The sequence below is a fragment of the Mytilus galloprovincialis genome, chromosome 1 (genome assembly GCF_965363235.1).
Source record: "Mytilus galloprovincialis chromosome 1, xbMytGall1.hap1.1, whole genome shotgun sequence".
NCBI classification, from domain to species: Eukaryota; Metazoa; Mollusca; class Bivalvia; order Mytilida; family Mytilidae; genus Mytilus; species Mytilus galloprovincialis.
In genome coordinates, this window is record NC_134838.1 from 130,271,335 (window position 1) to 130,399,691 (window position 128,357).

At 31.8% G+C, this 128,357-nt stretch overlaps 5 protein-coding genes across 13 annotated transcripts; 1 reads left to right on the forward strand and 4 right to left on the reverse strand.

Moving 5' to 3' along the window:
* Positions 1 to 567: 567 nt before the first annotated feature.
* Positions 568 to 40,499, reverse strand: LOC143059576 (oncostatin-M-specific receptor subunit beta-like). Of its 4 annotated transcripts, none has more exons than XM_076233100.1 (19): positions 40,314 to 40,499; positions 30,340 to 30,522; positions 25,046 to 25,197; positions 22,987 to 23,280; positions 20,058 to 20,190; positions 18,726 to 18,919; positions 17,528 to 17,682; positions 15,467 to 15,626; positions 14,940 to 15,007; positions 14,219 to 14,447; positions 13,787 to 13,929; positions 12,117 to 12,276; positions 11,143 to 11,307; positions 10,865 to 11,023; positions 8,841 to 8,925; positions 6,432 to 6,489; positions 5,638 to 5,664; positions 4,555 to 4,575; positions 568 to 3,824 (listed from the first exon to the last, which is right to left on the reverse strand). In XM_076233100.1, the coding sequence occupies exons 3-19, from the start codon at positions 25,185 to 25,187 to the stop codon at positions 2,346 to 2,348; spliced, it is 3,672 nt and encodes a 1,223-aa protein (XP_076089215.1). In that variant the 5' UTR covers positions 25,188 to 25,197; positions 30,340 to 30,522; positions 40,314 to 40,499; the 3' UTR covers positions 568 to 2,345. The 4 variants fall into 4 exon arrangements, with proteins under 4 accessions (XP_076089215.1, XP_076089220.1, XP_076089227.1 ...); XM_076233105.1 differs by having other exon boundaries at positions 40,208 to 40,486; XM_076233112.1 differs by lacking the exon at positions 40,314 to 40,499 and adding an exon at positions 34,700 to 34,718.
* A 9,996-nt stretch (positions 40,500 to 50,495) lies between these two features.
* Positions 50,496 to 60,166, reverse strand: LOC143059661 (NADH-cytochrome b5 reductase-like). Its single transcript, XM_076233200.1, has 7 exons — positions 60,001 to 60,166; positions 56,862 to 57,718; positions 55,860 to 56,011; positions 54,596 to 54,683; positions 52,464 to 52,568; positions 51,910 to 52,113; positions 50,496 to 51,078 (listed from the first exon to the last, which is right to left on the reverse strand). The coding sequence occupies exons 2-7, from the start codon at positions 57,144 to 57,146 to the stop codon at positions 50,881 to 50,883; spliced, it is 1,032 nt and encodes a 343-aa protein (XP_076089315.1). The 5' UTR covers positions 57,147 to 57,718; positions 60,001 to 60,166; the 3' UTR covers positions 50,496 to 50,880.
* Positions 60,167 to 60,251: 85 nt separating this feature from the next.
* Positions 60,252 to 96,371, forward strand: LOC143059630 (putative proline--tRNA ligase, mitochondrial). Of its 6 annotated transcripts, none has more exons than XM_076233179.1 (14): positions 60,252 to 60,377; positions 63,206 to 63,369; positions 64,338 to 64,515; positions 65,189 to 65,262; positions 85,904 to 85,987; positions 87,571 to 87,643; positions 88,416 to 88,523; positions 89,157 to 89,250; positions 90,112 to 90,143; positions 92,685 to 92,752; positions 93,496 to 93,575; positions 93,975 to 94,110; positions 94,565 to 94,744; positions 96,239 to 96,371. In XM_076233179.1, the coding sequence occupies exons 2-14, from the start codon at positions 63,214 to 63,216 to the stop codon at positions 96,347 to 96,349; spliced, it is 1,374 nt and encodes a 457-aa protein (XP_076089294.1). In that variant the 5' UTR covers positions 60,252 to 60,377; positions 63,206 to 63,213; the 3' UTR covers positions 96,350 to 96,371. The 6 variants fall into 6 exon arrangements, with proteins under 6 accessions (XP_076089294.1, XP_076089261.1, XP_076089278.1 ...); XM_076233146.1 differs by having other exon boundaries at positions 60,371 to 60,439; XM_076233163.1 differs by lacking the exon at positions 60,252 to 60,377 and adding an exon at positions 60,396 to 60,457.
* On the reverse strand, positions 75,539 to 84,798 carry LOC143059607 (uncharacterized). The gene is made up of 2 exons (XM_076233128.1): positions 84,658 to 84,798; positions 75,539 to 78,771 (listed from the first exon to the last, which is right to left on the reverse strand). Exon 2 carries the CDS (start codon positions 78,766 to 78,768, stop codon positions 77,077 to 77,079), a length of 1,692 nt encoding a protein of 563 aa, XP_076089243.1. The 5' UTR covers positions 78,769 to 78,771; positions 84,658 to 84,798; the 3' UTR covers positions 75,539 to 77,076.
* Positions 96,372 to 109,333: 12,962 nt separating the features above from the next.
* Positions 109,334 to 120,243, reverse strand: LOC143059618 (uncharacterized). The gene is made up of 2 exons (XM_076233136.1): positions 120,112 to 120,243; positions 109,334 to 113,841 (listed from the first exon to the last, which is right to left on the reverse strand). The coding sequence occupies exon 2, from the start codon at positions 113,836 to 113,838 to the stop codon at positions 112,150 to 112,152; it is 1,689 nt and encodes a 562-aa protein (XP_076089251.1). The 5' UTR covers positions 113,839 to 113,841; positions 120,112 to 120,243; the 3' UTR covers positions 109,334 to 112,149.
* Between the last annotated feature and the right edge of the window lie 8,114 nt (positions 120,244 to 128,357).

Below are 128,357 nucleotides of genomic sequence, written 5' to 3' on the forward strand. Positions count from 1 at the left end.
GGTAAATGGTTATACAGTATAAAAGTAGAATTATTGATATGTTTGTGTAAAATATAAATATGCATATTTGAATGTGTTTGCTTCAAGCTTGAATATTATGATCCTGGTCATGCTTTGTATGTTTGGTTCTCTAAACCTTTTGACAGCCATATTATAGAACTGATAAACATTATTATTGAAATATATGAAAATATTTTGAAAAAAGTCATGTTAGCTGTTAACATATAGGTGGATCCTTACTTTATAGAAAAGATATACAACATTAAAAACAATAAAGTAGTGGAAACAAAGCTGTGTTGACCTGAGAATTTGTAATAATAATAATAATGAAAATTTATAGAGCACCCTATATAAAAAATAAAAATTACTCTAAGGCGCTGTACATTCAGTTTGGAAAATAAAACAGGACAATTAATAAAAAGTCAACAAACAACAACACATGTATAAGAATATTGACCGCAACATTGAACAACATACATAGATAGGGTTGTCTTTCTTTGTTGGGTTGATTCGTAACTAATATAAACACCACATCAATTCATATGATGGACAATAGAAAACATACAATCAAGTTGTGTGCTAAATCAGACTAAAAGTCAGCATATTTAATTTTACTTCAAAAGTGTAAGAATTTCTCAAGTTTACTTTGGAACTAAACATTTTTAACATCTTAAACTATTTTAAAGTTCAATATTATCCATATAAAAAGAAAACGCTGTATAAAAGACTAACAACTTAAGCTGTACTATTACCATACCATAACTGGTAAAGATATACCACTCAATGTAACTTAATCATTTGAAATACTCCATATGGTAGTATAACTTAAGAATGCAATGCAATTATATTATTATTTCATAAACATATTCCAAGGCAGTATAACTTCAGGGTAAAATGATATTATACAGTTATGGTATTATCATGAAGATATTCCTGGGCAAATAGTGGAATGATTTAATCATAAGCTTGTTGTTTAGTTTTTTTAAATACCCCCAACTGACCAAATATCCCTTTGAGCTTTCCTGAAAGAAAACTATAGACAACCTATAAAAATACAAAAACTTATACAAATCTATTTTGGTACAAGAATGGATAACAAAATGTTGAAATGATGAATAAAAAACTATATCAGTCAGTAGTCCAAAAACCGAAGAATGAAAAAAAGGCAGCTTTTCACACTATATCAAGCCATTAATTGTCCTGAGTTTATTAAAGTTGTGAGGTAATTGAATAGAAAATAATAAACATCTGCTATCCTGTCTTGTCTTGTTTCTATAAAAATCCTGTCTTTCAAATATACTAGTTCAGTGATACTAGCTTATTCTATCTAATATGTGAAGTGTGAATCAGAGTGTTCTACTAAATGTACTTTAACAGATAAAGAAAGTCTGCACATTCACATTACACTGATAGTTGCAGAGCAGGGCACAAACATTCAAAGTTAGCTTAGTATTAATATTTAGTTGTACTTCTATTTTATATTTTGTGCAAAGCTTGCTATTATTGCATCAACATAAAAAATATGAAACTGAAAATACATATTTGGTATAATATGTCAGTACAATAGCAGACTAACAAAACAATATAAAATAAACAGCTGTGTCATGAGTGCATGTTACATCTGTTGTGCTACTTCATAGAAGTTCAATACAGTTCAATAACTAATCAAATTTGAAAGGGAGCTTTGTCAATAGATATAAACAATTCACCAATTATCATGAAAACTGGTGAGAGTATATTTTGAGTCATGGTCTAAAAACTTGAAATTCCCTAATTTTTTTAATGAATAAGACCCCCATAACTCAAAAACCTAAAATCTAAAATTTATAAAAATCGAAAGGGAGCTCATGTCAATAGATATAAATGATTTAAAAAAGTTTCTTGTAAATTTGTACAACTGTTTTGAGTTATTGTCCGAAAACTGGAAAATCACCCATTTTATGAAAAAAAAATAACCCAATACTCAGAAATTTAAATATAAGATTTATAAAAAAAGGATGGGAGCTCATGTCAATAGATATGAACAATTCTCAAAAGTTTCTTGTATATTTGTAAAACTTTTAAAAGTTTTGTCTGAAAACTGGAAAATCCCCCATTTTTAATGAAAAAAAAACCAACCCCATTACTTAGAAACTTAAATATAATATTTATAAAAATTCACGGTATACCATAATACATAATTATAATTATAACAGGTGTATAAAAAATGTACATCTAAGAAGCACCATCTAGCAAATACTGCATCTATTTGAGATTAAATAAAAATAAAATAAGGGAGATAATCATCATTACAAAATATGTATTATCTCCCTTTCATATATCTTACAAATGACAAAAACACAATACTACAAATTTTCTCCAACAGAATCAAGGTGTGTGTAACTACTGATCTGTTCTGACCCTGAGTTTGAGTCGCACTGTTCTGATCCTGAGTTTGTGTCACATTGTCCTGCCTTTAAATAATCAGAAACACTACTTGAAATATCACCAGAATTTTCATCCTGCGGCAAATCCTTATTGTCTGAGAAATTTTTGGGCTCTTTTATTGTCAATATCTGGATATGTGGGAGATATTGGGAATCGGTGGCAGCAAATTTTTCAACTTTATCTTGGTTAAATAGTTTGTTCTGAAATATGTTCTTCTGCTTACTCTTTTCCAAAGATGAATTGTCAATGTTTATTGTATGAGTATTTGTATTTGAACTTTTATTGTTTTCTAATGGGGAATTCAAAGATGAAATGTCAATGTTAATGGCAGGGCTACTTGTGAATGAACCTTCATTACATTTTTCTGATGTGGAATTCAAGGATAAAGTATTTATCTTTACTGCAGGAGTACTTGTATTTGAACCTTCATTACTATTTACTGAAAAAGTACTTAAAATATCTGATTGCACATATGAAGAGAGAGAATTTTCACCAATTTGATTGGAGTCCTTATCTTCTGAATTCACACTTGTGGAGTTTGTGCTTAAATTGTCTGATTGCACATATGACAAAGGTCGATTTTCCTTCATCTGAATTGAGCATTGTACTTTAGAATTTCCATTCTCTGACTTACAGCTGTCTGATTTCCCTATACTATTGCTTCTGTCACTATAGTTACTACTATTTTGATTAATGATATCTGATATAGCAGTGTAACCACTACTAGTGCTGTTACTACAGATGTTGTTGATATGGTTACTGTTGCTATGGTTTGAACTTTGATTGACACTATCTGACTTTAAAGATCCATCAGCAGCAACTTCTACATAACTTTCAACTTGACCTTGATTTGTCTCTGGCGTAAAGGTTTGTAACTGAATATCATGTGAATCATGTAAATCTTCAGTACTTTTTCTTATCCAATCTTTAACGAATTCGGTTTTGTTCTTTATTTCATCTGCACTATTTTTTTCCATTAAGGGTACAAGTTTACTTGAACTATAGGAAGTTTCTTCCCTTATTTCTGGTTCGAAACGGTCCACAACAGACGACCTCTTTTGCTTTGGTCTGCTGAAGCGGCTACTATTAGTTGTACTGGTATGATTACTGGTACCTGACTTTGAAGTTCTTGACGATTTAAAGGTTCCTGTATATCCATCTGTTGTGTTACTTACTGTTCTATCCCTTTCCTCAACGTTGTCCTCACTTTGACTTTCTGTTAGTTCTACATTGTTTGGTCTACTTTCCAACGTGTCATTGGCTGGAATATCCTTGGAAAAGTTAGAATCAGATATTTGTAGATTGTGAGAAGAAATATCTGTCTGATTTGAGAACTCTCCATCCTGTACGGACACGGACACACCACTATCAGACGATGATCCTCCAGTTTTTTCCTTCTGCAATTAAAATAATTTTTAATATTTTCTAATGCTAACTAATTATAAATAATACTAAAGATAATAATAAAATTCATAAATTCATATAATTCAAGTGCAGCACTTTCTCACTTGAAAATGTCTGTACAAAGTCAAGAATATTACAGTTGTTGTCCATTCATTTGATGTGTTTTATCATTTGATTTTGCCATTTGATTAGGGACTTTCCATTTTGAATTTTCCTCGGAGTTCAGTATTTTTGTGATTTTACTTTTCACGTGGGCATTGACCATGTGTATATTAAAGGCATATGGACAGAATACAATTAACACTATATTTTCTGATTGTTTTAACCATGTACAAATTCAAAAGTCACTGTAAGATGAATAAGGGAAATAGCTTATCATATACTATCAAATTTGTCATTTTGTAAAAGTACATGGTTTTAAAATCAAGAAGTCTTTCTCTGAAGACACATTCTCCATACTCTAAATAACCTCCCTCAGATGTTTTACTGTGATTTGTTTAAATTTAAAGAATTCTAAAATGTATGTGTTTATTAGAATTCAAGATGTATAAGCTTGTAATCATTCTTCAGTTTGACATTGGATAACTTTTTTTTTAATATTCTTACTTGACACATTTGTGACCAGCACAGTCTTCTGACGAGGAATGTGTCCGTAGGGATGTCATAGGACTAACAAGTAGTTATACTAATGACAATATAAACATGAAATGATTTGAATCTTACCGGATTTTCTATATCAGTACTCTGAAAATAAAAAATTAAAAAAATTAGTTATGATATTTAATGCATTAGGTACATTAATTAATCATGACAACTTTTAATTGATATAATGATTACTGACAATTAACATTAATTTTTAGGATAACCAATACTGACTTCTTTGAGCTGACTTCTTCATATACTTAGCCTATCTAAAATATTTTAAACTTTAAAGTCCTCTTTTTTAACATATAAAAGTAGAACATAATACATGCACATATGTCTACACAGAACTGTAGAAGTTAGAAACAAAATATTTTACATGGTTAGTAGGAACAACATATGAGAAATTATTTCTATAGAAACTGTTAGTATGAAGCAGAGCAGAAGTAAAATTTATAGATGTTTAATAAGTAAAAGCTTTAAAAATAGTAAACAGATAGTACAAAATACTACTACTACAGACAACAAGATAATTGAAAAAATGAAAAACCAAAACACCTCAAATATCAGAAGTTCAACTCAAGCAGAAAACTGCTCAAATATAAGAAATTCAAGTCAAGCAGAAAAGAATATGGTAGAGTGGATTCATTTATTTTCCATGGGTACCAATTTTCGTTGATTGTGATTGATTTGGTGGTTTTAGTAGTTTTAGTAAAGTGTGCATACAAACATGCAGGAACATTCTTTATTCAATATTTATACCTCGTTCACACATAACTTTAATTTCGAATTGAATTCGAATCAAATTCTTTTTTAATTCGAATTGATTGGAATTGTCTAATTCAAATTAACAAATTCGCATTAGAAATACGTTTTTGTTAATCCGAATTAAAAGTTAACGTCGTTAGGACAATAAAGCAAATATGACGTGCATTCCAATTCAAATTAGAATTGATGTTAGGATGTTAAACGTTTCAAATGCGAATTAAACTAACTGGAATTAGTTAATGAGAATCGAATTCGAATAACGTGTGAACTCAGCATTAAATTACTGGTTTCGTTTAAACCAACTGAATCAACAAAATTAGGTACCCAACAAACAATAATGAATCTTCATCAGATAAAGCTTAAGATAAGAACTGGCTACATTCTGATGATTCTTACCGGTACAGGTATGTATTGGGGACTTGGCTGAAAATTATATCATCTCACACATTATAACAATCAAATATTACAATAATATAATCATATAATTAAAAAACTTTTAAAATTTTGGATGAACCAATTAAATGTCTCTAGATTTCATTTTTGTAAAAATACACACACCTATATATTACATTAAATGTAGCGCTTGAGATCTGTAGTCAATGTACAAAAATGTTAACATAAACAGTTTAATTTTAATCCAAATTCAAATTTCCTTATCTCATTATCTTTAAATGAATGTAAATAATGGACTTTTTTATGGTATATTTTATTTTCTACAGATTCTCTTTTCTTTGTGATGTAACCTTGTTAATAATTAACACTATCCTGTGATAATAGTTTTGTTGTATGACATCACAGAAATGAAAAAAACACATTTCATTGAATTGAATTGAGAATGGAAAAGGATAATGAATCAAATAGACAACAATTTAAAAATATATAACAGGACCAATCTGATATAAGACATAAATTCTGGGCAAACAATATTTCTCCCCCTTTTATTTTTTTTAAAGGGAATGGTTGTCAAACTTAATAAATTCTAAAATGTTGTTTTCTGATTTTGACAGTAATTTTTTTTAAGCATTATACACAGGATGAAGTGTTGAAATCACATTTGCGTATGAACTTTATACAATATACACAATCTAAAAAAAAAAAAAAATTCCCCTTGAAGATGTGATCATAAGACAAAAATAATCAACTAGTATAGGAAAATATACATGGGCTAAGACTTAAAGAAAATAACTTACTTTAATATATGGTGTAATGATCCTGGTGTCAATATTATTATACATTTTCCTGACTTTCCTGAAATCAGAAGATTACAGATTAAACATCAAAACAAATGGTCCTTGAATTGCATATAGTTTAGTTTACATTTGAAAATGCCAGTACCAAGTCAGGAATATGACAGTTGTTTTCTGTTTGATGTGTTCTATCATTCGATTTTGCAATTTAATTAGGGACTTTTCAATTTAAAGTTTCCTCAGAATTTATATTTATGTGATATTACTTTATAAACATATTTATTCATCACGGATATATTTAAACTAAAATTGCATAATGGATTCAAGAATTGCCTGCTCTTGCTTCATATGAATGCAATATTATAAAATATGCTAATAGGCATTTCGACAAGGCAATTAAAAACTAGAGGCTCTAAAGAGCCTGTGTCGCTCACCTTGGTCTATGTGAATATTAAACAAAGGAAGCAGATTGAAAATTGACTACAAAGTTCAATAACTCCTACAGGGGTCAATTGACCATTTCGTTCATGTTGACTTATTTGTAGATCTTACTTTGCTGAAAATTATTGCTGTTTATAGTTTACCTATATCTATAATAATATTCAATATAATAACCAAAAACAGCAAAATGTCCTTAAAATTACCAATTCAGGGGCCGCAACCCAAAAACAGGTTGTCCAATTCATCTGAAAATTTCAGGGCAGATAGATCTTGACCTGATTAACAATTTTACTTCATGTCAGATTTTCTCTAAATTATTTGGTTTTTGAGTTATAAGCCAAAAACTGCATTTTACCCCTATGTTCTATTTTTAGCAGTGGCGGCCATCTTGGTTTGATGGCCAGGTCACCGGACACATTTTTTAAACAAGAAACCCCAAAGATGATTGTGGCCAAGTTTGGATCAATTTGGCACAGCAGTTTCAGAGAAGAAGATTTTAGTAAAAGATATATAAAATTTACGAAAAATGGTTAAAAATTGACTTTAAAGGGCAATAACTCCTAAAGAGGTCAACTGACCATTTTGGTCATGTTGACTTATTTGTAACTCTGACCTTGCTGAACATTATTGCTGTTTACAGTTTACCTATATCTATAATAATATTCAATATAATAACCAAAAACAGCAAAATTTCCTTAAAATTAACAATTCAGGGGCCGCAACCCAAAAACAGGTTGTCCAATTCATCTGAAAATTTCAGGGCAGATAGATCTTCGCCTGATTAACAATTTTATCCATGTCAGATTAGCTCTAAATGCTTTGGTTTTTGAGTTATAAGCCAAAAACTGCATTTTACCCCTATGTTCTATTTATAGCCATGGCGGTCATCTTGGTTAGTTGGCGGGGTCACCGGACACAATTTTTAAACTAGATACCCCAATGATGATTGTGGCCAAGTTTCAAATAATTTGGTCCAGCAGTTTCAGAGGAGAAGATTTTTCTAAAAGATTACTAAGATTTACGAAAAATGGTTAAAAATTGACTATAAAGGGCAATAACTCCTAAAGTGGTCAACTGATCATTTTGGTCATGTTGACTTATTTGTAGATCTTTCTTTGCTGAACATTATTGCTTTTACAGTTTATCTCTATCTAAAATAATATTCAAGATAATAACCAAAAACAACAAAATTTCCTTAAAATTACCAATTCAGGGGCAGCAACCTAACAACGGAATGTCAGATTCATCTGAAAATTTCAGAGCAGATAGATCTTAACCTGATTAACAATATTACCCTTTGTCAGATTTGCCCTAAATGCTTTGGTTTTTGAGTTATAAGCCAAAAACTGCATTTTACCCCTATGTTCTATTTATAGCCATGGCGGCCATCTTGGTTAGTTGGCGGGGTCACCGGACACAATTTTTAAACTAGATACCCCAATGATGATTGTGGCCAAGTTTGGTTAAATTTGGCCTAGTAGTTTCAGAGGAGAAGATTTTTGTAAAAGTTAACGCAGGACGACGACGGACGACGACGGACGACGACGACGGACGACGACGGACGCCGGACGCCAAGTGATGAGAAAAGCTCACTTGGCCCTTCGGGCCAGGTGAGCTAAAAAAAGGGACACTCATTTTAAGCAAATACTGTGGATTCATTTATTTTCGTGTGTATCAATTTTTCGTGGATTGCTTTAAACTTGTATATTCGTGGACATTTGATTTCATGGTTTTGTCAATCTCTGTATGCAAAGCCTATTGGAAATATGTTATTCATTGAACATTTGAATTCATGGTTCACCGGTACCCACGAAATCTACAAAAATTGGTATCCAACGAATAATAATGAATCCACAGTATTGAGAATAGAATATCAAGGTTAGTAATTGGAATTTTTTGTACTTAAATGTGTATCCAACCAAAGACTAAAATATGAAACAAATAAATAGCAATATATATGTGTAAACCTACCATATACAAAGAAAAGTTCCAACTATGAATACTATTGAACAAAATACAATTATTAAAATCTTTGTTCCAACAGGTAAAGGTGTATCTGAAAAAAAAAGTGAAATTTATTACAATTATTCAATATCTTTAAAGCACAAATTTGAATAAAATAAAATTGAAGAAATATAAAAAAAAAAAACATGAAACAATAAAATGCCCAAATTAAGATTACAATGGTGTTAAATTCTAAATTGTAAACAATAGTACATACCAAGGGATCAATCATTAAATCACAGAAAAAGACAAACAGACACACAAACACATGCACACACAGTTGAACAGTACAATACTAAATGTAAAATGACATAAGCTAACAAGATCTTAACAAACCACCATCTTAAATTCTTTAGACTGAGAACAGGATACAACAGACTCAACCAACATCTACACAAAGCCATTAAAGTTATTTCTATCTCCAATGTGTCCTTGTGGAGAAAAGGATATGGCACACCTCTTACAGTCATGCAAGATCCATCAGGCATTGAAATATAAGATATGGCACTCAGAAACACCACTTATAGAGAAGCTCTATAGACCAATGGATGCCTTACAGAAGATCGCCAGTTAATTGTTGAGAAGACTGGTATTCAGGTGTAAAGTCGAACGATAAAAAGAAGAAGATTTTATTAAAAATGTATTAGACACTCTGTCTTGCTACAGTATAAACATTTACAATAAATTATAAGATTTAATTATCTGAGTTACCCCCCTTTGTGAATTTATTTGAGTTTTTCGGAACTTTTAAAATACATTTGTATTCTACCTTACTTGTAAGTGGTTGTCTTTTGTGTAAGGTTAAAGAAATAGCCTCTATTAAATTTATTTAAATTTTTTCCAGACTCAAATTAAGACAGAACTTGATCAAGCAGGTTGTATGAGAGCACACCTTGCTTGATATAATGTTATCATCCCAAGGACAGCACTTCAAAAATATTAAGAAACCTACACGTTTACCAGCCCTCTGATTCTGTGAACAGCCTTTATACATAAAAAAAAAAGAAGATGTGGTATGATTGCGAATGAGACAACTCTCCACAAGAGGCCAAAATGACACAGAAATCAACAACTATAGGTCACCCTAAGGCCTTCAACAGAGAAGAAAACCCCATACCGCATAGTCAGCTATAAAAGGCCCCAAAATGACAACTCAAACAATTCAAACGAGAAAACTAACGCCCTTATTTATGTATGTTAGGAGAATAACTAATGTCATGTGATTCTAATCAGTTACTGGGTCATTGAAATACATATGAAGCTATCGAAACAAATCTTTGTAAATGTGTTTTTTGTACAAAACATTGGACACAGAATTTGATAGTATATGGTCTTACTGCGAAGAAAAATGACTTAACTAGAAATGACAAAGTTATGATGATTCAAAGAAATTTATGCATGCAATTTCACTCTTACTTTTAATTAAACTCTTCCATCTGTTTTCATAAACTTTGGAACAGTTCATGTTATGCATTCCCACAAAATTGCTGCCTTATAATAACATATTATAATGGTTTATCCTCCTGTTAATTTTAGTATTAATAATTCGGAATGACACTTTCTACAGTGAAAACTACATGTCCCTTTTGTTCTCTAATCTTAAACAGGAATATTTACTTATCAATAAGATGTGTTTGTACTTAATAAAAATAAAGTGTTCTTTTATCTTAATTTCTATACATGTTATAAGTTTTCTCCTATATGAATTGTTTTACATTTGTCAGAGACAAATTAAAGCTGAATATATGCTGTATGGACTTTTCTCATTGATGAAAGCCAATAGTTGTTAATTTCTTTTAACTAGTCAGCTAAGATAAGAGTTGTCTCATTTGCAATCATACCACATGTTCTTTTTTATATCTCGGACATCATCTTACGAACTAAGTTGTCATAATTTTTTCAGTTTCTGACCAACTTTACACTTATAAAATGACAAAAAATCCTTGCAAAACATCAATACTAGATGCATTCACCATTATATTATTCTTTACCTGTAGATAACGTCAAGGCCATCTGTGGGTCACTGATTTCTTCATCACCACCATTACTAGTCACACCCAAGCACACAACATAATTGGTGGATGGTTTTAAATTTTCCAAAGTTATTCCCCCTGTTTTAATATTGGCCTCAACTCTTTTTTGTAAGAACGCTGTAAAAGAAAAATCAAAATGAATTCCAATTCTATGCAGATTTGTGTATGTGTATCAAACAATAAATTAATTTTAATTTACAGTATTTCTAACCTTATTTTGTTAAAATGATACTTACTTTGATGATCACATGACTTTATATTATCTTCTGACTTTCTGTAGTACACAGTATACACCAATGGCCTGCTGGGATACTTATTTATATTACAATAATCGCCAGGTTTTACAACTAGTTCTGTCTTACTTTCAGGTATAACACTGATGTCGGAGATGCCTAAAGGACCTGTTAATAAAAATACCAACAACTTATATTTATGCATCCTGATACTTATGTTTATTGCATATTTGTAAAAGTAAAAATTAACTTAAATTTACAAAAGTTTTTATGTGGATTTATCTTGTTAATTTGACATTAAACCTTCACAATGGTGATTTTCTTTAGGAAATGATTTGAAAATACATTTACTTAAATGACAATTTGATGAATAAATATATAAAAATTAAAGAAACTTGGCAAAAAACTTTTATAGTATATTAAGAAATCTGGACTTTATATATAAAAAAGAAGATGTAGTATGAGTGCTAATGAGACAACTCTCTCATCCAAGTGACAGTTATAGTTCAAAGTACGCTCTTCCACATTAACCCTTGGCTCACACCAAACAGCAATCTATAAGGGACCCAAAATATGACATGTTTATGACAATTCAAACAGGAAAACCAACAGTCTAATATATATGAAAACAAGCAATGAAATATACTTATGAACCACAAACGACAACTACTGAACATCAGATTCCTGACTTACAACAGGTCCAAAAAAATGCAGCTTGTTTAAACGTTTTAATAGTTAATAACATTCGACCTAATCTGAAACAATAGCGAAACATCACAACATAGAAAGACACACAATAAAATAGCAATTGAAATGGCTTAACTCAATCAAAAGACAAATTAATACAAGTGAATGAATAAATTTGATCTATGACACCATGTAAATAAAAAATACATATACATGTACCGGTACATATATATTTGCACTTGCAAAAGGTCAATTTTTATCGGATGCAGCTCAAATTATAAATTACATACCTCCTGTAAATTGAGGAAAATGACAATTGGAGAAAACCATTTCTGTATTATATCCATCGATGTAGAGAAAGGACACTGCAAAAATCCATCTATCTTCTCTATCTGTGGTGACGGAGATATTCGTCAGATACCCAGATACATTTATAAAATTCAAATTACTCTGAAAGAAAAGTAAGAAAATAATTCATGCCAGCAATATATATCAAGCTCTTTGTAATATTGTACATATATAGTAGGTCATGGGGTAATTTAACTGTTTGTTAACCATGTTACTTTTTGAAAATATAAAATTATCATTCATAATAATTAGCTCTTTCTCTCAAGTCCTTTAAAAATTGTTCTAATAGAGATTATTTTTCTTTTTGTTCCACTTCTTTCTTCTTTCATTGTATTTTTGTTTTGTAAGATGTTGATATTAAAGGTATTTGGTATATCATAGCAAGGCTTATAAAATTAAGAATGGAAATGGGGAAATTGTATTTTTGTTTTGAAAGATGTTGATATTAAAGGTATTTGGTATATCATAGCAAGGCTTATAAAATTAAGAATGGAAATGGGGAAATTGTATTTTTGTTTTGAAAGATGTTGATATTAAAGGTATTTGGTATATCATAGCAAGGCTTATAAAATTAAGAATGGAAATGGGGAAATTAAATTAGTGTAAACAAGAATGTGTCCAAAGTACACGAATGCCCTACTCGCACTATCATTTTCCATGCTCAATGGACCGTGAAATTGGATAAAAAATATAATTAGGCATTAAAATTAGAAAGATAATATCATAGGGAACATGTGTACTAAGTTTCAAGTTGATTGGACTTTAACTTCATCAAAAACTACCTTGACTAAAAACTTCAACCTGAAACATGCACTTTCATTTTCTATGTTCAGTGGACTGTGAAATTTGGGTCAAAAGTTTAATTTGGCTTTAAAATTAGAAAGATCATATCATAAGGAACATGTGTACTAAGTTTCAAGTTGATTGGACTTCAACTTCATCAAAAACTACCTTGACCAAAAACTTTAACCTGAAGCGGGACAGACGGACGAACAAACGGACGGACAGACAGACAGACAGACAGACAGACAGACAGACAGACAGACAGACAGACAGACAGACAGACACAGACAGACAGACAGACAGACAGACAGACACAGACACAGACACAGACAGACAGACAGACAGACAGACAGACGAACGGACGCACAGACCAGAAAACATAATGCCCCTCTACTATCGTAGGTGGGGCATAAAAAAGACAACAACCCGACCACAGAGCAGAGAACATAACATGACAACCAATTGGCCTTCAACCAAGAAAGAAAATCCCGCACCCGGAGGCAGGTTTCAGCTGGAAAACATACTATGATTCATTATTTTGTACAAAACTTAGTACCTAAGGTTTCTCGTTTGAATTGTACATTTGTCATTTCTATGCCTTTCATAACTGACTATGAGGTATGGGCTTTGATCATTGTTGAAGGCTGTACATAGACCTATAGTTGTTAATTTCTGTGTCACTTGGCCACTTGTGGAGAGTTTTCTCATTGGCAATCATACCTTTCTATATTTGAAACCAAACACCTTGTAACCTGAAATACTTTTATCTCCATCAACCCCCTCTTAACAGATTATTCTATGAAAATAGGAACATAATAAGACTACTGACCTGACAAACTGACTGAATACCAACACACCAGTATACAACAATCTTCTCTAATTGACTGCTTATATTTCTACTCTGTGTGTCCCAGGATACAAAGTAATTTTTCCCTGATCCTTCCACAACAATATAGGCTGGTTTTGGTCTTCCTGTAAGGGATGCACATTTCTTAGAGTTAATTTCACTATTAAATTTTGAATTAAATTGTCTTAGTCTACCCAATACATATATTTGCTTGATCATATGATCAAAACAGTTTTTTACCATTATTCAAGAATTATGTGAAAAATATAACATAAACTCAACATTTATAGAGTTAATTTTAATCAGACCAAAACAAAATTTGAATTTGGTCTGTAACTTGTCATGATAAAACTATACACCAATTATAAAATCAATATCTTCAAGCATTTTTACATCCTCCACAAGAAATAGTACCTGAATCATACAATGGTGTAGTAATTCTACTGGAATCAATACTCTCTCCAATATCATTCAATGTCTTTACTTCTATCAAGTAAGATATACTCTGTGGAAGATCGGTAACATTTATCATTGCTATGTCCCATGTCACATTCAATTGTTTAAAGAATGGGTCTTCAGAAGCTGACTTTACTGTAACTATGTAGGATGCATTCTCAGAAAACTTTTCCCTTTTACTAATAGGCTGAAATATAGATTTTTTTTTAAATACTGTGAGATTATCAACATTAGTCGAATACCAACTTTTATGGATTTTGTAGGTATAGATGAACAACAGTTTTTTAGGTCCAATGAAGTGAACATTTTATTTTATATAAACAAAACTTTTTTGCACAACTGCAGTATTACCTTTTACTCAGATTACAGAGTTAGTCAAGATATCTCTGTAATGAGTTACATTTAAATGCTTGTCATTTCTGTTAATAAATCACAAATGTTTGATAAAGTGTGCACAACAAATCAACAAATGTCAATTACAATTTTTCCTCAATCAGCAAAATTTGTTACCCCCGAAATTAAATGAATCACAGGTATATTTGATATTTCAAATATTTTACAAAGATTCATAACCATTAATATTTCTAGAAAAACAAAACATTATTTGCAATATAAATGTCAATAAATATATATTTATCTAAATGCTGCAGATGATAAAATTAAAATTTTCGTCACTTACCCTTATATAAAGAAACAGGACTCTTTTAGACATTATGTAGCCCCCAATATACGGAACACTAACTGGAGCTGAAATAACCATTAACATACTGATAAGTAATGTAAAGACAAAAACCCCCCAATATATGGTACACTAACTGGAGCTGAAATAACCATTAACATACTGATAAGTAATGTAAAGACAAAAACAACACAAGAGAGAAAGATAATATTTTCAGTCATGAGAAGTATCTAGTGAAGCAATTTTGTAAATATACATTAGAGTGCTATAAAAACTAATTAAGCGTATAAATTCTTTTTTCAATAATAAACTTATTGAACTAATATTTTGTATACATCAAACTGTCTCAATTGCTAGGGTACCATAACTGAAAGTAACTTCTTTACTAATAAAGTATGGGGACCTATAGTTGTTAATTTCTGGGTCATTTTGATCCCTTATGGAGAGTTGTCTCATTGGCAATCGTACCACATCTTCTTTTTTATACGGACATGCAATTTTTGTTAAAAGTGTAATATTAAGTATACCTGCTGGTTTTGTTGTGTAGTTAACAGTCACATTAGGACTCCAGTATTTATCTCCCTTAGATTTAGGATTTTTAGCTTTCACTGTAATATTATATGCTGTGTTTGGTATAAGATCAGGAAGATTGATCACATTACTTTCATTAGGTGAACTGAACTGTGTCTGAAAATTAAAAAAGACTGTATTTCATCTATAAAAGTTAGGGATAAATGTAAAGTTTAAATTATAATGTTATTATTTAAGAACAGTTATGAAAAAATGTCAGTTTAGAGGTTAGGGATACCTTACCATTCAAAATGGTTAAGAAAAAATGTCAATTAAAATTGGTAAGGGATAAATGACAATTTTTATATTTTAAGGAATATATGTCATTTCTACCAACTAGTTTATAAAAAAATTGTAAGGGTTCCGCGGAACCCAGTGTCATGCCTACTTTATGAATGTAATAAATGTTTTAAGAACTTCAACTGCAGACTGCATGTAATGTTAACTGGAAGAAAGACTAAGTCTATATATAAGTAACATACGGAAAAATAGGAAATATATTTTTACAAAATTTCATTCGGGATGCTAGCTTTTGATCAAAAACAAGCTTCTCTCAAGTTTGGCCAAAATCCAGAATAGTTTAAGAAAGTTATTAAAATTTTTAAAACTTTAACCTTAGAGTGAATGTAATGTTTTTTGGCAGAAAAACTAAGCCCGTCAAATACTGATAAACACAATTTTTGTTTACAAAATTTATTTGTGGATACATTATTATGATCATAAACAAGCTTCTGTCCAAGGTTGGGAGAAATACCGGATAGTTTAAGAAAGTAATTTAATTTTCAAAAACTTTAATCACAGAGTGAAAGGGGAAGGGGTTCCGGGGGTGGTTATTTCCTATATTTTTAGTGGTATGAGAGTGCCGCAAAACATTAACGCCCTGCTGATTAGAACAGGGTCCCTTTTTCACGTCTGCTGTTTAGAATAGGGTCACTTTTTCATGCTTGTGAGAATAGTTAGGGTCTTTTTTATAACAAAGTATTTGTCTAGAACAGGATCGCTTATTCAACTGTTTAAGATACAGTCTAGAACCCTGGTCTAGAACAGCATCTATTTTATACGATCTGGAACAGGGTATACATTTTCTGAGCTTGTCTAGAACAGAGTATGTTTTTCGATATTTCTGTTTACAACAGGGTATGTTTTCTGATTGGAACAGGGTAACAGTTAAACCAGAAAGGATAGTCAGTACCCCCCCCCACCCCCCCCCCACGAAAAAAGGTGACCTTGCCTGATTAAAACACTAAAATTACTTCAAATCTTTGAAAAGGAAGGATAAAAATCATTTAGGAAACAGATTACACCACTATAGCTCATTTATCGGTAATTCATATATTTTCCCTTTGATCTTTAACTGATCTTACTGACTAATATTTTTGAGTATCAACGTACTGCCTGTATCACTGAAAATATTAGGCAATACATTGTGTGACATTATAATTACCGATAAACAGAATAATAGGTAGTTTCGTTTTTTATACTGACTATATCATGTGGAATATCTCGACTCACTCTAACGGGCTCATCTAGATATTCCACATGATATAGTCAGTATCAAAAACGAAACTACCTATTATTCTATATGTATTACAATATTTCTCCACTCTAAACAGTTAATCTTATTTAAAAAGCTCAGCAAGCGTTGCGCCTTAAATGTTAAAACTCAACTGTCTTGAGTGGAGAAATATCGTAACACTCTTGTTGCAGTTGGCGAATCTATATTTCTAGTTCTGAAATGATCAGAACTGTTAATTATAATCCAAAATTTTGTTTCTCTGTAGTAAATTTCCACTAAATAAATTATATTTACGTTGGATTCACATGCAAAATAGAAATTAGAATACTTTTAAATCAGAAATTTTTGCAGTATTTTAATTTGCAAGAATTGCAATTTGAAAGGGGTTGCAAAAATTATATAAATCTTTTTTTTCAACAATTGTTATAAGAAATGCACACAACTTTTAAAGTAGTAGTATTTTAAAAATGATAAAAGAACTTATTTACTACATAACACTTACAGTACTGGTTGTTGTGTCACTACTATAGACTACATCATATAATATACTGTCATTTGTCCATATCGTTATATGAGAAACCTCTGATTGCTTTGTTGATAAAATAATTTCTCTCTCAGTTATGTTAAGTGGTGAAACCTTTGGTGATGAAAGTTTTACTGAAAAAAAACCAAAGCCGACTTATTATTGTATTAACAGAATGATTGTGATCATACGTAATATACAAAAGACCTCAACTTATCACTGATAAAAACATTTCTCATTAAATAGACAATAGACAATAGACAATATTTATTAGCACAAACACATTTACATTAAATGGCTATGGCATACAAAATTAAGACAATGAACTGACAATAGTTAAATTGATTAATTTATAATTATATTAGAGTGACAGTGGTATTCACAGTGAGGGAAAAAAAGACTATAAATATCAACAGTTAACATATTATTAATGTTCATGAACAATTAAAAAAAGAACATAAACAAAAATTAGGTTCCATATTAAAAGAAATACAAGTTATACAGATGTTCTCAATAAAAAACAATCATTAATATACTTTATGGTGATTTTTATAATGACTGGTAGACTGCTATTTAAAAGTGCAGTCAAATGCATCAGTATTATAGCTGAATGCAATTTAAAAAAATTGAAATTAAGATATTTATTAATGTTTTGTATATATATAGGTATGCCTCAATGATGTATAGCATGGACAGATTGAGAAGAAATGGTATTCATCCTCAATTTCTTGTCTGTTACAGGATAAGCAAATGCGTTCACTTCTTTCAATGTTGGTATAACGCCCTCTTTCATTTGCTAGGGAATGCGCACTTAGTTTAAATTTACTGAAAACTGATCGGTCAGTTTTGACTTTACATATATCAATATATGGGGGCCTTTTTCTAATTCTTTTAGTATGACAAAAGAAATTTAATTTTTCACATTTATTGATAGAACAATTTATAATTTGATAAGCCTGGTCACTAATAGTATCAAAAGTGAGATGGCCAAAACCTAATTTATTTAAATGTGTGAATAAACCAGGATCTCAGAAATTATACAAACATCTCTGACTTTGGCTACATTGCCATTGCAACTTTTACCTAACATGTCATTAAAACTTGATTCCTGAAAATTAACATACACTTTAGACTTTATCTCTTGTGTCAGTACTGACTATTATGTATTTATACTTACTAACTTCTGTTATATTGACAGTATGTTTTGTCATCTGAAATGCACACACATTAGATGCATTTATAATTACATTGTAGCTATTTCCAGCATGAAATGTATAATAGTTATCCGTTGTTGATGGAGCTATATAACAGCTAGTTTGATCTCTCTTGGTAGGCTGAGGGTGTGGACAATTAATCTTTCCATACATAGGACTGTAAAAAAAATAACAGAAAAACTGCATTTAACTTAAGTTCAAACAATATTTGATTGTAAATTCAAAGGATAATTTAATTCACCACACCAAATTTTTGTGGATATAAATAATTGAAATGAATTTATCAACAAACTTTGAGAAATTAAATCATAAAAGCCATAGGAAAAAGAAAATATCTTTTTTCATTGGTCTAATAATTATTTTGTTCTTAACCCCTGTAGAAAATAAAACATGAATTGGTGAGTTTTAGTTGGTTTGTATTTGATAGAGAGTTTACCACGGTAAATTAATTTACATTCTGTTCTAGTAAGTGTTTATTTAACAAAAATACACTTTAAAGTTGCATAATTGTTAAAAGATAGATCGATTGTTGGTTGCTTAACATCCAGTGGCAAATATTTCATGCATATTCAGGAAGAGAACAAATTAACATTAATACAATAAGTAGGTTCTGTAATAGAGGCGTCTAGGATTAAGGTCTGAAAAATGTAGACTGTCATATGGGAAATGTAGGTATATTGAATAGCGTCCCCTTCAGACCCCTCAAAGAGTTGTTGCAAGGGTACTTTTAAAACATGCCCTGATGGTTGAAAATCGTTCATTATTACAAAGTCAATGAATCATGACCTAGAGGCCGTGACTGGAAATAGTCTTCAAACTGATATTTTATATAGAAATGCAACTTTATAGAAAATATCAATGATCTATTACAAGAAGTTCCTATTAAATTTACTTCAGCAGAAAACTACGACAACACCTCCTATAGTTGTCAAACTGATATATACTGATTGTAATGCAATTTTATAGAAAATTTCCTTGATCTATCATAAACAGTTTCTATCAAACTTACTTAAGCAGTTAACTTAAGAATTGTTAATGTCATCACCATCAAGTTACCAAAAATAGCAACACCAACCTCTCCCCTTCTGTGACTGACAAGAAAAAATATGTACCATTTTTGGACATTATGAAAACATTCTTCTGACTAAGCAGTATGGGCTTTGCTCATTGTTGAAGGCTGTACGGTGACCTATAGTTGTTAATTTCTGTGTCATTTTGGTCTCTTCTGGACAGTTGTCTCATTGGCAATCATACCACATCTTCTTTTTTATATTGCAAGCACATTATTAAAATACCTGGTATCAAAGAATGATTTGTAGACAATAGGAAGTGGATTCTCTTTGTCTTGTTTTGATTTAGTCCAGGAACAATTGAGGTCCTTCATGTCATTTGAAACACAGCTGATGTTTTGTGGACCAGATGGTTTATCTAAAACATACAAACATCATACATATAAATTTTAGTTTGAGTGGGGAAGGTGTTCTTAGATAAAGCCAACACAATTTTAGTTTGAGTGGGGTAGGTGTTGTTAGATAAAGCCAACCTCATTTTATTTTGAGTGGGGTAGGTGTTGTTAGATCAAGCCAACACAATTTTAGTTTGAGTGGAGTAGGTGTTCTTAGATAAAGCCAACACAATTTTAGTTTGAGTGGAGTAGGTGTTGTTAGATCAAGCCAACACAATTTTAGTTTGAGTGGAGTAGGTGTTCTTAGATAAAGCCAACACAATTTTAGTTTGAGTGGGGTAGGTGTTCTTAGATAAAGCCAACAGAGTTTTAGTTTGAGTGGGGTAGGTGTTCTTAGATAAAGCCAACAGAGTTTTAGTTTGAGTGGAGTAGGTGTTCTTAGATAAAGCCAACACAATTTTAGTTTGAGTGGGGTAGGTGTTCTTAGATAAAGCCAACAGAATTTTAGTTTGAGTGGGGTAGGTGTTCTTAGATAAAGCCAACAGAGTTTTAGTTTGAGTGGGGTAGGTGTTCTTAGATAAAGCCAACAGAGTTTTAGTTTGAGTGGAGTAGGTGTTCTTAGATAAAGCCAACACAATTTTAGTTTGAGTGGGGTAGGTGTTCTTAGATAAAGCCAACACAATTTTAGTTTGAGTGGAGTAGGTGTTCTTAGATAAAGCCAACACAATTTTAGTTTGAGTGGAGTAGGTGTTCTTAGATAAAGCCAACACAATTTTAAGTTGAGTGGGGTAGGTGTTCTTAGATAAAGCCAACACAATTTTAGTTTGAGTTGGGTAGGTGTTCTTAGATAAAGCCAACACAATTTTAGTTTGAGTGGAGTAGGTGTTGTTAGATAAAGCCAACACAATTTTAGTTTGAGTGGAGTAGGTGTTCTTAGATAAAGCCAACACAATTTTAGTTTGAGTGGAGTAGGTGTTCTTAGATAAAGCCAACACAATTTTAGTTTGAGTGGGGTAGGTGTTCTTAGATAAAGCCAACACAATTTTAGTTTGAGTGGGGTAGGTGTTCTTAGATAAAGCCAACACAATTTTAGTTTGAGTGGGGTAGGTGTTCTTAGATAAAGCCAACACAATTTTAGTTTGAGTGGAGTAGGTGTTCTTAGATAAAGCCAACACAATTTTAGTTTGAGTGGGGTAGATGTTCTTAGATAAAGCCAACACAATTTTATTTTGAGTGGAGTAGGTGTTTTTAGATAAAGCCAACACAATTTTAGTTTGAGTGGGGTAGATGTTCTTAGATAAAGCAAACACAATTTTAGTTTGAGTGGAGTAGATGTTCTTAGATAAAGCCAACACAATTTTAGTTTGAGTGGGGTAGGTGTTCTTAGATAAAGCCAACATAATTTTAGTTTGAGTGGAGTAGGTGTTCTTAGATAAAGCCAACACAATTTTAGTTTGAGTGGAGTAGGTGTTCTTAGATAAAGCCAACACAATTTTAGTTTGAGTGGGGTAGGTGTTCTAAGATAAAGCCAACAGAGTTTTAGTTTGAGTGGGGTAGGTGTTCTTAGATAAAGCCAACACAATTTTAGTTTGAGTGGGGTAGGTGTTCTTAGATAAAGCCAACAGAATTTTAAGTTGAGTGGGGTAGGTGTTCTTAGATAAAGCCAACACAATTTTAGTTTGAGTGGGGTAGGTGTTGTTAGATAAAGTCAACACAATTTTAGTTTGAGTGGAGTAGGTGTTCTTAGATAAAGCCAAAATAATTTTAGTTTGAGTGGAGTAGGTGTTCTTAGATAAAGCCAACACAATTTTAGTTTGAGTGGGGTAGGTGTTCTAAGATAAAGCCAACAGAGTTTTAGTTTGAGTGGGGTAGATGTTCTTAGATAAAGCAAACACAATTTTAGTTTGAGTGGGGTAGGTGTTCTTAGATAAAGCCAACACAATTTTAGTTTGAGTGGGGTAGGTGTTCTAAGATAAAGCCAACAGATTTTTAATGATGCAGTTAAATGTAATTTAATGGTGATTTTTTCCAAAATATAAATATGAGTTAGCAGGATTTTTTTCAAGCTATTACCTGTGAAAAAATGTCAGCTTTGGTATAGATTATACACAGATATGCATGTCTTTCTATGTGATGTTACACTATTGTTTACGGTAAGGGTGAAGGTTGGTATCTTTTTTAAACCAGCTGCATTTGTTTGAACATGTCCTAGAAGTCAGGAACCTGATTTTAAGTGGTTGTCGTTTACTGATGCTGTTCATATATGCATCTCGTTTTTTATATATGAGACCGTTTGGTTTTACCATTTTAATTGTTTTACACTACAGGTAGTGATTTTTTGGGGGGCTTTTTATAGCTTACTTTTAGGGGTGAGCCAAGGTTCTGTGTTGAAGAATTTACTTTGTTTTTAAAAAACTTGGATGCAGAGTTGTCTCATTTGCAATCATACCACATCTTCTTACATCAATAAACATTTTTTATTTGAAAGGAAGAAGAAAAAATACAACTGATTATCATAGAATTTAAAATTTGAATTTGAGAATATCTTAAAGTTAAGATTATATGACTTATCTCCCTTTAAATGAATAATATGAATAAAAAAAAAATGTGTTTTCAGAAAATCAATCCTCCTATTTAGATAAAACACAGTTTTTTGTCTCATTTAAATGAAAGTTTTACAAATGAATTACATTCAACTGTCTCTGCATATTTCATTAAAGATTTGTTTTCCATTTTACAAAAGAATGGCAGAAAACACCTAATCTTCCTTGAGCATACTTTTTAAACCATTTTCCCTATTCATATCATATTTTACTTACCCCCAATTTTAAGATAAAAGTTATCTTCAGTGGTTGCGGAGTTGTTGTACTGGCAGAAATATGTTCCTGTGTCTTGCTCACTAACGTTAGGTCTAACAAGACTTATTGTTCTATTGTCTGTTATAACTGTATCCTTGACCTTACAGCTGGCACGCTTACCAGTGGTACACTGCTTGATCTTTAAACTATTTATTTCAAGTTTGCATGTTGAACAATTCACAGGGGGTCGACATGAACAGTCCACTTGAAATTTCTGTCCAGCCAGCAGGTTTACATCAGCATCTAGTGAAAATTCTGAAATTTAAAAAAAAAAAAAACACTTAGAAGTGAAAAGCTATATGTTTGTTTCAAAGATTACAGTTTGTCCCTTTTTTCATTGGATTCTTAAAATGGTACCACAAAGTCCATTTAGAAAAATATCAAAATGTACGTCTCATTGTTAATCATACTAAATATTTTTTTTTTTTATGAACATTGATTAACTCAATCAGGCAGAGTGTAACTTGATACAGATAAAAACCAGGATTACTGAAATTATCGGCATTTGACATCAATTTTAATGAAATTTCAAAACAAAACTAAAGGTTCTCAAGTGCCTTTGTCCCTAACCTGTATCTACTGTTGTTTTAGAAATCATGCAAAATAAAGTTAAAACAAGAATGTGTCCACAGTACACGGATGCCCCACTCGCACTATCATTTTCTATGTTTAGTGGACCGTGAAATTGGAATAAATTCTCTAATTTGGCATTAAAATTAGAATGATCTTATCAAAGGGAACATGTATACTATGTTTCAAGTTGATTGGACTTCCACTTTATCAAAAACTACCTTGACAAAAAACTTTAACCTGAAATTTGCATTATCATTTTCTATGTTCCGTGAACCGTAAAATTGGGGTCAAAACTCTAATTTGGCATTTAAATTAGAAAGACCATATCATAGGGCACATGTATACTAAGTTTCAAGTTGATTGGACTTCAACTTCATCAAAAACTACCTTGACCAAAAACTTTAACCTGAAGCGGGACAGATAGACGAACGAACAGACCAGAAAACATAAAGCCCCTCTACTATTGTAGGTGGGGCATAAAAATAATTAATAGTATTAGATACCCATTGGTGGAGTTTGCCTGTTGTCTGCTCTTTGGTCAGGTTGTTGACTCTGACATATTCCCCATTTCCATTCTCAATTTTACCCTAAGAATGATTGAGGCCAAGGTTGGATTAATTTGGCCCAGTTGTTTAATTAAAAGAAGGTCATCCCATTGTAGTCTTACAATAGTTATTGAAGACCCTTATCAAATTTTTAAAATATGTTTTTTCACTTTACAATTTTCCCTTAGACTTCTAAAGTTCTATTTTTAGCCATTGTGGCCATGTTGGTTGGATTACAGGGTCATCAAATATATTTTCAATCAAGATACTCTATTGAAACTTGTGGCTAAGTTTAATTCTATTTGGTCCAGTAGATTAGGTTGAGAAGATTTTTGTAAAAGATTGCAAAAATTTACAAAAAATCTACTATATAGGGCAATTACTCCTTAAAGGGGTCAGTTGACAATTTGGGTTTTAATAACCAAAAACAGCAAAATTTCCATAAAATTACCAATTCAAGGGCAGCAACCCAACAACAGTATTTCTGATGCCTTTGAAAATTTCAGGTCAGATAGATCTTGACCTGATGAACATTTTTAACTAGTCAGATTTGCTTTAGAGATATAGGCCAAAAACTGCATTTTATCACCATATTCTATTTTAGCCATAAGATGATTTTTGTAAACGTTAACAGACAATGATTGATGCCAATTCAAGTGATGAGAAAAGCTCACTTGGCCCTTTTTGGTCAGGTGAGCTAAAAAGTACTTTAATAAAGACTATAGTATATTACATTGACCTCCTTCAAATACATACTGACCTTTTTTTATAGACAATTTATGAGTTTGACTGTCCCTCTGGTATCTTTCATCCCTCTTTTGCATACAAGAAAGCAAAAATGATGTAAAAATGAATAAAGAGCAAGAAATAACAAGTTTAAAAAAAGACCGTAGAGTTCTTACTTGGTTTGTATTGATTGTTGTCATCATATACAACATCTTCACCAGAATAATTATCATAAAATGACTGTTCTGATGACCACACAGAGCCAACAAGTTCTCTGACAAGGGCTACACAAAGTATAATAAGTCCTATCTTCAGCATCTTATTTCACCTGAAATAATAATAAAAAAAATACTTTGAATTAATTAAGTCTTAAAAATTTCATTCTTTAAATGGTATTTAATTATGTATTTAGAATTCTTTTTACAATTTGAAGAAAGGACTTTGGATTTATTTATTTTTTTAAATATTTTTGATTTTATCAGCTTTTCATTTTTTAAAGAAAGTTTTGTTGGTTTAATATTTGGCCTCAAACATCACTGAAGAGACATGTATTATCAAAATGTGCGTCTGGTGTACCAAAATTGGCACTGTAATAGATATTAACACAAATAACTTGGAAATGACAGGAACAATTCATAGAAATCCACACATAGGAATTTCAGTAATTATACAAAATCATTTATTATTTCAATAGAAATATGGTTCAATTAATTTTTATCAGACCTATAAATTGTCTTTGAAAATTAACAATAAAACAGCATAGAGACATATAAAATTATCTATCAATATTAATACCTTTTTTCTTGAAGTAATGATGTGTATAAAGATGATAAACATGCTCTGACAAACATATATTGTCTTGTTACTTCTAACTTATTCTTTAATATCCATAAACTAGAAGTCAGAGGTCATTTCATATTATGTTTGTTAATATGATTTGATTCTTGGTGAACTATTAAAGGCAGAAAAAATCAAATTCTATGAACCCAGTATTAGGTAACTATACACTTGAAGTAATTCTAGATTTATAGTCTTGTCTCGAAAAGAAAAAAAAATATGCAATTTAATCCAAAGGATCACAAAGACCTAAGATGAGGTTTCATTTTCTCTTTTACATATTCTAAAGACAGGCCTTAAAAATGAGGAAAATATTTGTAGAATGTGAGGAGATAGATACTTATATATTTCCCTTAAATAGTATAGTATAGAAACTGAAATCGTTCTGAAATACGAGTACCTGTGCACTAGAAAATCACAATAAATTTGATGCTTGGATAAATGTTGGTTAGTAATGACATGGATACAATTACAAGCAACAATGACAACACACAAAAAAAACAAGGTTGACAGATAAATCAACTTCATCTCGCTCAAGAATAATAAATCTATTTCTATTCTGTTTGAATTTTATACACAAATAAAATGCAATAATATATTAAACAAAAAAGAAAATTAAGAATTAATGGAAGACAAGCTTAATTATGCCCCTTTAATAGCAGACTTGTTTTTGTACTGTTACGAATCACAGTTTATGACTAAACTCAGTAAAGACCCGTCGAAATTGCATTTCATTGATAAATTCAACAAGAATTAATGGAAGATAAGCTTACTCAATAGTGGGCAGCTTAATGAATATTCTTCTATGAAATTGGGTTTCTGTTTCACTGATGTCTACCAAAAAACTTTGTAATTCATTCTCATAATATTCTTTATCTGTACTATCTATCCTAGGATCATATTAAATACATGTTTAAGATTATTTTACTTTATTTTGATTAGGAGTGGGAGTCCGGTTGTAAGACTTAATTCTGATGATACCCTTAGATAAGATTTTCATCCAGATTAAGTCATAAAATCTTGATAACAAGTATCAGTTTCTTTATTCTATTTACAGGGATAAATACTACTAAAGGCTGCAGTTTAAATTTACACAAAAGAACAGAGTTCTGATGTCCCCAACAAGGCATATATTTTATTTTTTCAAAAAGCATCTATAATACTAAAATTACGAGGTCCAATTTGTCAGCCGTCATCACGTAAAAACGACGAATCAAAGAATTCAACTTTATATATAACTAATATAGTACTAAGGTGTAGATTAAAAATTACACCACTCCAGGCCCTTTTGTTTTCCACGTAATTAATATTGCCAATAATTAAGAAGTTCCGGGTCGAGTCCGATACCGATACCAATAGTATATTCACCTGTTACCTATTACCTTATCTGTACGTTCCGCATCTGACAGGCGCACCAACAAACGGTGTATTCAGGATTAATATGCTATATACACGGGTCATAATCACAGGGTTGACACTACTAAATTGTCAAATTGTTACCTATTGTAGTATTTTAATCAGTAAGATTACTAAAAATCTGGACTAAAAATAAGGCGTATAGGTACAGTTTTCAATTTGTTAGCGGGCATGACGTAAATCAGCGAATCAAAGAATTCAACTTTATTTATAACTAATATAGGACAATGCTGTTGATTAAAAAATACTCCATTCCAGGACCTTTTGTTTTCCAAATAATTAATATTATCAATAATTGATAAGTTCCAGTTCGACGGGTTCAAACAGAAAGATTTGAAAGCAGAGAAAACTGTGTATCTGATAATCGGCATGACTTCAACTTTATTTATAACTAATATAGGACAATGCTGTTGATTAAAAAATACTCCATTCCAGGACCTTTTGTTTTTCAAATAATAATATTACCAATAATTGATAAGTTCCAGTTCGACGGGTTCAAACAGAAAGATTTGAAAGCAGAGAAAACTGTGTATCTTATAATCGGCATGACTTTATCAGATGACAATACTAATACTAAAATAATGCTTGCGCATAGTTATATACTTTAATTCAGTCACGGACCCGCGATATCACGGGTGTGTTCTAGTAACTATTTAAAAAAACAAGAATAAATCTAGCAAGAATTGTACCAAAGAGAGCACTAATGAGGCCATTTTTAATATTTCCAAGGGGCATAACTCAAAAATGTTGATCGGTTGCCATTATAGAACTAGTCCAACATATTGCTGATACTGATGATATAAATTTATAGATTAAGTTTTATCAAAATCTCTCATGAACTGTACCTGTGAGAGCACTAATGAGGCCATTTTTCATAAATTTAATATTTCCAAGGGACACAACTCTTTGTAAACTAGATGTGTCAAAGCGACACAAAATGCCCCGTCCCAAAAAGTTGAAAAATCTGCAATTTGAATAACACATGTGGACATGTGGACAAAAACATGATGTTAATCTCACATATCAAAAATCAGCTCAAAATCTGGAGGTGTATAGAAAAAAGTCTGTATAACTGTGATTTTCAACAATTTATAATAAGCCCATAATTTCAGCAAAAATTAGCAGAGCATAACGAAACTTAAAATTGATCTGTAACTCATCATGGTTAGCTCACATACCAAAAATCAGCCCAATATCTGAAGGTATTTAGAAAAAAAGTCCTTATAACTGTGATTTTCAACAATTTATCAAAGTCCAAAGCCCATAATTTCGGCAAAAATTAGCGGAGACACTTAAACTTGATCTGTAACTCATCAAGGTAAACTCACATATAAAAAATCAGCCCAATATCTGAAGGCATTTAGCAAAAAAAGTCCATATAACTGTGATTTTCAACAATTAATAAAAGTCCAAAGCCAGTAATTTCCGTAAAAACTAGCGGAGCATAATGAAACTTAAACTTAATCTGTAACTCATCATGGTTAACTCACATATCAAAAGTCAGCCCAATATCTGAAGGCATTTAGAAAAAAAGTCTGTATAACTGTGATTTTCAACAATTTATCAAAATCCAAAGCCCATTATAAATTTCGGCAAAAATTAGCAGAGCGTAATGAAACTTAAACTTAATCTGTAACTCATCATGGTTAACTCACATACCAAAAATCAGCCCAATATCTGAAGGTATTTAGAAAAAAAGTCAGTATAACTGTGATTTTCAACAATTTATCAAAGTCCAAAGCCCATAATTTCGGCAAAAAAAATCAGAGTGTAATGACACTTAAACTTGATCTGTAACTCATCATGGTAAACTCACATATAAAAAATCAGCCCAATATCTGAAGGCATTTAGAAAAAAAAGTCCATATAACTGTGATTTTCAACAATTAATAAAAGTCCAAAGTCAGTAATTTCGGCAAAAACTAGCGGAGCGTAATGAAACTTAAACTTGATCGTAACTCATCATGGTTAACTCACATATCAAAAATCAGCCCAATATCTGAAGGCCTTTAGAAAAAGTCTGTATAACTGTGATTTTCAACAATTTATCAAAATCCAAAGCCCATTATAAATTTCGGCAAAAACTAGCGGAGCGTAATGAAACTTAAACTTGATCTGTAACTCATCATGGTTAACTCACATACCAAAAATCAGCCCAATATCTGAAGGTATTTAGAAACAAGAATGTGTCCTCAGTACACGAATGCCCCACTCACACTATTATTTTCTATGTTCAGTGGACCGTGAAATTCGGGTAAAATCTCTAATTTGGCATTAAAATTAGAAAGATCATATCATAAGGAACATGTGCACCAAGTTTGAAGTCAATTGGACTTCAACTTCATCAAAAACTACCTTGACCAAAAACTTTAACCTGAAGCGGGACAGACGGACGGACGGACGGACGAACGGACAAACAGACGAACGGACGCACAGACCAGAAAACATAATGCCCCTCTACTATCGTAGGTGGGGCATAAAAAAGTCTGTATAACTGTGATTTTCAACAATTAATAAAAGTCCAAAAGCCAGTAATTTCGGCAAAAACTAGCGGAGCGTAATGAAACTTAAACTTGATCGTAACTCATCATGGTTAACTCAAATATCAAAAATCAGCCCAATATCTGAAGGCCTTTAGAAAAAGTCTGTAACTGTGATTTTCAACAATTTATCAAAATCCAAAGCCCATTATAAATTTCGGCAAAAACTAGCGGAGCGTAATGAAACTTAAACTTGATCTGTAACTCATCATGGTTAACTCACATACCAAAAATCAGCCCAATATCTGAAGGTATTTAGAAAAAAAGTCCGTATAACTGTGATTTTCAACAATTAATAAAAGTCCAAAGCCAGTAATTTCGGCAAAAACTAGCAGAGCGTAATGAAACTTAAACTTGATCTGTAACTCATCATGGTTAACTCACATGCAATTTTTGTCTTCCACTAATTTGTTTTCTCACTATGGAAAGTTAACTACTATACTGGTAGTGTATTTCAAATTTATTTTTTATTATTGTAAAATCTTTAAATTTTGTGCAGTAATTTTGTAAACTTGCAGTTAAATAAGATTCTATATTTTAATTTTGTGACCTTGAGATGGAGAACAGCAATCCAAGGCATGATTTGCTTAGTGCATGCATAAACCGTCAAATTAACAAACAATTCCTTTTCTTCTCTATTTCAATATGAGCTTCTCCAAATGAGATGATATACATACTTATTTGTTCTGGTATCCCATCCAATACAATTGTTCTGGTGCCCCTTGTCAGGTTCTACATGTATAAGGAAATATATTTATTTGCTCTGGTATCCAATCAACCATAATTGTCCTGGTGCCTTGTCTGAGCTTCTACAGTCATAACAAGCACTTATTCAAGTCTGTATATGTCCACTGTAGAACCTAGGGAAAAATAAAAGTAAAACATTTATCAATCTGTCTGGTCCTAGTCATTCTCTTTGTAAAGTTAAAACATATATACATTTATTTGGTCAATTAATTTGGCTGATATTTGACTCTGTAATATCTGACTGTTATATATTTATTTACTTTTTTGTATTCTCATATTTTTATTTATTTGACTATTTTTATTTATGAACGAGACTCAGGACCTACAATTGTTAAATTATTCCATATGATTCTTAATACCTTTTGAAATTCTTCATCAATAGAATATACACAGAATGCCTTGTTCTGACATCATATAATTATATAATTATTAAAAATTATTAGGGTAGAAAAAAAATAATTTCAATCAAAAGGACAGAAATATAGGTCAGTATAATAATAATTGACTCCTGGCATTACAATGGATGCATTAAAATATGTAATAAGCTGAGTGTATGCTTATATGTATAAGAGAAATAAAGACTGTTAATTTACGTTTTTTGATTGAGTTAAGCCTGCCAATAGATATTTCATTGTGTGTTTTTCTATGTTGTGATGTTATACTATTGTCTCAGAAAAAGGGATAAGGTTTTGTATCATTAAAACATTTAATCATGCTGCAAATGTTTGCACCTGTCCTAAGTCAGGAATCTGATGTACAGTAGTTGTCGTTTGTTTATGTAATTTATACATGTTTCTTGTTTTTTATATAGATTAAACCATTGGTTTACCCGTTTGAATGGTTTTACACTAGTAATTTTTTAGGCCCTTTATAGTTTGTTGTTGAGTGTGAGTCAAGGCTCCGTGTTGAAGGCTGTACCTTGACCTATAATGGTTTACTTTTAAAAATTGTTATTTTGATGGACAGTTGTCTCATTTCACACCACATCTTCCTATCATCTATCTACACCAATACCATGTTGATTTAGATTATTATCACCTTGAGATTAATCAAATTCTTTAAACATTACTATAGCTATCATAAGAGGCCATTATATCATTATATTTCATTTACTATATAATATTTTTTTCTTTACTATTATTATGTATCTTGTACTTTTTGCAAACAAAATATGACAATAAATATATTATCAATTACTATAAACATTGTCATGTATACAAGAGTTTAGTTGCTAGCTATAAATCCAGGTTTAACCCACCATTTTCTTTGGAAAAGCTAGGCCTGTACCATGTCAGGAATATGGCAGTTATATTTTACTTGTTCAGTTGTAGTGTTTGATTTCCTCAGATTTTGTCCCCCCTCCTCCATTTTGAATTTGTCTGGGAGTGTGGTATTTCTATTATACTGTTTTTACCCATCAGAAAATGAGTAACCTATAATAACATAACTTGGTGCATGGAACAGACACTCTGACCAATACTTCACACTTTATTAGATTAATATTCAATCTATTATAATAGAGGGGGAGGACAGGGGTAAGGGAGACAGGGAGAAAGGGGGTAGGAGAAAGGAGAAAGGGGGCAGGAGAAAGGAGAGGAAGGCTGGGAGAAAGGAGAAAAAGTTGGAGAAAGGAGAAAAATAAAATATCTCTCCTTTTAAAAAATGATCTAATATTTCAAGAAAAAATATCTCAAAAGGAGATTTTTATTCTAATGGGAGAAAGGAGAACGGGGGTAGGAGAAAGGAGAAGAGGGGTTGGAGAAGGGAGAAGGGTACCCCCCTGTCCTCCCCCTCCAAACTGAGTGACAGTATGGATTCTGATAGAGAATATCTTCTATCAAAAGTAGGTCACTTAGAATTAGTACTAGGTCACTTACAATTATTGTTCCTTTACTCATTGACAGATATCAAGTTAAAATATATTTCAAGATTTTTTTTCAGAAAAACTTTTGATATAAAAATGAAGATGTGGTATGATTGACGAGACAACAATCCACAAGAGACCAAAGGACACAGAAATTAATAACTATAGGTCACTGTATGGCCTTCAACAATGAGCAAAAATGAGTCTACTAAACTTTCTTAGTAAACAAGACCTAGAAAAATGATTAAAAAATTTAAGGAAGAATGTCCTTCAGTCTGTAAACCGATGTAAACACAAACAAAGAGACATGGATATCATATATAAATTCTGCTGATGATAAATTATTTTGTCATGAAAATATGTTAACCAAATTTAACCCAAAACTATTAATTACTTAATTTAAATGCATGTCAAATATAATTGTCTGAATTTCTTATTTCAAAACCTGTTTATACATGTATTGTGAAGAGAATGTTTTTTTCTTATTTAATTGTTATAAAAATAGATTTGCTTAACAGTTGTCAGACTATTGAAGTTTCTCCAAATTGAAATAAATCATTAAAAACTGGCATTTTCATAATATCATAATACACAAAGACCAATTGAAATTTAGAAACAGAATTTTGAATGAGTTTTTATTGTGTGAATATGTTGTTTTTTTTTTACTTTTAAATTATTGCATAATTTTGATTTTATCATTTAAATAATGAGAAAAACTTTCATTATGTGAGGCTCTAAACTGGACGAATGAGTGAGGCTCTAAACTGGACTAATGAGTGAGGCTCTAAACTGGACAAATGAGTGAGGCTCTAAACTGGACGAATGAGTGAGGCTCTAAACTGGAGGAATGAGTGAGGCTCTACACTGGACGAATGAGTGAGGCTCTAAACTGGACAAATGAGTGAGGCTCTAAACTGGACGAATGAAGACTGAAATTCAACACAAAATCTTAACTATGGCCACTGAATCATGACATTTTGGTCCCATCAGCCTTTGAACCTGTACTGGTCTATTCTATGGAGATAATTGTTATATCATTCCCTGAAAAAAATCTGAGACAAATGGCTATCACACTATAGTATAATACCATTTAAAAAATAACACGAAAATTAACATAACCCCGCCACATTATGTATGTATGTGCCTGTACTAAGTCAGGAGCCTGTAATTCAATGGTTGTTGTTTGTTGATGTGTGACGTATTTGTTTTTCATTCATTCTTTTATATAAATAATGCCGTTAGTTTTCTTGTTTGAATTTTTTTACATTGTCATATTGGGACCTTTTATAGCTGACTATGCGGCATGGGCTTTGCTCATTGTTGAAGGCCGTGTGGTGACCTATAGTTGTTAATGTCTGTGTCATTTTGGTCTCTTGTGGACAGTTGTCTCATAGGCAATCATACCACATCTTCTTTTTTATAATTCAAACCATACAACTAAAAAACCTAACCTTAGTCATTGAACCATATAATTTAGGTCATATCATCCATTAGTCTTTACACTTTTTAAAATATCAGTGTATTCTGTGGTGCAGATTATGATATTATATCATCTTCACATATAAGATATGCACTTTAACAACCAAAAATAACTTAGTAATGATCACGTGCAGAGAGCATAAAATGTTTTGTCCTTGTTTTCTGAATTGTTTAAATCTTAATCTTTTTTTTATAAAAAAGTTAGTTTCAATATTAAATCTGTTTAATATTCAACTCCTTTACATCTACACAATTGTACATACTAAATTATTGCTGCAAATTCATTACATTATAGGACTTAATATTCAATAAGATTATATAATGTTGCCAAATATTTATAAGCATATATTAAAAAGATGTGGTATGATTGCCAATGAGACAACCGTCCACAAGAGACCAAAATGACACAGAAATTAACAACTATAGGTCACCAAAGCCTTCAACAATGAGCAAAGCCCATAACGCATAGTCAGCTATAAAAGGCCCCGAAATGACAATGTAAAACAATTCAAACAAGAACTTATTTATATAAAAAAAAAAATGAAAGAAAAACAAACAACAACCACTGATTTACAGGCTCCTGACTTAGGACAGGCATATACATACATAATGTGGTGGAGTTATGTTGATTTCCATGTTATTTTTAAAATGGTATATTATACTATAGTGTGATAGCCATTTGATTAAAAAAAATCATCACTTTATAATTTTGCAATGAAACCACAGGCACTTGTCTTAGAATATTTTTTATATATAAACCTTAATCTATATCAAGGTACATTGATATAGAAAAAATTCTGAGACAAGTGCCTGTGAATTCAACAACAAAATACACTTCCTTTTTTTATTTCCAATGTCATGTAAAAGGAACATAATTTTTTTAATTTATTTTCTAGATTAAAAAAAAACAAGATAAAAATTTGAAATAATAGAGCATAAGGTCCTACCTACCACCTGGACGATATATCGTGGAATTTAAAATCTAGTTTTTAACCAATCCTTATTCTTGGTAATCAGTCCTGATATAGAATTTCACAGTTTAATAAACCATTAAGTGATATTGAGTTTTTTTCTTTTCTTAAAATACCTTAATATAGATGTTTAAAATTTGCATGACTTTCCAGTTAGTTTATAAAATATACTATATACAATTTATATATATATATATATATATATATATATATTATAATATCCAATATAAGCCTTGTAAACAAATGTGTACTACTTTTATCGACCTAGTTTTAATTAAATACAGTTTATTGATGAAAATATCAATGATTGATTGTTGTTTACAGAACTTCCATTAGCAATTATCTTTTTTATACTCCGGACATAAATAAAACTGTTGGGACCAATTTTTCTTGACTGACCGAGCAATTTAGAAAAACCTTAATATTCTACAATCTCTGTAATTACAAAACAAAATCTTAAATTACATCAGTTACCGGAAATAATACAGGGAATTAGAAAAACTTAATTTGTTTACCAGAAAAAAATAGGTTAATATATTAAAATATTATGCTTAACTGAGAAAATTTTGCTTTAAACAATTATTCTTTTACATTATAATGCAATATCTAAAATGAACAAGAGGGTTTTTAAAGAATCTTTATAGCTGGACTTGATATAATCTGATCTAAATGTAAAAAAGGGTCACCTTTATTTTGTTATTGGAAAATTTGTAGTTCTTTGAACATTTAAATTTGTGGTTCATCTGAACCCCTGAAATCCACAAAATATGTAACCCACGAAATGACTAAATAATCCACAATATAAAATTGTTAAATTATACTTTTTGTGTATTTTCCCATATACATTAAATGCAAATTGTCAAACTTATACCTTTTAAATATAAGTATAAAGAGATTTGGCAAAACAATTTAAGAAAAGAGAAAAAAGGAGTAAAAAGGAAAGAACACAGTAATGAAACCTCTATCAAGAACCTCTACTAAAATTGTCTTATTAATATGAAACTTTAATTTATAGAAGGATTGAATTCACAATCTGATGTACCCCACCACCTCTCTTCTTTGTGTATAAGTTCATCATGACGTAACATATTACATTTAACAATCAAACATTGATTTTAGGAAAACATTAAATCAAGATTTATCATGAATGGAATTTAAAACAGAGGATTTTGTTCAAACCTGAGCCAGAATAGAATTTTAGTCTGTAAGTTTAGATATTGGTCTGTTAAATATTTATCAAAGTATGAGATAAAACTATATTTATATTTTGCTATGTACAATTGCACTTATGTGATCTCACAGGTTTACAAAAGAAATTATAACCCGTTAATTAACATATGAATATGGTATACATGTATACTGTGGACTCATTATTATAGTTGGGTACCAATTTTCATAGGTTTCGTGGGTACAGGTGAACCACGAATTGAAATGTTCAACAAATTACAAATTTATACTAGGCTTTGTTTTCAGAGGTTGGCAAACCGCAAATTTAAATATCCACTAAATGCAAGTTTTCCTCAATCCACGAAAATTGATATCCATGAAAATAAATGAATCCACAGTATGTTAGCAATTAACTTCTGATTCTAAGATAACACTTTTTTAAGAGCTAATGAAATATTTTTAAAAATAACATCAGCAAGAATTATATATTTTAGGTTGTAATAAGCCCCTTCCCTTCCTTTTAACTAATTTGCCTTAAACTTCCAACTGTCCACTTTCTCCTTTAAATATATATTTGCCCTAACATCTAGTAGTCCACTTTCTCCTATGTACAAATTACATGTCTAACTATCAGCGGTCTATTATCAGTGATTGTATTATTTACTGATTGTTTAAACAAATATTTCCTAACATTCTCAACCTCAAAGTACAAAGGTTTATTACATCTCTACCATTAATGTGCAAATAAAATTGAGAAAGGAAATGGTGAATATGTCAAAGCGACAACCACCCGACCATAGAGCAAACAACAGCCGAAGGCAACCAATGGGTCTTCAATGTAGCGAGAATTCCCGCACCCGTAGGTGTCCTTCAGCTGGCCCCTAAAATATGCATAATAGTACAGTGATAATGGATGTCATACTAAACTCCGAATTATACACAAGAAACTAAAATTTAAAATCATACAAGACTAACAAAGGCCAGAGGCTCCTGACTTGGGACAGGCGCAAAATTGCGGCGGGGTTAAACATGTTTATGAGATCTCAACCCTCCCCCTATACCTCTAGCCAATGTAGAAAAGTAAAACAATAACAATACGCACATTAAAATTCAGTTCAAGAGAAGTCCGAGTCTGATGTCAAAAGATGTAACAAAAGAAAATAAATAAAATGACAATAATACATAAATAACAACAGACTACTAGCAGTTAACTGACATGCCAGCTCCAGACCTCAATTAAACATGTATTTATTTTCCTAAAAGTCTGAATTATTACCCATAAACTGACTGTCCACCGAAAACTTTCCCCAAACACTTTAAAAAAAGCATATTTACTTCTTGTTTACTATTGTGTTATCAAGAGATCTAACTTTTATGTGACTTTTAAAATAACTTTTCTGATGGCTGATAATGAGATAATGATAACTAGTCTGTTTAATCCTACAAATGTTGTGAATCATATGTTTGATAACATTGTTTAAAGACCACTTATTCTTTGATGATAATTGTGAAAACATTCCCCAGCTTCCTCCATACTATTTTATTACTTAATCCATGCTGTACCCACCAGTTAATAACTTTACTGACGGCTGATAATAAAATAATGATTATTAGTGGTACTAATAATGGCGTAAACATTTCCCAGCTTTCTCCATACTATGACTTTTACCCACCAGTTAACAACTTTTCAGGGGTTCATTAAAAGTTTAACAGTTATATACAAAGATTTACATACAAGGAGGTATTCATCAAAGACTCATTCTTACTAAGTTTAGTATACTGTTGAAAAAAAGTCCACAATCGTGAATTAATTATTATTTAGGGGTACCACTTTTCATGCATTTTATGGGTAGAGTTGAACCACAAATTAAAAATGCCAATTCAGACACAGGCATAGTAAATGCCTAAACAACACAAGATGGTGCCATGTGAACATCACCACCCAAAAAAGGAAAATTAACAATATGAAATGATCGAAACATCTTCCCTTTTGACGTTTGAGTTTCCTGTGTAAAACTGATATATCTAAATATTTGGGAAAGGAATAGTTAACACTGTTTATATTAGTACACCTTTTGGCAAAACAAAATATCTATAAAAATGAGCTTATTTCTAAATTCATAAAAGTTAGTACCAACAAAAAAAATGATAAATCAACAAACCACTGTTGATTCCACAGTAATGTAAAAATAAAATAAACAGGATAAAAACAGAAGTGATCTTCAATGTTATCTTACAGGGGTGACTATTTAATATTTAGTAGGGGAGGTTACCAGATGAATTTTTCCTGACTAAAAGTTTTGGTTTCCCCTTTGCAAGTCTCTAGGTTAAGTGCAGATAAACTAAACTGGAAATACATGTACACCTTACAATCATTCCATACACCAAATATGCCTTAAATATAACTGCATATAACCTATTGCACATCGAAGAAACAAACTTGGCCATGAAAACTATTGATCAATGAACCATTAAAATGAGGCCAAGGTCAGATGACCCCTGCCAGACAGACATGTACCACATACAATCATTACATGCTTCAAATAAAGTTGATCTTTTGGATACAGCATTGAAGAAACAAACTAAACCAGGAAAACTTAAAGTGACACCCTGAACCATGAAAATGTGGTCACATGATAATTGCCAAACAGATATATACATAGTACAATCATTCCATACATTAAATATAGTTGATAAGTATATCATGTCTTTAATTCTTTTTTTTTATCATGCATTTGACAGAGAGTTATAAACAGGCAAAAAGATTACCAATGGGACATTCAAATTAACAAGTCCAAAATAAACTGACAACACCCTGCCTAAAAAATTAAAATAGACAAACAGACAAAAAACAGTACATGAAATAACATTATAAAACTCAGACGTCATAATGAATCAACAATGGAAGAAATTTCCTTTCAACTATTTCTGAAAGTTTGAATCATGCACCTAATTAAATTCAGAATTAAAAGGAATAGTGTATGACATCTCTTTAAAACTATTACATAATAGTGAGGAAAAAATAGTTTTAAGAAATTATTTGTTATCAGTGAGACCCATTGAACTGAAATATTTGATGTAAAGGTAAATTATTAAATTAAAACCTCATATAAATCAATTGGGTAACCTTGCAATGTTAGAAAAGAGAAGTTGATCAACATGATCAATGTAATTTGTATTTTGTAAGTTTAAATACATTTGTACTAGCTATAGACATGGAAAGCAAACTGGGGCATAATAAAAAAAGTATTTTCTAAATTTTGGTGTGGATACTCAGTCTATTGATCATAATGATCATGTCAATATTATTTTCAAGAAGGTTTAACAATAATATTGATGTCTAAAAAACATAAACTTGTATCTTAAATTTTGTAAATGGTAAAATAAAGTCCATGTTTTTCAAAACTTGCTAAAGATACTTTCTATTGATCTAAAAAAAAGCTTCTGTCCAAGTTTCATAAAATTACATACATATAAAAAAGAAAGATGTGACATGATTCCCAATGCAACAACTTTCCACAAGAAACCAAATGACAAAGAAATTAACAACTATAGGTCACCATATGGCCTTCAACAATGAGCAAAGCCCATACCGCAAAGTCAGCTATAACATGTATATATTTGACCAAATTGTTGAACTCTAAATACCTTTATCTTTTGACATTATTTATCAGTAAATTTGGAAAAAAAAACCAATTAGTTTAAATCTAGTTATGGATATTGTGGTTAACTTAATAACAAAAGGCTTCAGTCCAAGTTTCGAAGAATTCCATAAAGGTTTGACAAAGGTATTGTTGTGTAATCAAGACTTTAACCACAGACTGAATGTAAATATTTATGACACTAATGACAGCGGTGCCAGAAGATAGGACTATTATGTCTTATTCTACTATAAAAATAATGTAGGCATGACAAATAGAGAAACTTTGTTGAGTTCATATACCTAGCACAACTACATGCACGGCAAAAGTTTTTTTTATATTAATTAATTTGAATTAAATATAGCTACCTAACCCTTAGCCATGTATGATTTACTCTCTTTAAGCACACCTCTGGGTGTGGAGTTATGTTGCTGTGTTGAAAATCCATTGGTGGCCTTCGGCTGTTGTCTGCTTTATGGTTGGTTTGTTGTCTCTTTGACACATTCCCTATTTCCATTCTCAATTTTATTTTCTTAGTGTGGTTATGTTTATAAATAAATATGACCTTAATAAAAAAAAATCAATTAATTCCTCATTCCAATATTACTTTCCTTGTTAAAGGGGGGACAACAAAGTATAAGATTAACTGTTGATAAATAACTACTATTCCACTTACCTGTTAATTAGGACAGGTATTCTCCTCAATCCCTTTACTTGTGGAAAGGGGGGGACAGCAAAGTATAAGATTTACCCCCCTGGCAAATAACTTTTATTCCACTCACCTGTTAATTAGGACAGGTATTATCCTCGAGGTATTATCACCAATCCCTTTACTGCATGATCATCTCACTGTAATATTTATTTAGACACAATACTAAAAAGGTTGTAATCCAAACAGGGTATTGTTACCCGTCATAATTGACTGAATTTATCACCCATGCACCCTATAATATAAATGATATCTCCTATCTATATCTTATCGTCTACTGATATAATACATGTACTTAAATGTTTAAATCGGTTTGTATTTACAGAAAGAAATGAAATTGATTTTTTTATGAAATTGATATATTCAATAATTTCTTGATTAATTGATTGACTGGGATTTATTAAACTAAAGAATACACTTATTAACAAATTATTTTTACAATAAGGTGTAAGTCAAAGGCCTAGGTTAATATTACCTGTACCCAGTAAATCTGAAATAAAGACACATAAATAATAATTATTGTTAAAACAGTTTAAATAAAGTTTCATCATGATTAAAATAAGAATATGTGGGAAATACAAAATGTTCACCAATGAGTCAATAATCCAACAATAAAAAACAAACAAAAAGAAAGAAGAAATTCGGTAGGGGAAAATGTTTGCCTCAAGTTAGAAGTTACACTAAAATCTGATGAAAGATTATACAATGTGTCAAACTTTTACTTGTCCTCAATCGAGAAACTTCACAGAATGCAAAATCTTTACAAATATTTTTTTTTCTAGTATTTTTCTTATAAATTGCTGGGTTAGTCTAAACCAAATATATGTTGATTTATCTGTTTAAATGTCTATAAAAGCCTATTAACTGAATATTATGAAAAATGAAGAAAATGAAGATAGGGACTACATCATTATCCATTGTGACATGCATAGTAAACATTGAATATGAGTGTACCTGAAATGGAATATCTTTTAAAGTGCATCTATAACATAACAGACACTAACAAAAAAAAAAAGATTGAAAACATGTGAAAAAGTCATCAATTAAAACAAATTCAATACAAGATATGAAAATAAAGTGTAACATGACCCCCTGTAAGCTATCATTTTATAAATAGTTAATGCATTTTTATAGCCTGATTAAAATCAATGATGTGACAAAAATTAGAGTTCATGCATCTCATTTCAGTTAAACTTAAACTAATACTAAGAAATCTTTCTCCACAGTCTGCTACCATAAAATGAGTTCAGTTAACTTTGTTTTAGTTTATCATAAATTCAGTGGTAATTTTTCAAACTGTCAGCACTTAAATTTGAAATTTTCTTCCTTTTTTATACTTTATAATTGCAATTTGGGAGAAATAAGGATTGTGTTTGAAAGTCCCATAATATTAAGAGCAGCTTTGGTAAAAATCCTTAATAATGTTCTTATAATTATTTTCAATTCACCCATATTTATTTGCTGGTCCATATACCAAATATTTCTATCCTGAGTGTCTATAAATGATTGGTTATAGTCCTTCATAGGTCTTCATCTTTCGATTCCTATAACACTCTATATTTCTTACAAGGTCTGGTCCATATACCTCCTACAAGGTCTGCTCATTCTGTTTATATAGCAAGGTCTGGTACATATACCCTCTTACAAAGTCTGCTCATTCTGTTTATATAGCAAGGTCCCTTTTATCATATGTTTCTGAATGAAGTTTAGCCACTCAGTTTATTTCCAATAATGAGGTGAAGTATGATGTATACATATTTCCTACAATAAAGCCTAAAACTCTATTTCTCACATGAGGTCTTACTCACTATATTTCCTACAATAAAGCCTAAAACTCTATTTCTCACAATGAGGTCTTAGTCACTTTATTTTCTACAATAAAGCCTAAAACTCTATTTCTCACAATGAAGTCTTAGTCACTTTTTTTTCTACAATAAAGCCTACTTTGAAACTCTATTTCTCACAATGAGGTCTTAGTCACTATATTTTCTACAATAAAGCCTAAAACTCTATTTCTCACAATGAGGTCTTAGTCACTTTATTTTCTACAATAAATAGATATAGGAAGATGTGGTGTGAGTGCCAATGAGACAACTCTTCATCCAAATAACAAATTAAAAAGTAAACCATTATAGGTTAAAGTACAGCCTTCAAAACGGAGCCTTGGCTCACACCGAACAACAAGCTATAAAGGGCCCCAAAATTACTAGTGTAAAACCATTCAAACGGGAAAACCAACGGTCTAATCTATATAAACAAAACGAGAAACGAGAAACACGTATATATTACATAAACAAACGACAACTACTGTACATCAGATTCCGGACTTAGGACAGGTGCAAACATTTGCAGCAGGATTAAATGTTTTAATGGATCCAAACCTTCTCCCTTTTTTTGAAACAATAGCATAACATCACAACATAGAAAAACAAACGATTAAATATCAATTGGCAGACTTAACTCAATCCAAAAAACGTATGATTACACAATGAACGAATAAATTTGATCTGTGATATCTGAATACAACTGCACAGTTAATTAAATATTAGAGACAAACATTCATGACTAAAAAGCTAACAAACAAATTCAAACAAAGCCATGGCAGGACATCACTGAGAAATATTTAACCAATCAATATTCACTTTAGAAAAAAAACGGTTTTAAAAAAAATAATTATAATCTTGAAGTTTATACAAATGTAGTAAGAATAAGTGAAAAATTGAAGATATTACAAATAATCAAAGCTGGTGTACAGACAAGATCCATATAAATAAAAAATAACAAGAAAGCATTATAAACAGTATCAACAGGTCAAATTAACAAGAAAATACGATTTGAGAGTACTCGCAGTTACTGACAGCTAGTTAAAAGTCAAAACCAATTAATAATAAAAAACCATGCATCAGAGACTAAAATCAACTAAAACACATCCCAGGGATTTAGTATTTTAACGTCATTGATAGTCAAAGAAGACATGACTTGTGCATAAAGCCTTATTCAATTTATGACAAAAGATCTCCTTGGAAAACACATCAATGAGACAGCAGCCCAAAGTCATATTTTACTAACAGATTTCCTTGGAAAAGACACTAATGAGAGACTGGTGCCAAAAGTCACAGATATAAAAAAAATCTCCTTGGATAAACGCCTCCGGGTGCGGGAATTTCTCGTTACATTGAAGACCTGTTGGTGACCTTCTGCTGTTGTTTTTTCTATGGTCGGGTTGTTGTCTCTTTGATACATTCCCCATTTCCATTCTCAGTTTTACATCAATAAGACAGCAAAGACACAAATGACCAAAGGGTTTCCTTGGGAAAACATGTACAGCAATAAGACAGCAACCCAAAGTCTAACTAAAAAGATCTCAAATGAGAGACTCCAACCTAAGTCACAAATAACCAAAAGATATCCTTGCAAATAAAATCATTGAGACAGCAACCCAAAAACCACATTTAACCAAGAGATCTCCATGGAAATAACATCAATAAGACAGCAATGCAAATTCACATATAACCAACAGATCTCCTTGTACCGGTAAAACACATCAGTAAGACAGCAACCCAAAGACACATATAACCAACAGATCTCCTTGTACCGGTAAAACACATCAGTAAGACAGCAACCCAAAGACACATATAACCAACAGATCTCCTTGTACCGGTAAAACACATCAGTAAGACAGCAACCCAAAGACACATATAACCAACAGATCTCCTTGTACCGGTAAAACACATCAGTAAGACAGCAACCCAAAGACACATATAACCAACAGATTACCTTGTACCAGTAAAACACATCAGTAAGACAGCAACCCAAAGACACATATAACCAACAGATCTCCTTGTACCGGTAAAACACATCAATAAGACAGCAACCCAAAGACACATTTAACCAAAAGATTTCCTTGTAAAACACATCAATTAACAATAAGACTAATAAGTCATAAATAAACCAATAGTTAAATGTAAAATATCACATCATCAGCACTTAACAATTGTTTGACTGAAAAAAAATAACAATTTATACTGAATGAAGCATTCCAAAATAAACGTAATTTTACAGTTCTGTAAATTAAGAAATTATTGCTTGCATTTATTATTGAATTTTATCATTTTAGACAAAAATGTGATTTATTTTTTGCGATTTTGAGAAAAATCATTTTTAGTTAATATAAAAAATTTCAAATGCTATTTTAAAATATTGCAATTATAACCCTGTCACAATTTCGCAATAATAAAAACATCGTAATAATTTCTGAATTTACAGTATTTAAAAGACATCCCAGTAAATGGTACTAACAATATTTTCAAATTCTGAGAATTAAACCACAGCTTTGATGTTTTGTATGCAATTAAGTAGTTTATTTACATCAACTGAAATAAAGACTGCTTTATTCTGTGGATTTCTTGTTAATAGAAAGCATTTTTCCTTGTTTAGATATTCAAATTTCGTTCTTGATCTGAATTTGAGTGTGCTATAGAAACAGATATTAGTAATTTAAACCTTCCTCACTTTGTAAAATTAAATAGCATGTAAATATGTGACCTTTTTTTTTATGATAATCCTTTTTTTGTATGGTATGTGAAAGAAAATACTTATTCATTCTGGTTTATTTCAGATTGTGAGTACAGAAAATAAAATAATATGCATTTCATTTGTTCTTGCAAGAAAAACATGATTGATGTGAAATATAAGATGTTTATTTACTTCATATGAGATATAAAATGTCATGTATTAGGGTCGTTTTATATTCAGTAATATCTAACCTCTGAACCATTCATTTAACTTTTTGGAGATATTTAAGACCCAAGCAGAGATAGAAACTGTTTAATGTCTGTTGTTGTCACTTCTTTCCCATGAAATTCTATATTTTTTCCAGGTATTTTTTTATACATTCAATTATGCTTTTCTTTAGTCTTGGTGAATAGTATAAACACATTATCATAACTAGTTGTGCTTTCAAAGAACTTGTAATATACGATTTATTTCTAAACTTTTAACAAGAATGAAACGAATTTTTTTTGAAGAAATCTTTGGGTTATTTGTGACTTTGAGTACTGCCTCTTAATGGTGTGTTTTCTAAGTTGCCTCATTGGCAATCTTACCACATATCCCTGGTGGACAGTTGCTTCCCTGCCAATCATACCACATATACCAGGAGGACAGTTACCTCAATGGCAATGTACCACATATCCCTGGTGGACAGTTGCTTCACTTTCAACAGTTGCTCCATAGCAAATCATACCACATATCCTTTGTGGCCAGTTGCTTCATAGACAATCATAACACATATCCTTGGTGGCAATCATACCCATCTCTGATATACTTTAAACTAGTGCCACAACAAAGCCTGCAGTATTCATCTGTCAACAGCATGTAACAATGAGGGGAGCTAACCCATCTCTGATAAACCTAAAACTTGTGCCTCAAAAGAGCCTGCAGTATTCATCTGTCTACAGGCTAATGTCAGCATGTAACAATGAGGGGAGATAACCCATCTCTGATATTCCTAAAACTTGTGCCTCAACAGAACCTGCAGCATTCATCTGTCAACAGCATGTAAAAATGAGGGGATATAATGCATCCCTAATAAACCTGAAACTTGTGCCTCAACAGACCAGGTAGTATTCATCTGTCAACAGCATGTAACAATGAGGGGAGCTAGACCATCTCTGATAAACCTAAAACTGGTGCCTCAAAAGAGCATGCAGTATTCATCTGTCTACAGGCTGATGTCAGCATGTAACAATGAGGGGAGATAACCCATCTCTGTTAAACCTAAAACTTGTGCCTCAAAAGAGCATGCAGTATTCATCTGTCAACAGCATGTAACAATAAGGGGAGATACCCTATCTCTGATAAACCTAAATCTTGTGCCTCAAAAGAGCATGCAGTATCCATCTGTCAACAGCATGTAACAATAAGGGGAGCTAACCCATCTCTGATAAACCTTAAACTTGTGTCTCAACAGACTGAGACCAGGCAGTATTCACCTGTCAACAGTATGTAAAAATAAGGGGAGATAACCCATCTCTGATAAACTTAAAACGTGTGCCTCAACAGACCAGGCAAGCAGTATTCCTCTGTCAACAGCATGTAACATTAAGGGGAGATCACCCATATCTGATAAACCTAAAACTTGTGTCTCAAAAGAGCCTGCCTGTTAACAGCATGTTATAAAAGGCAAATTCCACAAATGTTTTTTTTTATAATTTAAATGTTGCATTCTAAATATGATACTGTGGATTCATTTATTTTCATGTGTATCAATTTTTGTGGATTGAGGAAAACTTGCATTTTCATGGATATTTGATTTCATGGTTGGCCAACCTCTGCAAACAAAGCCTATTATAAGTTGTATTTCATTGAACATTTACATTTACATCTGTACCCACAAAATCCACAAAAATTGGTATCCAACTAATAATAATGAATCCACAGTACTTTAAATAGAAAGATTAACCTAACTATGAATGATAAGCACTTTTTGTGCTGAGGCAAATCAAGGCTATTTAGTTTTTTAGATAAAAGGCAAAAATACTACATTGTACATAACTCTGCACAAAATCATCAGACTGGAACAAAATTTAAACTTGGACTGTAAAATGTAACTTGTCATGATAAAACTACATACAAATTATATAATCAATATATTCAAGAATGACAAAAAACTGTGTCAAGCAATTATTTTAGTAGATTTTCTAATTCAAAGGACCATAACTCTGAACAAAATCATCAGACCAGAACAAACTTTGGTTTGTAACTTGTCATGATATAACAATACACCAAATATCAAATCAATATCTTCAAGCATGAAGAAAAAAAGTGTGGACTGTTGGACAGATCATGAGTGCAAACCTAAAGTCCCCTTCGACTTTGTCAGCATGTGACTAATAATCATTTATGGGGTAATTTCTTCTGTAAGAAATCATAGGACATTTTTTGTACATCTTGTGTATTGATAATTTTAAAGAGGAGGTATGCTGTCAAAAATAGTATTATAATTAATACTATTAATCTATGTTTTTGTTTTTCTTTCAATGCTACATGTTTGTAGTGTTTAATGTCTATCGTTTTGTAATTAATATGCCTGTCTGTTTGTTTGTTTTTGTTGTGTATTTTAGTAACAATCCTATTGTTTGGATTTTAGACTAATAAAATTCTTATTCTTAATCTGTACTGCTGATAATTTTTGCCACTTAAATATATCTACCTTTTTACCATACAGTTCAAGATAATAGACAAAAAACCTAAAAATGAGTAGAAAATTGTCATCAAAGGGCATTAACCCCTCTTACATGTCTAAGAAGCCATCAATGAGAGTAAAATGACTTCTATGGACTTCTAAGGTCAAGGGTTTAGTGTTAAAACTATGGTCAAGGGTTAGTGTTAAAACTATGGTCAAGGATTAGTGTTAAAACTATGGTCAAGGATTAGTGTTAAAACTATGGTCAAGGATTAGTGTTAAAACTGAGATCAAGGATCTGCATAAAAACATATTAATGTGGCACCCAACTAAACTGTATAACAACATATCTCGTTTCTCGTTTTGTTTATATAGATTAGACCGTTGGTTTTCCCGTTTGAATGGTTTTACACTAGTAATTTTGGGGCCCTTTATAGCTTGCTGTTAGGTGTGAGCCAAGGCTCTGTGTTGAAGGCCGTACTTTAACCTATAATGGTTTACTTTTTAAATTGTTATTTGGATGGAGAGTTGTCTCATTGGCACTCACACCACATCTTCCTATATCTATATCTATATGACTCTTACAGATTTTCAAGGTCAGCAGTTAAATTAAAAGTCAAACTCACAATTAACTTATTTTGACAAAGTTTTTTTCCCATATTAAGAGGACATCAAGTTGAGAAAACAAACAAGCATCCAATTGATGTAAATAAAACCTAAATGTTGGTTAATAAATTCCTATTTAATTATTAAATGGTTTTATTGAAGAATGCTCAGGTTACCATTGATAGCTGATGATTACAATATCATTTCAATGAAGCTAGAATTATTACTTGTCCCTGACATTCTATAAATAAGTTTTACAATGTCTATAGACAATATTATAAACAGATCAACCAGGTGAAAGAGAAAACTAATTAATTCTGTCATTTATAATAGTACTATCGTACTGTGCACCTCTACTGCAATTCAAAGTATAGAGTGAATACCTGTCAATTAGATGTCTTTACTCAGTTTCAGTTACATACAAATTAATAATCATTTTGAAATTAAATACAAATTTACAATCATTTGGAATTTAAATACAAATTAACGATCCTTTTGAATTCAAATACAAATTAATGATCATTTGGATTTAAATACAAATAAACGATAGTTTTGAATTCAAACCAGATATTATTGTGTTTACAATGATTTTCCCACCAGGACTAAGGAAATCTGACTCTACAGTGATTTGATATCCCCACAGGTGGCAGATAGATAAATCAAATATTATATAAAATATGAATGCAACTTACTTTTTTTATTCAGTAAGATACAAAAAAAACATGTATTAATTTCAAATAAAGTATTTTAGACTCTGACCAGATGTTGTGAGTTTATGATTTCTCTTGTGAAGCAAAGGCCTCATTGAGAAAAAGTTGGCCCAAGAACACTTTTATTTAGTAGTTCATTTCTTTCAGACAAAAAATTCAAACAAAAACTAGAGGCTCTAAAGAGCCTGTGTCGCTCACGTTGGTCTATGTGAATATTAAACAAAGGCATCAGATGGATTCATGACAAAATTGTGTTTTGGTGATGGTGATGTTTTTGTACATCTTACTTTACTGAACATTCTTGCTGCTTACAATTATCTCCATCTGTAATAAACTTGGCCCATTGGAACATTTTACCCCTATGTTCTATTTATAGATGTGGTGGCCATCTTGATTGGATGGCAGGGTCATCTGACACATTTTTAAAACAATTTACCACAAAGAAGATTGTGGCCAAGTTTGGATTAATTTGGCCCAGTGGTTTCTGTAAAAGATTTTTGTAAAAGATTACTAAGATTTACGAAAAATGGTTAAAAATTTACTATATAGGGCAATAACTCCTAAAAGGGTCAACTGACCATTTTGGTCATGTTGACTTATTTGTATTTGTGTTATTTCAAATAGAAAGGAAAAATATTACAGTCGTTTCTTATAATTTAATTCTAAATTCCTTTTTAAACGGAGTAAACCATGAAAAATGTTGATGACGTCACAGCCACATGACAAAATTATGCCTATGAGCTGATAAACAAAACAACATCTGCCAATCAGAAGACGAGTTACATTCAAAAATAAATTATTATTAAATTTAAACATATTTTATTTGCAAAATATCATGAAAAGGATTCAATAGAAACAAGTAAGTCCAACTAAGATTGTCTTCTCCTAAGATACAAAATCAATCACAACATACAAATACGAAATTAATTATTACATAATTCCAATCAGACATTAGTAATTTAAAAGACATATAAACAAACAATATAGAAATAGTGTGTGTTTGTGTGTTTGTGTCACTCTCTCTGTGTGTTTGTGTGGAGTGTATCAAAGGCAAAGACAGTACCATTTTATCAACTTATCCAGAACTCTTTTTAAATCTATATTTAAATTTTGAAAACATGTCTGTTTTTTGTACAGATATGTCTTTATCTATTCCAATGCCTAATAGTTAAAGAAATGAATGAGTCAATAATTTTCAAAAGTCTACAAATAGGTAACATAGTATTGTCACCATTTCTTAAATGATATGTTGTTGTTCGCTCTTTGTATCTATGGTGGAATTACAAAGATAATTAGGGACGTTTCAGCTACATGCTTTATAAAACATTTGCAGTTTTCTTTTTCTGCCATAGTCCTGAAGAGATCCATTTTTTTCCGTTAATTTTATTTTTATTTTTAAATATTTGTAGCCCTGTTACAATTCTTGCAGCTTCAAGTAACATTTTTTTCTAATTTCTAGTACATGTATTAGAAATTCCATAAATATAGTCTTATGGAATAGGGGAGATAACTCTACATAATCTTGGCTGTATTTATTTTCTGATTCATAGTAATTAATAGAAGAGGGACTAAAGATACCAGAGGGACAGTCATACTCATAGATAAAAATTATAATGACAATGCATGGCTAAAAATAGATAAAAACAGACAAATAATAAAAACAACATAGAAAACTAAAATCTAAGCAAAACGAACTGCACCAAAAACTGGGAGGTGTTTCATTATAAGCAAAGCAAAGGATAACAGACAGAAGTTTGCAAACTCAATATTATTTTTTTACATAAATACTATATAGAAAATGTAATCAAAGCAAAAACAAAGACTGATTCTTTGTTCTGATAAACAAATGTGTATCGTCAAAACATGTTTAAAATTAATCTTTCCATTTGTTTTTCTCCTACAAATGATATCAACATGAAGAATCTAATTTACTGTTTTATGAAATTACACACTGGTTGACCTAAAGGTGTTGGAAAGAAGTAATTAAAGACTTGTCAATGGTCTAGTTCATAAGATATTTCCTCCGAAAAGTTATAAATCACATTTCAATTAGAAGTATGGAGTCGTCTCTCTTGAGAATCTAAATTCTGCGTAAACATATGAAACCAGTGTACAGTTATATAAGGTGAGAGTATTATTTAGAATTTAAATATCTGTTTTTGATTAAATCCTAGATTATCACAGCATTTTATTATATCCTCATCAAATGACCTAGTTCCACAAGTTAGAATCATGAACTTATCCATAGTTTTACCACTGATTTCCTGTTGTATCAAATTCTCATCAATTCTTCTCTCACAAACTTTATCTCCATATTGATAATTCTTCTCCTGTTCCTGAAAGGCACAGTGGATGTAAATTATAAATTAAAATAACAAAATGGGTTATATATTAAAACCTAAAAATATGGACAAAACGGAAGTGTTAAAAAATACACAACACTTTCAATTAAAATGTACTGTAAAAGGTAAAAAAATGGTGCAGTGCATATATACAAAAAGTTCTACCATTTGCTGTAAGGAAAGCTATCAGTGTCAGGCTCACAAGTAATATTTACAGTATCTTGGAAGATAAAATCAACATGGCCAAGCACTGACCAAAACGAGACGGAATGATGTCTAAGAGTTTTTTGCAAAAACATGCTTGGTGGTGGGTAAAAAATATACAAATCTTGTTAATAAAAGGATAAAACACCATTTAAACACAAATATAAGTGTTATTTTGTGTTACAGCTCGACAATATCATGGAAATCTTTAACCAAATTGGAGCTTCAAAATTTTCCGCCTTCCATTCCTGCACATGCGTCAACAATATCTAGAGGCAAATTTTGTTGAAATTTTGTATCTGTTTATCAGTATTTTACTTATAAACTGACTTAGTTTTTCTTCCAGTTATCATTACATACAGTCTGCAGTTAAAGTTTTTAAAACATTTATTAGATTCATAAACTATCTTGGATTTTTATCAAACTTGGACAGTAGCTTTTTACAATCAAAAGATTAGAATATATTTATTTATCTTTTTGCTTGTTTTTGTTGAGAATGTGACTTTCAGTAAAAGTAGGCAAGACATCGGGTTCCGTGGAACCTTAACAATATGTTACATCAGGCCTTTTGTCTACAAAAACTCTTCAAAGATAATTTTATCTGACAGAATTAATACTAACCCGACTTAAAGCATATGTAACAGAGAAATTCCAGTAGCCTTTCCACTCATCTAATTCTGTCTTCATCAGTATATCTTTATAAGTGTGACAGCCATAGAGAAGGTGTATAAACGTCTCATCTTCTTCGTTGTTCAGTATACCTTGTATAACCTGAGACATTGGAGCAATGCCTGTACCTACAGCTAGCATCAGTAAACATCTGTACTGAAATATAAAATATATCAAATTTTCAAATCTATATCTTTAAGCATAACGAAAAAATGTGTGGAAAACTGATTATTTGAGTGAACTCTAAGTCCAAGGATTATAACTCTGCACAAAATCATCAGACCTGAACACAAAATTTAAACTTGATCTGTAACTTGTCATGATAAAACAATATACAAAATATCAAATCAAAATCTGAATGAAGAAAACAAGTGTGGAAATTGATTTGCTGGATGGATTAACAGACAGACAGCAGAGAGATGGACGGACAGAATGCTAACCTAAAGTCTTCTTCAACTTGGTCGGTAGGGGATTAAAAACAACCAGAATTGATAAAGTGTATTTACTTTTCCAGGGAAATAATCCAGTGATCCAAAAGGTCCTCTAATTTCTACCTCATCTCCAACTTTCCAGTCCCTGATTATCTTTGACATCTTTCCATCTCTGTAAATCTGAAAGATTTAGAATTCCAAATTATACAAATCTGCCAAATACTTTCAACAATTCACCAGATCTACTGCTAGTTTCCACAGGTCAAACAAATTTGAGACAATTGGTTAACGAAAAAGCTTTAACATACTTCTGATTTGTCATACAAGATTTTGTGAGCTTGATGAATTGAATTCCAAAATGCCAAAAACGCTTCATTATAACCATGGTTGAAAATATTAATTTGTTAAATTAATTTAACATATTTACCCTAATCTATAAGTCAGGTTTTAAAGGCATTAAACATAAAATTTGTAAGGGTTCCGCGGAACCCAGTGTCTCGCCTACTTTTGCTGAAAATTGCAGGCTCAACAAAAATGAGGAAAAAAATCAATAAAAATATTCCTCTTCATACTATCTTTTGATTGTAAGGAGCTTCTGTCCAAGTTTTGTAAAAATCCAGGATAGTTTGTGAATCTAATAAATGTTTTAAAAAATTTAACTGCAAATGGTATGTAATGTTAACTAGAAGAAAAAATTAAGTCCATTTATAAGTAAAATACAGATACACAGGCACAAATTATTAACCAAAATTTCCTTCTAGATACTAGCTTTTGGTCATAAACAAGCTTCTGTCGAAGTTTGGTACAAATTAAAAATAGTATCAGAAAGTTATTAATTTTTTGAAAATTTAACCACAGAGTGAATGTGTTGTTTCCTGGCAGAAAATTAATCTAAGTCCATTTAAAAGTAAAATACAGAAAAAATGGAATTTTATTTTAACAAAAATTACTTCTGCATACTATCTTATAATCATAAATAAGCTTCTGTCCATGTTTGGTAGTAATCCAGTACAGTTTAAGAAAGTTATTAAAATTTAAAAAACTTTAACCACAGAGTGAATATAATGTTTCAGTCAGAAAAACTAAGTCCATTTATCAGTAAAATACGGAAAAAATGGAATTTTATTTTTACAAAATTTACTTCTGCATACTATCTTATGATCACAAACAAGCTTCTGTCCATGTTTGGTAATAATCCAGTACAGTTTAAGAAAGTTATTAAAATTTCAAAAACTTTAACCACAGAGTGAATATTTGTGGACGACGCCGCCGCCGCCGGAATGTAGGATCGCTTAGTCTCGCTTTTTCAACAAAAGTCGAAGGCTCGACAATAAGATCATAATAAGATTTTAAATTAAAAACATGCATACAGTGTACTTTCATGCTTCTCAATAGAAAAGAAGACCGTATAAGAAAGAACAATTGACATTAGTTAAATTGATTAAATCTTGTGGAAGTGCAGAATTTCTCTTTCATTATCTTGAAATTTCTGTAAATAAAGACGCATATATATAACAAACATGACATGTCATTATAAGTTATATAAAACTATTGACCCCATACAGATTTATAGAGCAACGGGGGTAAGGCCAAACCCAAATCTAGTGATTTTACTCATCCTCTATGGTACAGGGGGGTTCAGTAGTGAACAGTATAACAAATTTATTGCACATGGGACTTTTTCTGCTGTTTTTTGTAGAACAATAAATAATAATACAACAACATCGAAAGATGACGTCAATATCAACAATAGATGTGACATCATGAACCCCATATGAAATTTCTAAAACCCTACAGGTTCATAGGGGGAATTACATGACAGTATAAAACCAATTACAACGTCATAATTTACCCGTGGTGCAATCAAGTCTAAACACCCTACTACAAGACCCCAATATTACTGGAGGTGAAAGGCCATAGTTTACAGAAGTAGAGTTTGAATGCCCTAATAAATAGGTTGCAAGTCAAATATTACTATTTTATTGTGATTTCTGAATCAGACCAGCTAAAGGTGTCAGGTTAATATTACTGACCTAAAGTTAAATAGCCCTGCTACAATGGTGACACTAGTCTGAATGCCATAGGTCATAGACAATAAGCAAAATATTAAGTCTGGATACCCTGAATCATACAAATGTATGTAAGAGGCTGAGACATTTTTTCAGCATTCTTTCATTCTATCATCATACAAGAAAATTGATACATACTTTTATTAGAAGATCATAGTAACCAGATGTTGTAATGTCAGTTATTGGTGTGTACTGTCTTGTAATTGTTTCATTTAAACTTCTTCCCCTGAAATAAAACGTATTTAGTTAATTACCAATGTGTGCACTTAGTCCAGATTAGATATCAGAATGAAAAGAATGTCATTTTTTTTTTGCTTATAATAGAGGGGGGATAGGACCTTTATCAGGACTCCAGGATCGGGTCTTTTTAAGCTCGGGATTTCAAAATTGACCCTTTCGTGATCCGGGAATCCTTTTTTTCAGATTTTGGGACGTCAGGATTTACTTTATTTAAATTCTGGACCTCTGGATTTTGTTTTTTTAAGTCTGGGAATTTGGGATCAGGACCCCTCCTATCCCCCCTCATAATACTGTATAAATATAAAATGAATGCATGTTTTAAGATATAACTAAGATAATAAAAAAAATAGTTGTTCGTGACTACGAATTAGCTGTCAATAACTGCTAGTACTCTCAGATATATGTAAGAATTGAACGATGGACAGTTAGTGCGTGAATTTTTCTTGCTAGCTGATTGTAAGATATTACGAGACGTGAATAATCAAAGTTTATTGATTGGTTAGGACAATCCAAACCTAGTAAATGTCCTTCAGTCCCGTAGAGTATCGGATTTGTTCTCTCTATATTAGCAATTATATTTTACACAGGTAACTTTTATCTATAAATAGTTGAATCTTCTGGAGTAAACAACAACGTTTAATGATATATATACTAATTCATAATGTGTGACCTCAGGTGTGTGGTAAAATTTGTTGATTGATGCACGTGGCTATTCTAGTAAATGAATTAATCTACAAAGCGAGAGCGCTTTCCATTTTCATCAGCTAAGAGTCAACTTTAGCCCTTTTTGAAAGGCTAATGCTTGTGTGCCTGTTTCAAGTCGGCAGTATGTAGTTCAATGGTTGTCTTTGGTTCATGTCTGTCTTATATGTGTTTCCCGAATCTTTATGTTTTGACATTGAAATAAAATATTCGGTATGCCGGTAAATTTCTGTAAGCTAGTATTGCATAATGCATATTATCATAACCTATATGTGACCTTGTCTTTTGACTTCACAATTTTTAATGGTTAAATGTCATTTTTTTTATAGTAGTTTATGATGTCACAATGCCATGACTGCTGAAAAAGCTGGAGATCAATACAAAAATTACAGAATTTGAAAAAATTGATAGAGCATTATTAAGTTATGGTTGAAATTTAAATCTAAAAAAGAAGCACAACCTGACTATTATGTGCTGCCCAATCTGTAAACCCAGATCTCTGTCAAATGGAAGCTTGAATCTGTATCTGATTGTATCTCCTGTCTCGGGCCAAACCTGAGATATTGTAAACTTTCTGTATTCCAACTCTGATAACATTGACTTTTCTTTATACTGAAATTATAAACTGTCATTTAATTACATATATATACATGTGAATAGTTATCATATTGGGAATCATACCTTCCTTTTCTGTTGATTCAATGTTACCAAATAATTGAAGTAGGGATGATGAAAAAGTTACCATACAACTTAAGTACAACAGTACCAAGAACAAACAAACACTCATAGGGCCTTTTATAGCTGACTATGCTGTATGGGCTTTGCTCATGGTTGAAGGCTGTACGGTGACCTATAGTTGTTAATGGCTGTGTCATTTTAATCTCTTGTGGACAGTTGTGTCATTGGCAATCATACCACATCTTCTTTTTTTTATACTTTCCAATTCCTTGCATTACCAGACTTGAAATGAAACTCTATATAGATAAGATGTGGTATGATTGGCAATGAGACCATTCTCCATCCTAGTAACAACTTATAAAAGTAAACCATTTTAGGTCAAGGCCTTCAACACAGAGCTTTGTCTCACACCTAACAGCAAGCTATAAAGGGCCTTAAAAATTAATTATGAAATAGGAAATAATAGACAAAGCAGTTAAAGAACTCTTACAAAATCTGTTTTACAAGGCCCTACATAAAGCGTTAAGTATTACAAAACTGACATATACATGTATAACAAACACAGGGCAAAAGATGAATTACTGGTACTGCTTCTGAGGGCTATCAGTAAAAATGCATATCAAAAACTTATTTTTGGTTTCCTTATCTAATTTTAAATTTAAATCGGTCAATCAACTCACATAACATGCCCACATTACAGAGATAATATTTGACACAATAAATCCTATGATGAGGTCCCATTCTCCAATATACACTATTAATTCAGAGTAAGTAAATTTCTTACCATGTCATCCTCACCAGGTACAGCTTTATTTCTTAGTCTGGAACATTCACGTTCCCATATTTTAATTTCTTGCTCATAGATATCAAAAACACATGGAATACAGCCTGATCCACAACAATCAGTGTCTGAAGGTTTCTCTGGCTTGCAAGGGAAGTCAATTGAAGGATCATTCAATTCAACATTTTCAACAGTTATTAGTGTGTCCTTTTCTTGTTGCACTGGAACAATTTTCCCTGAGCTGGTAAATGAACATTCTGGCAAAGGATCCTTGTAAATATTTTCCATCACTTTGACTGTAATAATTCTATTTACTGCTTACAAATGGTCCTTATTTTTAAGTTAATAAGTTTAGTTTTTTTTTTAAGGACAAAAGTATCTAATAAACAAACAGTTACACTAACAAGTCTTTGTGTTTACATGTCATATATATATACCATTGTATACCAATCACTTAAATGCTGATAAGTGTATATGTGCCTATTTGTGTATATAGTAAGATGATTCTTTAGCTTCACGTAATGTTAGATATGCATTGACAGAAGGATTTAAAAAACATTTAATGATTTGATACAAAAATTCTCAGAGAAAAAAAAATTCAAACAAAGATTCAATTCAACACATCAAACAAACAATTAAAAATTTTAAGCACATAAGTCCTAATACTAAGTAGACATCAACTTTTTGAATTTTTGTCCACAGGTTGTGGTTTTGTCATGGATTTCGGCATATCGTACATCAAACCTGTCCACCAAGAAAATCCCTCCTTGACAACACATTTATTGGTATTATCTCCCTTTATATCTTCGTCTTCACGTTTTCTTTTACCATTTGTTGATGATACAGCAGAATCCATTTATCTACAAATATCAAAGTAAGATATCAAAGTAAGATAACAAAGTAAGATAACAAAGTAAGATATCAAAGTAAGATAACAAAGTAAGATATCAAAGCACACAAACTTGTTTAAGATAATATTAATTACTTTAATATAACACAAGGAACAAGCTGTTTTCTTTTGTTTTTATGTAATGTGTTTATTGGAAAAAAACTACTTATATATATATATATATATAAAAATTCATATTAAGGAGGCTCGCGGGTATAAGATTTTTAGAAAAAAATTAAACATTTATTTTTCATTACAAATTTTATTAATTACCTTAAGTAGTTGTTACTTTATCATATGGTACAAAAATCATTCCAAAAAATTAATTCGTGTTGACCCCAGGTGACTTTTAAAATGTAGATATCATTGAAAAAGCTCCAAATTATCTCCCTTTGGTGCAAAAATGCCATTTTTTGGCATTAAAATTGAAATATCTTTTTAAATCATCGGTGACCTATATTTTTTATTGTTGTTTACGAATAAGCTGTACACAAACTAAATTATTGTTAAATTTAAGCGATTTCTGTAATTTAGTTCTTTTTTTATTTTGATATTACCGTTATTTCTCCTATTAGATCAACAGAAAAAAAGGACATTGACCAAAATGTATGCTTCTTTTGAAGGCAGATTGTGAGCGTAAATGAACGGTGACCCCATTTTTTATTTCATTTTTCCATTAAGTATAAGATAAAGTTCCTTTATAGAAAAATATAGCGAAATCCTATATTAAATTAAAAAAATCATTTAGACCCGCAAGCCCCCCCCCTTAAGTAAATCCATAATACATCGGCAAAATCAAGACAAGTACATCATGTGCATATAGTTGATATTTTGAATCATTCAACAAACTTATAATTATATACAAATGATATATATATATATATAAGTACATTATCATGGTAATAATAAAGGTAAAAATAGAAAATTTTGAATTGTAAAATTGATAACTAACTGGGTTTTCTCCTCTTTGAAGGACGCTCTCAGGCTTTTTGACAAAACTGAAGAATAAATAATGACTTTTCAATAAAACGTTTTGACATGTTTCAGATCATTTTAATTAATTATATCACAAGAGTGCAAAAGCTGAAATATTACGCCTGCTTAACTACAAAATATATATGATTTGTCATTTAAGAGTTAATCACTCATATAAACATGATAAAATTTGTCTGACGTATGGGGACAACTGATACTCAACATTTTTTAAATTTTTGCCAACATCAGATTTTTATAACTTAAATAACGTCACAACTTAAACCTTAAAATCCCTAACAATAGAACCAAAATCGTAAGCGTTACAGTATTTCCTTTTCTCTTTTTAAAATGTTTGAATTAAAAAAAAATAAAAAAACCTTCGTCCCCATTCACAGGTATTGCCTACCTCATATTAAACACAAAAGAAAAATTAAAACCCCAGATACATGTATATTCAGCTTGCTGTTCATATAAAATGTTGTGTAGCGTGGTTGCTTCCCCTCTGTACAGGTAGAACATATAAAGCCAGTCTTTTATTTTAAATGAAAAACACAAAAGATAATTGTTTTTAACACCTTGGTCCCTTTGACTCGTCTGAAACAATAAAATGTAGCAGTACACTATTGTAACCAAAACATGATAAAATAGTATTCAATTTTATACACATAAAAACGTAGTCAGAATCTCACTTTATTTTGTAACAAGTCAATGAAACAAAGTTACACTTACCAAAATATAATTAAGAGTTATTCAACGCAAAGTAAAACGTTGACAGACTTGATTTAGAAAGGATTTTTTTTTAACAATACACTATCCAACACAAAAAAAAATGCTGTCTCACTTTATTTTGAGACAATGACAACAAATATAAGAATACACTTGCCAAAACTTGATTACAAAATTAAAGTTATTATAACACAAAACCAATTAAAATTTGGCGCGAACATCTTTGGTGCGAACAGACTTTGGGTGCGAACAATGTAGGGTGCGAAAGTGAAAGGGGGCGAACATGAGTGGGTGCGAATGCGAATGGGCGCGAACAGACCTGGATTCTTAACACACTGACTGTCACACAGACGACTGGGGTTCGAATCCCGGCTGTGACGAATTTGTAGAGTAAATATGTGCTCTCCGGTTACAGTTGTTATTCTCCCATTTCCATTCTCAATTGTATATGGCCAAAAAGACTTTTATAACATGGCCGAACAGACTTAGGCCGAAAGGGCTATGGCCGAAACGACATGTTACCACTTAGTCTAAGATGCAAATTCAACCTACCCGTTTTTGTCTCGATAGTTTTAGTCTATTTAGTCTAAATATTCCTGAAAATTCACATGCTATATTTTCTATGTCTGTGAACTTTTGATCTGCATTATGTTGTCCTTGTTTAAGATCAACCAGTTTTATGTTTTGAGAGCTTCCATGGAACGGGGAGGGAAACGTGCATTGATCTAGATTTTCTGCAGCTAGTTCAAACAGTGAAACTTAGTTCAGATTTGTCAATATTTATTTGTAAACTAATACAATATTAATATATTGTAGGGTTGCAATATTTTAACCATGAACTAAACAGAATATTAATACACTTTTTACAAGGAACAAATTCATGTCTGTTAACATATTCGGATCCCAACAGTACTTAATTTAGCATTGAGGTAACCACATGCGGAAAATAAACACGATTTTGATATTACATTTGCACCGTAATTCTTGAATAGTTGGTACATTTCATCAGGTTAAACTAGATACAGACATTCTCAACCAAAACTGAAGATTAAAAATGATGTTTTAAAAATACAAAAATACAACAATCTGTTCTTGTACAAATTCATGTTGCATATTGTGATTATGTTTTCCTAGACTGTCAGTGTGTCACACGGTATCGGGATTGTTCGCCCTGATTACATGTTCGCCCTAGGTTCGTTCGCGCTGAGTTTGTTCGCCCTGGTGTTCCGTTCGCCCTGAGTTCGTTCGCCCTATTCTCATTAATGATATGTATATGTTACATTAATGAAAGAAATGCATATTTATATTAAAATTTATGTTTATCTATTAAAAGCTGAATACAGAATATTAATTAAATAAAATTCGTGTTGGCTGCTACATTGATACACTTTATTTTATAATTACTTTTAATTACTGTTGATTGAATTTTGATTGCTGATTAGGTATAATTTGAAATCTTTGATATCACTGATTGTTATATGAATTGTCTTTGAGGGATTAATAATGAAAATAACATTTTTCTCAAATAAAATAGTCAGCTTGGATGGGTAAAAACACTGATGTACAAATTGTTAGACATGAAAGGGAAATTATTTTCGCAGCTTGGCTTCTTTGATCTCAGTGTGTTTTGACATACAAATAGTTTAGTCCTCAGTTGTTTTACATTTAAATATACAATGCAGTGCTGAAATTTCGAGACACTCATTTCCCAGAAGCAGCAACACGTAATACATCATAAATAAATATTCGGTGAATTTAAACAGACTTCAAAATATGCAATCACATACAAATAGTTTAGTCTTCAGTTGTTTTACATTTAAAAATACAATGTAGTGCTGAAATTCACAAAAACTAATTTCCTAGTAACGTATTTACATACAGATTATATACTAACTTAGTTCTCAATACCTTGAAGTCAAAATATCTTGTAGTCCTGAAATTACAAGAACTTATAACCTAGTAGCAGCTAGCTGTAGCCAACACAATACATCGTAAATATTCGGCGAAATTGTAGACTGACTTCAACATATTCAATTAAATACACACAACAAAACACTGTAATAAAAAATAAAAATCAGGGCGAACATACCCAGGGCGAACAGGTCTCAGGGCGAAACGGAACTAGGGCGAACAGTAACTAGGGCGAACCGAAATCAGGGCGGACGGACCTGGATTCGTGTCACACCCAGGGGTTGATTGAGGTATGGCAATATTCTTGGACACCTCCCATTAAAGTCAGAAGTCCATTTGACTTTGGGAAGAAGGTAACATACTGTTAGTCCAACATCCCATTATTCCCACATACCATTAATCTGACAGCTCAATGCATCAGGCCATCATAATAGAGGGGGGATAGGACCTTTATTGGGACTCCGAATTGTTTTTTTTTAAGCTTGGGAATTTAGTATCAAGGAATTTATTTTTTTCGAAATTGGGACCTCTGGATTTTTTGCTTTTAGGCCTAGGATTTTGGGGATTTCATTTTTTGAAGCCCATGATTGGGGGATCAGTACCCCTCCTACCCTCCCTCATACATGTAATAGTCAAAATAATAATGATGTCTTGGAAGACTTTTTAAAATTTTTGCTTTGAGGCAGGCATCAAAGATAAAAAAAAATATAATAGCCTTTCAAGACATCATAATTATTTGGACTACCGTCATCAGTCAGGGGTGGCACTTAAACAAGTGATTTCAAAATTGATTTTGAGTCCACAAAAACAAATGTACGTTATTTTCCTGTAATAAACCTATAGAGTTATATCCCTGACTGTGTTCTGAGAGTTCCTGCAATGTCCTGTGATTTCGTGCATGCCTTCAAAAAAACTTTTATTTTACATAAGATTTTATACTATGAACATGATGAAATATATAGCTGAATAGACCACTTTCGAGTTCATCTGTCACTGGCAAAAACTCATCAATTATGTACGCCTTTATGACGTAATTTACCAGATAGAGGTGGGCGCCTGTATCCCTGCATTATTAATAATGTTCATCAAGCATCTTAGTGATCATCATTCATTCATTGTTTAGGATAAACTAGAAATAATATTTGTTTCATAAGTACTTAATTACAATTCCCAAATGACAGCACTGCTATTTGTTAATTATGAGATTTCAGTTTGCCCAATAATTTGCGCAATATAACATTATAGTTTCTCAACCACAAATTATGACATGCTCAGCATTTGAATGGAAGTGACAATGCCCCTAAAGGCACGAATAATGTTATCTAAAACCAGAGTTTTTGACGGAAATGCATCAAACTTGAAAGTTGTATATTTGAACCAAACACACTGCCAAGTACAAAATGTATGCAGAGCATAAATATTTCAATTTGATATAATTTGACTTTTAAAAATAAATCAATTTTTATCTGACATGTCTGATGATGTAATTTTTTTTTTAATGGAAATTGGCCAAATATGGTAAATCACTGGAATGCAGTTATTAATTAACTTTTGAACTTTTACTCCTTTTAATCCCTTTGGTAGACTAAAACAATAACAAGAATGATTTAATTTATGAAATCAGCTAATGCGCAATTTCACCCGCCGCATGGACACAAGGGACTGCACTGTACATATCATTTTATAGTTTCATGGTGAAATTTTGAAACTTGCAAACATTTTCTAACCATCAGAGAAATTCCTTCCAACTATTGAGTGATTTTATACTGAGTTATTTCCCTTACTTACCCTTTGTCTTAATTGTATTTGCTAAAGCAACACACCAAAGTTTTGTATATATTTGTAGATCTCACCATGTTATTCAGAAGTATCATATTACAAGGAAGACAATGGTTTCTGTTGACAGACAGTCCAAGAAGGTACAGACACAGGAAATATGTTAGTCAGCTGTTTCAGAATCTACAGAAAATTCCACCACAAGATTCACAGTTACACTGCAAAAGTCATAAGGTAATAGGTTTTGTTGTATAATTGCATTTAAGTGCAGATTGTTTAGTTAAAAGAAACCCTCCATCTGTCAATGCCCTACCCCCATCCCAACCCCAACCCCAATAAAGAAACACAACAAAAAAACTAATTAGCCAGTGGTTGTTGTTTGTTTATGTGTTACATGGACATAGATATAGGAAAATGTGGTATGAGTGTCAATGAGACAACCCTCCATCCAAGTCACAATTTATAAAAGTAACCAGTATAAGTCACGGCACAGCCTTCAACATGGAGTCTAGGCGCATATTTGTTTTTCTTTCATTTTTTGTACATAATTAGGCTGTTAGTTTCTCGTTTGAATTGATTTACATAGTCATTTAGGGGCTTTTTATAGGCAACTATGTGGTATGAGCTCTGCTCATTGTTGAAGGCTGTATAGTGACCTATGTTTGACAATCATACCACATCTTCTTTTTTCTAGCCAGTCAGTCAATATTTTTAAGAGGCCTTTTTGCAGATAAAATTGCCAGATTCTTTTTCTGTAGATTGACGTAACGTCAACTAATTCTTATACATCATTGGCTTTCAAGTACTTGGCGTTGACCATTCCTAATGAAGTATAATAAAAATAAAGCACTTTGGACACATGCAATTTATAAAGTTTTGTTTTCATATTTTGTCATCATTGAAATAAAGATGCTATTCATATATTATAATTTAGAACTCCTCTGTATTTATGTTCTGTACTTAACTCAATTTATGTTCTGTACTTTACTGGAACAAAAAAGTAGCAGTTGGAATTGATCCTTAGATGCTTTGTCTGTTGTCTGCTCTTTTGGTGGGTTTTTTGTCTCTTTGACATATTCCCCATTTCCATTCTCAATTTTATCTGAGGGTGTTTCAGAAATTGTTCAAGTCATGAATCTACATGAAATATTTGCCACATCAAGCAAACAACAACAATCAATCAATCAATTGTTTTATTTTAGTTGATGATCTACAATGACATAATACAGAACTGTCATCCTGGAGGTTTCCATTTACTACCACTGGGTCAACGTGTCCTTGAGAAACTTATAAAGGTCATTGATGAAGAACTGGATACTATTGGTGCACAGAAGATTTGTATGCCAACACTTGCTTTAGCCAGCTTATGGAAAAAAACAGGTGCAAAATGGAAACAAAAATTTATGATATTGTTCATCTATCACCTATGTTCTAATTTTCTGAACTTACTGTTTATTATTTGGTATATATGAATATCTCTTGAAGTATGTGACAAATTTCTATTCCTTCTTATTAAAATCAACTGTTTTAAAAATAATGTACACAATTATTTGTTATTGTAAACCAGAACTATAAAAGTTTTTTAGTTTTCAAAGTAGATTAAGAATTTTCATGTGCAAATACAGGTAATGGACAAAACTCAAAGGGCTCATGTGAGCTGTTGTTATCAGTGGATGTTTCTCTTCTGTCAAAGTTCTTCAAACATATTTCTGTTAACTTTTATAAAACTCTTCTCCTCTGAAACTGCAAAATAAATTCAAACTTTGTCACAATCTTTCTTAGGGTATGCAATTCTATGACTTGTAAGAGTTATTGTTCTTGAATCAGGATTTTTACCTTTTTTTTGCATTTTGAGCTGTATATTTTTATATTTGATGAAAGGGTAAAATAACAAAAATACCAAAATCCTAGAAAAATTCAAAACGGAAAGTCCCCAATCTAGTGGCAAAATCAAAAGCTCAAACACATCAAACGAATGGACAATGACAGTCACTCATATTCCTACACATATAAAGCATTGTATAAAGTAGACTTTTCATTTATCTTTTTTCAGACAGATGGGATTCTGCAGGTGCTGAATTATTCAGATTAAAAGACCGTCACAAACAAGATTACTGTTTAGGACCGGTAAGTTCTTTGGTACATAGTTGTTTTAAAAGATCCAAAATCTATCACGATAATCCTGACAATGCATTTAAATGTACATAGGCCGAGAAGTTGAAACAAACAAAATAACTATTTAGGATTGGTGAGTTCTTTTGAACACAGATCTTTTAACAGATTAAAAATTGTTAATGATATACAGTCAAACCTGAATAAACCATTTTCCTGTCCATTCCAGCCGAAAATGAAAGTCCAATATTTTTCCATTCAAAGTCTTTGTTAAAATATCCTTTGTAAACCGGACCCTGTGTATTCCGAATTCCGGTCTAATTATGAAGTCCCAAAACTCTTAATTACATTAATTATTACCTGTCAAAACCGGTTTGTCTAATTAATTTCAATGATCGATATGCAATCAAAACATATTTGATAATCAATTAGCATGATTAGTCAGGTGTCAAACTGTGAATCTACAATCGTACAGTAGTGAGCTGTATTATTTATTAAAACATTATAAACATATCAATTAAACGAAAAGACACACCGAATATATCTCTGATTGAACTTACGTTTTAACTTGGATAAACAAATTAAAATCACGGAGTAAGAAATTCACATCGTGATTTCGAAATCCTGGGTTCCCTGTTGTGAACCCCTAAACAAATGACCTTGATAATGAAAAACACCCACATGACAACAATCAATTGATATTGTACACTGTACGACAACGTTTCGAAAGTGACATGAGTGATGAAATTACGTTTGATAATATTCTGGCTTTTTAATCGGCCATTCCAACATTTCAAATTATTGATCATGGGAGTAAATCAAAACTCTCGTCTTACAATCCAAACAACACGAGCATTATGATGCAAATGCAAACAATGAAAAACGAAGTGAAAGTATTTTAATTTATCAGATATAATTTACAATCAGAGAGAACTTTTACATGCAAAATGTCGGACGTCACAAGTCATTAACTTCTGGTCAAAATAGAAACCTGAATAAACCGGCTATCTGTCCAAACCAGCCTTTTTTCATAGTCCCGTAGCTGGCTGGTTTATACAGGTTTTACTGTACCTGGACTTTTGATTAATTTTGATAGCTTGATTCTTAATTCATATGGATAAAAAATTTTAATATTATTTGGAGTTGTTTTGTTGTTAGCTGATGGACTTGAAAACATATTGATTTAAGAAGCTGTCTCTATGATGGTTTCTTGTGGTTAAATAGGTTTCACTTTAGGTTCATGATTGATGTTGACCCCACACTGTCATTTTTGTACTGTACGACTTATAGTTTGGTTGCTGACCTTTACCCCTAATAATCATTGAAGGTTATTATTAGATGGTTTGTTTTGGATGCATGTCTTTGTTGTTGGTCATGACATTCACACCACAGTGTCAATTCAGTACTCTTCAAGATGTCATATTTAGCTCACCTGTTGGTTATGACATTCAAACCACAGTGTCAATTCAGTACTCTTCAAGATGTCATATTTAGCTCACCTGCTGGTCATGACATTCACACCACAGTGTCAATTCAGTACTCTTCAAGATGTCCTATTTAGCTCACCTGTTGGTCATGACATTCACACCACAGTGTCAATTCAGTACTCTTCAAGATGTCATATTTAGCTCACCTGTTGGTCATGACATTCACACCACAGTGTCAATTCAGTACTCTTCAAGATGTCATATTTAGCTCACCTGTTGGTCATGACATTCACACCACAGTGTCAATTCAGTACTCTTCAAGATGTCCTATTTAGCTCACCTGTTGGTCATGACATTCACACCACAGTGTCAATTCAGTACTCTTCAAGATGTCATATTTAGCTCACCTGCTGGTCATGACATTCACACCACAGTGTCAATTCAGTACTCTTCAAGATGTCCTATTTAGCTCACCTGTTGGTCATGACATTCACACCACAGTGTCAATTCAGTACTCTTCAAGATGTCATATTTAGCTCACCTGTTGGTCATGACATTCACACCACAGTGTCAATTCAGTACTCTTCAAGATGTCATATTTAGCTCACCTGTTGGTCATGACATTCACACCACAGTGTCAATTCAGTACTCTTCAAGATGTCATATTTAGCTCACCTGTTGGTCATGACATTCACACCACAGTGTCAATTCAGTACTCTTCAAGATGTCATATTTAGCTCACCTATTGCCTGTTGGTCACACCACAGTGTCAATTCAGTACTCTTCTAGATGTCATATTTAGCTGACCTGATGGTCATGACATTCACACCACAGTGTCAATTCAGTACTCTTCAAGATGTCATATTTAGCTGACCTATTGGTCATGACATTCACACCACAGTGTCAAGGTGTCATACCACCAATTAAAAGTCCCTATCTGTTCAACCAAATTTTGCAATTTTCACAGCTTTCTAAATATTTTACCTTAAGTTTAACTTCATAGAAACTAGGTATATCCTGAATCGTACAGGTGTCACCTTTCTGCATGCCAATTATCATCATACATTCAAAATCATATAAGAAAGAAGAGAGCTTCCGAAAGGAGTAACCACTAAAAATAACCCCTGGTTTTCTGGAAATCTTAAATTAGTATACTATGGAGCGCATTAATCCTCAATTTTTAATGCAAACTCATAGACAGGTAAATTTTGGCTCAAAATGGTCTAAATATATTTCTCTTTCAACAAAAGTTTCATTTCTGCAAATTTGTTGGTTAGTTTAGGTGAACAATGACATCAAATGCACTATATTTTGTCCGAGTAGGCCTACTTTCACATACGTTCTAAATTTGAGGGAGTAATTGGTGGTATGACACCTCAATTCAGTACTCTTCAAGATGTCATATTTAGCTCACCTGTTGGTCATGACATTCACACCACAGTGTCAATTCAGTACTCTTCAAGATGTCATATTTAGCTCACCTGTAGGTCATGACATTCACACCACAGTGTCAATTCAGTACTCTTCAAGATGTCATATTTAGCTCACCTGTTGGTCATGACATTCACACCACAGTGTCAATTCAGTACTCTTCAAGATGTCATATTTAGCTCACCTGTTGGTCATGACATTCACACCACAGTGTCAATTCAGTACTCTTCAAGATGTCATATTTAGCTCAACTGGTTCAAATAAATAAGCTATGCTTGTGAGCCTTCTTCCTTTGTCAACTACAACAAAAATCTACTTTAATACTAAAACTGCTTTGCTAATTGGAACCAAACTTGGCCACAATCATTCTTGCCTTATCTAGTTATGTATCAAATAAAACCTCCTGCCACCAACATGGACACCAAGGCTAAACATAAAACATACAGGGATAATGCAAGTTTTGTCTCTTATTTTGTAAATAATTATAGATAGAGAAAATTTGAAAAGGGTGAAAATGTATTATAATGGTTGGGATTGGCTTTTTGGGGTTATGGCTCAAACCGTTTAGGAATAAGGGACAAAAAAGGGGGAAAAACTAGGGTGTATTCACTGTCCTGGTTAATGGACAATTACTTTTAAGTAAAATGTTAAATTTGAATTACCTCCTTTACACTGCTTTTGAATTATTAAATGGGTAATTATGGTTGCAAATTCCATTGGAAATTTGAATTGAGATTTTGACTATATCTTGAGGGAAAGAACTGTGTATATGGAAAAAGAAGTGATTTATGTAAATAAAAAAATCCTTTGAATACATTTACTCTCAAAAATATTGTACAGAGATACGGCGGCAGCAGCTACATCAGCGGCTACAGTGGCAGTGTTAACTAATTTCTTAAAAGCTTTATATTTTATAAGGTGGAAGACCTGAATGCTTCATACTTTGTATATAGATGCTTTATGTTATGAAGTTTCCATCTATCACATGGCCATTGTCCTTGACCTCATTTTCATGGTTCAGTTACTACTTAAAAAAAAGTTAAGATTTTTTGTAATGTTAAATTCTCTCTTATTATGAGAAATAGGATAACTATATTTGGTAAGTGCATACCTTGCAAGGTCCTCATGCCTGTCAGACAGTTTTCACTTGACCTCAACCTCATTTCATCTATCAGTGAACACTTGTTAAGTTATGGTGGTCAAGTCCATATCTCAGATACTATAAGACATAGGTCTAGTGAAAATTACTTTGTGTATGGAAGGATTGTAAGGTTTACATGTCAAACTGGCAGGTGTCATCTTACCTTGAACTCATTTTTGTGGTTCAGTGGTTACAGTTCAGTTTTTTGTGATTTAGTCTGTTTTTCTTATACTGTTTGCAATAGGTATTTGGTGTAAGGAATGATGATTATGTGTACATATCCAACTGGCAGGTTTTATTTGACCTTGACCTTAATTTCATGGTTCTGTGGTCAAAGTTAAGTTTTTGAGTTATGGTCTTTTTTCTATTTCTATATGCAACTGGTCTTCTATCTTTGGTGTATTGAAACATTTTATGATGTACATGTCAGTTTTGCAGGTTTTTTTTTACCGTGACATCATTTTTACAGTTCCTTGCTCAGTGTTCAGTTTTTTTGTGTTTTGGTCTATTTTTCTTAAACAATAAGCAATAGATCAACTATATTTGTTGTATGGAAGGATTGTAAGCTGTACATGTGTGCCTGGTATTGAGAGACAGAATGTTTTTATCAGTTGTAATTAAACTGGAACAAGCTTTCAGTAACTGCTAGTACTCTAAGATTGGGAGTATATTGTGCTGTGTATCAATCTGACAAGTTGAGACCTTTTCAACTGATTATAATAGTTTTTATGCCCCATTTATGGACATGTTGGTTTCTGGTCCATGTGTCTGTTTATCATTTGTATGTCCGTCTGTTTGTTCGTTCATCTGTCTGTCCATCTGTCCCGCTTAGGGTTGAAGTTTTTGGTCAAGTTAGTTTTTGAAGTCCAATCAACTTGACACTTAGTACACATGTTCCCTATGATATGATCTTTCTAATTTTAATGCCAAATTAGAGATTTTACCCCAATTTCACGGTCCACTGAACATAGAAAATGATAGTGTGAGTGGGGCATTCGTGTACTGAGGACACATTCTTGTTTATACAGTTTAGCCTGTTGTTGTTCCTGTTGGAATAGTTTTACACTTGTCATTATTGGGTCCTTTATACCTTGCTGTTTGGTGTGAGCCAAGGCTTCATGTTGAAGGCCATACTTTGACCTTTAATTGTTTTCTTTTTACACATTGTGACTTGGATGGAGAGTTGTCTCATTGGCACTCATACTACATCTTATTCATATCTAATAACTTCCTTGCTTTCTTCTCTCTCTCTTTTTGACATCTTTTGTTGATATCTATGTCATTAGTTGTTGACTCCCACACAGTCATTTTCAATTTTCTTCTAGACATTTTCTGTGCTTTATGTGTGGTTGGATTGTTGACTTTTCTGCCATATCACAATTTTAGTATGCTTTTTAAAATGATGTATTTTTTTGTGTTATTGATGTTGACTCCACAATCATTTCAGTTCTGTTGAAGATGGGTTTTTTTTATTTTGGTAAATTGTTTTTGTTGATTTTGTCATAGTACAGTCATTTCAATACTGTGTTATTGAACTTATAAATTTTGGTTACCTCCTTGGTATCTGCCTTGCAAAATACTATTTGTGGTTTTATGTGTTGTTAGGTTGCTGACACTTTACCACTCACAATCATTCAGTACCCTTTTGTTGTATGTATCATTTTTTTTGGTTGTGTAGTTTTCTCGTTGAATTGTTTTACATTGTCATATTGGGGGCTTTTATAGCTGACTATGTGGTATGGACTTTGCTCATTGTTGAAGGCTGTATGGTGACCTATAGTTGTTAATGTCTGTGTCATTTTGGTCTCTTGTGGACAGTTGTCTCATTGGCAATCATACCACATCTTCTTTTTTATTCTTACCACTTCCACCATATCTTATTGTGTAAAGTAACAAACTCATGGAATTAAATAAAACTCTTTATTAAAAATCATATGAAAAAATGGATAAGCTATATAAAATACATAAGTTTTAAGTGAGATTGGTGACAAGTAAGTTTCAAACAATAGCTAAAATGATATTGTGGACAAAAAAGCCTAATGAACTCCAAAATAAAAAGGGAAATAACTGTTGTGATTCAAACTTTAGACTGAAATAAGTATTTTGTATTTAAGTCTAAAAAACATGAATAACAATAACAATGAATTATTTGAAGAAAAAAATGATAAGTCATCAAAACTGTAATACCATATAGCAGATTATTTCGTGGGTGTTGATTTTCTTTTATTTTTGGCGGATAAAAGAAAATTGAGAAAATAAATTCAACGAAAGTTAATGCATAATTTCATTACTTTCTAATAGCTAAAGCATTGGTCAGAGGTCAATAACTGTACATATAGGTTAGATGTATTATATTGTATGTATGTCTATGCTTTAATTGTAAGAAATAACACAATGAAATAAAAATTTAATTCAGGCAACAAGAAAATTCGAAAGTAAGAACCATTATGAAACAGTTTAAGGGTAGAAAAATAGATAGTGTCTGTAGGACTATTAGGAATTCTGACATGGTGACTATTGAAATTTTTGGAATGAGGTAAATTTGTGTAATAAGAAATATATATAGATCATCTTTTAAATAAAAAGATTTTTGCAACTTGTAAGTTAATCAGAATTCTAATATGACGACCTATTATCGTCAACCAGTATAATCGCAATATATCTACATTTAGCGCAAACGCAGTAATACACAAAAATAGCTGTTCCGTGGTATGACCAACTTATTTATACTACCAGATATTCTCAATTTTTCAACATCAAAACCCCCAGTTTACGTAGGCTAATATTCAGATTCAATATATGTATCTCTATTCTAGAGAAAAATAAACAAGTCAGTCCATTTCAATTTTTTTTTTCATGGTTAAATTTCATAAAACGAAAATTCCGCGAAATGAAATTATTGTCTTGGCATGGCAACGAAACTATGTGACGTCACATGTATGTTTCTGTAACAAAAAATCAAATGTAAATACCGGGCGTTTTATAGCTTCTTGAATGCCTCAGAACGAATTAAATTACATTGGAAGAAAATATATAAGTGGAAAATGAGTTTAAAATAGAATAATCATTGAATTATATAATATTATTATTATTATCAAAATTGGTTAAAGCGGAACAGCCAAAACAGTATCGTATATATAGGGCTTTCATGGTTAACAAAATTACCGAATTTGTCCTATTAGAATCGAAATAAATGTTTCTAGATGTCCTTTTATAATATAACACATGTACATCACATGTATCTATTTAAGCAATAATTCATGGCAGCCATAGATTTGTTTTAATTTAACCATGGGTTGGACATTTATATTTGTATTTTACCCCTCACTAAAGCTCAGGGTAAAATAATCAAATATAAATGTCCAACCCATGGTTAAGGGGGTTCGCGGGTCTAAATCATTTATATAGGATTTCTCTATAATTTTTTTATAAATGAACTTTATCTTATAGTTAATAGAAAAATAAAATTAAAAAGTGGGGTCACCGTTCATTTGCGCTCACAATCTGCCTTCGAAAGAAGCATCCATTTTTGTAAAGGGTTTTTTTTTCTGTTGAAGTAATAGGAGAAATAAAGGTAATATCGAAATCAAAAAAGAAATTTATTACAGAAATCGCTCAAATTTTACAATAATTTAGCTTAAGTACAGCTTATATGGAAATTATATTAAAAAAGATAGGTCACCGATGAGTTGAAAAAGATATTTCAATTTTAAAGCCAAAAAATGGCATTTTTACACCAAAGGGAGATAATTTTGAACTTTTTCAATGATGTATACATTTTAAAAGTCATCTGGGGCCAACACGAATTGATTGTTTTGAAAGATTTTTGCACCATATGATAAAGTAACAATTAAATAAAATTTGTAATGAAAAACAAATGTTTGATTTTTTTCTGAAATTTGTATACCCTCGAGCCTCCTTAAATTAAAACAAACCTATGGCTGCCATGAAATATTGCTTAAATAGATACATGTACATGTGTTATATTATATAAGGACATCTAGAAACAAATCACCACTCATTCATACAAAGGTGTCAGATTGATATAAATAAAGATAACAGTGCAAAATATATACATGATATATGTTTAAAAATGTAAATACAAATCCAAGTAAAAGCACAACAAAATCTAGATAATAAGTACAGAAATAAACAAATTTATCTGATAATAAATATCGTTTTTCAGTATCAGTTGCCTGAAGTAAAATGGTAACTGATTCTTCGTCACAAATCCTGACAGAAAATTTAACAAACATCAGATTTATTGTCAAAACACTTCACTTGTGTACTGTGTAATCTTAAGAAACAATGCATAGTTATATTCATTAAATGGTTCATTTCTGTCATATTTGTTTTTCATAAATTGTTTTGTTCTAAATTAGGGTATTAGTTTTTTCAAATGAAATGTTGCAAATTTTTCATGTCAGGGCTTTTTTTTTAATTGACCATGCCATATCATATGGGTTTTTCTTATTGTTGAAGGCAGTATGGTTGCCTATAATTGCTTACATCCACTTAATTTGAACTTTAGTGAATAGTTGTCTTATTTCTATAATGAGGATATAATTTAGACACTGTGATGTCAATATTTTGATTCTGTTAACATTAGTACAATACAAACATAAGCCCTAACATAAACACAACATTAAATAAAGGCAACAGTAGTATACCGATGTTCAAAACTCATAAATCGATAGAAAACCAAACCAAAACCGAGGGAAACGCATTAAATATAAGAGGAGAATGACGACACAACATTAAAATGTAACACACACAGAAATGAACTAAGCATTAAACAAAATCCGATGAGAATAACAAATATAACATCAACACTAAATACACTAATTTGGGATAGAAAAGTATCGTGACACGTCTTATAACAATGAGAATTCACACTAAAATATAAGAGGAAACAAACGACACAAAAGAATCACAACGTTTAAACACACAACATGCAGACAAGATATATAACAGCACAGGCATATTGAAATACATGCAAAGCACTACTGGTCCGAGACCACAATTGTCGTCCCTTGATTTTCGTTGTTCACGAAGTGTTGACAGTGGGTTACTTGCCATTAATTTTTATACCCCTTCCAGAATTTTAAAGGAAAGTAGTGATTTGGTCCAGTTGAAAAAGGTTAAAAATTAGCACTTCGGAAGCTGTCAAAAGATTTCAAGACGCCTTAAACATAGAATTGTCCATATTTTGAGTTAGAGCCGATGAAGTTTTCTATAATTTTGATATAATTTGTCCCAAAAGTAGTACAACACACTGTAAAAATTTCTTTGAGAAAGCGCAGGTGGGATTTTTTTTATTTGCATTTATGTTCTAAAAGAAATGCACTACGAAATAATTGTGTTCTCGGACCTAAGAGGTGAAATCTGTAAATATAGAATCTGTACTTTGGCAACTTCCCTAAATGATTTGATGGTGTCAATTTGTCAAATAGCATGAAACTAAAGGATTTATGCTTTTATTTTATAGAATTTCTGCAAAAATGACCAATTTTGGCATTTTATGGTCAAAATAGGCATTTTATAGATTTTTCAATATTGATGCATAAATGGCATCCTGATTTTCTATCTGACAGGTTTTCATATGTCAATATTTGTGTTTCTATGCTTTTATCTAGTTCTTTTACTTATTTATGAACCCTGAATCTACAGAAAAGAAGATTGTCTGAGACAATATGTGCAAAATGTGTTGTATAAATGACCCTTGTCTAACGCCCTGTTTGGATGAAGTCAAAAGTGGGGAGCTTGGTACATAAAATTTGAAGTCCATAATAAAGACCTCACTAAAGTTGTATCAAAAGCACTTTACAATGTCTAGTGTACCTGTTCCATTTCACATAGTATCTTTCTGTTCTTCTGTAAGATAGCAAGTGGTTTAAATATAAGCCTGTTGAGAAAAAGCTTCACAAATTTAAAATTGCTGGAAAATATCACATCTTCATGTAAGGCCCCCCCCCCTTCATTGAAAAATCTCAATTTTTAGGCACAGGCTCATTTAAATTTGTCTTTTGAATAATTATACTAAGTCTGATAAATCAAACGAGTACTCTATTGCTTTAAGTACATGATAATTGATATATTAAGGCATTTAAAAAGATTTTTTTTTCAACATTTTAACGTCAAAATTTAACACGTAAAGTAGAGTATAGAATTTAACATACTGTCTATAATATATATCCTATTGTTATGACACTTTGTAAGCAGTGTTATAATTTATTAAGCTTTGGTCATACCAAGTTTTATTAAGATTATTCAACTCTTTCTATCCTATTAGGTCCGAGACCACAATTGTCGTCCCTTGATTTTCGTTGTTCACGAATATAGTCCCTAGTGTTGACAGTGGGTTACTTGCCATTAATTTTTATACCCCTTCCAAATTTATTTCTCCATGTTTAATGCCTCAAATTGCAAGTAGGGGGGTGAAATTACACTGTAAAAAAATTTGGGTCCAGAATTTTAAAGGAAAGTAGTGATTTGGTCCAGCTGAAAAAGGTTAAAAAGTAGCACTTCGGAAGCTGTCAAAAGATTTCAAGACGCCCTAAACATAGAATTGTCCATATTTTGAGTTAGAGCCGATGAAGTTTTCTATAATTTTGATATAATTTGTCCCAAAAGTAGTACAACACACTGTAAAAATTTCTTTGAGAAAGCGTAGGTGGGATTTTTTTTATTTGCATTTATATTCTAAAAGAAATGCACTACGAAATAATTGTGTTCTCGGACCTACTAGAATACATATCTAAACAAGCCAAAGCTAAAGCACAACTAAAATTTAAGCACAACTAAAATCAAGCACAAATAAAAAAAATAGCATACATGCAAACATTTAAGGCATACTAACATGTTAGAGCAACTTCTAAAATATCAAAAAGCTTATCTTCATGCAGAACAACAAATCCTGACAGAAAATTATACAAATATCAGATTGATTGTCAAAACACTTCACCTGTGTGCCGTGTAATCTTAAAAAAACAAAGGAGGAGGTATGATAAGAGACAGCATCTGTTCTCCTAAAATTTGTTTTTCATAAATTGTTTTGTTCTTAATTAGGCTATTAGTTTCTCAATTGCAATGTTTCATATTTTTTATGTCAAGGCTTTTTATTTCTGGCCATGTGGTATGGTTTTTTTCTTATTGTTGAAGGCAGTATGGTTGCCTATTGTTTACACTTAATTTGAACTTTAGTGAATAGTTGTCTCATTGGAAATCATATGGCATCTTGAATATTATACCACATCTTATTATTTTAGGTAGGATATAATTTAGACACTGCGTTGTCACTATGCTGTCATTTAATATGTTGAAATGACCTTAAATGACAATTATTTTTATGATCTAAGCCCTTCCAAAAATTTCCCTGCATTATCATGATTGTATATAGTAAAACATCTTTGTCTTTGGATTAGGCCTTGGCTCATATCAAATTTTTAACTACAAGATCTCAAAATAATACTGAATGTTGGCATTTTATTTTTTGCCACTGATTAACATTAAATACAAAAAGATGAAAGTTCACAAATTCTCAATGCTAGAAATTAATTATCGTATGAAAATATATATTTCTTTTAATTTTTCTGACCATTTTAAAAGGTTTATGCTATATTTGTCAAAAATATTTGACTGATCTAAAATATTTTTGAATTTTCTTTTAAACTTTATTTATTGTACACATGAAATTTTGTTCTATTTTGACCAAAACACAGAACTTAATTCTCTGTTACTAAAGATTAGCTATGCAAGTGGTAGTTATATATAATTAGTTCCAGGTTCATAGGTTGAAAAGAAATATCACTTGAATCCCCAGTGTGAATTTTATCCTGATGATAAGTGGAATTTAGCCAAATATGTGCCATTTTCATCACAAATAAAACCTGATGACTCATTATGTTTAAAACAAACACACCCAGGATGTTCCAGTTCATCCTCTTCACTAATCAGTACTTTACTATCCTGTCCATCTTTCGATATTACTACTATTCTATCAGAGTCATAGTCTGCTACAATAATGTTACCATAAGTATCTGTACAAAGTCCATATGGTCCTAATAAATCCTGTGTATATTGCCAGATCTGTTTACCTGATTCATCATAACAGTATACTGCATTACTTACACAGTCACTATAGATAACTCTGTCATTACAGTAAACAAGGTTACACAGGTAATCTTTAAACTCTTTACACTCAACCTGTATTGACTTCAGTGTATTTCCTTCCAAGTCTGTAATACAGATCTCATCATCACTCAAACCTACAGCCAGAGAATCATTAGAGAATGATAAACCATAGCATGCTTTGTGTAATGTGATAACTTTGGTAACTGTGTCATTCTCCATATTTAAGATTTTAATGGCTTTCTCCCTAGGATAAGTTATGGCTATAGTGTTCTGATTGATCTGTGTAACACGGAAGGCTTCACCAGGTATAGGTAACTGTTTCTGTAGTTTGCCATCAGAAGTAAGTAGGTTAACTTTAAACCACTGATCCACTACTATAACTCTTCCATCCATTAGACAAATCATGTCACTAATATCCTTCTCCATGTTGATCTCTATCTTTGTCTCTATTTTCATGGTCATGTTGTTTATGTTGGATTGTTGTTGTAATTCTACTTGTGCTTTCCTCTTCACACTTGTTTCTCTGTCCAATGCTGTTTCTGTCCTAACAACCATTATTTCTCCTAAACATTCTAGTGATTCTGATTTCCTCAATATCTTTCCTATTTCATCATTTTCTTTCATTTTGATGTTAAATTCTTTTGCTCTATCATCATCTTCCAGATCATCAACATATCGTTGACATTGATGTACTTGTTGTTCAATCTGATGTAAACCTAGAAATGATTGGAGTTTTGAAGAGTGTGGTATGACTGTATGTAAGTGTTCTTGCATTTTCTTTAAGTTTTTCTGTTTTCCTTTAATTTCAGTAATGAAATCTGATGCTTCTGATTTTACCTGGTTTAAGATAGTTTCTGCCTCATTGCATAACTTCTTCTCTAGGCGGGTTAAATGACTATTTATTTCCTTTCGAATTTTAACAACGAAATTGTGTATGCTTTCATACTCTCGTTCACCTCTTGTTATGTTTTTAGATTTGTTAGTAACCAATTTTTCCAGGAAATGATTGATTGAGTTAATTTGTTTCTCTAATGATTGTTTGGATTGGTCAGTATTGGTTTTCTCAACTACATTTGCTAAACTTTTTATTTCTGTACATTTTGAATGATTAGTGGAAATACATTCATCACAGCAAGGCATTAAATGACTAGGACAGTACATTTTGAGCTGTTGACCATGTATATTGCATTCGGTTTTGATAGCTCCAATGGAAGGTTTATAGCTTTTGATATCAATTGTTTTATGATCACGTGTTCCTTTGAATTTTTTGTGTTGACCAGAACATGTTGAACATAATCCTTCATCACAGTTGTAACACCAGATGTCAGCTTTAGTATTAACTTTTCCTTCTTGACAAGGTCCACATGGTATAGGCTTATTTAAAGCCATGATCTAAAGATATACAATAAGTAAGTTATTTAATCATGCTGACAAAGTTTCAATTGGAAGTGAATATTACAAAGAGAAATTGGCCAATACATAGTTTACCTTGGGACTTTCATTGTATTTGGTTCTGCTTGTTAAGCGGTAGCTAAAAGTATGTGTTTGTTACAGTTGTTACAGTTTTTTGAAAATGGAGTCAGTTGGAATGTTGGTGAATTGGTGATTTCTTTTTTCAGAACCTCAATGTAAAATTTACGTCAAACAATAATAATATTATTAGCAGCTTTATCGGCCGGGACAAAACAAATTCCTTGGCTAGTTCTTTCTTTACTTTGTAAAGGACTTATAAAAGCTAGAATTTTGAAATAAGAGGTGTGCAAAAAAAAAGGGTGAACAATATTCCATGGGAGGGGGGCAAAATACCATGGCTAAATAAAATTTTCAAAACATCTTTTCAAGCAAGTTAAATGCATAAAACTATACTTAATAGAGTATTACATGTGTATTACTATATACTATAAAGGTTAGAATTTCTAGAATTTTTTTAATTGAAGGTCTATAGTTGGGGATCAATATACCATGACAGGGGTGTTATATGGTATTTTGAACACCATGGTATATTGACTCTGGGGTCAAAATACCTCTATGGTAAATTGAATTCTCCCCCTTTTTTGGAAAATTGACCCCAATGGTAATTTGAACCCCCTGTTTTTTCATTCTAGACAATTATTAGAAAACTATACATTATTCTAAAGCTTGACATAGAATATAAATCATTCATACAAGGAGAGGAGGTCAATTTTCCTTGATTGGTTAAAAGAAATATATTTGCTTGATATGAGTGCTCTGAAGATTTCATTCAAGATAGTTATATTGAAGTATTATAACTATACCATGTAGCTTGAATGCTTTAATTATTTGAAATATAACATTTATATTTTTATTAAGCCCAGGTGGTCATGTGGTCTAGCGTGCCGGTTACAGTGCAGGCGATTTGGTGTCACAATATATCAGTAGCATGGGTTGGAATCCCTGTGAGGGAAGAACAAAAATTTGCAAAAGCTAATTTACAGATCTAACTTTGTTGGGTTGATGTTTATACGAGTTGTAATTACGAAATGTACACAGCCATGTATCACCATCACTGCTAGTGATCCGATGGATAAATCTGTTGTAGAGTTGTCACTGGTTCAGACTTATTTCTGTGATTTGTCATTTTTAATTTGTAGAATCCTTAACTATAGATAATTTAGCTGATCCGTCAAAATAACATCTTCATGCCTTATATATCATGTTCTGTAGTACAATGCTAGATTAAAAATGACGTGGAAAGGTAACATAGGCCACTGAAAGCCGGTTAATGTGCAGGCGATTTGGTGTCACCATATCTCAGTAGCATGAGTCGAATCCCAGCGAGGGAAGAACAAAATTTCGAAATTTACAGATCTAACATTGTTGGGTTGATGTTTAGACAAAAGGTTTAAACAGGAAACACTTTACGGAAAATATTTACTGTTCACCGTCAACAAATCCGACATAAAGAAATTAGGATGATTAACGTAAGTGAACACCTGGATTTATGTGCTAGTAATAAATCACCCAAATATTATGTTTTCCCACGTTTGGGTTAAGCAGGGCTGTGCAGATTAAATCCCATATACCGACTTGCGTGGTCAATAACTATAACTTAATAGCATTTTGAAATTTAATTTAATTTACATATATATAATTTTTTTGATATAAATGATATTTCAAAAGAGAGTAATTTAAAACAACCAAGAAATAAGTGAACAAATGAATGAGATCCCTTCAGATATGAACAACAAAAAAACACATAGATGCTCGAAAACAACAATTTTGTATTCAACGAGCAGCACTACTTGCAGATTGACAGTACCACTATGGGGACCAGAATGGCATCTCTTTTGCCAACATTTTCATGGGGAGTCTCGAAGAACGCATCCATTGGAATGTACCATACAAACCCTTGTCTTGGCTCCGTTATATTGATGACATCGACATCAAATGGAACGAAACTGCAGAACGTCTGCAATAATTTCTCTATTTCTGTAACAACTTTCATCAATCAATAAAATTCACATCTAAAGTTTCAAGTGAGAAAATTGAGCTTCTCGACACCACCATAAGTTTAGAAAACGGAGTCATGACAACCAACCTTTACACCAAAAAAACTGATAAACACCAATTTTTCTCTCCAAAGAGTTGTTACCCAAAACAGTGTTCCCGAAGCATTTCATACAGCCAAGGCGTTAGGTTAAAAAGGATTTGTTCATTGGAATAAAAATTAAAGCATCGTTTGGGGCAACTCAGACAACAACTTAAATCAAGAGGTTATAAGAACAAAAATATTTCAGAAGCTTTCGGTAAAGCAAAAGAAAAAGACCAAACAAACCTACTTGAATACAAAGAAAAGACGGCCCAAACAAATAAAATCCTGTTTGTTGTTAGGTTTCATCCTGACCTGACAAATCTTTCATACATTGTCCACAAACACTGGCGTCTTATTGAAAATGATCCTTCCTTAAAAGAGATTTTCCCATCACCTCCTGTTTTGGCTTACCGCAGACCCAAAAACCTCAAAGATATGTTCGTAACATCCAAACTATCTTAACAGGAGATATCAACAATTAGAGGTTATAAACCATGCAGAAGGGACAATTGTATTAAGTGCTGCAAAGTCGCCAACATAGAAACCCAATTCGTCAGCACTGTCACAAAGAAAAAATACAACATATTTATAACTTCAAATTGCAAAATGCAAAATAGTATTTATGTCGAACTTGCAAATTACTATTTATTGGTGAAACAGAAACAACATTTAACATCCGACTAAATAACCATCGGTCATTTTATACAAAAAGAAAGAAACTGCCTAATCACAAGACACCTTTTAAGAGCAGGGCATGATTTTAAAAACGTGACATTTCAAATCATTGAGAAAAATCAAAATTGGGATACACAAGGAAGACAAAAGAGAGAGAGATTTTGGATGCACTAGTTACGAACTCTTGGTCCTGATGGACTGAATGAGAGAGACGAAAAAAGATTTAAAAGCAAATCAAAACCATAATCTTGAAACCATACAAATTAATTTATAGAAATTCATACAATTAATCGAACATCAATAAATGTGTTAAACTTTTATTCCAACTTTATGTAGTTGTAGTTACAAACATATTTTATATATATTTTATATATTTAAGGGTAGTTTCAATTTTCCATGGTAAAAGAGTGGGTCAAATTACCATGGCTTAAATTAAGTGAATTTATAAGGTAAAATGTTCAAAACATCTTTTCCAGCATGTTAAATACATACAAACAACTTATTAGAGTATTATTACTCTGTTAAAGAGCTAGAATAACGAAAATTTTGAAATTGGAGGTGTAAAAAAGGGGAGGGGTCAATATACCATGCCAGGGGTGCAAAATACCATGGCTTAGTAAAATTTTCAAAACATCTTTTTAAGCATGTACAATACATACTAACTACTTATTGGATTAGAGTATATAAATGAGAAAGTAAGAATAGCTAGAATTTTTGAAAGTAGAAGTCTATAGTAGGGGGTTGTTTAAAGTTTTAAATCAAATTAATCATGGCATGATTTTCAGTTTACAAAATTGTGTCTAGTGTAGAATTACATATATAAGGCCGTGCTCACACCAAACGCCATGACAGTAAACATGTTTACATTTGGTTTAATGTAATGTACACTAGTTTCACATTAAATTTGTTCACATCTATACACCTTGTTTAGCTACCTGTACATAAGATTTGTTCACACTTGTAAACTATATGTCATTTAAATGTTCAATACGTAGAACCGAATTCAAATTTTCGAACGACTTTTCTAGCAGTCAGGTAACGACCATCTGACTTTAAAGAAAAGGGGGGGGAATGGATTTTTCCACAATTCGATTCCCCATACATTATAGTGTTAAATATATTTAATTGGTACCATTGAAAAAAAAAAACTAAATAAAAACATTCGCGCAAAAAAAAAATCTGACTCAGAACCCCCCTCCCCCCTTTGAAGTAAAGTGGTTGCTCCTTTAAGAAAGTCATTTTGGATGATTGGCAGTAGTTTAAAGATGTCTCGATTATGAATTTAAAATGAAGGCTGCATCAGCGTGCTTACAGAAAAAGAAAAGAATTGCTATGTTATTAGGATCACTACATTTCTATCTTTCCTGTTTGTTTCAAATGATATTTTTTCTCCAAGGAGTATTTAGCAAAGGGAGGGGGTAATGTTGTTTTTTTTATTTATTTTCTAAAAACATTTTAACAGATCTGAGATACTACAAAAACAAACAATTAACCTCACCCATTTTCAGTAATGCATTTATGAGTGAATCGTTGTTTGAGTAAAGACCAGTGGCAAATATTTCTGTCAGTGTGTAAGTTCAGTCCATTCGCGAAGACCTTTTCAATTGAATTATGTGTTCGGCAATGCTGATGGATTAGTCGATAAAGGGTTAATAAGGCTACGTAAAATGTTTTTTTATGCCCCACCTACGATAGTAGAGGGGCATTATGTTTTCTGGTCTGTGCGTCCGTTCGTTCGTTCGTCCGTCCGTCTGTTCGTTCGTTCGTTCGTTCGTCCGTCTGTCCCGCTTCAGGTTAAAGTTTTTGGTCAAGGTAGTTTTTGATGAAGTTGAAGTCCAATCAACTTGAAACTTAGTATACATGTGCCCTATGATATGATCTTTCTAATTTAAATGCCAAATTAGAGTTTTGACCCCAATTTTACGGTTCACTGAACATAGAAAATGATAGTGCAAATTTCAGGTTAAAGTTTTTGGCTTCAGGTTAAAGTTTTTGGTCAAGGTAGTTTTTGATGAAGTTGAAGTCCAATCAACTTGAAACTTATTATACATGTGCCCTATGATATGATCTTTCTAATTTAAATGCCAAATTAGAGTTTTGACCCCAATTTTACGGTTCACTGAACATAGAAAATGATAGTGCAAATTTCAGGTTAAAGTTTTTGGTCAAGGTAGTTTTTGATAAAGCAGAAGTCCAATCAACTTGAAACTTAGTATACATGTTCCCTTTGATAAGATCATTCTAATTTTAATGCCAAATTAGAGAATTTATTCCAATTTCACAGTCCTTTAAACATAGAAAATGATAGTGCAAGTGGGGCATCCGTGTACTGTGGACACATTCTTGTTAACAAATAAATATATCAAGTTTAGACAAATATTTCTGTAAAGAACTTTATTAATAAGTGTTATAAGTGTCAATTTTATATAAAAATCGTTTCTTTTTTAAATATACATGGGAAAATTAAAGTTCTGAATGCCTAGTTTTGTGTACACTTAACCTACACAAGGCCTACATCCACTATCGACTGCATGTAGACAAAACATGATTTAAAACTACATGTAAACATTCAGTTTGATCAATGGGAACGTAATTTAGTTTATGTGTGAGTTACATTAACACAACACCGAGTTAAGGTCAATGTGAACACGGCCTAAGTTGTAGAAAGTGGAACATAGTGCATGATTTGTCTGCTCAATCTAAGTGTTGTGGACAAAGGGATTTGACTCAATTCAAAAATATTGACCAAATGATTGTGGTTTTATTTTTTTTCTGAATACAATGCAATTTTTTAATTTAAGTTCACAATGCACAGCTGAAGTTGTCTAATGATGCATGAAATATGTGCAGTTGACGTAATTATTTTTACAAAAAACAATCTTTCAATGACAAGTTTCGAGCATTATTCTCCCTCTGTCACTCACTAACTCATGGTGACTTTAAATGCTCTGTAGCTAGAACAAAAAAACTTCAGGATACAATAAATTTATAGAATATTTAACTTTTTTATAGACGAATTGCAGAAGTAATTAATTTTTTGAACCATTTACCTGTCAACGTTATTATGACAAAAGTTAAATCAGTTGTTTGTATGGCAACTAAAATGTCCTCCCCTGTTTCTTCTCCAGGAAGCTAATTAGGACATGTTTATACCTGATTCTGGTAATCAACAAATATTTAAATGACGAAAATATACCTGACCCACATAATCTTATCTGCAAAATACCTATCTGATCTTTTGTAGCGGGGGTTTAATTTTATTGCTTGAGTTCATCTGTACTTATTTAATGTTATAAACCAATATATTTATTATATTTATTTTTGAAGATGATAATTTTTTTTTCCCCTGTTTTGTCGTTTTAATATATTTGTTCTTGTATAATAATGTGATGTTGATGAAGACATTATATATTATCAACCTGTAGGAAAATATTTCCTTGCAAAAACATTTGTTTCTACTTTTTATTTAAAAATAACAGTTCAATGATTCTTACTTAAATAAAAGAACTAAATTATCAACATGTCTTGAATGAAATGGAAAACCAGCTCTGATCATCAATTTGTACAGGAAATATGTCTCTAAAAATGTATATCATAGAATATTGCATTGTATGCACTATAACCTAAGCCTACATAAATTTCTTATTGAATTTTTATGAAATTTATCGGAGTTCTCTCCAATGAAAAAGAAATAGTATTGAAAACTGCATTGTATGTTATCTCACACCCAAATTTAAAGTATACATCAATTGGGCCTAATGCCATTGGACATATAATATGTGAAATGATAAGGGTGCATTTAAACTCTGTTAATATATCAATTAACAAGAAAGGGACTGTCTCAAAGGATGAAATTGGCATGTTACACTGAATTAGATATGATACATCTTAGCATTTAAGTACAGGTTTACTTTTATAAATTGTTATTTGGATGGAAAGTTGTCTCATTGGCACTCACACAACATCTTCCTATATCTATATACATATACATAGGGAAATTAAATCGTTAAGTCCACAATCAAATGGCAAAATCAAATGACAAAACACATCAAACATATAATGGACAACAACATATATGTGACAAGAAAATAAGTTTGAAGTTGGAAGAAGGTACATACACATCACATTAAGATATTTTTTCAAGAGTACTTATACTAATGCAAGAACAAGTTTAACAATCTAAACTATATATCAAACAGTTTGAGCCAAAATGATATTTTTAGTTTTAAAAAAAATATTTATTTTATTTTTAGATTATTGAAGAATTAAATAGAATATGTAATTTTCTATTTTTAGACACACGAAGAATTGGTGACAGATCTGATATCAAAGATGGGGAATAATTTATCGTATAAAAAATTACCAGTCAAATTATATCAGGTAATCTATTGTAATATTAAAAATTCGTATATTTTAACAAATTTGATTCGTTTAGGGATAGTCACATGTTAAACTATATTTTCGAAGGTAGAGAGAAAACGGCGGATAGCAAAAAGCATATTGCACGGTTATTTTTAGAATACCTACTTTGTGACGTCATGTAATGAATTTCTGGATATTGTTTAAAGTTTTGAAACAAATGATATCTGCGATTGATTATTTGACGAAAAAAATCTTCAAATACATAAGATGTCCAAAAAAAAGAGTAAATGAAATAACAACTAATGTGTTGTTATTGTCAAGTAGACAATATAATATCTATAAAGTTCCAACAAACCTAAATGACGATTTTGATACAAACATGGTTTGAAATTAATAATATAACAAATATAGCCTTTGTATGAGGTCAATACAGGATATATCGACCCAAAGTCCTCAGTCAATATACTTCTTTCAGGTCAATATATCCTTGTATCGACCTCATACAAAGGCTATATTTGTATAGTATTTATTTATCATACAAAAAATTACCAGTCAAATTATATCAGGTAATCTATTGTAGTATTAATTTATCGTATATATATTTTGACTACGGGGTGATAAGGGGTCTGATATGAAAAATGATCAACATGTTATGTTCTTTTTATCATATACTTCAACGGAAGACATACAGACAAAAACTATTTTAAAACTTTGAAAAAATGCTTTTGTTGTAATATTTGTTTTGCATTTTTCAAGAATATATTTTCCTGATTCCTAATATTTTTTTGTATATAACCTTGTTATGTTTTACACAAAGAAATGTACCAGTGAGGTATATTTTCTGGAATTTTCAGAATGATGTCGAAATGTCATCCGATAACGTTACAGCAAAGCATGCGATAATAACCGGAAGCAGTTAGTAAGAAACTGAAACAGTTGCTATAAACCAGAAGGTTGATAACAAAAGTCATATCACACGGCTAAGGCAATTCTTCAAATTTAATGAATAAATATATGTACAAATAAGTTTTATCATGGGGTACAATTACACCATTATTTTCTTTAATATATTTGATATACCTGTCTGTCTGTCTGTCTGTCTGTCTGTCTGTCTGTCTGTCTGTCTGTCTGTCTGTCTGTCTGTCTGTCTGTCTGTCTGTCTGTCTGTCTGATCAAGAAGTTAGAAGAGTAATGGTCCTTGAACTTGGATATTTCACTCAATATTTCACTCAAATAATCAGTTTTCTGCACTATTTTTTTCATGCTTGGAGATATTGATTTGGTGGTTGGTAAATAGTTCTATCATGACAAGTTACAGATTAAGTTCTATTTTTTCCGATTTTAAATGATTTTGTCCACAGCTATGGTCCTTAGACTTAAAACCTGAAGATTTAAGGAAGATTTTAAACCCATTTGACCTCAAAGAGTAAACAAGGACTCACAAAACCAAAGGACATTTACATCAACAGTTATAAATAATAAATAAGAAACAACACGAACTCCACTAAAAACTGGGATGAAATCAGGTGCTCAGGGAGGGTAAGCATTTCGTTCATCGTATAGTATACATAAAAGTAAAATGTATAATCTACTCTTTACAGATATCCAGAAAATTTAGAGATGAAATGCATCCTAGGCATGGACTTTTGAGGAGTAGAGAATTTGAAATGAAAGGTAATATTTCTCCGTTTACCAAGCTTACAAAATATTTTTTTTTTTTTTTACAGCTGATATTAGAAATACTATTCACCATAAACTCATAAATGATTATGAAACAAAATATGCTTCAAATGCTTGCGTCTAATTATCATTTAAAACTTCTTTGAATAGAGGTAGGCTACGAACAAGAACACCTTTTGAAGGCTTACACTTTTAGTTAATCATGTTTCAGTAATTAAATCACCTGTGTACCGTCAAAGCAAAAATTTTTATAAGCAGGACAGCCGAACAGTAAGTTACTAAGTACATTTTCTATGGATGTTTAGTAATTAATTGATTAGATTCTTGCCAGTTTTACAACGTTAGTAAATTAACAATCTATTATGGTATAAAATTCCTGGGACTCTTATCTAGGCTAAGATAATAATGTTGAGGGTCTTACTTCCATAGCACAACCACCAACAATGCGTTTTATTTTGCATTTCTATTTTGTAGATGTTTATTCTGAGCAAGTACTCAAGTATTGCTCGGTAAATCTCACTAGTACTTGATTAGTATATCTTCACCAAGTTGACATCCCTTGTATTAAGTACGAAAAATAATATCATTATAAACTGTATATGCTGACTTGTCATGTTGAAGTTTGACAAGCCATTATCAGACTTAGTACCAGTAAGTACCAGTAATTTGTAGATAAAATATATTTTAAATAAACTTGTAGGAATAATCTATTTTAAGTGTAGGTTTTTGTATTTAGTGTTCTACATCATCTATTGTCTATTTATAGATTTATATACCTTTGACACAACAGAGGAAAATGCTAAAAAAACATATGAAGAAGTTTGTCAAGTTTATGAAAATATTTTCAACAGACTTGGACTACAATTCAAAAAAGGTAAATATAATTAAAGAGACATTAACTGTAAAAATGTTCATCTGGTGAAGTAAAATTGGTGCCTTTGAATTATTTAAGGCAGAAGTTTGGTGAAATTAAGTTAATGAGACAGCAACTAAAAATATTAAAGTAAAAGTGCACATCTTAAGTTCATAAATTCACAATTTGGTTTTCATATTGATATTAGGAGACACCAAATAATAGTGCATGCTATTCTTAGTGTTCATTAAAACTTTTGTACATAATAAGATAAAACTAGAGGCTCTAAAGAGCCTGTGTAGCTCACCTTGGTCTATGTGCATACTCAACAAAGAACACACTCCAACATTGCAATTAAAACAAAAATCTCTATTTTGTAGATATTGTATTGCTGATCATTCGGTTAGATAAGTTTATCTCTTTCTCCGTTAGTTTTTGCTCAAAACACAATATAGTTTCAAAAAATCTTTTCAAGGGCAATCACTCTTTAACAGTCTGCTAACAGTATTTGCAGAATTTGACTTGTTAGTAGAAATTGTCTTGCTGATCATATAAGTTATTTAAACAGTTTATTCATTTATCATAACTTTAACATATCAGGCAAAAGGAAAAGTAATGATAAAAATCGTGAGTATATATATTTTATTTTTGTAGTAATTGGTGCAACAGGTAATATTGGCGGGAAACTTTCACATGAATTTCTGCTGCAATCAGACATTGGAGAAGACACCATTAAAGTCTGTAATAGGTAAGTGTTAATTGGTCCACATGAGGTCAAAAGGGTCAAAATTAAACTTTTTTTTATTTCATCAAAAATTGAATTATTGAGGTTCTTTGATATGCTGAATCTAGCTGTGTATTTAGATTTTTAATTTTGGGTCCCGTTTTCAAATTGGTCTACTTTAGGGTCTAAAGGGTCCAAAATTAAACTTAGGTTGATTTTTACAAAAAATGAATTCTTGGAGTTCGTTGATATGCTGAATCTAAGCATGTATTTAGATTTTTTGATTTTGGGCCCAGTTTTCAAGTTGGTCCAAATTGGAGTCCAAGATTAAACTTTGTTTGATTTCTTCAAAAATTGAATTCTTGGGATTCTTTGATATGCTGAATCAATCCATGTATTTAGATTTTAAATATTGGACAATAATAGGTAAATTTAAATTTTTTAAGTTCATTAGACCACACTCATTCTGTGACAGAAACCTATGCTGTGTCAAATATTTAATCACAATCCAAATTCAGAGATGTATCAAGCTTGAATGTTGTGTCCATACGGGTCCCAATTGTTCAGAGTTCTACTTCTGCGGTTGTATCAAGCTGCACCCTGCGGAGTATTTTATTGTGTTTGACTTCTACATTTCTATATGTGTTCAGACTTCTACAAGTGTATTGACTATCTTTTTGGAAAAAAAAATATTATTATATAAACACGTCCTCTACAGAATAAAATGTCATGGAAATTCTGTTTGTTTCGATTGCACGGAAAAACATAAATGATGGAATCTCATTTGCTTACTGTAAAATAGCTTTTTCTGTTCTAAAGATTAATTGCCTAACCTTTTCATGTATGTTTTAGTTGTTAGATATATATATATTAACATTTTTACAGCTGTCAGTATGGAAGAAATATTGAAGTTGAAGGTTTGTACTTTTTCTTGGGTTTTTTTCTAACATATAAGTTAAAGTTTAATTACTTTTCAAAGACAATAAATATCTGAGATTTTTCAGTTTGAATCTTAACAAATACAAGCTTCATAATACACTTCACTGTGTATAATTTGTACATTTGTACCATGGATATAGAGCTGCTGGCTACCTCTGATGCCAGATAATGTGCTTCAATTTTGAATTATTTTTTTAAGAAACTGTATATAATACACATCTTTCTTTTAGTTGTTAAATTTGTAAAACAAGAGCTTTATACAAAAAATGTTGCTAGATTATTTTAACTTGAATTGAACTGAGGGAAAAAAGCCAGGAGAAATATCTAGTTAAGGGGGCATGCGGGTCTAAATCAATTTTTTATTTAATATAGGATTTCTCTGTATTTTTCTATAAATAAACTTTATCTTATACTTAATAAAAAAATAAAATAAAAAAATGGGGTCATCGTTCATTTATGCTCACAATCTGCCTTCGAGAGAAGCATACATTTTTGTTAATGTCATTTTTATGCCCCACCTATGATAGTAGAAGGGCATTATGTTTTCTGGTCTGTGCGTCTGTTTGTCCGTCTGTCTGTCTGTCTGTCCGTTCGTCCGTCTGTCCGTCTGTTCGTTCGTTCGTCCGTCTGTTCGTCCGTCTGTCCCGCTTCAGGTTAAAGTTTTTGGTCAAGGTAGTTTTTGATGAAGTTGAAGTCCAATCAACTTGAAACTTAGTACACATGTTCCTTATGATATGATCGTTCTAATTTTAAAGCCAATTAAACTTTTGACCCCAATTTCACGGTCCACTGAACATGGAAAATGATAGTGCGAGTGGGGCATTCATGTACTTTGGACACATTCTTGTTTTCTGTTGAACTAATTGGAGAAATAGCGGTAATATAGAAGTAAAAAATGAACTAAATTATAGAAATCGCTTAAATTTTACAATTATTTAGTTCTTGTACAGCTTTTTCGAAAACAACAATAAAAAATATAGGTCACCGATGAGTTAAAAAAGATATTTCAATTTTACATTTTTGCACCAAAGGGAGATAATTTGGAGCTTTTTCAATGATATCTACATTTTAAAAGTCACCTGGGACCAACACATATTGATTTTTATGCCCCATTTATGGGCATTATGTTTTCTGGTCTGTGCGTCCGTTCGTCCGTCTGTTCGTTCGTCCGTTCGTTCGTCCGTTCGTCCGTCTGTCCCGCTTCAGGTTAAAGTTTTTGGTCGAGGTAGTTTTTGATGAAGTTGAAGTCCAATCAACTTGAAACTTAGTATACATGTGCCCTATGATATGATCTTTCTAATTTAAATGCCAAATTAGAGTTTTGACCCCAATTTTACGGTTCACTGAACATAGAAAATGATAGTGCAAATTTCAGGTTAAAGTTTTTGGCTTCAGGTTAAAGTTTTTGGTCAAGGTAGTTTTTGATGAAGTTGAAGTCCAATCAACTTGAAACTTAGTATACATGTGCCCTATGATATGATCTTTCTAATTTAAATGCCAAATTAGAGTTTTGACCCCAATTTTACGGTTCACTGAACATAGAAAATGATAGTGCAAATTTCAGGTTAAAGTTTTTGGCTTCAGGTTAAAGTTTTTGGTCAAGGTAGTTTTTGATGAAGTTGAAGTCCAATCAACTTGAAACTTAGTATACATGTGCCCTATGATATGATCTTTCTAATTTAAATGCCAAATTAGAGTTTTGACCCCAATTTTACAGTTCACTGAACATAGAAAATGATAGTGCAAATTTCAGGTTAAAGTTTTTGGCTTCAGGTTAAAGTTTTTGGTCAAGGTAGTTTTTGATGAAGTTGAAGTCCAATCAACTTGAAACTTAGTATACATGTGCCCTATGATATGATCTTTCTAATTTAAATGCCAAATTAGAGTTTTGACCCCAATTTTACGGTTCACTGAACATAGAAAATGATAGTGCAAATTTCAGGTTAAAGTTTTTGGTCAAGGTAGTTTTTGATAAAGTAGAAGTCCAATCAACTTGAAACTTAGTATACATGTTCCCTTTGATAAGATCATTCTAATTTTAATGCCAAATTAGAGAATTTATTCCAATTTCACAGTCCTTTAAACATAGAAAATGATAGTGTGAGTGGGGCATCCGTGTACTGTGGACACATTCTTGTTTGGAATGATTTTTGTACCATATGATGCAGTAACAACTACTTACGGTAATAAATAAAATTTGTAATGAAAAATTAATGTCTAATTTTTTTCTGAAAATCTTATACCCACGAGCCTCCTTAAGAGATAAACTAGATAGGTATTTAGCTTCAATAATTATCTTATATGTACCTTATTTTAAATATCTTTCAAGTTTTCAATTATATGTTTAAAAGATTTTGCATTTTATTTTCAGTTTTTAGAGCAATATATTTTTAATAGAATTGCAAGAGTTTTTATTTTTCTTTTAGTTTATACATGATGTGTGTTTATTTTATCAGTATTGTATTGCAGATCCTTTAGTTTATATATGCTGTGTTTATTTTATCAGTATTGTATTGCAGACCCTACAGTAAGAGAGAACAAGTGTCCCAGTTGTGGAAGTGAGTTGGATAAAATGTCTGCTATTGAGGTACATTTATTACTTAAATCTTTTAAAGTAAACAAAAATCTATTGCATCTCAGATTTAAAAATATGCTGAAAATTTAAAAACTTATGCAATATGAATATACACCTTAATTAATTGTTGCTCTTTAATGATGATTCCCTTGGTGCTGGTACTTACTAAATAAAATACTTGTGTTTGTTTTTTCTCAACTGCATTTGTATATTTAGATTTTAGATATTGTTTTATTATCAGTAAAGTCCATTTTCAAAATCTTAAGCTCTTTGACCAAATTCATTATTGGTCAGAAACCTATGCTGTGTTAAGTATTCAATCACAATCTAAATCCAGATCTGTATCAAGGTTGAATGTAGTGTCCATACTTGCCCTCACATTAAGGAATAGACCTCTAGGGACGTATCAAGCTGTGCCTGCAGAGTATTTAATTGTTTTATGAGTGACAAACATTGGTTTATAAGATCTTATAAATATGGACTAGTTTGTTGAAGCATAGAGTGGAGATATGTTTTCGAAAAAAAATTATGCAGCATTTTAATAACAGTAAACTAATATCATACAATCATATTAATTAAATCCATATTTGGGATAAAATTGACAACAAAAGTTATCTGGCCATTAGAGATATGTTTCATGGATGTGTAGATGAATAAAAACCTGAGTTATATATATAAATTATTTTGTATCATCAGTGTCTGTGAAAATACTGAAAGTTGTTATAAATCTCTTAGAATTACTTTAATTAATTCAGGTTGGACATTCCTTTTTATTGGGCACAAAGTATTCAGAAATTTTAGGATCAACTTACAAAGACAAAAATGCCAAAAATATGTGAGTATGTATGTAAAATGTGAGGAATAGATCTCTGAAAATAATTGTTGTGGCAAAATATGGATGAATTTTCTATAAAAAAGATATTAGTACTAAAAATTATATATTTACAGGAACAAATGAATTGATTAATATGAAAATAAGGAGATGAGCTATAATTTCCAATGAAATAACATCTTTCACCAAAGAATGTGGATTTAAGCAACTGAGGTAACTGTATGACCTTCAACAATGTGCAAAACCCTTACCATATGGTCAGTTGTAAAGGGCTCCAATATTTATAATCTATGATTTATGACCGAAAAATTAACTATATAAAAATTGCTATAGACAGCATTTAAATACAGACTTCTGACTGACTTTTGATATGTGTTACAAAATGTGTTATGTTATTTTTAGAGTTACACAGATGGGATGCTATGGTTTAGGAGTAACCAGAATTCTACAGGCTGGTATAGAAGTATTATCTGATGATGAAGCCATTCGATGGCCAAAAATAATATCACCATACCAGATTTGTATTATTCCTCAGATGGTAAGTCTTTATTTCTCTTTCTATGTCCAACAACACATGACAATCAGAACAAAACATGACACTTATAAAAACATGACAATCATAACAACACATGACACTTAATAATAATTAAGAAATAATTGATACAATCATAACACATGAGAATTGTAATAAAACACTTGTAAAACATATTACAATTATAACAACATATGACAATTGTAACAACACATGACAATTATAGCAAAACATTGTTATGAAATTCAAAAAATTGAATGATAAGCAAAAACCTAATTTATATAGACTTGTATGCATACTGGCAAAACATAAAATCTTATATCCATGAAAAAATAAAATTTCTCCTGAATTCACCTATAATTAGTACCAACAAACATAAAGTAATACACAGAAATAGGTAATTTAGAATTTTACCATAGATACTGTTATATCAAGTATATCTTAATGTTCTTTGTTGTAGAAAGGTTATATGGAAGATAAGTTCATGGAGCTATCTAACAATCTGTATGATAAATTAGTGGCTGTCCCAAACCTCCGTGGGGAAGTGGTCATTGATGACAGGACTAGATTTACTGTTGGTAACAGGTTGGCCCAGGCAAACAGATTAGGATATCCTTACGTTGTAGTTATTGGAAAAACTGTAAGTAATGATATGAAATATGTAAATTGCTTTTTAAGGGAGAAATAATCACTTTGGGAAGAAAGCCAGACACTACATGTCATGGTCCAAAAAGGTCTACTGAAAAGTACTCCATCATAAGAAACTGAAGTGTTAAGAATCAGATTAAAACTAACAGTCCTCTGGAACAGTACGAAATTATAAAAAGAGTTAATAGCTACCTATTATCTTGATCTTGTTTGCCATAATTTGGAAGAGAATAAAATTGATAATGGCAATGGGGAATGTGTCAAAGAGACAACAATCCAACCACAGAACAGAAAACAAATATTGAATAAAAGTGACACTATTTAAAATCTTTGTTCTCTAAGAACTATACACCTTTCTACAATAGACACTTTAATAACACGGATATTAGCAGCTCACTAATAGTAAACTATATAGGTAACATATATTAGCAGCTCCCTAATAGTAAACTATAGGTAACATATATTAGCAGCTCACTAATAGTAAACTATAGGTAACATATATTAGCAGCTCCCTAATAGTAAACTATAGGTAACATATATTAGCAACTCACTAATAGTAAACTATAGGTAACATATATTAGCAACTCACTAATAGTAAACTATAGGTAACATATATTAGCAACTCACTAATAGTAAACTATAGGTAACATATATTAGCAACTCACTAATAGTAAACTATAGGTAACATATATTAGCAACTCACTAATAGTAAACTATAGGTAACATATATTAGCAACTCACAAATAGTAAACTATAGGTAACATATATAAGCAACTCACTAATAGTTAACTATAGGTAACATATATTAGCAACTCACTAATAGTAAACTATAGGTAACATATATAAGCAACTCACTAATAGTAAACTATAGGTAACATATATTAGCAACTCACTAATAGTAAACTATAGGTAACATATATTAGCAACTCACTAATAGTAAACTATAGGTAACATATATTAGCAACTCACTAATAGTAAACTATAGGTAACATATATAAGCAACTCACTAATAGTAAACTATAGGTAACATATATTAGCAACTCACAAATAGTAAACTATAGGTAACATATATTAGCAACTCACTAATAGTAAACTATAGGTAACATATATTAGCAACTCACTAATAGTAAACTATAGGTAACATATACTTGTATTGGTGTTTGTTATTGGTATATCGGAGGAAGAAGAATACAGTCACATGATATCTAATATTAACAAATGGTATATCCCAAAAGGTTGATGCCTCCTGTAAAAACCCTGTCATTCTAATTCTTTTGTGAGAAAAATTTATTATATAAGGATTCACCAAAACATGACTGGGGCCCCTCTTTAATGAAAGTATTTGGATCTTCCACTGTTCAATGTAACATTGCGGTTGAGACAATCTTATACTTATCTTAAAATGTTAACTTGTTTTTTATTCTTTATCTTGCTAATGATCTGTAAATTTATTTGATATTTAAAGATTTTTTTAATTTTATTTCAGGCCATTGATGAAGAACCTAAGTTTGAGCTACAGGACATTTATAACAAAACCACAGATTTTTTATCATCATCTCAAATTATTTCCAAACTTTCACATGTTAAAACTACATGACAATAAATGCATATTTACTTTCCCCCATTTCTTTTCCTTTACTTTGAAATCATGGAAATTACAAAATGTATATAAACAATTTTCATTTTACTTTTTTTAAAGTTGTAACAGATTTTAGAATTTGTAGCGAGACTTTAATATTATTGAGTTATTACAGTGTTCAAGTTGTTTTTGTGTCTTTTTGTTATTTTGACACATATGACATAGCTCTGTACTTAAACATCTTGCTATTGTGTTATTGTTCTATTATGATTTTTGTATTCTGGTCTTTTGAATTGTTAATGCTTTGTTCTACACCAACTTTCAATCAAACAATCATGTTCTTGTATGTCCTCCAAAAAAGTATTTATAAATGAGTGGAAAACTCTAAAGCTTGTGTAAAAGGTCAGCTGAATTAAAATGCCATACTTTTTTGTTTCTTTGTTCCCCACCCTCTAGGAGTGCAAGATATATAGCAATCACCACATCCTCCATTGATTGGGATTTTGACCAAGCTTGTTGTCTTCTCTATGGTCGGGTTGTTGTCTCTTTGACGCATTCCTCATTTCCATTCTCAATTTTATTTTTTTGTGTTAGATAGCATCTCATTTTAAATATAATACTAGACTGTTTGTGTTAGATAGCATCTCATTTTAAATATAATACTAGACTGTTTGTGTTAGATAGCATCTCATTTTAAATGTAATACTAGACTGTTTGTGTTAGATAGCATCTCATTTTGAATATAATACTAGACTGTTTGTGTTAGATAGCATCTCATTTTGAATATAATACTAGACTTTTTGTGTTAGATAGCATCTCATTTTAAATATAATACTAGACTGTTTGTGTTAGATAGCATCTCATTTTGAATATAATACTAGACTGTTTGTGTTAGATAGCATCTCATTTTGAATATAATACTAGACTGTTTGTGTTAGATAGCATCTCATTTTAAATATAATACTAGACTGTTTGTGTTAGATAGCATCTCATTTTGAATATAATACTAGACTTTTTGTGTTAGATAGCATCTCATTTTGAATATAATACTAGACTGTTTGTGTTAGATAGCATCTCATTTTGAATATAATACTAGACTGTTTGTGTTAGATAGCATCTCATTTTGAATATAATACTAGACTGTTTGTGTTAGATAGCATCTCATTTTAAATATAATACTAGACTTTTTGTGTTAGATAGCATCTCATTTTAAATATAATACTAGACTTTTTGTGTCATTATACCTAACTCTACAAGTGAAGGTTATAAAGCTAGTGTGTGTGAGAAGGCACATTACTTACAATGCCATATTTATTGTTTCATTATACCCCCTCTAGGAGTGCAGGCTATAAAGCTAGTGTGAGAGGGCACAATACTTACAATGCCATATTTATTGTTTCATTATACCCCCTCTAGGAGTGCAGGCTATAAAGCTAGTGTGAGAGGGCACATTACTTACAATGCCATATTTATTGTTTCATTATACCCCCTCTAGGAGTGCAGGCTATAAAGCTAGTGTGAGAGGGCACATTACTTACAATGCCATATTTATTGTTTCATTATACCCCCTCTAGGAGTGCAGGCTATAAAGCTTGTGTTAGAAGGCAATTCAATTATAGTGCAATACTTTTGTTTCATTATAATCCCTCTAGGAGTGCAGGCTGTAACACTGGTGTAAAAGGACACATCATTTATAACGCCAGACTTTCTGTTTTATTATAACCCCCCTCTATAAGTGCAGGCTAGAAAGCTGATGTTAGAGGGCACCTAAATTATAATGTAAGATATTATGGTTTCATTATACCGCCTCTATGATTGCTGGTTTATAAAGCTAGTGTTAGAGGGCACCTCAATTATAATGCTTTATTGTACACTATTCTCGAGAAGTGCAGGATATTTAGCAATCACCATATCCTCCATTGATTGGAATTATCCTAAGCCGGTGTTAGAAGGCATCTCAATTATATTGTCAGACTTCTTGTTTCATTATACCCCACACAAGGAGTGCAGGCTATAAAGCTGGTGTTAGAAGTCATCTCAATTATATTGTCAGACTTTTTGTTTCATTATACCCCACACAAGGAGTGCAGGCTATAAAGCTGGTGTTAGAAGGCATCTCAATTATATTGTCAGACTTTTTGTTTCATTATACCCCACACACGGAGTGCAGGCTATAAAGCTGGTGTTAGAGGGCACCTCAATCATAACGTCTGACTTTCTTTGTTTCATCATACCCCACCCTAGAGATGATTTCATTTATAATGTCAGACTTTTAATTATATCATACCCAACTCTCTAACAGTGCAGGCTACACAACTAGTGTTAGAAGGCACCTCAATTATAATGCTAGACGATCTGTTTCATTATACCTCGCTCAAGAAGTACAGGCTATAAATATGGTGCTAGATATCACATCAATTATAATGTCTGACTTATTTCTTATATCCCCGCTGCGGCGGAGGGGCGTTTAAATTTACCCTGTTCGTCCGTACATCCCAAAGTTTGTTTCCGTTCTATAAATTAAGTGTGCCTGAACCAAATGTTATGAAACTTATACACAATGCTCATTACCACAAAGTACAGACCATGTTTGAATTTTAGGCATCACCTTAGGTATTCTAGAGGTATGCCCCTTTGCAAATAAAAAAGTGTTTGGTTTCTGTTCTCTAAAACTATTTATTAAATAGCACAAGACAAAAATGGATTATATGTACCAAAAAAACCTGAAATACTCAACTCCAAAATGAAAAGGGAATTAACTGATTCAAACTTTAATTATAGGAAATAAACACTTAAAAATAAAAATGTTATTCAGGAGACAAAAAAATTGAAAATAAAAAACCCTTATGAAATAGTTTAAGGTGGTATGGGTGTCTAAAATAAAAACATAGAATTTGTTCATACTTTGCCAAAACATAGTATATATTGATATATGTTCAAAAATACAAATTATATATCTGCATTCCTGCATCAATTTTGTTCTCTTGATTGAAAATCTGGACCTTAGATTCAATGTTTTTTTACGTTTCAAGATGGCAAAAGACATCCATACCACCTTAAAGTAGGACCATCAGGAATATTTAATACTGACATGTTGACAATTATAAATTTTTGGAATGAAGTTAATATGTGTAAATAGAAATATATATATACATCATCTTTTGAATGAAAAGAATTTTGCAATTTGTAAGTTAAGCACAAATAGATACATGTACATGTGTTATATTATATTTTGAGGTCTAGAAACAGATCAACACATTTAATACAAAGGTGTCAGGTTGATATAAATAAAGATAACAGTGCAAAATATACATATAATATATTTTTATGCAGTTAATCTGCATTATGGAGGGGGGATAGGACCTTTATCGGGACTCCAAGATCGGGTGTTTTTAAGCTAGGGATTTCGGGATCCGGGAATTCTTTTTTTCGATTTTCGGGACCTCGGGATTTAGTGATTTTAAGCCCGGGATTGCAGGATCTAATGTTTTTTAGCCCGGAATTTCGGGATCATGACCCCTCCTACCACCCCTCATTATGCGAGCACCCTAGATTTGTGGTCTACCCAATAAATGCTGAAATACTTGCCATTGTTATTATCTAGCTGGCTACTATGTTATATATAACTAATTGAACACTTTTTTAATACTTTTAATTCTGGATTACAAAAAATATGACTAGAAAAACCTTAAATGATCGTCGAATCACCCAAAACTTTTGAAGTTGCACATAGGAAGTAGTGCTCATTAGGAATTCTTATGTAGTTTATTATCGCCTGTGCTTTTGGCTAAGATATCAAAAAACAATTGTACGAAATATTTAATCGCCGAAAATCTTTTAAGATAAGTAGTTTAGATTTCCCAAATGGCAAAAGTCGTAGGAATATTGTTTGTCATCAATACGTAGTACAACTACGTCAGTAGTCTATTATATAATAAGTTCAAATGTTCATGCTGTTGGCGGCAATTTCAAATTAAAAGACGAAATTTGTATCTTTTCAATTTTGAGGCAGGGGTTCAAATTAGCGGTGGTCCGAGGTTCGCGACCTTCCACTTTCGACTTGGTTACTAGCCACGTCCGACGGGCCTTCCACTCTGAGACAACTATAACATAGTTATAGTAGTCTCAGTTCCACTTGAAAGAAAATTAAAAATAGCTTTGCAAACCTTTTCGCCAAAGTCTCCAAATAAACGATCTCAAAACTTATTTTAATCATTATTATTCATGACAGCGATGTCAATTCTGTTCAATCGCTAGCTATATACAGAAAATCGCCGACAAAAAATGTGTAAATACGAGTAAAATCGTATATGACTGACAAAAACAACATTGGAACACAATGACAATGGCTGCCGTGAAGGTGGCACGGTAGTATTTCCATTCCAGAATTTAGGTTGCTCTTTTGCGTACCCTACTTAGGTTAATGTATCTAAACAGTGTGATTGGACAAAAAATACAGTATCAACTGAACATACTTTCCCAAACTGAGGGATGAATCAGGTGTAGAAAAATATGAAATAATTTTACATACAGATGAAAATGAATTTTTGAGAATTTTTGAGAATTTTGTATTCACTGCACCATAAAAGACCTAAAAACACTAGTGGCCTTAGGTATTTAAATATAGCAAAAAAAGTAAACGGTCATGATACATATTCAAATTCATTTCTAAATAGTAAAATGAAAGTACTTCAGTTAACTGTGAATGTAGAATTTTTTGCAGTGTTAGAAAGTGGTGAAAATTCTAAAAAGGCTATCATTATCCCTATGGACCAGGAAATACTACCGTGCCACCTGAAAAGAATATTACAATTTCGGATCCGATTCCGGAAGCGGATAAGGGTAATTCCGGGGTTTTGGCGAATCCAGGCAGGTGACAAAATACATCTATTCATGGTAAATGAATATAAACACTAGAATTGAAAACCAAAAGATATATGTAAAAGAAAGAAAAAGCAGAAAATATTTTAAACAGAAACTCAAAGTTTTGACAAATTTTAATGTCAAAATCCAATACAATGTGACAGCTGGGAACAGTATATCTAACAATATATATGTTCCTGGTCACAGTATAAATTTTCTTTATCAGTGATAAATGTTGATAATGCATGTAAGATGCTTTTAAACTGTAAACATATTACTGCAATTTTGAAGGGGTATTTTTTTTCTCAATTTTGAAGGGTCAGTTAAAGAAGCTGGAAGATTCTTTCTTTATTTTCACAAATAACTACCTGAATGTAGGCAAATCATATGATATATAGGTGGCGTCCTTTGGGCCACTATACCCCCTCCTGTTTGATAACTTTGAAACGGATGAGATCCCCACCTCTCAACCATATACATTCATGTATGGGACTATATATATATAACTAATCAAATGAAATATAAGGGGAGTCGATGGGGTGACACACCCCCTCAACCCCTCCTGTTTGGGAACTTACGAAACGGTCGAGATCCCCACCCCTAAACAATATATATTCATGTATGGGTCAATATAACTAATTAAACGAAATATAAGGGGAGTCCCCCTACCCCCTCCTGTTTGAGAACTTGAAAAACGATCGAGATCCCCACCCCTAAACCATATATATTCATGTATGGGACAATATAACAAATCATATGAAATATAGGGGAAGTCCCTGGGGTCATCCTATCCCTTCATGTTTGAGAACTTGAAAACCCTCGAGATCCCCACCCCTAAACCATATATATTCATGTATGGAACAATATAACAAATCAAATGAAATATATGGAAAGCCCTGGGGTCACCCTACCCCTTCCTGTTTGAGAACTTGAAAACCCCTCGAGATCCCCACCCCTAAACCATATATATTCATGTATGGGACAATATAACAAATCATTTACATTTACTATGGGCAGGTCAGTCAGACCTCACCTTTGATCCTTGTAGTAGTGAACATTTGTCTGATTTGTGTTGCATAACTATTGTACTATAGAACACATACTCAGTTTTCTTTACAGGGAAACCAGTCCATTCATACTATAACATGTTCGTACTAAGTCAACACGTACTACTAACAGTCAACCAAAACCAACGTTAACTACCTACTAGAACGACTACAATCATTGCGAACTTGTACCACTGCAGACTCACCATAAAAAAATATACATTTATATATTCATTGCTATTGAAACCTTGATAACATATAAATTATTTGCCTTAATAATTAATTCATTAGATAAACATAAATGTACAATATATGAATGTTTAATGTCACATCAGAGGCGGATTTAGAGGGTTTTTCAGTGGGCCCACTCCCCCCTTCCATTTTTGAGAAAAAATTGGGTTGATTATAAAGGGAATCACTGAAGCATGACTGGAGCAGGTCCCCTGTTAGGTAGGCAGTGGGCCCCCACTTATGAAAATTTCTGGATCCGCCACTGCACATAATTACGTTTGCCTGGTTTTTGATTAACTGCATTCAGCGCTTACAGCGCTTTGATTAAAAATGTAATAAATTGTTTCGCTGTGCTCAGCTGAATATGACCGCAGAAGTCGAACCCTGAACAGTTGGGGCACATTTGGACACAATATCCAAGTTTCATACTGTCTGAATTTGGATTGAGATCAAAATAAATATGGTCAAGGATCGTACAAAAATAAAATTCTCTAAATCATTTAAAAAATGCTAATTTATGGTAGCACAATACAAAGATTGTTTTACTTCCAATCCCGAATATTTAAAATGCTGTAACTTTCTTAAAACTGCATATAAATTAATAAAAGTGGTATATATAGTATAGATAGGTAAAAGAATAATCTTTTAAACGAATGCAATATTTTTGTTATGCAATCATTATGTAATCAATTATGCAATTAATGGCAAAATCTCGGTCACTTCACTTGAATGAATTTAGCTCTTTTATCTCTATAGTTATCAAAAGTACCAGGATTATAATTTTATACGCCAGACGCGCGTTTCGTCTACATATAAGACTCATCAGTGACGCTCAGATCAAAATAGTTAAAAAGCCAAATAAATACAAAGTTGAAGAGCATTGAGGATAAAAAATTCCTTAAAGTTGTGCCAAATATGGCTAAGGTAATCTACTCCTGGGGTAAGAAAATCCTTAGTTTTTCGAAAAATTCAAAGTTTTGTAAACAGAAAATTTATAAAAATGACCATATAATTGATATTCATGTCAACACCGAAGTGCTGATAACTACACAAAAAATGTAAATTTTATCTTAAGCAACAAAGCAGGAGCTTTAAAAGGGTGTCTCAAATTATCGCTATCGTATTCCATTCTCTCATAAATTTGTAATAAGTGTAAACATCCTTACCACATAAATGTAGTTAATGTATGATTAGGTGTAAAATTTTATCTATACGTTCTATCCAAAATCTGAGACACCCCTTTTTAGATAATGTCTCGAAGAGCAACATATGATAAAATCAACCCTCTCGGGGGATCCATGAAGAAGCTAATTTCAATTGAAGGTGGAAATTTGTTGCCGTTATGGAATAACCGTTTCACAGATGATATCGGATATGTTCCTTACGTCGCAACTACAATCCCCTTCTTTTTGCTGAACACGAAGTACCCTATTAGACTATTTACCGGATTTGTTATAACATGAGCACATGTTTGTTTCTGGTCCATGTGTCCGTTTATCATGTGTACGTCCGTCTGTTGTACCGTTCATCTGTCTGTCAATCTGTCCCGCTTAGGGTTGAAGTTTTTGGTCAAGGTAGTTTTTGAAGTCCAATCAACTTGACACTTAGTACACATGTTCCCTATGATATGATCTTTCTAATTTTAATGCCAAATTAAGTTTTGACCCAATTTTACAGTCCACTGAACATGGAAAATGATAGTGCGAGTGGGGCATCCTTGTACCATGTGTACTATGGACACATTCTTGTTTCATTATAATCTGCTGTATTCTATACATTGTACTATCTCAGGTTAGGGGAGGGTTAAACTTTCATAAAAATCTTTAACCCGGCCATGGTGGTACTGTGACCTGTCAGTGTCTGGAAGATGGTTATCTCATCCACAATTGTACCACATGTTCTAATTTTAACATAAAGAGAAACTTTCAATTGCAAATATAATGTTGTATTACTGAAGTTGACCTCATACAGTTGTTTCAATACTCTGTTATTGGACTTTAGGGTTTTGTTTATGGATCTGTTGTTCAGTGGTTCATATATGTTGATTTCTTTGATAAGTGTTTCTAGTTTCTTATTTTTTATAGTTTAGACTGTTGTTGTTCCTGTTGGAATAGTTTTACACTTGTCATTATTGAGTCCTTTATACCTTGCTGTTTGATGTGAGCCAAGGCTTCATGTTGAAGGCCATAATTTGACCTATAATTGTTTTCTTTTTACACATTGTGACTTGGATGGAGAGTTGTCTCATTGTCAAATTCAGTACTCTTCAAGGTATCATATTTAGCTCACCTGCTGGTCATGACATTCACACCCCAGTGTCAATTCAGTACTCTTCAAGGTGTCATATTTAGCTCACCTGTTGGTCATGACATTCACACCACAGTGTCAATTCAGTACTCTTCAAGATGTCATATTTAGCTCACCTGTTGGTCATGAAATTCACACCACATTGTCAATTCAGTACTCTTCTAGATGTAATATTTAGCTCACCTATTGGTCATGACATTCACATCACAGTGTCAATTCAGTACTCTTCAAGATGTCATATTTAGCTCATCTGTTGGTCATGACATTCACACCACAGTGTCAATTCAGTACTCTTCTAGATGTCATATTTAGCTCACCTGCTGGTCATGACATTCACACCACAGTGTCAATTCAGTACTCTTAAAGATGTCATATTTAGCTCACCTGTTGCCGTTGGTCACGACATTCACACCACAGTGTCAATTCAGTACTCTTCTAGATGTCATATTTAGCTGACCTGTTGGTCATGACATTCACACCACAGTGTCAATTCAGTACTCTTCAAGATGTCATATTTAGCTCACCTGGTTCAAATAGATAAGCTATGCTTGTGAGCCTTCTTCCTTTGTCAACTACAACAAAAATCTACTTTAATACTAAAACTATTTGGCTAATTGGAACCAAACTTGGCTGCAATCATTCTTGCCTTATCTAGTTATGTATCAAATAAAACATCCTGCCACCAACATGGACACAAAGGCTAAACATAAAACATACAAGGATATTGCAAGTTTTGTCTCTTATTTTGTAAATAATTATAGATAGAGAAACTTTGAAAAGGGTGAAAATGTAAAATAATGGTCGGGATTGGCTTTTTGGGGTTATGGCTCAAACCGTTTAGGAATAAGGGACAAAAAAAAGGGAAAAAACTAGGGTGTATTCACTGTCCTGGTTAATGGATTACCACCTTTACACTGCTTTTAAATTATTAAATGGGTAATTATGGTTGCAAATTTCACTGGAAATTTGAATTGAGATTTTGACTATATCTTGAGGGAAAGAACTGTTTATATGGAAAAAGGGTGTAAAAAAATTAGGGGGGGGGGGGGAGAAATTGTGGGGGACGATATGATTTATGTAAATAAAAAAATCCTTTGAATACATTTACTCTCAAAGTTTTTTTACAGGTATACGGCGGCAGCAGCTACATCAGCGGCTACAGTGGTGGTGTTAGCTTATTTCTTAAAAGCTTTATATTTTATAAGGTGGGAGACCTGGATGCTTCATACTTTGTATATAGATGCTTTATGTTATAAAGTTTCCATCTGTCATATGGCCATTGTCCTTAACCTCATGTTCATGGTACCGGTTCAGTTACTATTTTAAAAATAGTTAATATTTTTGGTAATGTTAAATTCTCTCTTATTATGAGAAATAGGATAACTATATTTGGTAAGTGCATACCTTGCAAGGTCCTCATGCCCGTCAGACAGTTTTCACTTGACCTCAACCTCATTTCATCTATCAGTGAACAAGGTTAAGTTATGGTGGTCAAGTCCATATCTCAGATACCATAAGCCATAGGTCTAGTAAAAATTACTTTGTGTATGGAAGGATTGTAAGGTTTACATGTCAAACTGGCAGGTGTCATCTTACCTTGACCTCATTTTTGTGGTTCAGTGGTTACAGTTCAGTTTTTTTGTGATTTAGTCTGTTTTTCTTATACTGTTTGCAAGAGGTCTACTGTATTTGGTGTAAGGAATGATAATTAGGTGTGCATTTCCAACTGGCAGGTTTTATTTGACCTTGACCTCAATTTCATGGTTCTGTGGTCAAAGTTAAGTTTTTGAGTTATGGTCTTTTTTCTATTTCTATATGCAACTGGTCTGCTATTTTTGGTGTATTGAAACATTTTATGATGTACATGTCAGTTTTGCAGGTTTTATTTGACCGTGACATCATTTTTACAGTTCCTTGCTCAGTGTTCAGTTGTTTTGTGTGTTGGTCTATTTTTCTTAAACAATAAGCAATAGATGAACTATATTTGTTGTATGGAAGGATTGTAAGCTGTACATGTGTGCCTGGTATTGAGAGACAGAATTTTTTTATCAGTTGTAATTAAACTGGAACAAGCTTTCAGTAACTGCTAGTACTCTAAGATTGGGAGTATATTGTGCTCTGTATCAATCTGACAAGTCGAGTCCTTTTCAACTGATTATAACAGTTTTTATGCCCCATTTATGAACATGTTGGTTTCTGGTCCATGTGTCCGTTTATCGTTTGTATGTCCGTCTGTTTGTTTGTCCATCTGTCTGACCATCTGTCCCACTTAGGGTTGAGTTTTTGGTCAAGGTAGTTTTTGAAGTCCAATCAACTTGACACTTAGTACACATGTTCCCTATGATATGATCTTTCTAATTTTAATGCCAAATTAAGTTTTGACCCAATTTTACAGTCCACTGACCATGGAAAACGATAGTGCGAGTGTGGCATCCTTGTACCATGTGTACTATGGACACATTCTTGTTTCATTATAATCTGCTGTATTCTATACATTGTACTATCTCAGGTTAGGGGAGGGTTAAACTTTCATAAAAATCTTTAACCTGGCCATGGTGGTACTGTGACCTGTCAGTGTCTGGAAGATGGTTATCTCATCCACAATTATACCACATGTTCTAATTTAAACATAAAGAGAAACTTTCAATTGCAAATATAATGTTGTATTACTGAAGTTGACCTCATACAGTTATTTCAATAGGGTTTTGTTTATGGATTTGTTGTTCAGTGGTTCATGTATGTTGATTTCTTTGATAAGTGTTTCTAGTTTCTTATTTTTTATACAGTTTAGCCTGTTGGTGTTCCTGTTGGAATAGATTTACACTTGTCATTATTGGGTCCTTTATACAGATTAGCCTGTTGTTGTTCCTGTTGGAATAGATTTACACTTGTCATTATTGGGTCCTTTATACAGATTAGCCTGTTGTTGTTCCTGTTGGAATAGATTTACACTTGTCATTATTGGGTCCTTTATACAGATTAGCCTGTTGTTGTTCCTGCTGGAATAGATTTACACTTGTCATTATTGGGTCCTTTATACAGATTAGCCTGTTGTTGTTCCTGTTGGAATAGATTTACACTTGTCATTATTGGGTCCTTTATACAGATTAGCCTGTTGTTGTTCCTGCTGGAATAGATTTACACTTGTCATTATTGGGTCCTTTATACAGATTAGCCTGTTGTTGTTCCTGTTGGAATAGATTTACACTTGTCATTATTGGGTCCTTTATACAGATTAGCCTGTTGTTGTTCCTGTTGGAATAGATTTACACTTGTCATTATTGGGTCCTTTATACAGATTAGCCTGTTGTTGTTCCTGTTGGAATAGATTTACACTTGTCATTATTGGGTCCTTTATACAGATTAGCCTGTTGTTGTTCCTGTTGGAATAGATTTACACTTGTCATTATTGGGTCCTTTATACAGTTTAGCCTGTTGTTGTTCCTGTTGGAATAGATTTACACTTGTCATTATTGGGTCCTTTATACAGTTTAGCCTGTTGTTGTTCCTGTTGGAATAGATTTACACTTGTCATTATTGGGTCCTTTATACAGATTAGCCTGTTGTTGTTCCTGTTGGAATAGATTTACACTTGTCATTATTGGGTCCTTTATACAGATTAGCCTGTTGTTGTTCCTGTTGGAATAGATTTACACTTGTCATTATTGGGTCCTTTATACAGATTAGCCTGTTGTTGTTCCTGTTGGAATAGTTTTACACTTGTCATTAGTGGGTCCTTTATACCTTGCTGTTCGGTGTGAGCCAAGGCTTCATGTTGAAGGCCATACTTTGACCTTTAATTGTTTTCTTTTTACACATTGTGACTTGGATGGAGAGTTGTCTCATTGGCACTCATACTACATCTTATTCATATATAATAACTTCCTTGCTTTCTTCTCTCTCTTTTTGACATCTTTTGTTGCTATCTGTGTCATTAGTTGTTGACCCCCACACAGTCATTTTCAATTTTCTTCTAGACATTTTCTGTGCTTTATGTGTGGTTGGATTGTTGACTTTTCCCCCATATTGAAATTTTAGTATGGTTTTTAAAATGTCCTATTTGTATTTTATGTGTTATTGATGTTGACCCCACAATCATTTCAGTTCTGTTGAAGATGTTTTTTTAATTTTGGTATAATGTTTTTGTTGGCATGTTGATTTTCTCACAATACACTCATTTCAATACTGTGTTATAAATGTTGGTTACCCCCTTGGTATCTGCCTTGTAAAATGCTATTTGTGGTTTTATGTGTTGTTAGGTTGCTGACACTTTATTCAGTACCCTTTCGTTGTATATATCATTTTATTGGCTGTGTAGTTAATGTTTTCTCGTTTGAATTGTTTTACATTGTCATATTAGGGCCTTTTTTAGCTGACAATGTGGTATGGACTTTGCTCATTGTTGAAGGCCGTACGGTGACCTATAGTTATTAATGTCTGTGTCATTTTGTCTCTTGTGGACAGTTGTCTCATTGGCAATCATACCACATCTTCTTTTTTATTTTTACCACTACAACCATATTTTATTGTGTATTTAAGTAACAAACTCATGGAATTAAATAAAACTCTTTATTAAAAATCATATGAAAAAATGGATAAGCTATTAATACATAATTTTTAAGTGAGATTGGTGACAAGTAAGTTTCAAACAATAGCTAAAATAATATTGTGGACAAAAAAGCCTAATGAACTCCAAAATAAAAACGGAAATAACTGTTGTGATTCTAACTTTAGACTGAAATAAGTATTTTGTATTTGAACAATAACAATGAAAAAAAATGATAAGATATCAAAACTGTAATACTGTATAGCAGGTTGTTTCATGGGGTGTTGATTTTTATTTTTGGCGGATAAAAGAAAATTGAGAAAATAAATTCCACGAAAATTAATGCATACTTTTGTTACTTTCTAATAGCTAAGGCATCTGTAGGAGGTCAATAACAGTATAGGTTAGGTTTAACAACGAGTATTCTATAAAATGACTGTCACGTGTGTATATCCTAATCAATTAGTGTCAAATAGATAATGAGAGTAAGGTACTCTATCAGATAATTACCCTTGTTAATTAATGTCAAATTACATAAGATTTGGAAACCAATCTTGCTTCAGAATTTTTCAATATTTTATATGAAACAATTTCAGTATCCGCCAAAATATTTAACTAGGATTTAAAAATCTGCCAAAATATAGTTTCTTGCCCCTAAATCCCCAAATTCTCCATCTGTAAAAATTAATAAGCCCGCTATACGGTACTATAATGTATTTATAATAATGATATTTGATATATCTTACATGTACATGTATTATATTGTATGTATGTCTATGGTTTAATTGTAAGAAATAAACACATTAAAATAAAAATGTTATTTAGAAAACAAGAAAATTGGAAGGTAAGAACCATTATAAAATAGTTTTGTAGAAAAAATAGATAGTGTGTAGGACTATTAGGAATTCTGACATGTTGACAATTCAAAATTTTTGGAATGAGGTAAATTTGTGTAATAGGAAATATATATAGATCATCTTTTAAATAAAAAGATTTTTGCAACTTGTAAGTTAAGTAGAAATAGATACATGTACATGTTACATTATATAAGACATCTAGAAAAAGAAAAAAAGATTAACACTCTTTCGTACAAAGGTGCCAGATTGTTATAAATTAAGAATGCAGTGCAAGATATATACATGATATATGTTTAAAAATGTAAAAAAACACATTCATGTAAAATTTAGGTAATAAATACAGAAAACATTGCATTTTATCTGATGATACATATCCTTAATGATCCTTAATCAGAATCAGTTGCCTGACATAAAATGGTTACTTATTTTTCGTCACTTATGACTTACTAAAGTTTTATTTTGATTCTGTTAACATAGTACAATACAAACATAAGCCCTAACATAAACACAACATTAAATAAAGGCAACAGTAGTATACCGATGTTCAAAACTCATAAATCGATAGAAAACCAAACCAAAACCGAGGGAAACCCATTAAATAGAAGAGGAGAATGACGACACAACATTAAAATGTAACACACACACAGAAATGAACTAAGCATTAAACAAAATCCGATGAGAATAACAAATATAACATCAACACTAAATGCATGAATTTGGGATAGATAAGTATCGTGACATGTCTTATAATAATATGAATTCACACTAAAATATGAAAGGAAACAAACAACACAAAAGAAACACAACGTTTAAACACACAACATGCAGACAAGATATATAACAGCACAGACATATTGTAATACATGCAAAGCACTACTAGAATACATATCTAAACAAGCCAAAGCTAAAGCACAACTAAAATTTAAGCACAACTAAAATCAAGCACAAATAAACAAAATAGCATACATGCAAACATTTAAGGCATACTAACATATTAGAGCAACTTCTAAAATACCAAAAAGCTTATCTACATGCAGAACAACAAATCCAGACAGAAAATTATACAAATATCAGATTGATTGTCAAAACTCTTCACCTGTGTGCCGTGTAATCTTAAAAAAACAAAGGAGGAGGTATGATAAGAGACAGCATCTGTTCTCCTAAAATTTGTTTTTCATAAATTGTTTTGTTCTTAATTAGGCTATTAGTTTTCTCAATTGAAATGTTTCATATTTTTTATGTCAGGGCTTTTTATTGCTGGCCATGTGGTATGGGTTTTTTCTTATTGTTGAAGGCAGTATGGTTGCCTATTGCTTACATCCACTTAATTTGAACTTAAGGGAATAGTTGTCTCATTGGAAATCATATGGCATCTTGAATATCATACCACATCTTATTATTTTAATGTTGAGGATATAATTTAGACAGTTCGTTGACATTATGATGTCATTAATATGTTGAAATGACCTTAAATAACAATTATTTGTATGATCTATTAAAGCCCTTCCAAAAATTTCCCTGCATTATGATGATATATAGTAAAACATCTTTGTCTTTTGATTAGGCCTTGGTTCATACCAAATTTTCAACTACAAGATCTCAAAATTATACTGAATTTTGGCATTTTATTTTTTGCCACTGATTAACATTAAATACAAAAAGATGAAAGCTCCCAATTGCTCAATGCTAGAAATTAATTTTCATATGAAAATATATTTCATTTAATTTTTCTGGCCATTTCAAAAGGTTTATGCTTCATTTGTCAAAAATATTTGACTGATCTAAAATATTTTTCAATTTTCTTTTAAACTATATTTATTGTACACATGAAATTTTGTTCTATTTTGACCAAAATACACTGAACTTAATTCTCTGTTACTAAAGATTAGCTATGCAAGTGGTATTTATATAATTAGTTCCAGGTTCATAGATTGAAAAAAAATATCATTGGAATCTCCAGTGTGAATTTTATCCTGATGATAAGTGGAATTTTGCCAAATATGTGCCATTGAAATCACAAATAAAACCTGATGACTCATTCTGTTTAAAACAAATACACACAGGATACTCCAGTTCATCCTCTTCACTAATCATTACTTTACTCTCCTGTCCATCTTTTGATATTACTATTATTCGATGAAAGTTATAGTCTACTACAATAATGTTACCATAAGTATCCATACAAAGTCCGTCTGGTTCAGATAAATCCTGTGTATATTTCCAGATCTGTTTACCTGATTCATCAACACAGTATACTGCTTCACCATCAGGGTCACTATAGATTACTCTGTCATTACAGTAAACAAAGTAACACAGGGATGATTTACACTTAACTGGTATTGACTTCAGTGTATTTCCTTCCAAGTCTATGATACGGATCTCATCACCATACAAACCTGCAACCAGAAAATTATTGGAGAATTGTAATCCTCTGCATACTTTGTCTAATGTGATAACTTTGGTAACTGTTTCATTCTCCATATTGAAGATCTTAATGGCCCTCTCTCTAGGATAAGTTATTGATATAGTGTTCTGATTGATCTGTGTAACACAGTAGGCTCTACCAGGTATAGGTAATTGTTTCTGTAGTTTACCATCAGAAGTAAGTAGGTTAACTTTACCACACAGTTCCACTACTATAAATCTTCCATCCATCAGACAAATCATGTCACTAATACCCTCCTTTATGTTGATCTCTATCTCTATCTTTGTCTCTATTTTCATGGTCATGTTGTTTATGTTGGATTGTTGTTGTGATTCTACTTGTGCTTCCCTCTTCACACTTGTTTCTCTGTCCAATGCTGTTTCTGTCCTAACAACCATTATTTCTCCTAAACATTCTAGTGATTCTGATTTCCTCAATATCTTTCCTATTTCATCATTTTCTTTCATTTTGATGTTAAATTCTTTTGCTCTATCATCATCTTCCAGATCATCAACATATCGTTGACATTGATGTACTTGTTGTTCAATCTGATGTAAACCTAGAAATGATTGGAGTTTTGAAGTGTGTGGTATGACTGTATGTAAGTGTTCTTGCATTTTCTTTAAGTTTTTCTGTTTTCCTTTAATTTCAGTAATGAAATCTGATGTTTCTGATTTTACCTGGTTTAAGATAGTTTCTGCCTCATTGCATAACTTCTTCTCTAGGCGGGTTAAATGACTATTTATTTCCTTTCGAATTTTAACAACGAAATTGTGTATGCTTTCATATTCTCGTTCACCTCTTGTTATGTTTTTAGATTTGTTAGTAACCAATTTTTCCAGGAAATGATTGATTGAGTTAATTTGTTTCTCTAATGATTGTTTGGATTGATCAATTTTGGTTTTCTCAACTACATTTGCTAAACTTTTTATTTCTGTACATTTTGAATGATTAGTGGAAATACATTCATCACAGCAAGGCATTAAATGACTAGGACAGTACTTTTTGAGCTGTTGACCATGTATATTGCATTCGGTTTTGATAGCTCCAATGGAAGGTTTATAGCTTTTGATATCAATTGTTTTATGATCACGTGTTCCTTTGAATTTTTTGTGTTGACCTGAACAGACTGAACATAATCCTTCATCACAGTTGTAACACCAGATGTTAGCTTTAGTATTAACTTTTCCTTCTTGACAAGGTCCACATGGTATAGGCTTATTTGAAGCCATGATCTAAAGATATACAATAAGTAAGTTATTTAATCATGCTGACAAAGTTTCAATTGGAAGTGAATATTACAAAGAGAAATTGGCCAGACAGAAAACAAATAACACTAAAAAACAATAATGAAATCTACAGGTAAAACTGAACTGTCTTCAAAAATGGAAAAGCATATACATGTATACTTCAAGCAAATACTTACAAACTACTTTTTGGAGTTTAAAAATAGCTATGTTATAACAGCTAGAATTTTGTAGGGAATTTCGATATACCATGGTTGAGACGAAATAAATCTATATTTGAAAGGTGTTTTGTGTAGCTTCGGAAGCCAATACATAGTTAACGTTGGGACTTTCATTGTATTTGGTTCTGCTTGTAAAGCGGTAGCTAAAAGTATGTATTTGTTACAGTTGTTACAGTTTTTTGAAAATGGAGTCAGTTGGAATGTTGGTGAATTGGTGATTTCTTTTTTCAGAACCTCAATGTAAAATTTACGTCAAACAATAATAATATTATTAGCAGCTTTATCGGCCGGGACAAAACAAATTCCTTGGCTAGTTCTTTCTTTACTTTGTAAAGGACTTATAATAGCTAGAATTTTGAAATAAGAGGTGTGCCAAAAAAAAGGGGGAACAATATTCCATGGGAGGGGGTCAAAATACCATGGCTAAATAAAATTTTCAAAACATCTTTTCAAGCAAGTAAAATACATAAAACTATACTTAATAGAGTATTACATGTGTATTACTATATACAAAGGTTAGAATTTCTAGAATTTTTTTAATTGAAGGTCTATAGTTGGGGATCAATATACCATGACAGGGGTGTTATATGGTATTTTGAACATCATGGTATATTGACCCCGGGGTCAAAATACCTCTATGGTAAATTAAATTCTCCCCTTTTTTTGGAAAATTGACCCCAATGGTAATTTGAACCTCCTGTTTTTTTCATTCTAGACAATTATTAGAAAATTATACATTATTCTAAAGCTTGACATAGAATAAAAATCATTCATACAAGGAGAGGAGGTCAATTTTCCTTGATTGGTTAAAAGAAACATATTTGCTTGATATGAGTGCTCTGAAGATTTCATTCAAGATAGTTATATTGAAGTATTATAACTATACCATGTAGCTTGAATGCTTTAATTATTTGAAATATAACATTTATATTTTTATTAAGCCCAGGTGGTCGTGTGGTCTAGCGCGCCGGTTACAGTGCAGGCGATTTGGTGTCACAATATATCAGTAGCATGGGTTGGAATCCCTGTGAGGGAAGAACGAAAATTTGCAAAAGCTAATTTACAGATCTAACATTGTTGGGTTGATGTTTAGACGAGTTGTAAATACGAAATGTACATAGCCATGTATCACCATCGCTGCTAGTGATCCGATGGATAAATCTGTTGTAGAGTTGTCACTGGTTCAGACATACTTATTTCTGTGTGTCACCATATCTCAGTAGCATGAGTCGAATCCCGGCGAGGGAAGAACAAAATTTCGAAATTTACAGATCTAACATTGTTGGGTTGATGTTTAGACAAAAGGTTTAAACAGGAAACTCTTTACGGAAAAGATTTACTGTTCACCGTCAACAAATCCGACATAAAGAAATTAGGATGATTAATGTAAGTGAACACCTGGATTTATGTGCTAGCAATAAATCACCCAAATATTATGTTTTCCCACGTCGTTTGGGTTAAGCAGGGCTGTGCAGATTAAATCCCATATACCGACTTGCGTTGTCAATAACTATAACTTAATAGCATTTTGAAATTTAATTTAATTTATATACATATAATTTTTTTGATATATAATATTTCAAAAGAGAGTAATTTAAAACAACCAAGAAATAAGTAATCAAATGAATGAAATCCCTTCAGATATGAACAACAAAAAACACATAGATGCTCAAAAACAATTTTGTATTCAATGAGCAGCACTACTTGCAGATTGACAGTACCAGTATGGGGACCAGAATGGCACCTTCTTTTGCAAACATTTTCATGGGGAGTCTCGAAGAACACATCCATTGGAATGTACCATACAAACTCTTGTCTTGGCTCCGTTATATTGATGACATCGACATCAAATGGAACGAAACTGCAGAACGTCTGCAAGAATTTCTCGATTTCTGTAACAACTTTCATCAATCAATAAAATTCACATCTAAAGTTTCAAGTGAGAAAATTGAGCTTCTCGACACCACCATAAGTTTAGAAAACGGAGTCATGACAACCAACCTTTACACCAAAAAAACTGATAAACACCAATTTTTCTCTCAAAAGAGTTGTTACCCAAAACAGTGTTCCCGAAGCATTTCATACAGCCAAGCCGTCAGGTTAAAACGGATTTGTTCATTGGAATAAAAATTAATGCATCGTTTGGGGCAACTCAGACAACAACTTAAATCAAGAGGTTATAAGAACAAAAATATTTCAGAAGCTTTCGGTAAAGCAAAAGAAAAAGACCAAACAAACCTACTTGAATTCAAAGAAAAGACGGCCCAAACAAATAAAATCATGTTTGTTGTTAGGTTTCATCCTGACCTGACAAATCTTTCATACATTGTCCACAAACACTGGCGTCTTATTGAAAATGATCCTTCCTTAAAAGAGATTTTCCCATCACCTCCTGTTTTGGCTTACCGCAGACCCAAAAACCTCAAAGATATGTTCGTAACATCCAAACTATCTTAACAGGAGGTATCAACAATTAGAGGTTATAAACCATGCAGAAGGGGCAATTGTATTAAGTGCTGAAAAGTCGCCAACATAGAAACCCAATTCGTCAGCACTGTCACAAAGAAAAAATACAACATATTTATAACTTCAAAATGCAAAATAGTATTTATGTTCTGACGTGCCGAACTTGCAAATTACTATTTATTGGTGAAACAGAAACAACATTTAACATCCGACTAAATAACCATCGGTCATTTTATACAAAAAGAAAGAAACTGCCCAATCACAAGACACCTTTAAAGAGCAGGACATGATTTTGAAAACGTGACATTTCAAATCATTGAGAAAAATCAAAATTGGGATACACAAGGAAGACAAAAGAGAGAGAGATTTGGGATGCACTAGTTACGAACTCTTGTTCCTGATGGACTCAATGAGAGAGATTTAAAAAGATTTAAAACAAATCAAAACCATAATCTTGAAACCATACAAATTAATTTATAGAAATTCATACAATTAATCGAACATCAATAAATGTGTTAAACTTTTATTCCAACTTTATGTAGTTGTAGTTACAAACATATTTTATATATATTTTATATATTTAAGGGTAGTTTCAATTTTCCATGGTAAAAGAGGGGTCAAATTACCATGGCTTAAATTAAGTGAATTTATAAAGTAAAATGTTCAAAACATCTTTTCCAGCATGTTAAATACATACAAACAACTTATTAGAGTATTATTACTCTGTTAAAGAGCTAGAATAACGAAAATTTTGAAATTGGAGGTGTAAAAAAGGGGAGGGGTTAATATACCATGCCAGGGGGGTCAAAATACTATGGCTTAGTAAAATTTTCAAAACATCTTTTTAAGCATGTACAATACATACTAACTACTTATTGGATTAGAGTATATAAATGAGAAAGTAAGAATAGCTAGAATTTTTGAAAGTAGAAGTCTATAGTAGGGGGTTGTTTAAAGTTTTAAATCAAATTAATCATGGCATGATTTTCAGTTTACAAAATTGTGTCTAGTGTAGAATTACATATAAGGCCGTGCTCACACCAAACGCCATGACAGTAAACATGTTTACATTTGGTTTAATGTAATGTACATTAGTTTCACATTAAATTTGTTCACATCTATACACCTTGTTTAGCTACCTGTACATAAGATTTGTTCACACTTGTAAACTATATGTCATTTAAATGTTCAATACGTAGAACCGAATTCAAATTTTCGAACGACTTTTCTAGCAGTTAGGTAACAACCATTTGACTTTAAAGAAAAGGGGGGGGGGGAATGGATTTTTCCACAATTTGATTCCCCATACATTATAGTGTTAAATATTTTTAAAATTGGTACCATCGAAAAAAAAAAAAAAAAAAAAACATTCGCGCAAAAAAAAAATCTGACTCAGAACCCACCTCCCCCCTTTGAAGTAAAGTGGTTGCTCCTTTAAGAAAGTCATTTTGGATGATTGGCAGTAGTTTAAAGATGTCTCGATTATGAATTTAAAATGAAGGCTGCATCAGTATGCTTACAGAAAAAGAAAAAGAATTGCTATGTTATTAGGATCACTACATTTCTGTCTTTCCTGTTTGTTTCAAATGATATTTTTTCTCCAAGGAGTATCTAGCAAAGGGAGGGGGCAATGTTGTTTTTTTATTTATTTCTAAAAAAATGTAACAGATCTGAGATACTACAAAAACAAACAATTAACCTCACCCATTTTCAGTAATGCATTTATGAGTGAATCGTTGTTTGAGTAAAGACCAGTGGCAAATATTTCTGTCAGTGTGTAAGTCCAGTCGATTCGCAAAGACCTTTTCAATTGAATTATGTGTTCGGCAATGCTGATGAATTAGTCGATAAAGGGTTAATAAGGCTACGTAAAATGTTTTTATAACAAATAAATATATCAAGTTTAGACAAATATTTCTGTAAAGAACTTTATTAATAAGTGTTTTAAGTATCAATTTTATATAAAAATCGTTTCTTTTTTAAATATACATGGGAAAATTAAAGTTCTGAATGCCTAGTTTTGTGTACACTTTAAATAATCTACACAAGGCCTACATCCACTATCGACTGCATGTAGACAAAACATGATTTAAACTACATGTAAACATTTTCACGTAAAGTTAATATAATCCACTGCCAATTAAGAAATGAGGCTAGTGATCTAAAACAACACCTTTTCTGTGATCATTTGTCAGACAGCTCTATATGTGCCTGTGGAGATCCAGTAGAAGATAATTTTCATTTCTTTTATGTTTGTCCATCTTACATTTATCAGAGATATGAGCTCTTTAGAAAAATAAGTACCCTTAATAATGTCAATCTTGATGTCCTACTACAGGGTTGCTCAGACTTTAATATTGATGAAAACACAGAAATATTTACATATGTACACAACAATATATTCATGAAACTGGAAGATTTTTATAATATTTCATGTGATACTATACTGTTTAGAAATCAGCTTATAACCACAGTGTACCACTCTTTAGTCTTAATTAAAGACAAACCTAACTTTTAACACAAAAAACAACCAATTGTGTTTAGCATCTTTTTGCAAATAAATTTATGTATATTTTATTTTATTTTTTGTATTAGTAATTATATTTTCAAAAATCAAGAAATTAATAGTCATGTAATAAGATGGTACACTAAATTACTTATGTATTGCAAAAAAGGGACAATCAATTCTTGTTATTCATATAAATAGAACAACTTTGTTGAAGTGAGTTTGTGAATTTGAGTAAAAAATCACTTAATGATCTACTTGATTCCTTACCAACACTTATTAATGTGGTATAAAATTCGACACCACCTTCAGTAGGTCTTGCTTTGACTTTGTTAACATAGTTATTTATATACATATACACAATAAAATACTTCAAGAAGTGGGGGAATTGCCTCCCCTGACTCACTGCAACAACGTATGATCTATTAACTTATCAGAAAATTATATACTATCATGCATGTTATTCAATCCATCTTGTATGGGAAAGGATTTGTATAGGCACTGCCTTTTGTCCAACCCCTTTGTTTAAATGTACATTTGATATTTGAACAATAAAATATTTTGAATTGAATGTAAACATTTAGTTTGATCAATGGGAACGTAATTATTTTTAGTTTATGTGTGAGTTACACTAACACAACACTGACTTAAGGTCAATGTGAACACGGCTTAAGTTGTAGAAAGTAGAACATAGTGCATGATTTGTCTGCTCAATCTAGTGTTGTGGACAAAGGGATTTGACTCAATTCAAAAATATTGACCAAATGATTGTGGTTTTATTTTTTTTCTGAATACAATGCAATTTTTTAATTTAAGTTCACAATGCACAGCTGAAGTTGTCTAATGATGCATGAAATATGTGCAGTTGACGTAAATTTTTTTACAAAAAACAATCTTTCAATGACAAGTTTCGAGCATTATTCTCCCTCTGTCACTCACTAACTCATGGTGACTTTAAATGCTCTGTAGCTAGAACAAAAAAACTTCAGGATACAATAAATTTATAGAATATTTAATTTTTTTATAGACGAATTGCAGAAGTAATTAATTTTTTGAACCATTTACCTGTCAACGTTATTATGACAAAAGTTAAATCAGTTGTTTGTATGGCAACTAAAATGTCCTCCCCTGTTTCTTCTCCAGGAAGCTAATTAGGACATGTTTATACCTGATTCTGGTAATCAACAAATATTTAAATGACGAAAATGTACCTGACCCACATAATCTTATCTGCAAAATACCTATCTGATCTTTTGTAGAGGGGGTTTAATTTTATTGCTTGAGTTCATCTGTACTTATTTAATGTTATAAACCAATATATTTATTATATTTCCTTTTGAAGATGATAATTTTTTTCCCCCCTGTTTTGTAGTTTTAATATATTTGTTCTTGTACTAGTCGAAGGGAAATCTAACATTATTAATTTTTATCTTCACGTTTAGATATAATTGTGACGTCCTATTAGTAATAATTGATAATAGAATTGAAACTAATTGCATCACAGAAAAATTGTACTTTTCTGAATACTTTGAACTCATTTCCAGAAGTATGTCAGAAAGGCTGAAATTGTTCTCATTGACCAATATAGTGATTCTTTGTTATTGACACAGAAAAGGGATGAGTAAGGAAAATTAATAAAAGAATGCTCTTCAGGAGATTATAATTTATTTCATATAAGACTACTTACTTCTGGTCATTCTCTATAAGGTGGCATTTTTGTTATTGGGTATTGATAATTTTAAATATCATACACTAAAATCACATGATAACTTATAGGGAATATACTTTTTTTTTAGGTTATGTCCGATTAGACAGAAAAAATTAATTGCGATTATTACAAGTGTGGACACATATGAGTGTGGATAGTATGTTTGGATGTTTGACAGTGTCTTATGACAAAAGGAGTTCCATGTTTTTCCTATATGGTGTTATTAGTTGTGTTGCACGATGACAAACAATCTGAGCATTAGGAGTGTTGTTTATTATTTAGTTTTTATGTTCAAGACGGGCATGGAAGAGACATTAATTGCATTAGTTACCAAATGATTATGATAGAATATGTTCCACATCTTTGATTTTGGATACATTTTGTAGCTAGGAGACCAACACATAATACATTTTTCTAGGTTCATTTTTTCATGTGTTTTTTTTTCTAAATGGGAGATGATATCTAGATTTGAGAACATGATATAAGGAGCCTGTAATTCAGTGGTTGTCTTTTGTTTATGTGTTACATATTCGTTTTCATTTATGTTTTGTACATAAATAAGGCTGTTAGTCTTCCCGTTTAAATTGTTTTACATTGTCATTTCAGGGCCTTTTATAGATGATTATGCGGAATTGGCTTTGCTCATTGTTGATGGCCTTACTGTGACCTGTAGTTGTTAATTTCTGTGTCATTTTGGTCTCTTGTGGAGATTTATCTCATTGGCAATCATACCGCATCTTTTTTTATATGTATTTGCTTACTATTTGTATGGTTCTATTTATATTACTTTGTGGAGGATCGTCAGTATCATTAGTAAAAAAAATTGTCAAAAGGTCGAATTGTTCCTCAGATTAGAATACATTTATTGGTTTTTAGTAATGACAATGCCTGACAAGATGCTAGGGGCTAGATGAGCTAGGAAGTAAACTTCTGTGCTGATTTTTATCAATTCTTTGATACTATTTCCTCCAAAGCTGGTCGAAGCAAAAAAAAATTGACAAATATGAAAATGATTTCAACAAAAGATCTTTTTTGAGCATGCTTCAAAGACTCAAAACTGCTCCAAAAGTAATCTAATAGAATTTCAAGCATGTCAAGTGGATATCATCAACATCTACTTAATTAGTCTTAATATGTCTAAATATCTAAAAAGTTATAGTATTCAAAAGGTATTGCAAAATTATTCTCTGTTATATAGATACAAATATAAGTGATACATGTACCACAAATACAGTATTTGTTGTGGTATGAAAGTGTAGTAATTAACATTTACTGTTACAATGTTAATTCACACAAATTTATTAGAAATAAACAATTGAATGAAAAATGTTGAACATGTACAATGAAACATAGTTTTAGAAATCAATTAGGCCAGATAGGCCTTATAATATTTTTTAAACATAATCGAATGACCATTTACACTCAGGACCAAGTCATCAGTAGGCAGTACAGATGTATTAAAACAACCTAGCATCATATTGCTAGTAGCGGGAGTAGCATTGTCGGGTAAAGGAGTATGTTCGGTAAGGTCCTAAAATGGCCCCCATTTTTAGCGTCAATTTCAAATTCGGATTTATTGACCAATATCACAATAAATTATAGCTTATACAGTGACTAGATAGGAAATAAGCCATTTTGTTGAAAATTTTACGTTTTTGCGTTTCATTATGACGTCACAAGTTGTACTCATATTGATTTTTCACGAAAAAATCAATGAAAATGGGTAAATTTCCCATAGATTATTAGACAGGAAACATAGAGGGCATACGTCGACAACAAAGATCTTTTAATATAATGTTTGTGATATCATCAACATCAGCCTGCGCTCTATCTTTCCTGGTCCTTAAATTGGTTGAAAAAATCAACGTGTTAGAATAAAATTTTGACAAAAACAGTTCTGTTAAACTTTCTCACATTTCTTTAAGGCAACTTAAAACATTTATTGTCTTGTTACTATGAACTTTATAATTGGGGAAAAATATGGCCCTTAATACCGAACTTACTCCTTTGTTCTTTTTATAAAATTTGGTCAAAGGACATATAATGTTTGGTTCAAATCGATATATGCTTTTTATCTCCCTATTACTTACATTGAAGAAAGAGGTGATACTACTTTGACAAATCCTTGTACATGAGAGTTGTCTGTCAAATCTTTATTTCACAAAGAATGAATTGCATAACAATGAACTGAGCTCAAAGCAAAGTACTTTAATAATAAAATTAGACAAAGAGCTAAATCCAGTGATATACTTTGTACTGCAGGTTCTTCATGAACAATCATTGACCAAAACCATATCTCAATAAAATGCCATACTACATGGTTGGATCAGAAGTCCTGAAAAAGACCTGGTTTTTTTTATCGTATTTTAAGTACAGCACTTAAATGCACAGGTTAAAACTTTCTTGTGGTATAATCATTCAGTATCTATCAACTATCAATTTGCTTCATGCACAAATTGATATAGGTTGAGCGCTCCTCTGTTGGAAATAAGAACACACCTCCTGGCTCCACCTAATTCAAGTCAACTGATGAAGAAACATTCAAAACAAATGTTATCCAAGACTTTTCAGCGTCTATTTACCATTGCCACTGAAACAGTGATATATTTGTACACATATATACATGTAAGACTAAAATTTTAAAGTACTACAACTACATATATAAGACCAAAACTGATATTCGGTCTTTACTACATCTTCATTCCCCAAGTCATTTTCAAATTTCCCAAATTTAGCTATATTTAAGTTAACTACTCCTCACACACATGTATAGATTATCAGTTTTTCTACACATGAGTATCGTAAGATATTTGCCAGTGAGCCGCAATGAATATTTTTAGCGAGTGAGCCCAGCTAATGAGCTAAAATGAATCAAATTGTGTACTCAGTCAGAGTTGTTGATATTTTAAGGTATCTTTACAAAGAAAACCTGCAAATCTCAGTGGCAATTCAGCACTTTTCATAAAGGGGTGGCCTCTGACTTTCCAAAGGGCTGCCCACTCCTGTCAAGCTTTGATGAATTCCTATATAATCAACTAAATTTTTCCCACCAATAGGAGGATCTAGGGGGCAGACCCCTCCCCCCCTTTTCGTTGGAAAAATTTTGTTGATTATATAGGGAATCACTGAAGCATGACTGGAGCGGGCCCCACCTTATGAAAAGTTCTGGATCCGCCACTGCCACCCCCTGGGTCTGTCTATGCATCTGTTTATGGTTCTGCGTAATAGTACCAATACTGTTTTTTTTCACCTTCCTTACTTGGCCCTAGACAGTTGCTTATCTGGTTAAGGTTCTATCACTAGCTTTTGTTTAGACTAGAGATTTCATGCGTACAAATTAAACCGGACCTACTACAGACGAAAAGAGACAAATAATTTTATATAATAACCTTGAGTTTATAACTTCGACTACTGATATGCAAACCAAAAAACAGACACAAAAATATCATAAAATAGCGATTGAAAGATTGATTGCACTTTGAATGTATAGTTCAGACTGAGACACGTGTTACATGAGGAGCTGGTTTGTTACAAATAATAATGTCACTTGATCACTCATGACGTCACAATTTGCATCTATCTTGCAGTACACTAGACAGTTCGCTCAAACAGTACCCATTATCATGCAACGCAAATGTGATTGGTTATCAAATAATACAGAAATAATGCATGTACAGTTTTAGAAGAAATTAGTTCATCAAATAGATTAGATTTTCACTTTTGACACGAATAGGTCGGGTTGACATTTCTGTCTGACAGTCATCTGGGATAATATTGAGATAAATGGGATCAAACTGACCGTCAAAGATGTCTAGAGAAGTACATCTGGAGAACTTTAACATAAATAAGCCATACTTACCAAAATTACTCTATATTAATAAACCCTATGTCAGTGAAATTTCACAATGATTACGATAAACAATTTTGATACTGATGATGATGCTGGTCACGGTTAAATTGGCGCAAAAAATATTCTTACTCCTATTGCTTTACGTAATAAAGTTTGTATAGAATTGAATTTGACTGAAGTTCAGCATACAAAGAAACGTGGATATGCAGAAGCATGACAATATATTACTGATAAAGTGTGTATATATTTCTGTAAACGAAGTTGCCTGTATACTTCACTTGAGCGAAAGGATATCTCTATTTGTGAATCGGTTTATTAACCCTTTGAACCCAAGGTCCAAGTTCAAGATGTTAACATATTAACGGAAATTTTTTGGGTTGCTTTTACATCATTGAGGCCATCTATTTTCATTGCGGGGTTTCACATATTTCAAATGGAATTATAGAAAAAATAGAATGTTATTAGCAGAATCAAAACAGAAAATGATGAACACTTGATTATTTTTAGCAATACATAAATAGGATGGAGGATCTGTGTATTCACATTATTTGTAAAACTCTCCTTAATTATTCCTGTGAAGCGTGTGCTTTACATCAACGCCACAGTGCTTCAACCAATCAGGGAATGTTTATTTTGGGCATTCGACCTATTCTAACTCAGTTTTTTGCACATTTTAATCCAAATTATAGAAAAATGGAATATTGTCTCATTGGCAAATGGAATATTGTTAGTACATATAAAATAGAAAATGATGAATACTTTTAGTTAAAGATGAATTGGATGGGGGTTCTATGTATTCACATTATTTGTACAACTCTCCTTACTGATGCCATATTTTGGAATTTCCGTGACCTAAATGGTTCGCGAAAATTAATATTTTTATATATAGTATAGTAATTAAACTTTAAAAAGTAAATCAGTTCGATTGAAGTATTATACGGCGGCTTCACTGTTGTGCCTTTAAAATACACCTATACTGCACGTACAAACTATGCTAGAGGAAAACGATGATTTTTCAGTGTTATTTTCAACCCTTTTCAGATGCATAAAGCATTATATTTATGACTATTTGGAAATGCCCTTAAATTGTATGAAGATCAAGAATAACTGTATTTACCAATTTCATTCACAAATTATTTCTAGTGATGCCTCCGGGTGTGGGAGCTTCTCGCTGCATTGAAGACCCATTGGTGGCCTTCAGCTGTTGTCTCCTCTATGGTCGGGTTGTAATGGGTCTTTCCCGCATAAGCAATTTCACACAGCAAAATATAATGAACATGTTTCTTTTATAAAGTTTCTTTAAATAAGGAAATTTATTAGTAAATTGAGTTGTTTTCGCATCACTTAAGTAATTACATGTAACGAACTAACATAGGTCCAAGTAATGTGCAGTGGCTAATCCAGGGGAGGGTTTTCAGTTGATACCGCCCCTTTTTTGGGGTGATCAATGCATTTGAATGGGCACATGGTTGGACCCCCCCTTTTCACAAAATGGCTGGATCCGCCCCTGATGTGTTTCAGTTTAGATTAGAGTAACTGAGACAGATCCAACCATTTTTTAAAAGGGGGACCTCACCCAGGATAAGCAGAGGCGGATTTAGTAATTTTTCAAAAAGGGGGACCTATATAAATGTAAATTGAGTTTTTTCGAATCACTTGAAGCACTAAATAACATAGGTCCGAGTAGTGTGCAGTGGCGGATCCAGAAGGAGGGTTCCCGGTTGGAATCGCCCCTTTTGCGGGGTGATCAATGCATTTGAATGGGGACATGGTTGGACCCCCCTTTCAAAATGGCTAGATCTGCCACTGATGTGTTTCGGTTCTGACTTGACTAGCTGAGACAGATCCAGCCATTTTTAAAAGGGGATCCTAACCCAGGATAAAGGGTCAGTTCCAACTGATATCCCTATCCAAATGAATTGATCGTCAACAAAAAAGGGAGGTTCAACCTCCGGAATCCCCCCTCCCCTAGATCCGCCACTGACCAGAGACTTAATGTGTACAAACCTGACGTAAAATTATATACTATTGAATAATAAATAATATCATATTACCTCCAAATATCAATAACTGTCTGTTACAGTACATTTCACATGTTTCAATAATCCCAAAACGATGTTTATGTAAAACTAACTAACTAACTAACTAATTTTATTCAGTATAAAATCCAGTACAAAAGGATCATCGCTGAAACACAAAAACACATATAAAAAAACATATACAAAACAAAAATAAACATAACAGACAACAATTTTGACACTTATAACAAGCAAGAGACAAAACTCACATTTCAATATTATGCAATTATTCCCACTGATGAATGTCTAATCAAAATACATTTGTCTATATATATAAGAAATCTGGTGAGAACATCAGTCTCCGAACAGTTCATTAAATATTTAAATTTATCAAAATTATCTAAATTGCAAAAACATGGTATAATATTAACAATGTCATCATAAAACTTTTCCCTCTCCTCGTGATAGAGGTTGCATTCACATATGAAATGAAACTCATCTTCAATTTTGTTATCAATACAATGTGTACATATTCTTTGATCCAAAGGCGTTTTATTATATCTGCCTTTTTCAATGTGTAAATTGTGGTTAGAAATTCTTAATTTACATAATTGTCTAACATATTGTTTTGGGATATTTAACTTTGTATAAGTCTCAGGTTTCAGAAGTTCCCGCGCAAATGTCATGTGTTACCGAAACGGGAAACACACAAAAGAATTGTAGGTGCATGTTGTCATTCGCATTCCGATTAATTTACACAGTTCAATAAAATATATATGTTAACATTATCTATATTGGTTTTGAATTTAGTTACTAGATCAGAAAAATGATTTGTTTCTCGGAGACAACACAAAATAATATACATATGAACTCGACACTTAATCTAAACATCCCTACAACAAAATGGGACGACCAAACAGATTTCCTAATTTTGATAAAGGTGAAATATGTAGAATAAGAATTGTGCACTCTGGAATAAGATCATAAATAAAGCCCTATATAAAGTGTAAACCAAAAAAAAATAATGTATGAAATCATTGTTTATTACATCTGCTTGCATAATAATATTGAAGTCGAAACTAACAACGATCACGTGTATCCTGTCAACCCCTGAAAAACATAATATTGTCTTCTTGACTACTTCCGCAAACCGTGGTCTGGTAAAATGATATATTGTTATAGTGTATGTTAATAATAATGTGATGTTGATGAAGACATTATATATTATCAACCTGTAGGAAAATATTTCCTTGCAAAAACATTTGTTTCTACTTTTTATTTAAAAATAACAGTTCAATGATTCTTACTTAAATAAAAGAACTAAATTATCAACATATCTTGAATGAAATGGAAAACCAGCTCTGATCATCAATTTGTACAGGAAATATGTCTCTAAAAATGTATATCATAGACTATTGCATTGTATGCACTATAACCTAAGCCTACATTTCTTATTGAATTTTTATGAAATTTATCGGAGTTCTGCTCCAATGAAAAAAAAATAGTATTGAAAATTGCGTTGTATGTTATCTCACACCCAAATTTAAAGTATACATCGATTGGGCCTAATGCCATTGGACATATAATATGTGAAATGATAAGGGTGCATTTAAACTCTGTTAATATATCAATTAACAAGAAAGGGACTGTCTCAAAGGAAATTGGCAAACTGAATTAGATATGATACATCTTAGCATTTAAGTACAGACATTACTTTTATAAATTGTTATTTGGA

What these genes read in the sequence shown, in the direction of transcription:
- LOC143059576 (XM_076233100.1), bottom strand. Translation starts at nt 25,187, where the DNA reads ATGCTGAAGATAGGACTTATTATACTTTGTGTAGCCCTTGTCAGAGAA. An exon ending in GGCCTTGACGTTATCTACAG is followed by an intron (nt 8,926 to 10,864) that starts GTAAAGAATAAT and finishes TTTTTTTTTCAG; the next exon opens with ATACACCTTTACCTGTTGGA. An exon ending in GTACTGATATAGAAAATCCG is followed by an intron (nt 3,825 to 4,554) that starts GTAAGATTCAAA and finishes TTTTAATTGCAG; the next exon opens with AAGGAAAAAACTGGAGGATC.
- LOC143059661 (XM_076233200.1), bottom strand. Translation starts at nt 57,146, where the DNA reads ATGGAAAATATTTACAAGGATCCTTTGCCAGAATGTTCATTTACCAGC. An exon ending in GGGCAGCACATAATAGTCAG is followed by an intron (nt 54,684 to 55,859) that starts GTTGTGCTTCTT and finishes GTTTTATTTCAG; the next exon opens with GGGAAGAAGTTTAAATGAAA. An exon ending in TTACATATGCTTTAAGTCGG is followed by an intron (nt 51,079 to 51,909) that starts GTTAGTATTAAT and finishes TGTGCCTTTCAG; the next exon opens with GAACAGGAGAAGAATTATCA.
- LOC143059630 (XM_076233179.1), top strand. Translation starts at nt 63,214, where the DNA reads ATGTTATTCAGAAGTATCATATTACAAGGAAGACAATGGTTTCTGTTG. An exon ending in AAGATTACTGTTTAGGACCG is followed by an intron (nt 65,263 to 85,903) that starts GTAAGTTCTTTG and finishes TTCTATTTTTAG; the next exon opens with ACACACGAAGAATTGGTGAC. An exon ending in TTGTAGTTATTGGAAAAACT is followed by an intron (nt 94,745 to 96,238) that starts GTAAGTAATGAT and finishes ATTTTATTTCAG; the next exon opens with GCCATTGATGAAGAACCTAA.
- LOC143059607 (XM_076233128.1), bottom strand. Translation starts at nt 78,768, where the DNA reads ATGGCTTTAAATAAGCCTATACCATGTGGACCTTGTCAAGAAGGAAAA.
- LOC143059618 (XM_076233136.1), bottom strand. Translation starts at nt 113,838, where the DNA reads ATGGCTTCAAATAAGCCTATACCATGTGGACCTTGTCAAGAAGGAAAA.